Consider the following 144,179-nt stretch of genomic DNA (forward strand, 5'->3'; position numbering starts at 1 on the left):
TCTGCTTCCTTCTCTTGATAATTCATTATCCTCAAAGTCAATTCCAACATATATTATCCCGGTTCGTGCTAGTACATATCAGCCAGTCTCTGTAGTTCCTTCTGGATTTTCCACCTAAACAAAGACTACATTTTGCTCTTTGTGCTGTGATACCTCACCCTTAAGAGTTAGAAGTAATGAAATATATCAATGCTGGGTGTTGAGGAAGACAAGCAATTTCTTTTGAGGTAGCTGCCTTAGATGAGGTTATTGCCTTGTCTTTAGGAACAGAGAGTCTGCTCTCCAATTATAAGGGTTAAGGGGCTGCTTTTGCCAGGCTGAGGATTCAGGGGATTGTAGATATTCAAGATTCTCATATTCATTACCATTCCAACTCCTAGAGTTCTACTCTTTATTAGAATACATACATTGATATAGAGACATGTAATGTGAATGCAGTTTCCATGAAACTCTTCTAGCCTTACAATTAGTACCTGTGCCTTATATTCAGTAGTCTTCTTTATGACTGAAGGAGATGAAGGTCTCCTTAACCTAATGGGTTAGTGTAGATGACAGGTTGGGCATTCTTACTAGACACACAAACTTGGGTTAGAGATTCAGATTAGGGCAGTCTTAGAGGCTGCTCCAACAACCACTTTAGACTGAAAGGTATCTCAGAATCCACGCTGAGTTGGAAGCCAAATTCATTCACTCCCATACCTCAAATGCCAACCCATTTAAGAGAATAGATGCATGTCTGAAGCACATTTCCCTCACTGCAATAAATGCTACAACATGACATCCCAGGAGGAGTCAGTTACCCTCCTTTTACTCCAAACCATATACTCAGGACTCAAATATGGGGAAGCCTGGGGCTCTTGTTTTGAAATATAAGCAGTCCACAAGGTTAATAAATACTTCTCACTATTATGATGTAGTGCATCCTAATCATTTTAGAAATTAGATTATCATCTGGTTCACCTTAGATCTAACCCTGTCGTTTGGGGTACCTTAAATCCTCAGAGTTGAGCTTTAAACCACACATTGTTTGCTCTCCTGACTCACAACCATATGAATGAATGAATGAGGTAGGAAAGAAAATATTGGAACCAAGTGATAGAGTTGGCTCCATTGAGAAAACTGAAGGTTGGTAATAGATTGGAATCAAAGGGACACAGTTTTATAGAGTAAATACAGTGTTTTCTCAGGGTACAAGGTCACATATAGTGTGGTGATGTCTGTTGTCAAATACATCTCAGAACCATGAAGAAGCTATATGGATTGATTTGGCTGTATGCCCAGAGTCTTGGTCTTTGTCAGGCAGGGTCCAAAGAAGGTTCTGTGGAATCTGAAGCTTATACAATTTAGATGGCTTTCTTTTAAAATAATACAAAATCAATCATGAAAGTGAATATTTATTTAGAATGATAATGTATAACAAGTGTTAAACTTATGACGACTACAATAGGCAAAAATTCCAAATTATAATATGTGTGTGTGTGTATAATTTTTTTTACAGAAACAGTACTTTGGAGGCTGCACAATCTGAAGTATGATAAAGTGACAATCCAAAGTGAAAGGTGTAATAGTTTTATTGCAAATCAAAACATAAAGCATTTGTAACTTTTACATAAACATGTGGCCATGTGAACACATAACAAAAACCCAAGAATGGTATGTGTCTCACTCAGTAAAAATGCAGACAGGTAAATGTTAAGCCTTTAGCATTTATTTTTACATCTATTTTTAAAAATAAAGCAGCTCTCCTAATATTTATTCTCACTAAAGTCTTGTTTCAAGTTAGAATAAACAATTCATTGGCTTCAAACTTTAACTTTTAATTGTATATTTTAAATCATATTCAGATAACTGCCAATTTTGGCCAAATGAAGGCTTTTTCTGTGACCCATTTCCAAATTCACAGATTCTGGTCCATCCACTCTTTCTAGTAGCCTGGAATAACGTACCAGTTGGCATTTATACTACTGGAACCAACTAGAACTATCTTACGAATAAGCCAGATGATAAGGATTGGTTGGTTTGAAACAAATGACTGTATATTCAGAGATACAAGACTCAGATCAAAGTGCTTGCATTTCTATAGTTTATATCAAATTAGATGGGCTTTTAAGCAGTCAGCCCGGATTCATTCATCTAGAGTAGCCAGACCATGAATACAATGACTCTAGCTGCCTTTCACATGTGGTCAGACGGCTATATTAAGATACAGTCTCACTGTTAATGAAGACAGCCAAAAGGCAAGAAACCATTCAGCTATTGAATAAAAGACACTCCATAAATGGAATTTCAGGGAAACATAAAATGAACAATCCTGTTCAAGGCTGCCAAAATTATTTTCTGCATGCTGAGATGTTATTAACACACATAAAGACTGCATGCAGGTAATCTACTTTATTTTTGAATTCCAGACTGTTATCTTGCAAAAGCAATTGCAGTTAGTTATAGTATATAGCAAAGCATCTCTCTATCTTTGGTTCCATGTCTCAGAGATATTTTTTTCCAAAAATAAATAGGCATGGCAGGAAAAATAATTCAACTATCTTAAGAGAAAACCCAATATTTTATAAAAATTAGGCAAAAAATATATGTGATGTTCTTTAGACTTTTTTCTAATTATCTCTGTTAATATCTAACACCAGTACAATTTTAATATTAAAATGATTGTGCACACTGTATTTAACTATACAGCATAGACACAAAAATGTCAAAAAACAAAACAGTACTTTCCCTTAAAAATAATTTAGGAATTATGCATTCTAAAAATGTATGGGAAAGTAGAACTGCTGACATATGTTAGTAAAATTGACTTTGAAGAAGTGTAAGAAAAGAAAACAAAAATGTAGTAATAGTCACAAATCCTAGAGATCTAAAAAAAAAAGTGAATACATTACCCAAACTTTCTCATTTCTGGAAAATATATGTTAGAATTGCTCAGCGACTTTTTAAAACTAATATGTATGTAATTTTTCTGTTATGGTTGGGACTCTCAAGAGATTTAATGAGACTCATTTGTTAATGGTTTCCGTCTCTTTTCAAATAAGATTTTTGCATCAAATAATTCTCTTTCCCTGTATCCTAGGGATGGTCCCTTTAGATACTTTGCTTCAGCTGCCTTGTAATCTAATCCATCAACAGCAGAAATTGAACAAATGATAGCTTCTGGCAGAAGAACTTCCAGGATAAATTTAATTTTATCATCTCTTATCAGAGTCAGCATTCTTTCATCTATTTGTTTGTAGACTTCTTGTAAATATTTCACCACCTCATCCAACTGATCTTCATCCTCAAAGTATGTTTCAATACAGGGAGTGAACCTATTTGCATTCAAAAATGATTTCAGCCACCTGGATCCTTTTGTACCTTTTAAAATGGCTAGAAGATGGTTCTCTGTTCCCTTTGCATTCACAATGAAGTCCACTAAGTTCTTGTTGGCTCGGTCCCGAGCAGCCTTCATTCGGTCAGGAAGAATTTTCTGGAAGGACATTTTCTTGGTCTGGGAAGTCACAACCATCTGTTCCACAGGATTCTCATTATGCAGCTTAGGAAATAAGTTCCTGAAGGTATCCTGTTTGATTACTTTCCTAATCGGATAACTAATATCAGCAGCATAATACTCAAGGAAAGAGCCTGCAAAAGAACCACAACCTAGTCTTACTCTGTAGTCACAAATCAGCGAGATGCACCAGTCAATACTTTCACTGTATTCTTCTCTGGCTTTATCCACTAGTGCTTGTTTCTCTTTACAATCAAATTTCTTTAATTTTCTAAAAGGCACCCTAATACCTCTCTTTTCAGGATTCATATTTGCCTCAACAAAAAGCACACTTGCTTTTCTCTCCTTTCGCCTGATGCTCTTCACCACTGCTGGCCAAAATGGGTATTTTTGATATTTAAACCAGACTATCATTCCTGTTTCAAATGAACGAGGCTCATAATTAAAAACAAAGCGTGGAAGTTCTTCATCTTCCTCATTCTCATCTACTATGGAAGTATCAATAGGATTTAGATTCACTGACTTATCAGAAGCTTGAAGGTCTTCTCCAAGTTCTTCAAAATCCAGTCTCTGAGGATTTCTTTCATTATTCACAAGAAGGAGTGAATAATCCAAGACATTGTTAGAGGCACTAAATGAAACTTGACATTCCCATGAACAATGCCTGGGGGATGTCACAGCACTTGCTTCTGATTCTACAGGTTGATTCTGGCTGGTATCTGAGCACGGATTTGAAGGGCCCTCTCCAGGATCTTCAATATTCTCTGAGAAGGAAGAGCATTCAGAGGAAATAGCCTGGGTCTCTGGGCAAATGTCCTGTGCCTCCTCTTTCAAAGCTTTGGGCACAGTGAGTGTATCTAATGGCAAAGTTGGAGTGAACTTTTCATCTTTAACACATACATCCTCCTCTTTGATTGTGGAATGCAAAGGCACAACTGTTGAGATATCAATCTTTTTCTTGCTTTCCTTTTCATCATCATCTTCTGAAAGTGAAGGAAATCTCTGGCACCAGCTGGAGTTTTCTGATGACTTTGTTTCCATTTCACTTGGAAGAGTATCAATGGTTGCATGCACCTGTGATTTATCATCATACAGGGAATCATTATTCTCTAATGATACTAACGAGGATGTTGCATTTTCACTTTCCTCAAGACATTCTGATAAGTCTCCTTCATGCTTCCAGTACTTTTTATGAGGGGGTGAATCAGAAAGTTTTTGTGGATCATTTTGAGACAGAGTAGTGGTTGCTTTGTCATATGAACTGCTTGCTTGACTCAAATATATTCTTTCATTCAGAATATCCAGTGCCACTTTTAATGACCTTTCATAGGCTGTTTCCTCTCTAGGTGGAGTGCTGACTTCTGACTGTGCTGCTAGTGAGGAGGCAATGGCTTCAATTTGAGATTTATTTAGAATCTTTGTTTCCGTGCTTTCCACTTTAATTTTTTCATCTAGTGAGAGTATTTGAACTTCTAGGGAAAATGTCTTTTTTCTTTTACTGTTTAATGAAGTCTCATATCTAGACAAAACTTTTGCCGGCCATAACTGGTCTTTCCAGTTGCACAGGACATACTCAGCATCCATTATGATTTATATATGTGTGCCAAGAGGTTATTATCAGAGATTGAGGTGTCTGGCTATTCTTGACTCTGCTAAGACAGTTTCAACCAAAAACAATACTCTGACCAAAGCCTCTTTTGTGTTAGGACTACAAAGGATATACAGCTTGTGTCACCTGTTCTTCTCCAGCTGAATTTCTCAAGGATGCTTGAACATGTTGTTTGAATGGGACAATATGGAGGATACTAGAATAAGTCAAAGGAAAAGAAGAAAGGTATCAGCAAGTTTTTGCCCAAGTAGAGGCGGGCAATTGCAAACAGAGAAGTAAAAGAAAGAACAATGCTCAATGGGGTATCAATTGGGAGGAGAAAAAAGCAACATAATGTAAGATGGGGGACAAGAATTGGAGGAATGGTTTTATAATATCTCAAATTCAAAAACTTGCCCTTATTACTACACATGATTATTAAGGAGTAAATTTGTATACATAATGGCAGAGGTGGAAGAGGTTGCAGTGATATGTCAGGGAATCTATGTTATTAGCTGCTTTGGGACTTAGGTGTCCCCTAATGTTTTACCTAGGCCAGTGGGACTCTATGCACGCATCAGAATAATCTGGAGCACTTGATAAAACTACATTTCTAGCTCCTATCCTGAGAGTTATATTCTGAGGGTCTAGATAGGACCCAACATTTTATATTTCTAAAAAGTTCTCAAGTGATTCTAATGCTTCTGGTCCAAGAACTCCTTGAGAAGCACTGTTCTACATGAACGAACAGCTTTATAATTTTTAAGCTGTAAACAAATGTTTCTCCGTTCACCCAAAGCAGGCAGACAAAGATAATAGGATTATGTATTTCCTGGACTGAGACAACATACAATGACCTTGTTAAAAGCATGAACTTAGGAGGCAGAGATTCAGAATGACTGCTATGTTCAGTTATTAGGATAGTTATCAAGGATTTCTTGAGAGTCAAGTAGCTGACTAGGACCTCATAGTAGAAATCTTAATAGCCTTTTGCATAATTTTTTCATAGTGGTTAAACACATGAGATTCTTTCCCCAAACTGGAAACTCTGATGCTTAATTATGAAATGTTATGGCTATAGAACAGGGAGCAAAATAAATTATACCTCATATGTTCAAACAAACATAATTTTAATATGAAATGTGGGTTTTAATTTAAAATGGTATGGTTGCAGAGCAGGAAGCAACATGAATTACACCACATGTTCTCAACATATTTTTAATGTGAAATGTTTCATGAAATGGAAAGTGCCTTACCCAACTTGTGACTCGTGAAGGGTCTGGCCCTATGATCTGGTTGTCTCCACTCGTACTCTAAAAGGAGAGAAGCTGTCCAAAAAGAGACAAACCAATTAAATGTAAAAGGCATAAAGAAACTTCCCTACCAAAACTTTAGCAGGCATGTCATTCTGAAACATAGAAATGGGATGAAATCTCATCTATGACATAGATACCATGTTTATTTTCCTTCTTGTTCTTATTATTTAAATACACTCTCTGTGAAACAATTATGCTATTTGGTTCATGCTGAAATAATCTCTCAGGAAAACTGTAAGGTAGGGATAAGAGAGAAGGGAAGTAACAACTACCTTGTGTCTATTATAAGCCAGACTATAGACTTTTGTTTGAATCTTCACATCGATCACCATGTGTATTTTTCCTTCTTTAAATATATAATTTTCTCAATAGAATTTTGATTACACTCGATATACTGTATCATAGTTCACTAATACAAAATATGTGTCATTGTTCTGTTTGCCTACTTCACAAAATGGTTGCCTGGAGAAATTCAGGAAACCTGGCAAGTGCCATCTTGTGACCAAAACCAGAACTGCAGCCTCCTGGAGAAGTACAGACAAGGCTTCAATCATTATCAGATCCTTCTCATGAGAGAAGGGTGGGAACTGCATTTAGCCAGCCAGGAGCCTTCCCAGGTTTCTATAATTTTTTGTTATAACCTCAAGGATTTTATTGTATAGAATTATAACAGGATTATAATGTCTTCAACTATAATATTTCTGGTTATAAAAATATCCAGAAGCAAACTTAAAAGATACAAAAAGATATATGTAAAATAAAGTACAGCTCTATACAAATATTCACTAGGAATATTTTTTCTTTCCAGAATTTTTACATGTATAAATGAATGCATATAATTTCAAACCAACTTCAGATCTCGAGAGCAGAGTTTGAACATCATTCTACATAAATTATTTTCCACATGATATTTCATGAATTACTTAAAATGATATTTTTCCCACATTTGCAACATTTTATGTTAGTATTTTCCCTTATGATGTAAAATCAAGTAAATGAATAAACATATATTAATACTATTTTAAATAGAGAGCAGTAAAGCTAGCTCTGTATCTCCAACTACACAAATAATCCCATTAATTCTGTGGCAGACACATTTTCCGTGATTTGGTTGCAAGTCCTGTAGTAGCATACACATGTTTCACTAACATACATATTTAATTTTAAGTGAAGTTATATGATAAATGCTATGATCTAATTTGGTTTTCTCACTTCATACCATTTATTTCTCAGACATTTCAAATCGCCAGATGTAGGAGTTCATGTTTCTATTCTCCAGATACATAGTACACCATGCTTTGTAACAATTTTAAAAACTGTTTATAGAAATAAACCACTGTATCTCACTCTTAGATCACACCCCTGCTGACCACAGCCATATCTGTGGTCTGGAAGAATTAGCTGCAAGGAGAACATATGCAGGTCTGTAGCCTGTAACACAGCAACCAGATTACATGTTTGATCAGGTCTAGAAAAATTTCCACTATTGGCAAAAAAAGGGGGGGTATGTTTGCATGTCTGCATGTATCTATGAATGCTTGCTTATGTGTTTGAAACAAAATGGGCATGTTGCTTCAGCTTTATTTTTCTTTGCTGATTATAAAAATAATCATGGCAACAAATTTGACAATAAATTTCATATTAAAAAAATAAAATAAAATTTTCTAAATTTTGAAAAAAAAAATCATGGGAAAACCTACTCTAAAGATGCTGAAATACACTAAAAAATAACATTGAAATAGTAACCTGACCACCCAGAAATGCTAACATGGGAGTTTATTTTCTCCCAGGTTTTGCTTCTACTCACACATACATACATGCATATATATGTGCAAATGTCTTCACTCAACTACATACATGCTCCCCTTTCCATATTCATGTACATATGACACATACGTAGTATTTCTATATGGTAATCAATTCACAGGAGTATTTCCTCCCAAGTTGTTAAATATTTTTATCTATCATTTTTGTGTGTAACTTAATAAACGCTTAAAAATTCAAACAGTAACAGAATGTCTAGCAATATAAACAAGTGATGCCAAGTCAATAAATTAGCATGAACGGCCATGTTGCACAGAGGCCTTAATATAGAGGCTGTAATCTGATCACCCCTTCTCTTACTATAGACTTTTAAAGCATTGGGAGATACAACATTTCCAAAGGATTAAGTCCTTCAAAACACCAGCAATTCTCTGAAAAGCACATACCTTTCCCACCACTCCAAGACCACCCTCCTTGTTTTTCTCATCTCTACTCCAGGGCCCTGAGAAGTCCCTAGAAAATAATTAGCTTTAAGACAGCCATTACCTTGAAGCTTCTTGTCAGCTGCAGACTGGTGAAATGCAGCTCCTCCCCCAAGACTGGCCAGGCACAGCTCAGTTCCAAGCTTCTCAGAGAATTCTCCGCCCAGTCCCTGTGATGGGGATGACAGAGGCACGTCCCTGAATCAGAGAAGGGAGAATTGCCAAGTTAAACTAGTGAAGTATGAAAGGGTAAAATGTTTTTTTTTCCCCAAAGAACTTTAAAGTGGAATAGCAACAAGTGCCTGTTTAATTTCCACTCAACTATGAGAGCGTGCAATTTTTGGATAAAAAGAGGTTAGCAAACCACTTTATTAAAACACAAAGATTTAGTTTAAAATATTCCTAACATATTTTTTTCCTTGCCTTCTTTTGTACTTTACCTTTACAGGTAAATTTTACAGCCCAGCTGTTAAACCTCCAATAAAATAGCTCATTAGGGGTCTTGACTGGGAATGCACTAAAACTATACCTTATTTTAGAGAGATTGCTTTATATATTTTTTTCTTTTTCCAGGACATGGTAAATCTCTCCTTTTATTGTTTTTCTATTAAATGCTTTAGAAAAGTTTCAGAGAATTCTTCACAAGCATGGATATTTCTGACTAAAGGCTGAGAATCACTGGTTTTGCAGGAAAGTACCCATTTCACATACCCTCATCAATAGTTGGAAATTCCTTCTTTTATTTTGTTGGTATTTTTCACTCAGGCAATTCAATGTGGGGATAATTAATTTATAAAAATTTACATGTCTTTGTATGTCTGGAATGTATTTTGTTGTTTTTTTAAATTTTTTGAATGTTTGTTTATTTTTGAGAGAGAGAAAGATAGGGTATGAGGGGGCAGAGAGAGAGGGAGACACAGAATTAGAAGCAGGGTCCAGGCTCTGAGCTGTCATCACAGAGCCTGATGTGGGTCTAGAACTCACAAGCTGTGAGACCATGACCTGAGCCGAAGTCAGACGCTTAACCAACTGAGCCACCCAGGTACCCTTTAAAGGTATTTTGCAAATTTTATTCATTAAAATTTTCCTGTGTTAAATTTAAATTTAGATTTCCTGATTTAACTTAGAAAGCCAATTTTCAATATCATTAGTGATAATTTGGGGATGAAGATATTTAAGGATGACATGTTTTATTTGGCCACTCTATCATGTAATATATAACATATATATTATAAAAATCTACCATTATATAAGGATTAACATTGGAACAGTAAGTATCAATAAATTAATGAAGGTCATCTCTAGACTCGTATATTATTGGGGGCTCTAACAATTAGAGTATGTAATGTTCTGTATATAAACAACCCCTAAATCTCAGAGGCTCAGCCACAGAAGTTTATTTTCCTGATGTCAAAATACAATGCAAGTCATCATGTGGCTATTATAGGCAGGGAGCTCTATTCCAAGCAGTCATTAAGAGACTCAAACTTCTTCCATCCTATGGCTATACCATCTTCTTTAGCCTTGAAGTCCTCAACTGCATTTTTTTTTGCATCTGGCTAGCAATCTTATAAAGAGGGAGGCTGGAGAATACTATGGCAGGTTTTAGGGACAGGTCTAGCAAACATCACTGCTAGTCACAGTCAACTAGCTAGAACTGCCATAGAGCCTCGGGGAGGCAGTCTCCCTGTGACCCAAGAGAAAAATGAAATGGAGTTTGGTGAGCCCCTTAGCATTCTCTCTGCCAAAGTTTTGAAAGTTTTCCCTTTCAATCTTTTATAGATTTCCTTTATTGTTTAATGCTTTTTTTGTTTACAACCACATATCATAGTTATAATGACTGCATCAGAAACTTCTAGTTGCTCACCCAAAATCCACTGTTTCCATTTGTCCTCATTAGCAGAACCCCAGTCGCATTCAGGGTACAGTGTAAACTCTTAAAATAGTACTTTTTCCAGACTCTCTTACTGTACAAGCCATGGTCATATGATGGAATTTCTTGCCAAAGAATGTAAGCAGAAATACTTGTAAAGATTCCAGAGAAGGTACTTCCAGATGGAGTAAACAGCCAACTTGGGCTTTTTTCACTTTCCTTCTTTCTCTTGCTTCCTCCCTAGAATTTGACCATGGTGGAATTCAGACAGTCATTCTGGACCAAGTGATGTAGAAAAAAGATGAAACTCACTAGGGATGGAAGATCCTGAACCCCTCAATAATGGGGCCAGCTCATTCCTATAACTTAATGACACAATAAACTTCTATCTTATGCAAATCACTATGTTTTCCAGTCTCTCTTTCTAGTAGCAGAACAAAACAGTCGATCTTGCAATCACTAACAAAAATAATATCATTTTTATTACAGAATTAATACTTTTCAAAGCTTTCAAGGTATTACTATATAATGTAAAGAGATTCCACTATATATTTTATAAATGAAATATTTATTATCCTTTCTTCTCATTTCACATGTTTAGAAAAAAACAAATGCAAATAAAGTATGGCCATTACATCAAAACTATACTTTCTTTCATTTGTCTATTTTCTATATTGCACATGAATCAAGAAATGCTACATTACCTTACCATTTTCCAAACAAAATGCAAAGGAAAAGATTAATTCCTTCGATAATATTTTATGTTTTATTGTTCTATATAGCAGGAGGTGGAAAGGAATGATAACCGATAATAAAAAAGCTATTATTACTGCTATTATTATAATGAAGATATATAATAATTATGAATATAATAATATCTAATACCTGTTCCCAGCACTCAACATATTATCTCATTTAATAATCAGATGGTTATTTCATGGAGAGTCCCATAACTAACTCATTCTGCACAACAGTAGTATTATTCAGAATAACGACAAAAATTGGGGTGCAAGGTGGCTCAGTCAGTTAAGCATCTGACTCTTGATTTTCGCTCAGATCATGATCTCACCATTTGTGAGACTGAGCCCCGCATCGGGTCCTGCACTGACACCGTGGAGCCTGCTTGGGATTCTTTCTCACCTTCTCTCTCTGCCCCTCCCTCTCACTCTCTCTTTCTCAAAAACAAATAAATAAACATTAAAAAAATTGATAAAAATTATAGAAGCCAGAAGTGTTTCTTACCATGTGCCAGGTGTTCTACCAGGTGCTGTGTATACACCATCTCTCTTAATTCTCACAAAATCTTGTTAGGTGGGTGTTATGAGTATTCCCATTTCGTAGATAAGGCTTTAGAGAGGTTAATGAATGTTTACAAGGATATCTAGAGAGCATGTGGTGCATGGAATTTTAATCCAGGTACTTTAACTCTAGAGTCCATGCTCTTAATCACTAAGATACACTGTACCTACCCCACTGCAAATGGAAAAATGCTCTGTAAATGTGCCTGGATGAACAGGTGAATTAGTTAATGTTGAAATAATTATGTATTGGGAGTTGACAGAACCTCTTGATAAGTATAGAGAGAACCTGTGACTTGTTTCTAATCAATAGAATTTGGCAAAAGTGATGGGATGTCACTCACTCCCATAATTATATTAGGTTATTTTGGAAGTTGAAGTTTTAAAAAGTACCATTTATAATATCATCAAAAACCAGGAAATACTAAGATAGAACAAATCTAACAAATACGTGCACAATTTGTATGCTGAAGACTTCAAAACACTGATGAAAGATATTAAAGAAGACCTAAATAAATGAATATGTCATGTTCATTGACTAAGTATTTTTAGGATGTAACTTCTTCCCAAACCTATCAATAGAATCATTATAATCTCAACCAAAATCCCAGCAGAAATTTTTTTTTTGTAGAAATTGGAAAGTTATCTCTATACACAGAAAAGCAATGGAACTAGAATAGGCAGACCATTTTTGGGAAGGAAATATGAAATTTGAAGACTCATGCTATCTGATTTTAAGATTACAGCAATCAAGTGTATTATTAATTAGTTATCAATTATTAATTATTATAGTGTACTATTAACATTAAATAGACACAGATAAATAGAACATAAATAGATCAGCAAATATGGTCAACAGATTTTTGACAATGGTAATAAATGGAGAAATGATGGTCTTTTAAACAAATACTGCTGGAAAAATTGGACATCATATGCAAAAATATTCGTCTTGACCCCTTACCTATGACCATATACAAAAATGAACTCAAAATAAATTACTGACCTAAATGTAAAAGCAAAAACTATAAAACTTCTATAGAAAACAAAGTAGAAAGCCTTTGAGGCTTTCATTTAAACAAAGATTTTTAAGACATAAAAAGCATGCACCATAAAAAATTTGATAAATTGGACTTGAAAACTTCTGCTTTTAGAAAAATAAGATGAAAATCCACAGAAGGATATATTTGCATAACACATATCTAATAAAGAACATTTATTCAGCATATAGAAGAAACTCTTATAATTTAACAATAAGATTAACAACCCAATAAAAAATGGACAATTTAAATAAGACCATCATCGAAGAAGATATATGAATATCAAGTGAATACATTGAAAGATGCTCAACACTATTAACAGGTAAGGATATGCAAGTAAAATCACAATAAGACATCACTTTATAAGAATGGCTAATATTAAAAAGAGAAAAACCCTGACAGTATCAACTGCTGGCAATGATGCAGAGCCACTAGAACTCATACACTGCTGGTGAAAATACAAGATATCACAGTTACTTTAGAAAACAGTATGGCAGTTTCTAACATAGTTAGACACACATTTACCATATAACCCAGAATCCCACTCCTAGGTATTTATCCAAGAGAAATAAAAACTTATATACACACAGAGATCTGTTCTGGAATGTTTATAACAACTTTAATCATAATCACCCCAAATTATAAATCTACTGGTGAGTAGATACATAAATTGTAGATATTAGAACACTTCTAAGCTATGATAACAAATTACTGATACAAACATCAACATGGGTAAATGTCAGAAACATCATGCTAAGTAAAAGAATCCAGATTAAAAAAAACCTATGTATTATATGGCTGCATTTATAAGACATTCTTGAAAATAAAAAACTATAAGGACAGAAATTAGATCAGTGGTCACCAGGAATTAGAGTGAGTATTGATTACAATGGGGCAAGAGGGAACAATTTGGAATTATAGTAATGATCTATAGCCTGACTGTATTCATCATTACATGACTACAGATCTTTGTGAAAACTCATCAAACTATACACTTAAAAGTCTTTAAGTCTATGTAAATTACACCTCAATAAATCTGAGCCTTAAAAAAGGTATTCAAAATCAGAATATGACCTATATAAGAAGACTGGATGCTTATCCTCATTGGCAGAGCTTTTAACTACACTGAAGTTCTCACATAACCACTCAACTATGTGAATGGAAGGAAAAGAAGCAGTAAAAGCCAAAGTGTTATAATCTGGAGACAGAGATCCGGATAAGAAGTATGCCCCTCAATGAGAAAATATAAGCCAAGTAATATACAAGAGAAAGAATGGTTATAGAATAAACAAATAGCAACACTCGTAAAAAACCATGAGGGGGCCATGAGCACTGGTAAAACAAGGAATTGCAGATACTACAAGGAATTTGCAGATATACAAAATATTGAATAGGCACAAACAAATAATGGACACTGGCTATAAACAAAGTTAAAATCTTATTATTAACGTTCACTGGCTGAATGTGAGCCCATCTGAAGAGGAGGAACATTAGAAGAAAACTTACTAAGAATGAACATCTCAGGTAAGAAAAAAGGCTAGCCAGATAGTGCATCCCTGCCAGAGCCAAAGGGACTCCATAATCTCTGGTCAAGTGTATGTGACCATGATAGGGAAAAAAGAAAAAAAAAAAAAACAGTGACTCAGGGGTCACAAGAAGATAAACCTGCCATGCCTGAAGATTTTGTATTCCCCAGATAATGCTAAAACCTACACAGTGCTAACAGTTGAAGCTGCTGGGAAATTAAGATTCAGGATGATGAAATGGGAAATATATTAAAAGAAATAAAATAAAGGAAAGGTTGATGAGGACCTCACAACTTCATCATTATAGCACATATCAAACAAAGCTTTCCTACACTTTGAAGTAGAGAGACTCAGCTATGTTCTTCTTAGGATTAACAAGCAAAGAGAAAGAACTGTATGGGCTCTACCTTGGGGAACTTAAAAAAGGAATCCTCTTCCTGTTCTCTCCCCTCCACACTCCATTATTCTCAGAGACACCCATAGGAAAAGATCCAGGCTGAACCAAAATTATTTCTTGTTACCACTCTTAATGTACTTATCAGTTTTATCAGTTTTTCAGACATATGACAGACTACTAAAAGATACAATGTCTAAATTTCAGAGTTTCTCAGATAAGCATTACGGTAAGGTTGTTATGTGTTAGAAGTTTTCAAATAGATAAACAGACATGGGTTTGGGACCAGGTTCTAACTTTACTACCTGACTGGAGGGGCAACTGGTACTACTAGATATCAAAATATATTACAAGGAAGGGTGCCTGGGTGGCTCAGTTGGTTAGGGGTCCAACTTCAGCTCAGGTCATGATCTTGTGGTTTGTGAGTTCAAGCCCCACATCAAGCTCTGTGCTGACAGCTCAGAGCCTGGAGCCTGCTTCAGATTCTGTGTCTCTCTCTCTCTCTGCCCTTTCCCTACTTGCTCTCTGTCTCTGCCTCTCAAAAATGAGTAAACATTAAAAAATTTTAAAGATAGAAAAATATATTACAAGGAAAAATAATTTGTAAAAGTTCAGTAACAGTCTAAGTGTGCATAGCAAGGATATGAACATAAGAAAGGGAAAATGGAGTTCAAAATGAATCACTGAAGATCTGAATCTGTGTGTGATTGACTGGTACATCTGGATATAGATTAGAAATCTGAATCGTTTATAAAAATCCTTAGGTCATTGGGCTATGTTTGACTGCCCAGGTAGCCACAAAAACAGTGATTTTAGAGGCCTCTATTGCCTTAGAGCTACTAAATAGTTTTCTCATTCAGTACTAATACATATCCTGCTGAAAACTTGTTAGGAAGCTTGAATTCGTAATTTTGAATGGGAGATAATAAGAAAATATTTACTTAAACAGAAGGCAAAGAGAAAAGAAAATAAGCAAAAGGATTTCTTCTGTCAAAGAAGGAAGGTAGAAAATGAAAATGGAGAGGACATACAAAAAGATGAATAAATACCTGGCACCAAAAAAAACCATTGTGGTTGGGGAAAAATATTTGAAAGTTCAAAAAAAGATCTATAATTCTCCACTATGTAATACTTATTGTAGCTATTACATATAAAATATGAATGAGTACGTGTATGGTAGGGGATGGGGGGTGTTGGGGAATGTGTCAGGGAGACCATTTCTCTTATTGGATATTTTGATACTTTGGGGCCTCTTGAGGTTAATTCTAGGGTAATCTTAACTTTTTAAAGTTGCCAGTGCTGTTCTATCTACCCAAGGCAGTCAGACGGATACTGGGGTTTGTACAGCACCATGACCTCATTAAGAAGATGAGCTTAGGAGTTAGATATTTTGAGAGGCTGCCACAGCTACCTACTGAATAGGGTAGTTCTCAAGGATTTATTGAGAGTCAGACAGTTGGCAGAGACCTGAAAGTCTTCCATAAGTACACTTCCATTTGTATAATTTCTTCATAGGAGTTTAACATATTTAATTCTTTCCTAACACTAGAATCTCTGACTTATAATTTAAAATGCTATGGCTAGTGAGCCAGAATAAAAATAAAGTGTGCTGCATATTCTCAACTTAACCATGTTTTAACATGAAATGAGAAGTCTTACCCAATGTCACGTGGATCATGGAGGATCTGGTCCTGTAATCTGGTTGTCTTGATTCTCACTCCAGTTGCTTGTCCAGCAGAGCCATCTCCCTGCTCAGCACTTCTGAGGTTACACTGTGTTTCTGGGATTCAACTGAAATCACATGCAGATTCCCCAGGTCATGCACATCTTTGATATTAACCTACACTATCCAAAAGTAGACAGGGAATCAAACCAATTAAATGGAAAAGGTGTGGGGAGCCTGGGTGGCTCAGTCGGTTAAGCCTCTGACTTTGGCTCAGGTCATGATCTCACAGCTCTTGGGGTCAAGCCACTTCTCAGGCTCTGTGCTACTTCAAATTCTGTGTCTCCCTCTCTCTCTCTGCCCCTCCCCCACTCACGCTCTCTCTCTCGCTCTCAAAAATAAATAAACATTAAAAAAATATAAAGGGCGCCTGTGTGGCTCAGTCCATTAAGCGTCAGACTTCAGCCCAGGTCATGATTTCACGGTTTGTGAGCTCGAACCCCACATTAGTCTCTGCTGACAGCACAGAGGCTGCTTTGGATCCTCTGTCTCCCTTTCTCTCTCTCTCAAAAATAAAATAAACATTAAATTTTTTTTAAAAATGGAAAAGGTGTAAAGAAACTTCCCTACCACAATTTTAGCAGGTGTGTCATTCTGAAAAACAGGAATGAGACAAAATCTCATCTATGATATAGATGCCATGCTTATATTCTTTTGTTGTTCTTATTTGAAATGTTCTCTGTGCATTTCAGTTGTTATTTGGTTCATACTGATATCATCTTTATTAGTAAAAGGTGAGGTGAGGACAGAAGAGTAGGGAAATAACAATTGCCTTGTGTCTTCTATAGGCCAAATTCTATGCAGTTACTTTTAAAAAGAGTCCTTTCTGGTTGAGTTCTCACATCAGTCTTCATGTGGAGTTTTTTCTTCTAGACACATCCGTTTTTTTTTCAATAGAACTATAATCACATTCTACATGCCATCTCATAGTCTACTAATACAAAATACGCTGCATGGCTTTGTTTCCACACTTCATAAAAACAGTTGCCTGGAAAAAATTTGGAAAATCTGGCAAGCGCCATCTTGTGACCAGTACCAGAACTGCACTGTATTACTGCCAGATCCTTTTGGAAGGGTGGGAACTACATGCTGCCAAGCCAGCAGTTTTCTCAGGCTTCTAGAATATACCATGCTTAAATTTAGAGTTTTGTTATGCATTATGCAAAAAATGGAATGCTAATGTCTACTTCCAATGGTCTGATAAAAAATTGCATACTTAATGAAAATTGAAAAGATGTGATTTATAAATAGAAAGTATAATTTTAGAAAAATAATATTATTGTTTCCTGAATATTTTTCCATAATATTTATTTAAAAATATATCGGAATGCATATGATTTCAGACCAGCTTTTTTATCATGCTCAAGTGCATGGTTTGAAAGTTTTCCCATATCAGTATTTTCAATGTGATTTTTTAATGACTTGCTTCAAATGTAATTTCCCCCTAATTTATAAGATTTTACTTCAAACTTTTTTCCTGCTACTATTAAAAAATGAATAACTATGTATTAAGGATTATTTTTACGTAGAGATAGTAAAGACTGTCCTATGTCTACAACCACACAATGCCATTAGCAGCTGGCCTTATATTTTGGGGGATTTTGTCATACATGTTGTATTAAAGCAGTCCTTTATCTTTAAATGACATAATATAGTGCTTGCCATTCTGTAATTTCCAGTTTTCACTTAATATTACTTCTCAGACATTTTTTCAAATCATCACATGTTTATACTTCCATTTGTCACCTATATACCATTCAACTGTATGGATGCACCATGCCACATCATATTTTTAAAACTGCTCATAGAAATAAGCCAAATCCCCTGTCCCACTAATAAACTTAAAAGATATAGAAAAATGGTTCTTGCTGACCACAGCCATACCTGTGGCCTGAAAGAATGAGTTGCAAGGAGGACACACAGGCAGAGTGGTAGCCAACACAGCAACCAGGCTACGCGCTTGATCAGGTCCAGGAAAATTTCCACTATCGTCAAAAGACAAGGAGGGGGGTATGTTTGCATGTCTGTTGTTGTGTCTGTGAACGTTTATGTGTCTGAAACCAGACAGGCACATCGTTTCAGCTTTATGTTGCTCTTCTAAGTATAAAAATAATCATGGAACAAAATAATTCTAAAAATGCTGAAACCAAATAAAAATGTATTTTGAAATCCCCAGTAATCTAAACACTTCAGAGATGCTGACTGTTAGCATGGGAGTCTAGCTCTCTCTTTAATGAAAATGCATATATTTTTCACAAGTGTTATCACTCAACAGCATATATGAATCTCTTCCACATTCGATTGTGCACATTTATATTTGTGTTTGTATGTGCCAATCACTTTTTATGTTTACATTTTTCTCAGTTACTTTTTGTGTAGAATAATAAATGTTTACATCAAAATATAATTACAATCTAACAAAAATAGAAACATGCATGCCACGTAAAAAATTAACATGAACAGCATGCCTCACTGAATTTAGAATTTAGAAGCTGTAATCTGATCGTTCATTCCCACTGTGGACTTCAAAAAATATCGAGAAACTAAATTTTCATGGGATTGATTGTCACAGTAACAGCAATTTTCCCCAAATCATAGTGCATTCCCACCTCCCCCGGGCAACAATGTTTGGTTTTTTTCACCGTAACACCAAAGCCCGAAGAAATTCCCAGTAAATAACTAGCTTTAAGACAGCCATTACCTTGAAGCTTCTTGTCAGCTGCAGCCTCCTGAAATGCAGCCCCTCCCCCAAGACTGGCCAGGCACAGCTCAGTTCCAAGCTTCTCAGAGAATGCTCCACCCCCTCCCTGTGATGGGGGAAGTAGGGGGGCTTTCCCTCAATTAGAGGGAGGAGAATCGCCAAGTTAACTGAAATTCACTTAAAGGGGAAAAACGTTCATTTTTAAAAGACTTGAAAGTGAAATGACAACACGTGTCTCTCTAATAACCATTCAAACCACAGGTAAGGTGATTTCCCGAAAAGAAGTAGCAAATCCTTTTATCATAAAATAAAGACCCAGTTAAAATAGCTCTTGCATATTTTTCTTGCTTTTGGCACCTTATTTCTATAAGATTTTAAGACCCCGCTGGTGACTGTCCATAAAAAAGAGCTGTTAGATCCTTGTTTGTGATCACAGTGAATCAATACATTATTTTGTGAAGAATTAATTGTCTACAATTTTGGCTCTGGGACATGATATGTCTTTGTCTCATTTATCCTTCAGAATATCTTCTAGTTGTTTTCAAGTACAGTCATTGCTAAACATAAAACATCAACCAAAATCCTTAGAGAAAAGATATATGTCTCTGAATATACTGAAATTTAAAAATATGGTAAAAACACAATAAACCAAAGTTGAAAACAGAAGAACAAACTTGAGAGAACCATTTTCAATTAAAAAAATTTCTAAAGTAGCACTTCCAAATTAATAAGAAATAAACAGCAAAATGGGGGCTCCTGGGTGCCTCAGTCAGTTGAGTGTCCCACTTCAGCTCAGGGCATGATCTTGTGGTTTGTGAGTTCGGGCCCCAGGTCTGGCTGTGTGCTGACAGTTGAGAGCCTGGAGCCTGCTTTGGATTCTGTGTCTCCCCCTCTATCTTCCCCTCCCATGCTCATGCTCTGTCTCCCTCTGTCTCTCAATAATGAATAAACATTAAAAAATTAAGAAAAATAAGAAATAAACAGCAAAATGAAAAAAAAAAAGAGCAAAGGATATAAACAGGCAGTTCACAATATTCTGAGGGAATAGTTCTTCCCTGCTCCTAATATTTACTTCCTCTAATCAAGCACAAGTAATTCAACTACAGGTATCTCTGTCCTTTTTGTATGGTTGCAAGCTTCTAGGCTGTTTGTTAGATTTGTTTAAATGTGGTGGTTGGGGCACCTGGGTGGGTCAGTCAGTTGTGTTCAACTTTGGCTCAGGTTATGATCTTGCAGTTCCTAAGTCTGAGCTCTGTGTCAGGCTCTGTGCTGACAGCTCAGAACCTGGAGCCTGCTTTGGATTCTGTGTCTCCCTCTGTCTCTGCCCCGCCCCGGCTTGTACTCTCTCTCTTTCAAAAATAAACATTAAAAAAAAAATTTAAATGTGGTGTTATAAGGGCCACTTGATTTTAACAATAATCAATGCCCTGCAACTTATCTTCCCCATTGTACAAAGCTGACATTTTGGCTCCCATCTGCAAATTTATTTGTTTTATATCAATTTGCTCAATTTGTTCAGTGGAGAAAAGAAAGTGCTATTCATGGGCCTTCCCCAAACCCAAACATTCTAAATAAAAATTAAAACTGGGCCATACATGGAAGATACTCACCTTCCCTAATCACCAAACAGATGCAAACAAAAACAGAAATGAGATTTTTCTACCTAATTTAAATCACGAAAATGCAAGGAAATGATACAATGGACAGTTGACCAGAAAATGAGGAAATGGGCACTCTTACCCATGTGCAAGGTCATGAAGTTGGAAAGAGGTCAAAACAAAATTAAAGCCAAAGTCTACCTGACTCCCAAACAAAAGGATCTTCTCTACAAGTATTCCCTGCCTCCTGGGCTTGGAGTCCTGACTCTTTGGTAGAACCAAGGATGATGTCATTTACTTTCAGATTGTGAGGAAATTGGCAAATGTAGCCCCAGAGTGAGCATTGCTTAATCTCATGTCCCTTCTGGTAAACACATTGGTGAACTACAACCACTTTCAGTAGCTACCATACTTATATATAAACTCTCCATCTTTTATATACATCCACATTCCCACACAAATTTAAAAATATTTTTCTGCACTATGTTTTTGCACTGACCATATCTGCATGATAGCATTCACTTGGCCACGGAGTAGGTAGGACATATCTCTTTTGTGTTTCAGAGCCTGGCAATACCTTTCCCTTAGGATATAGCAAGGACTGGAAATCATTTGTTAGGTAGAGAAATGCCCCAGTTTATTCCATCCTCATTTTACATTTGTCAACTCCTTGTGCTTTTGTTGTTTGCAGATTCTAGTTCAATATTAGAAAATCATTTTTCTATCTGCTTTTATTGAGCTTTTGTGTTTATAAAATATTCAAGAAATTAAGGTTTAAATTTAGATTTTTAACTTAGAGGTGTTGTTTCCCAGGAAGTGCAAAAACCTACACACTACCAGTGGATCATTCAGAGGGTTCATTCTCTTAAGATAATGTTATGCCAAGTTTAAAAACAAAAAAATTATAAAACATAAGTAAAGTTGGTGAGATGCTCACAATCCTATCCATTACCACAGTGAACGAGTAAACACAATTCCTGCCTCCTGCCACCTCTGACTATTCAGGTTACAGAAACAGAACTGCAGTATGACACAGCTCTTCCTGTAATTAGCAAACAAGAGAAAGAAAACTGCACTGGGGACTCTGAAGAAAGAAGAAGCCATCATTCTTCCAGAGACAGATAACAGCAGTGTTAGGCTGGGTCAAAATAATTCTGCTAACCAATCTGAATAAAGGACATCAAGGGCTGTTTGGTGAGGAGATATGGATTTTTGTTGGCACAATCCAATGCCTAGCTTTTAAGAATTTGTCATGGAGGCATTATGACAGAGTTACGTTTCTGAAGGGTTCAAACAGGCAAGCAGGCAGACAGTTTTGGGTTTGAGACCTTTATTAATTCAGTGGAGAGAAAAATATCAAATCCTTGGCAACTATGCTAAGTTGTCATCTCCCCTTATTAGATAACATAGTTAAGAAAGACGCATGAGTCACACGTTATCTCTGATATTAACCTAGGTTGTCTAAAAATTAAATCACATTTAATGTTAGAATAAAAAAGAGTTTATTACCTGTATAAGTGAGTAGAAAGAGACAGATGAAACAGGAAGTATGGGAAAGGGGGTAAAAGATGTCCTAACGTAATCACAGAGAAACTGAATTTGCACATGTTCAATTAATGCATCTGACAAGAAGTCAATCAATAGATACACTATATGCTGGGAAAATCCTTACATCAATGATCTGGTTTTAGCTACCTGGTTTTCTCAAAAAGCAGTGTTTTTAAGGAACCCTTAACTCTTCTTACTAGGGCTAGTAAATGGTTCTCACGTGCTGTAGCCTCTTATCCTTCTGAAACTTCAAAAAATAGCCTGAATAAACTGTTTTCAATGGGTGACAACTGAATTAGATTAAAACATAGTGGAAAAGAAAAGGGATCAAATAAAAGTTTACTTTGCTAAGCAGAAAGAACATGGAAAATAAGGATGAAGATAACATAAAAATCAGAAGAATTAGTGAGTATCAGTGGAGGTCAGAGATATGGAACACATTTTGGGGGAGAGGAACAAAAACAGAAGAAGTATTATGGTAACAAACCCAATATCCTATCTTTATTATTTCTAATGTAATATAAGAAGGGAACGTATGTGGGAGAGGCTCTGGCAGTATCAGGGACATTATTTGTGTTTCTGGATAATTTGGGCCTTTTGGACCCCACTGGGTTATCATGAGGGAAAGCTTGGCTTTATGTTTCCTAAGCTTCGAGTGCTGCCCCATCTGTCCAAAGCAACCAAAGATCTCACAGACACAGATAGGAGGGTTCAGCACCAACCTCACTAAGAGCATGACTTTAGGAGTCGGATTCGTGATCGCTGCTGAGAAAGAGTTAAATGTTAAACCACTATAAGATACTATTCAGAAGACTATACAGATGTCTATTTAAGGAAGGTCATAAGACCTTAAGCAGGTTTTAAGAAATCTTTGTAGCTATGTTATCTAGGATGTGGTGATGACAACCTAAAATAGTGGTGAAAGAATAGAGAGTCAGGCCATTGGCTGAAACCTCAGGTAGATACCTGAATAGACGCTTGCACAATTTTCCTCACAGTGGTTTGACACATGAGATTTCCCCCCACCCCCAAATGAGAAACTTTGACTCTTAATTACAGAATAGGGAAGAATATTAATTGTACCTCTAATTCTCAACCTAATGTAATTTTAATATGAAATGTGGCTTTTAATTTAAAATGCTATGGCTAGAAAGCAGGAAGCAAAATGAATTAAATTCCAAGTTCTCAACATGTTTTTAACATGAAATATTTGATGAAATGGGGAAAGCTTTACCCAGTATCTCATAAATTATGGGAAGGCTGGTCCTGTGATCTTCTTGTCTTGATTCTTACTCCAACTGCTTGTCCGGCAGAGCGTTCTCCCTGCTCAGCACTTCTAAGGTCGCACTGCCTTTCTAGGGCTCAACTGAGACCACATGCAGATTTCCTAAGTCATGTGCATCTTTGATATTAACCTACTCTGCCCAAAAAGAGAGAGGGAATCAAACCAATTAAATGGAAAAGGCATAAAGAAACTTCGCTACCAAAACTTTAGCAGATGTGTTATTCTGAAGCACAGAAATGAAGTGAAGTTTCATCTGTGATGAAGATGCTATCTTCATTACCCATTTTGTTGTTATTTGAAATGCTCTCTGTGATACAATTGCTATTTGGTTCATGCTAAAATAAGCCCTCTCATGAAAAGTATGATTTGGGGACAGGAAAGAAGGGACATAACAATTGCCTGTGTCTTTCACATCCAAACCTGTATAGCTACTTTTTTTTTTTTTTTTTTAATGCTTTCTGTTTGAATTCTAACATCGGTCCTAGTATGGGTGCTTTTTCTGTTATACATGTGAAAATTTTCAATGGAACTACAATCAAATTCTATGTATTGTTTCATAATCTGCTGATGAAAAATAAGTTTCATTGCTTTGTTCATCCACTTCATAAAAATGGGTGCCTGGAGAAAAATTAGGACACCTAGCAAGTGCCATCTTGTGACTGTAAACAGAACTGCAGATACCCTGGTCCTTCGTGGGGGAAGAGTGGGACCTACAGTTATGCAGACAGTGGCCTTAGGCTTCTATATGTTTTCATTCTTTCTCTTTTATATATATATGTACATATATATATATATACACACACACATAATATATTTCCTCAATTTAAGAATTGTGTTAGACAAAAATGGAATCATAATTCCTCATTTTAATGGCTTTTATTATAATATCTCTCATGCATTATTGTAGTTCTTACTTCATCTTTTAATTTTTCAAAGAAAGCAAATCCCCACCATAATGGTCAAAATATAATGGTTCGCTCTATATATTTCTAGATTTTTTTCTACAGATATTTATAAATGTGTATGTTTTTTAAACAAGAATGTATTTTATCATCTCTCCACATCAATAAATATTTTCTGCATTATCTTGCCATTCCACTTTCCCTTGGGATAAGTAGGAATTACTTTTAAACAAGTTGTCTATATTTCTAAAATTTTATCTCATTTTCTCATAATGAAAATTATTTCAGGTTACTATTTTCAAAATAAGGTTAAGAAATTTTTTTAATGTTTTTATTAAAACATTAAAAACAGAGAGAGACAGAGCATGAGCAGGGGAGGGGCAGAGAGAGAGGGAGACACAGAATCAAAAGCAGGCTCCAGGTTCTAAGCTGTTAGCACAGAGCCTGACACGGGGCTCGAACTCATGGACTGTGAGATCATGACTTGAGCTGAAGTCGGATGCTTAACTGACTGAGCCACCCAGGTGCCCCTCAAAGTAAGATTTTTTTAATGGAGAAATATTATATATAGAAGATTGAAGTGTGCTGTCTGTGCAACTAAACCTATATCCCCAATTAATAAAGTAGCATGCATATTTCCAGATTTTTCTGGCATATATTGTATTAACATAATATAGGCCATTCTGAAATTTGCCTATTTTTGGAATATATCATGGACACTTTTTATTATTATTGCATTTAGTTCAATGCATTAGCTTCTTTTTACAGCTGCATAGTACTCAACATTATGTATGCACTATCCCATGTAACTATTCTATAGTATGTTTTAAGCATTTTTTGAATTATTTCCCAAGAGTACATGAAAATAAAAATAAATACCTTCTGCTTGAACCCAAATCTGGATTGTAGTCTAAATATCTGAACTGCAAGAAAACCCAAGCAAACAGATAACCAGCCTTCTCAGATACACCTCCAGATAAAGACAATGGAGTGTGCATGGTATCTATTTAAAATCGGTAACAAAATGGATTTTCCTTTTCAGCTCCATTATGTATTTCCAAAAAAATCTAAAGGTACATAAAATCTAAAGAAGAAAATACACACCATCATTACTTCAACCACTGAGACGTTTACTGCTTACATTTGGGTCTAATCCCTTTGATTATTTCCCTCATCATACATGTTCTAGAATGTACTATCAGAGATTACATTTATTCACCCATATATTTGAATATCTTTCCATGTTTATACACACACACACACACACACACACACACACACACACACATTTTGGGGAAGATAGTTTTCTCCCCCATGTTTTAAAATTCTGTTTTTTATGCTGACATAAGTATTACATGCTAAGTGAAATGTGGAAGGAAGAAGTGGAAAATTTCCTCTTCTTTTCCTCCAGACATCCTTTATTACTAGACATAGTGTTTGTTGTGTTTTATTATATTAATATATGTCCATTATTCCTTAGCTTATGATTTTTCAGGTATTTTTCAGATTATAGCAAATAAAGGAATACATCATTCTTTTGATAGATAGGTAGAGATGTAGACAAAGATGGTCTTCTAAACATACATAAAAAAGCAATTCTTTTAAGGCATTGAGTATCCCTTGACAAATAACCAAACTCCTAATTTTCAGAAGTATTTAAATCTGCACAGTTATACATTACTTCAGATTATTACCATACAAACTCCACCACAACAGTAAGATTTGTTAGAAATACAATACAACCAAAGTAATATAAAAAGCCAACACCCCCAACTAACTTCATTTTTCATTTGGGATTATCACAGTCTTTTTTCACAAGAAGAAAGATTAATTTCTCAACTTTTGTTTCGTCATTTATCTCTTGTTACCACTGCTTTTTGTTTCAAACCAAAAATGCCTTATTCAGAAGTTAGCTTTGGCAACCTCATGAACTATTTTTCCTGCAGGTGTAATCTGATCACCACCTCCCCCACTTTCAAAATGTGGACTTTTAAAATATCTGGAGGAATACAAAATCCAGATATCAATTCCCTCACAGAAACAACGACTCCCACGAAAAGACACTCCTTTCCCTTTACTCCAAACCAGCAGTCCCTTCTTTTCTCACCTTTACTCGGAAGTTTCCAGAAATCTCTGAAAATAACTAGGTTTTACGACAGCCATTACCTCCAAGCTTCTCTTCAGCGGAAGCCTCCAAGTCTGTATGTTAATACGGCTCCTCCCCCAAGACTGGCCAGGCACAGCTCACATCCAAGCTTCTAGAGAATGCTCCGCCCCCTCCCTGTGATGGAGAAAGCAGGAGGTGCTTCCTTCATTTAGAGGGAGGAGAATCACAAGTTAAACAGAAATACAGTTAAAAGGAAGAACTTACCTTTCTAAAGAATTTTGAAGTATAATGGAAACATGTCTGTTCAGTTTCCATTCAAACCCCTAGGGTGGGTGATTTCCTGAAAACAAAAAAGAAAAAAAAGAAAAGAAGTAGAGGTAGCAAATTTCTTTTTCCTCTAATAAAGATGCAGTTAAAGATTTCCTCACGTTTTTTCCAGGCCTTCTCTTATACTTTATCTCTGGTAAATTTGAAACCTGCTAGTCAAGGTCCACTACAAAAGCATGCTAAGTGTCTTGATGGGGATTGTAATGAATGAATACTTTATTTTAGGTAGAATTAATTATTTAAAATTTTGAATCTGAACCTGGGACATAATATGTATTTCTTTTCACTTAGATCTAATACTTCCTTCCTTAAGTCACTTCTAAACAAAAATCCTGAAACAAAATCTAGCTATACTCAAATTGAAAAAAAATAACCATATGTGTCAATAGTAAAATCACAATAAGCAAAAGTAAAAATTCAACCACAAACTTAGAATGCTTTTCAATCCATATGATTGCATAAACAAAAATATCCCTAAACTAGTTCTTATATTTCATTGAGAAAGAAATGAACAGTAAGGTAGAGAAACTGGCAAAGGACACAAACAATTCACAAGGTTCTTCGTTACTCCTGATATTTATTTCCCTGTGAAGAAAGCACAAGTAGTGCAGTTAGAAGGTTTTTCTTCTAGACTAAACAGGCCTCTAGGCTGATGGATAGTTTGCTTAAACCATGGGGTCTGTTAGTACCATTTCACTCTCATAACGAGCAATATCGTGCAATTCGCTTTCCTCTCTTAATAAAGCTGACATTTTTGTTTCATCTGCTATTTCATGTATTTTGTTGCTATTGTTGCAATTTGTTCATTGTTTCCAGGATGTATAAACTTTTATGTATCTACAATTAACCTCAAAATGTATAATAATGTAAACACATTGCTGGAAAAGTAAGAAACTTTTGTGTAGCTCTATCAGAAGTAGGAGAAAAATGCTGGTCAGCTCTTCCTGAGGCTCTTTTAACATACAAAACATTTTGATCCCTTCCAGATTAAAGTCTTTTTATTTTGGTCTTGTAATATCTGATATGATTTCTAACAGCACATTCTCTCAAGGGCTCTAATATAATTTTGAAAACCAAATCTTCTCAGTATTGCAATTCTATGAAAACTGTTCCTGTTCATGGGAATCTTTACAAAACTGTGGAAGCGGCTCTGCTGTTTATCAAGGACATAATACTAAGAAACTGCTCGTTGAAACATAGCAACACTAACAACAGAGAACTGGTCAACTTTGTTCTTCAAAATGGAAAAACTGTGAGAAACATTGCTATTCAGAACAAAAAGGTTCTACTCTGAGCGTTGCTTTTTTATTGTTTTTGATACTGTTGTAATTTTCTTTGGTATTAAAAAATGCTTTAAAAAGAAACCAGTGGAATATAGACAATAAATATACCAAAATATAAAATATTGAATATACCAAGTGTTGGTGAAGATAAGGGGAAACTAAAGGTTCATGCACTGCTTGACTGTAAACTGGAATTAGTATTTCGAAAAATGTTTGATGTGATTATCTAAAGTTGAACATTATAGAGATTAACAGAGAACATTTAGGGCTTTTGGTAGCAGAGTGGCATGACTAAATAGGTGGTAGAGAAATGATCTCCACCAAGAGAGATACATATACTCCAGAGCACATATGAGACCATCCAGTCGGGCCTAGGAAGCAAATGTTCAAAAATTTTCATTTTTTTCATTTTATTTATAAGCTTTTATTTATAAACACTTTTAAATGCTCATAATAAATTATTTTTACTCTAATATATACTTTATAAAAATATGAACTGGGGGGGCTTCAACAAATTTTTCACAGTAGTGAGAATAAAAAATATGTAGAAATCTCTGCTTTATGGGCCTCATAGCTGACCTAGTCCTTCCACTTCTTGATTTGCATTGTTTGGGACTATTATATTATAAAAAGGCTAATTAATCTGAACTTCCTAGATTGCCTCAATTACTGATTTTGCTGCTCATAGAAGTTGCCATTACTCATGAAATGTTTAAGATAATAACGAGAAACTGAATTGCAGTAAGCCAAGTTTTCACAAAAGGATCAGTTCTTGCCAACTTCAGACAATGCTACAAAATATGTGGCCCTACAATTATTCTATTTGGAATATATTATAGTATAGGTTTTCACTGAAATATTATACAGCCAAAATTTTAATGTTAACAATGATTGTGGTTTTTTAAATGTTTATTTACATTTGAAAGAGACAGAGAGAGAGATAGCACAAGCGGGGGAGGGGCAGAGAGAGGGGGAGAGAGACAATCCCAAGCAGGCTCCTTGCTGTCAGCACAGAGCCAGATATGGGGCTCGAACCCATAAACCACGAGATCATGACCTGAGCCAAAATCAAGAGCCGACTGAGCCACCCAGGTGCCCCATGATTGTGGTTTTTTTTTTTTTAATGTCAACTTAATTTCTAAGTTCTCTAGTTGACTTTAAGACCTCAAAAGTAATGAGGGAATATTTTTTGGATACCTGGGAAATTCCTCAGAAGATCAGAATCCATAAACACAGAGCATCAAACATACCAAGTTGCAATGCAATAATTTTTAATTACAGTTTTATGTATAAAATTATTTACTTTTTATATATTTCTAATTAAAATGGCAATATTTTCAGCAGTTAAAATTATATTTTAAAGCTTAAGGTTAAACCTTTTCATGTATCTGGGGCTGTATGTTTAAATATATACATATAATGATACATTAATGTAAATAAGAGCAACCTAGGAATAATAGAAAGGAGAGGATTAAGCAGTTAAAATGAAAACTGATCTTAGAATGTACAATTTCCCTTCCCAATGAGATCGTATAGACTTATTATTTATTTTTCCTTTATTCTATCCAGATTGCAGAAAGTTTTAATATGCCTCACCTGTATGTATATTTTATTTTATTTTATTTTATTTTATTTTATTTTATTATTATTATTTTTTTAATATGAAATTTATTGTCAAATTGGTTTCCATACAACACCCAGTGCTCATCCCAACAGGTGCCCTCCTCAATGCCCATCACCCACTTTCCCCTCCCTCCCACCCCCCCATCAACCCTCAGTTTATTCTCAGTTTTTGAAAGTCTCTTATAGTTTGGCTCCCTCCTTCTCTAACGTTTTTTTTTCTTTCCTTCCCCTCCCCCCACGGTCTTCTGTTAAGTTTCTCAGGATCCACATAAGAGTGAAAACATATGGTATCTGTCTTTCTCTGTATGTATATTTTAATTTTTTTTAATGTTTTAATTTATATTTGAGACAGAGAGAGACAGAGCATGAGCAGGGGAGGGGCAGAGAGAGAGGGAGACACAGAATCTGAAGCAGGCTCCAGGCTCTGAGCTGTCAGAACAGAGCCTGACGCGGGGCTGGAACTCATGGACTGTGAGATCATGACCTGAGCCGAAGTCGGATGCTTAACAGACTGAGTCACCCAAGCGCCCCTCTCTGTTTGTATATTTTAAACTCAGAACTGTTAAGGTGTATCCTTTTACACTGTCTTTTATTGTATTCATAGATTCTGCATTTAAGGAAAAGCTAAAGTTTTTACTCATTGATTTGCTTCTTTCTGCTATGTTTATTTTATTATACTTTGTAGTTCTTTTTTATTGAGGTGTAGTTGACATACAATATCTGTTAACTTCAGGTGCTATGTTTATTTTAAATGTTGCATTGTCACTTGGTTTAACAAGGTAGCCAATGATAAAACTGTTCCTTATTCTCAGATACCTATGATCAAATTTGAACTGAGCAGCCAGTTTCCCCTAAAAGACCCTTTTGTTATTTTCTTCTCCAAAATCTAACCCTAAATGTAGAGTAATAAAACTGTCAAGATGTCTCTTATACCCAAATCAACTTTAGCAGTTTCTAGATACCTAGAAGATAATACAAAAGGCTTATTCCCTCACCTTATAAAAGAAGGAATGAAAAACAGACAAGTATATTTTTTATGTTCTTTATTTTGTAATTAGATTCACAGTGTTAGAGGGACCACTATTGTTTCAGATACACCTTATAGAAAAACTGTCAAATCAAAGAGGGGAAATCAACTCCTACATTAATTTTGTATAACTGAAGTACTATTGATGTAAATATGTTTCAGTAACTGTCCCTTTAGGATATGTAGAAACATGCTCTTAGGTGCATGGGCAGACACAACTTACATAAATCAAAGAGTAAGTCAAAATGAGAATGATTATTGTTTTTTGGAGGAGGAAACCAAAAGGAGTGTCAGTCAAAGAAGAACAATTGTCCCCAAACTAAGAAATGGGTAAACTTTATATTCTGCATCTTTGTTTCAGCTTGAAAAAAATTACTGGCACTACCATCATTTAGTGATTTGTTTCCAATCTCTGTTGATTATGTTTCATGCTTTCCTGATAGATGTCCCTATTATGCACATTGCTGGAGAATAAAACTGAGCCTCAATCTCAGGCAGATATATTCTGAACATTTGCTACTTAAATGCATTTGCTTGTTATCTTCTGACTGATAGCATGTACCATCCTGCTACAAGCTTCCTTTGTAATAACTGGAACATTATATGTTTAAAGACATTATGTGTTTAAGACTTTGTGAAAGAAGATTTTAATTGGTATAAAAATCTACTTGCTTATGTAAGCATTCCTAGTCTCCAAATTTGTAATCATTCCATTTCAATATTCTTTCTGACTGGGCACACTCTCTTTTAAATGACTTTGTCATCTTCTTGGTTCCCTTACTAGTGAGTTAATGAAATTTGACACCTTAGAGATAAACTTATTTAAAGCAAATTTTTACTTGATGATATACAAAGCATGTAACAATCGTGAAGGCATAGGCCTTGACCAATACCCAACACTGGCTATAAGTAAATAGTATGGTCATAAAAATGTATCTTGTTTGCACACCTTTACTACAAGAGCAGAAGAAAAGAACTTCCTGGAGTTGAGTGCTCAGATACAGAAGTGAGTCACTTCCAGGGCCAAAGGGGGCTGAGAAATTTCTGGTCAAATGTGTGGAAACATGGTGGTGAAGGACAAAATGCTTCCAGTGGAGAGAAATGAACTCACTCTGACACATTGCCTGCAGGGACACAAGTTTGAGTTTGACTCGTTTTGGGGATTTTGTGTTCCTGAGTCAATACTAAAACCTACATATTGCAAATTGCTAATGAAACTATGGGGTAGACCACTTAGAGTGATTTAACAGTAGGATTTTAAAAAAGATATAAGTGAAGTTGTTGAATACTGACAACTACATTATCACAGTGCACAGTTCACAACCACAAGCTCTTGTCACACTCTGAGATAACAGGTTACAGTTGCAGTATAGACACAGCTCTTCTTGGGATTAACAAAGAACAGGACCCTTTGTGGTCTTTCTGGAGGACTCTAAAACAAGAAGGAGCCATCTGACTCTCTAGGGGACCCCTAAAAGAAGGACTAGGTTGGATCAGAATTATTCTTATATGCATATTAAATACAGGTCATCATCATTTTCCAGTGTGTGTGTGTGTGTGTGTGTGTGTGTGTGTGTGTATATATATATATATATATATATATATATATATATATATATGAGACTATTCACAAGGTCCACTGTCTAGCCTTTAGAAATTATTGGGAGGTCTATTACTGGATGGTTACATATTTGATATTCTCAATATAACAGGCGATCTTATAGATAACAATTTATTTCCCAGCTCTGCCACTTATTAGTCATGTGATCTTTAGTAGCTTCTTTCACTTGTATGTACAAAGTACATACAAAGACAAAATGTGAATAATCTTAATACCTACCTCTAGGTTTGATAGAAGGAATCAAAACAACTTGAAATGTTCACTTGAAATGAAACCATCTGAGAATTTCCAGGAAACTACTGAAAAAAGAACTGTAAGTAGAGAAGACTAATGCTATCATTTATGAAGCCACATAAACAAAGTGACAATGATTGAAACTGTTTAGTGCTAACCTACTTAGGTGTATAGCAAGAGGCTAATGAAGGCATAGCAAGCATAGAAAAAAAAAAGGGAAAATGAAGCCTCAAATGAATTACAGAGTATCTGAAGATACACATAGTCTACTAATGTATGTGAATATAGATGAAAAATCCAGCATGGATTTTCTATGCTCTAGAAAAATCCTTGGGGCATTGATCTGTGTTTAATTCCTGGTTTTCTACTAAAGCAGTGCTTTTAATCAGACTCTTGTTTTAGGATTACTAATTGCCCTCACCTTGTCTTTTACTCCTTTAACTCTGAGGAGGTTGAAACTTTGTTTTAATTGGACTGTATACTGTGTTAAGGACAGGACAGAGCAGAAGAATCAGCAAAGAAATGTCTATATCAAAGAAGGGATATTTTAAAAAGTTTTTGTTTAAGTTCCATTGTAATATTAGTTTCAGGTGTACAACACAGTGATTCAACATTTCAGTACAACACCCAGTACTCATCACAAGTGCCCTTCTTAATTAACATCAGCTATTTCACCTACCCCCCCCCCAACCTACCCTCTGGTAACCATCATTTTGTTCCCTATAGTTAAGAGTCTGTTTCTTGCTTTGCCTCTCTCTCTTTTTTTCCCTTTGCTCATTTGTTTTGTTTCTTAAATTCCACATATGAGTGAAATCATATAGTATATGTCTTTCTCTGCTGACTTATTTCGCTTAGCATAATACTCTCTGGCTCCATCCACGTCACTGCAAATGGCAAGATTTCATTCTTTTTTATTCCATTGTGTGTGTGTGATACATATAGCACTTTTTCTTTATCAATCCATCAATCAGTGCACACTTGGGCTGTTTCTATAATTTGACTATTGTGGATAATGTTGCTATAAATATGGGGGTGCATGTATCCCTTTGAATTAGTATTTTTGTATTGTTTAGGTAAATACCTAGTAGTGTGATTACTGGATGATTGTAGGGTAGTTCTATTTTTAACTTTCTGAAGGGCATCCATACTGTTTTCCATAGTGGCTGTATCATTTTGCATTCCCACCAACAGTGCAAGAGGGTTCCCCTTTCCCCACATCCTCACCAACACCTGTTGTTTCTTGTGTTGTTGATTTTAGCCACTCTGACAGGTGTGAGGTGGTATCTCATTGTAGTTTTGATTTGTCTTTCCCTGATGATGAGTCATGTTGAGCATGTTTTCATGTCTGTTGGCCATTTGTATGTCTTCTTTGGAGAAATATCTTTTCATGTCTTCTGCCCATTTTTTATTTTATTTATTTTGTTTTTAAATTCTTTAACGTTTATTTATTTTTCAGAGAGAGAGAGAGAGACAGCAAGCAGGGGAGGGGCAGAAAGAGAGGGATACACAGGATCTGAGCTGTCAGCACAGAGCCTGACACAGGGCTTGAACCCATGAACCGCGAGATCATCACCTAAGACGAAGTTGGTTGCTTAACCAACTGAGCCACCCAGGTGCCCCGTCTTCTGCCCATTTTTAACTGTATTATCCATTTTTGGGGAGTTGAATTGCATAAGTTCTTTTTTTTTAATCACAACTAAACATTTATTATTCTGTTAAGTGGAGCAATTGCAGTGGTATTTCAGAATATATATATATATATATATATATATATATATATATAAACAGTATATATATAGCAGACTCTAAACAGTATTTTAAAATATAAAAATCTCTCCAAAAGAAAATATTCAACTACAGGTAAGATAGATAGCTTTTAATATAAGAAAGGGGCGCCTGGGTGCCTTAGTCAATTGGGCGTCCAACTTCGGCTCAGGTCATGATCTCATGGTTTGTGAGTTCAAGCCCTGCGTCGGGCTCTGTGCTGACAGTTCAGAGCCTAGAGCCTGCTTTGGATTCTGTGTCTCCCTCTCTCTCTGCCCCTCCCATGTTCATGCTCTGTCTCTCTCTAATACATAAAAAACGTTAAAAAATTTAATATAAGAAAATGTTACAAGCTTTTAAAATTAAAGTCATCATCAGATTTTCCATAACACTATGTACAGAAATGTGCAAACTTCCTGTACAGAGCAGACTAATCTTTACTCTTGAGCAAGATGTTCAATAACATATTGGTAATCTTCCACAAGTTCCCAAAAGCTTTCTTGCAGCTTTTCATGTTGACTGCTTATTTCTATTTGATTCATCTGTTTTGTCAACTCTTCTGGTCTGAGATATTTTCTCCTTTTAGCACGATCTCTCTGCTTTTTCTTATACCGGCTAATCCATCTTCTTTTAATGCCCAGTCAATAGCTTCTGAATTGTTCAGCATCACTCATGTCAGTTACCAGTAGTCGAAGATTTTCATAAACCTGTCTAGCATGCACTTATTTATTTTGAACTTCTGTTGGGACTCTATTGCTATATCTTCATTGAATTCTTGCATCAACTTTTCCTGGGAAAAACATGACAAGGCTTGACAAAGCTTCACAAGCACAAAGTCTCTTAATTTCACATAGCTTTTTGATGGATCTTCCACTGTAATATCAAGAACAGAAAGAGATAAAATGTGGTATCTATGAGCTGTTTCCAAGAATTTGAGGACCATGGCCTTGACTTTGAAATAGATTCAGTATCAGCATCTGAATTATATATGACTGGATTTTGTCTGGATACACATAGTAATTATAGACTGTCAGGTAGCTTGTGGTTGCAAAGAGTGTAGCCCCATCTTTATTATACTTCTCAACGACTAGAAACTAGTGTTATCTTTCATAATCCACGTCAATACAGCTAGCAGTTTCAATAAACCACATCAAAAATGATTGGGGCGCCTGGGTGGCGTAGTCGGTTAAGCGTCCGACTTCAGCCAGGTCACGATCTCGCGGTCTGTGAGTTCGAGCCCCGCGTCAGGCTCTGGGCTGATGGCTCGGAGCCTGGAGCCTGTTTCCGATTCTGTGTCTCCCTCTCTCTCTGCCCCTCCCCCGTTCATGCTCTGTCTCTCTCTGTCCCAAAAATAAATAAAAAACGTTGAAAAAAAAAAAAATTTAAAAAAAAAAAAATGACTGAAGCCTTTAATGATATTCTCAAATGCTTTTACATGCCATGCCAGACTTGTATATCTGAAAGGTAAAGTTTTCTCCTCTTGTTGGACTGAGAATAGAGTATGTATGCAGTATGATTCCAAATGTCTTGAAATCAACTTCTTTTCCCAGCAAAGAGAGAAAATAATTCGTGTTTGTACAAAATTTAGGTGGAATGATTTGTCCAATTTTGCCCTTTACATCATCTGCCTCTACACAGTCAAAGTCTTCATCAACTCTAGATGCATATTTGACATGAAACAATGTTGACAGGCTACAAGCAATATAGCATGATAGGTTCTTCAGATCCTTGTAACAAAATCATTTTCATCATCCCCAAAGAGTTGATGGATTTATTCAAGTCAGAAAGTTCTAATTTAATTCTCAAGATCTTCAGGAAAATGAGCTATTTTTAGTTCAATTACTGTGTTGGTATTACATTTGTACTCTGAAAGTTTCTTCTCCACTGCACTCTGGTACTTAATCCAAAATTTCTCCAAATTTCACCAAATCCGACCATTTCCAAGCTGCAAGAAACTGTGGCTGAGGAAGGGAATCTATAAGTTCTTTATACATTTTGAATACTAACATTTTATCTTTTGCAATATCATTTGCAATAACCATTTGCAAATATCTTTTCCCAGTCTATAGGTTGCCTTTTAGTTTTGCTGTTTGCTTCATTGTGCAAAAGCTTTTTATTTTGTGATGTCCTTTTATTTTATTTTTGTTTTTGTTTCCCTTGGCTCAGAAGACATATCTAGAAATATGTTGTTATGACCAGCGCCAGAGAAATTACTGTCTGTGCTCTCTTCTAAGATTTTTATGCTTTAGGGTCTCAAATTTAAGTCTTTAATCCATTTTGAATTTATTTTTGTGTATTCTGTAAGAAAGTGGTCCAGTTTCATTCTTTTACATGCAGCTGTCCAGTTTTCCCAACACTATTTGTTGAAGATTCTGTCTTTTTTCCATTGGATATTCTTTCCTGCTTTGTCAAAGTGTTAATTGTCCATATAGTTGTGAGTTTATTTCCGGGTTTTCTATTCTGTTCCATCGATCTGTGTGTCTATTTTTGGGCCAGTACCATGCTATTTTGATCACTACAGCTTTGTAATATAGCTTAAGTCTGGAATTGTGATGTTTTCAGCTTAGCCTTTCTTTTTTATGATTGCTTTGGCTATTCAGGGTTTTTTGTGGTTCCATACAAATGTTGAGAATGTTTGTTCTAGTTCTGTGAAAAATGCTGGTGGTATTTTTATAGGGACTGCATTAAATGTGCAGATTGCTTTGGGTAATATAGACATTTTAACAATATTTGTCCTTCCAAACCATGAGCATGGACTATTTTTCCATTTCTTTGTGTCCTCTTCAATTTCTTTCTTCAGTGTTTCATAGTTTTCAGAGTATAGGTGTTTCACCTCTTTGGTTAGGTTTATACTTAGGTATTTTATTGTTTTTTGGTACAATTGTAAATGGGATTGATTCCTTAGTTTCTCTTTCTGCTGCTTTATTATTGGTATATAAAAATGCAACAGATTTCTTTACATTGATTTTGTATCCTGTGACTTTACTGAATTCACTTATCAGTTCTATCAGTTTTTTGGTGGAGTCTTTCAGGTTTTCTATATAGTGTATCATGTCATCTGAAAATAGTGAATGTTTTACATCTTTCTTGCAAATTTCGATGCCATTTATTTATTTATTTATTTATGTATTTACTGTTGTCTGATTGCTGTGGCTAGGACTTTCCAGTACTATATTAAATAACAGTGGTGAGAGTGGACATTCCTGTCTCATTTCCAACTGTCGGGGAAGATCTCTCAGTTTTTCCCCATTGAGGATGACATTAGCTGTGTGTTTTTTGTATATGACCTTTATTATGTTGAGGTATGTTCTCTCTAAAACATGAGTGTTTTTATCATAAATGGATTATGTACTCTGTCAAATGCTCTTTGTGCATCTATTGAAATGATCCTATGGTTCTTATCCTTTCTTTTATTAATGTGTTGTATCACATTGATTGATTTATGTATACTGAACCAACACTGCAACCCAGAAGGAAATCCCACTTGATCATGGTGAATGATTTTTTTAAATGTATTGTGGGATTAGTTTTGCTAGTATTTTTTTGAGAATTTTTACATTTATGTTCATCAGGGATTCAAAGAAAGAAACTTGTCAATGAGAATATAGTAGAGGTATGAGAATGAAGAGAAAAGAGTGGGGATCATACAAAGGCCTCATGCATGGAATATACTTGAAAGAAAAGAACTATAAGAGTCTTATCATAACACCCCAACATCATCACATTCTAACTATTGTTAATTTACTTTAAGGTGTAAGTATGTATGTATGTATTCATGTGTGCAAGAGAAAGCAACACTGGTGTTACAGATGCCCACAAGCTCAAAGTAACTTGCCACTTTTCTCATCAGAGCCAAAGCCCATGAGAGCCCTGAAGCTATGGGGATCAGAGGATACAAGTGTTGTGTTACCAAACCTTCTGGAACTCCCAAGGCCACTGTTAAAACAAGAGCCAGGAGCACATAGCTGCCTAGGCTGTTAGAACATCTGTGACTTATCACCATAGCTGGGACCCTTCTGTTTGAGTAGGAACCAAGGAGACTACACTTCCACTGAGAAGCCTGTGTTCCTGCTGAGGATCCCATTTCCCCACTGTTGCTGCTGTACTTTCAGGAAGTGTGGCAAAAAAAGAAAAGAAAAAAATAAAGCAAAACAAAGGAAAAGAATGGAAAAAGGAAACGAAAAAGGAAAGGAAAGGAAAGGGGAAAGGACCCAATCAGGTGCCCTGAGAATTCACATTTTTTACACACTTATGTTATAACATTGACAAAATTTGGCAAGACATTCACAAAATATACCCTAAAATACAAAAATTTTTATGTCATCCAGTCTACCATTTTTTAATACAACTTGTATTTCAGTCATCAACAACCAAATACATTCATTTAAGACTACATATCTGGAAATGTAGCAAAAATATCTTAAATACAGGAAAAATAAATTACATGTACATATAGATAGGAACTATGTAGGAAATATTTCTGCAGATCAAGTGATCATGATTTGGAACAACTTCAAAGAATTATTAACATATTACAACTTCCAAAAAAAGGGTTAATGAGAGAAGCAAATGTCCAAAAAGGATATGAAAATTTGCTTAACATTAATAGTAATTGGAAAACATATATATTAAAACAGCAATGATGTACCACTAGCATCCATTGGGTTAAATATTTTTAAAGCTTCATAATATTACATCTTGACGAGGATGTGTAGAAATGAGTATACACATAAGTTGCATAATCTAGGTAGGGAATTTAACAAAGCACCTTGAAAGGAAAATTAGCAGTCTCTATATACATTTAAAGTTAGCCTACCTAGGGAACACAAATTGATGTAGTCACCATGGAAAACAATACAGAGTTTCTTCAAAAAATTAAAAACAGAATTACCATATGATCCATTAATCCCACTACTGGGTATTTACCCAAAGAATTAAAACACTAATTTGAAAAGATATATGCACTCCTATGTTTATTGCAGCATTCTTTAAATAGCCAAGACATAGAAGTAACCCAAGTGTCCATCCATAGATGAATGGATAAAGAAGATGTGAATATTAGCTATTAAAAAAAAGAATGGGGCACCTGAGTGGTTCACTCGGTTCAGCATCCAACTTCAGCTCAGGTTATGATCTCGTGGTCCATGAGTTTGAGCCCCATGTTAGGCTCTGTGCTGACAGCTCAGAGCCTGGAGCCTGCTTCAGATTCTGTGTCTCCCTCTCTCTCTGCCCCTCCCCAACTCATGTCTCTCTCTCAAAAAATAAATAAACATTAAAAAAAAGAATGAGGTCTTGCAATTTGTAACAACATGGATGGACATAGAGAGTATAATGTTAAGTGAAATAAGTCTAACAGAGAAGACAAATACCATATGATTTTAGTCATATGTGGAATTTACAAAAGAAAATAAGGGTGCCTGGGTGGCTCAGTCAGTTAAGTGTCCAACTTCGACTCAGGACATGATCTCATGGTTTGTAGGTTCGGGCCCCACATTAGGCTCTGTGTTGACAGCTTGGAGCCTGGAGCCTGCTTTGGATTCTGTCTGTCTCTCTCTCTCTCTCTGCCCCTCCCCTGCTGTGCTCTGTCTCTGTATTTCAAAAATAAATACATGTTAAAAAGTTTTTAAAAAAAGAAAGAAAACAAATGATGGAAAGAACCCAAATGTCCATCGAATGATGAATGAATAAAGAAGATGTGAGATATATATATATATATATATATATATATACACACACACACACACACACACACACACAATGAAATACTACTCAGCAATGAAAAAGAATTAAATCTTGCCATTTGAAACAACGTGGATGGAACTAGAGGGTATTATACTAAGCTAAATAAGTCAGTTCAAGAAAGACAGATATCATATGATTTCACTCATATGTGGAGTTTGAGAAACACAACGGATGAACATAGGGGAAGGGAAGGAAAAATAAAATAAAAACAGAGGGATAGGCAAACCATAAAACCATATGACACTCTTAACTACAGAGAACAGAGAGTTTCCGGGGATGGGTTAAATGGTTATGGGCATTAAGGAGGGCACTTTTTTTGGAATGAGCACTGGGGGTTATATGTAAGAGATGAATGAATCACTGGGTTCTGCTCCTGAAGCCAAGACTATGCTGTATTTAACTAACTTGAATTTAAATTAAAAAATGAAAACAAATGAAGAAAGAAAAAAGAGACAAACAAAACAGTAGACTCTTAAATACGGAGAACAAACTGGTGGTTGCCACAGGGGATGTGAGTGGGGATGATTGAAATAATAAAGGAGATCAACTGTACACTTATCATGATGAGCACTGAATAATGTATAGAATTGTTAAGTCATTATAGCATGCACCTGAAACTAATATAACACTGTATGTGAATTATACTTGAATAAGAAATAATAAAGTAAAATAAATAATAAAAATAAAATGAGCCTATTTAGATTTTTGTTTTTGGAAATTACAACCTAGCTTCTTGAGAAACACATATAAGGAGGAAGAAAGAAGGATAAAAACTACCTGTTTGAAAGTATAAGAAAATTAGTGAGGCAATCAAACTTGCAGGAGACAAGAATCCCAAAAAAATGTGAAGAGGTGAGACTCTGCCCGAATTTGACAGGGTGTTTCCCCATAAGATATTTGCTGATTTTGAAAGCAGCATCTAAGATATTTTGGATCTGAATAGATCTTCCAGCAGCATCATGGGGCTTGAGAAACAAAAACTGGATTTTTGGGTCTGATACGCAGAAAAATGTCCTATGAATGCCCCAAAATTTCAGTAAAGAATTATGAAGAACTGGGTACTAAGAATAAAAATTAACTGGAAATTGATCAGCCCTCTCAAAGATTGAATCCCGGCTTTGAATCCCTGCTTGAATTAGGGTCCTCTGCCTTAGGCATAACAGCCTTGATGCAAAGGGCTAAAGGGGGAGATGTAATTGCTGTCTCAGGATGAAATGGAATACAGAATGAATGGAAGAAATATAAGAAATGAAAATAGCAGAGAATTTCTAAAGATACTGAAAGGCATCCAAACAAAAATTTAAGAAGTGCTACAAACTCCAAAGCAGATACAAAGAACATCACACCTAAACACATTATGGTGCGATTATTGAAAATCAAATGCAAAGGAAAAAAGATAGCACACATTATTTAAATAGACTTTAATGATGCATTGTTTTTAAAAAGTTATAATCATGGCGTGCCTGGGTGGTTCAGTTGGTTAAGCATCCAACTCTTGATCTTGGCTCAGGTCATTGTCTAATGGTCCATGAGATTGAACCCTATATCAGGCACCATGCTTACAGCATGGAACCTGCTTGGGGTTCTCTCTCTCCCTCTCTCTCTGCCTCTCCCTGCTTGTGAACATGTTCTTGCTGTCTCTCAAAATAAATAAACTTTACATTTTTTTAATGTTTATTTATTTTTGAGAGAGGGACAGAGCACAAGCGGGGAAGGGGCAGAGAAAGAGAGAGAGGGAGACACAGAATCCGAAGCAGGTTCCAGGCTCTGAGCTGTCAGCACAGGGCCCGACCTGGGGCTTGAACTCAGAAACTGTGAGATCATGACCTGAGCTGAAGTCAGATGCTTAACTGACTGAGCCACCCAGACACCCCTCAAAATAAATAAGCTTTAAAAGCATATGTGCATATATAAAAATTTTTAAAAGTTAGAATCATGAAAGGGAACAAAAAAAGAATTTGAGATAGCACAGAGGAAGTAACAAACAGAGGGATCAGTTACCACCACCAGAGATAAGGTGAAAAAAGAGGAAGAGATTGGGGTTATTCAAACATTTTTAAAACCTCTAGTTGTGGAACTCAAAAATCACAAGACCCTCCCATCACAGGTGTCATGTCATCTTAAGTCACAGAATAAGAGGTGTACAGACACAATTAGAACATCAATCATCCTTTGGCAGGAGCAACCAACATCCCCCACACAAGAGAAGGGATCAGATGGCACTTGGCCCCAGTAATACCTGCCCCTTAAAAAATACAAAAGCTCATAATAGTGGTAGATACTCAATAGAAATGGTGTGGATGCAGGTATTACTCTTTTTCCTGCCTGTAAATATGCTACTACATATTTCTGTTTCCAGGATATAAGGGCATAACCAAGGTATTGTAGAAAACTGAATGTCATTATGAAGTTCTGATTGTTGTTTGTTTTCTATGCAAACTAGAAAATACAATTTCATCCTCAGAGGTAGACCCTTAATCTAAACATGAGCCATAAACTAAACATAACCTTCCTAATCCATTAATGAATTAGTAAATAAAATATTAAAGCTTTTCAAACAGTGGGTTATGGAGGACACAAAGGGACATTAACAGGTTTATCCTTTCCAACAGACACATATACATGGGTTTCAGTGCCTTTTAAGGATGGCTGTAACAGATATCTATGGTGGAACAGATTTTAAAGCCCACAAAGCCCCAAATCCGATCCCAACACTCATTTTCCATAAATGACCTCAAGATCCAAAGATGAGAGAATGGAGACATGTCTTAGATATGTCTGATGACCTTCCCTAAAAGCTTCAGGTCGGAGTCACTTACTAATGGGCTTTGGACCCTCAGTCTAAATCCCCAAGCAAACACACACATTAAAATCTGCAAAGATTGAGTCATTAGGGATTCTCAACATCATATCAAGGTACAAAGCATAAAACTTCAGTGCATAATTGTGTTCAATATCTGGACCTCCAAACATAAATTACTTTATCCCAGGCAACATAAAAATTATAATATAGATGGTTCACAAGATTAACCTACGCATGGGCATAATTACATGTGTAACACCATTAACATAGCTTTTCTATGGCACCTTCACAAGCCCTTCCTTAAAACACTTCTCAATGGTCACACATTTCTTTCAAAGCTAGAAATGAATGAATGGATAAGAAAATATGAAAAAGTTAAAACCTGGAGATAACGAAGACTCAGATGACAAAGGAGAACCTAAGTAACATATGTGAGTAAATTTTTATTAGAGATCCATATCAAGAGTGAAAATTTCCCAGTTACAACAGTCACTATAACTTTAATAAGGAGGAGAAAATTTAATGCAGACAAGCTACATAGGTACAGAGAAAACAAACCAACACTGAGGCAATGCTAAGGCCAAATGGTGTAGATAATCATTGGACAAATGTGTATGATGAAAGTGGACAAATATTTAAGCTTATGGAGAAGAGAAATGAACTCTAACAAAGTACTGTATTTTGTTGTGACTACAAGGAGAGAAACTGAGCTTGTCATATTTGGGAGATTGCATTCCTTAGGAAATGCTAAACCTATACTCTGTATTGGAGTTAAGTAAATTTTATCATTCTGTGATGAAACCAGCAAACAAATAAGTAAGTAGCTTTGCAAAGGATCTCACAACCTCACCATCAGAGTGCATTAATTAGCATCATGTTACACAAATTTGAGTTATTCCAGTTAGAAAGACACAACTGTGCTATGGCTTTGATTGACTTGGGGAGATCAATACAAACATTAATTTTAATTTTTAATTAATAACATTAATAGAAAATACCCTCTTTGTTCAGACTTGGGTACTCTAAACAAGATGAAGCCATCTCATACCTCTGGAAAACACAAAAGAAGAGCCATCCAGGGTAAGATTATATATGTTGCCAAGCGGAACAGTTTTTACTATTCTTGGTAAGAAGAATCACATAAAAGGAAATCCATATTCAGAAATAAAATACTGAGAGGATAAATAGCAGTGTTATTCCACTTATTAAAGCTTATTTGGAATGACTTACTAGGCCATTAGCTTAGCAAAGGTGTGAGGAAAAGGCCACTCTCAGGCATGTTCCCAAAGTCATGCAGGTGGGACGTAGGCAAGCCCAACCTGGACCGAGGTCTGACTCCTTCAAAGTAGTCAAGTGTGTTCTCTCCACATTTTCCCCAAACCTTTGTGAGGAACCAGGCATTGTGGTAGGAGCCAGGATGATGTTCATCCATAGAATGAGAAAATTTGTGACTATAACCTCAGCATAGGTTTTGATTAATTTTATGGCCTTGATGATCACTTTGGTAGAACTCTGACTATTTTTGGTCATGTCTATCATATTTTTACACTCTTCCTCACACTCTCATGCTTTCACACTCTTACTGTCATACTCACATATTCAGTCTTAGGCTCTTGCTTCCAAAACTTCACATTCTTACATACTCACACTTACACACTCACTCACATACGTTCATATATTTTTAAACTCTCAACCTTAAACAAAACACACCCTCACACACCCATTTATTAACCCTCATTTAACCCTATGTAAGAGACTTCAGCCTAATCATAGAATGATCTAAGTCAGCGGCTCATAGACACTAGCAGACAGACAAAACATCGTTTAAGGATCATAAGATTATATTTCAAATTAAATTATAAGGCTTTTCATAGTCTTAAAGACATATGCCATAGCAGCCTCTTAGAATCCCAAGGTACAGAAGGAATTTCTTTTGCTTTCATGGAGTAGATTATAAATTGATACACAGGAAGGTCCCAAATGTTTTAAAGAAATCACCTCAGCTTGAACTGAAATGGATAAGGATTGGGGGGCCTGGGTTGCTCAGTTGGTTAAGTCTCTGACTCTTGATTTTGGCTCAGTTCCTGATCTCACATTGTGAGATCAAGCCTCGTGTTTGGTTCCTTGCTGAGCATGGAGCCTGCTTAAGATTCTCTCTCTCTCCCTATGCCCCTCCCCCTACTCTCAAAAAAAAAAAAAAAAGGGATAAGGATTATACAAAATAAAAAGAGGCATATGGACACTCAAACTTTTCTGAGTGTAGAAGACAGGTTACTCAGTTTTATTTATTCATTTTAAAAGTTTGCTTATGTATTTTGAGAGGGGGGGAGTGGCAGAGAGAGAGGGAGAAAGAGAATCCCAAACAGGCTCCATGCTGGCATTGCAGAGAAGATCATGACCTGAGTTGAGATCAAGAGTTGGACGTTTAACCAACTGAGCAACCCAAGAACCTCTGGTTACTCAGTTTTAAACACAGTCTGCTTCTTAGGGAAAAATAAAGATAACTCAGAAAGTAAAAGCAAGATCCACAAAGCAAATGAAGAACCACAGAGAGTAGATCTCAGGGGGTAGGACTAATCCCTAGTCAAGGAACGTCAAGAGGAGACTAGTTAGAATTTGAATTGCCATATTCAGTGGCTGTTATGTGCCTATTATTTCCCCTTCTGAATGGTAGTGTATATAGTAATTTTCCTGTACCTGTCTCAAATTTTATGTTGGGAAGGGAGGTAGCAATTATTTGTCACATTAACTCACAGGTCTTCAGATTGAGAATGGTACTCAGATAGGTGAATCTGAAGAACAATACCTGAAGAGCCTCATGTGCACTGGGACCTAACTGAGATAAGATCTTGGTCTTGAGCAGAATTTTTAGTGGTAAGAGACTTTGGAAGGTCTTGAAGGAGACAAGTGTAATTTGCATTCTGAAGGAATATAAATAATTGTGGCCATATGGAAGATTGTAGAAGACTATTTTCCAAAGATGGTTACTACCTCATCTTCCATCCTACATGCTGTTTAAGAACATTGTTATACACCATTGAGGCTTGGGGAGTCTATGTTCCTTTTCCTTCCAACTGGGCAGGTTTGGGAGAATGTTTCATCTAATGGAGTTTGGTGAAGATGACATTATTTGACTTTCAAGGATAGACAATAAGAGTCAATACAACTTCCTTATGGCTTTCTGGGACACTTGCTTTTGAATCTTGAGCTGCCATGTAATAAGTCTAATTATCTGGAGGCCACCATGATATAAGGAAGCTAAGTCATGTACAGAGTTCATGTGCAAACATGAGCTCTGACTTACAGTCAGCATTTGAGTTCTTCCAGTCCAGGTATCATATGTGTGAGTGAATGTCCCTTTATATTATTTCATTTCCCAGCAAATGAGTGACTCCTAAATTTCAAGTCTATCAAGCTGAGGCACCAGATATAATGGAGCAGAGATGTCTTTTCTACTGTTCCATCTCAGAGTTACTGACTTAGAAAATCTGATAGCATAATACAATTTTTGTTTTATACCACTATATTTTGGATGATTTGTTAAATGTAATAATAACCAGAATAGGAATTGACATCAGAAGTGTTTCTAGAGGTACCATTTTAAGGATGCATTCTCTGAATTAGTTCTTGATAATTGGAAATTGGTTCTCTGATCTTAATATATTTAAAGACATCAATGATTCTGTTTCCATTGGCAAAGGGTACAATGATAGTTCATGGTGTACATCAGCAAAACAGTTTTTTATATTATCACCTGTAGACACCTGGAAGCAAATGCATATTTATGGCAAGACTTTGGGTGACCACAACACATGTGTAGCTATAAAACAGGTTAGTGAAAATAAGTATTATAAAGGGAAGATTTTTGCTTCTACATGTTCCAGAGAACTTGAGAAAGAAAATGATGAGCTCAGGGCTTTAAATTCCTATATCAAATTTTGGATAGGGAACCAAACCACACCTCTGACTGTTCTAAAAAATAGTCATCATCTTTTGTAGTCATGAGGCTAAGATTTCTGAAAAGTTAAACTGAAGTGTAATCTTGTGGAATGCTGAAGTATGATACAAGTTTAGTTTTCAACCTCATGGGTTCTCTTACATTAAAGTTAGAATGTTGATAGGGAAGAGATTAAACAATGAGGATTTAGACAAGGACATACAGGAAAATCAGGTTTAATCTAAAATCCTTGAAATCCTAAATTCTGCTGCTCTGCCTTTGCTACTAGTAGCAGCCTTTACACTCATGTCTGAGAAGATCAGTCTCCTCTAGCATGAAAAACTTCTAATGGGCTTACCTGAGGTAGTTGCCTTGCAAGTGACTACTGATTCACCTTAGGACCTACCCATACAATGTACCATTGCTTTTATTTTTCATTTTATTTTTTCCAACATTATTAAGATATGATTGACATATAATACATGGAAGTTTAAAATGTGTTGATTTGATATACTTATATATATTAGTCCTTCACCCTTTATCTGCAATTTTGCTTTCCACGGTTTTAGTTACCCGTGGTCAACTGCAGTTTGAAAGTAGAGTATCCTTTTTTTTGACAAATCATCAAAAGGCCAATAGTAGCTTAACACTATGTCACAATGCCTGTGTCATTCACCTCACTTCATTTCATCATGTAGGCACTTTACCATTTTATATCATCACAAAAGGATGAGTACAGTAAGGTAAGATATTTTGAGAGAGAGAGAGACAGAGAGAGAGAAGGCACATTCACATAACTTTTATTATGGTGTATTGTTATAATTGTTCTCTTTTATTATTGTAAATCTCTTACTATGCCTAATTTATAAATTAAAATTTATCCTAGATTTGTATGTAAGGGAAAAAAACATAATATATATGGGGCTTGGTACTATCCATGGCTTCACACACCTACTAGGTGTCTAGGGATATTAGAAAATATCTGCCAACAGACAATGGGGGGCTACTGTACTGCAAAATGATTACTACTATAGTGTTAGTTAACACCTCCATAATGTAACAGTTTCCATTGCTTTTAGACCTATAACCAGATTCAAGTCCTAGCAGCTTCCAGAACATGAATTCAAAAGTATAGCCTATGAATAAATGTGATATACATAAAATGAGTTATATGATCGTGTTCACTTATATTAATGGAAACCAAAGAAACATATACAGAAATAGATCCTAAAGTTGTTAGGTCAGATGATAAAAATGTGTAGCATTGGGCCAAATTTACTTATATGGTCTCACTGAGTAGAGACCTCATATTTAATATGCCAGATAGAGTGGCAAGAGTGAACCTAACAATTTTCTTAGTTATTTAACAGAAACATGTACCCAAAGACATCCTATAGTAAATGAAATTAAAATGTCAGAACTTCCTTAGAACAGCAGAGATAAAACTATCCAAAGGTTTAGAGGGTTTGAAAGGATAGACTGGATTTATCACTTAATACCTCCACAATGGTGTCCGGAAAAGCCCGGAAGATTCTCTTTACCAAAGCTGTCAGAAACACATTCCTGAGGTGAGCTCCAGAATTATTGAAGGCTTTGTGAGGTATAATCTTGTTAGGGCATGATAAGAGTGGAAACTGCTACCATCGAATTGGGCTTCCTGAACTGAAAAAGGACATTGTGTTCCTGGTTTGGAAGGAGCCAAGTGGAGACATATATTTGCCAAAGACAAGATGAGTATTATTATTATAATAGGTGGCAGAGCTCAAGCAGTAATAATAATTTTCTGACTCACAGTGATCTTTGGTATTGACAAGTTGATTATGGTGTCCCTAGATGGGCAGCCTACTCAATTCTTCATCTGTATAAATAAAATGACTCTATATCTAATGAGTTGAAATCTAACTTAAATCACTATAATAGTCACAGCCTCTCATCAGTTTCCATACTGGAGCCACTTCACAGACGGGATGCCCTATAAAAAGGGAGAAGCCAGATCTCCTTGAAAAAGGATTATGCTACCCAGCCAAAATAAATATTGTAAATCTTCATTTGGTCTTCCCTAAAAGGACTTGCATCCACTTACCAGGACAACTGTGCATTGAGGAAACAGGGAAGAAATCAGACTTGTCAAAGGTTACTAGACATTGACTCTGAAGTAACTCTAAATCCTGGCGACCCAAAATGCCACTGGAATTTTCACTCAGGTAAGTGACACAGCTCCTGCTAACCTGTTGTTATCTCCTTCACAGAAGGCATAAAGCATAATAGACATACTTAGAAACTGAACTGAACCAATTCCCACACTGGTTTCCTGATTCATAGAATATGATCTATTATGATAGGGAAGGTCAAATGAAGAATAGTAAAACTGTCTCTAACTATCCATATAGTAAATCAAAAGCAAATGGAGGAAACTTCAGAGGTTAGCACCACCATCAAGGACTTGAAATATTCAGGGAGTAGAGATTATCATAACAGTCCCATTCAACATTCTGATCTGGCCTGTGCAGGAGAGGGATGGATTTTTTAGATTAACAGGGGATTATTGTAAACGTGGTCAGATGATATTTGGGATGGTGGAAGATGGTGGCATAGGAGAACGCTGGGCTCACCTTGTCTTGCTGATCACTTAGATTCCACCCACATCTGCCTAAATAACCCAGAAAACCACCAGAAGACTAGCAGAACAGACTCTCCAGAGCCAAGCATAGACAAGAGGCCCACGGAAGATGGTAGGAAGGGCGGAGAGGCGGTGCTTGCCATGTGGACTGGCGGGAGGGAGCCAGGGCAGTGGAGGGGCAGCCAGCCTGGCAAGGCAGAGCCCCTGAGTCTGGCTTGGAAAAGAGGAAGGGCTGGACTCTGTGAGTACTGACTGCCAGTGGGACTTAACATCTGGAATGTTAAAGGTCAACAGCTCTGCTCTCGGAGAACAGGGAAGGCAAGAGGACGCTGGGAGGGAGGGTTGTTGAGCCCTGGAAGACAGAGCTCAGCTTGGTGGGGGAACAAAGGTACTGTCAAGCACCATTTCTCTCTCCCATCCCCCGGCTGAAAATCCAAAGGGAACCAGTTCCCATCACCAAACTTGCTTGCATGGCGCAAACGCCCAATGCTGTGCTTCTGTAGATCCATCCCTCCCATGGGCCTGCCTCCCTTCTGGCGCTGCAGGGCCCCTCCCACAGGGGACCATCTACAGCAAAGCAAGGTAAGCCTGCCCCTCCTGCCCCTGTGCACCTTGCAGATCCACCCCAGCTAATATGCCCTTGGCCAGATCCCATCAAAGCAATACCACAAGCCTGGCATTGTGCAAGTAGCCCAGACAGGGGCCACACCACTCCACAGTGAGTCCTGCCCCTGGGAGAGGGGAAGATAAGGTACACACCAGTCTGAATGTGGCCTCAGTGGTGGGCTGGGGGCAGACATCGGGTCTGACTGCAGCTCGCCCACCAACACAAGTTACCCTGGACAGCACAGGGGAAGTGCCCTGCAGTTTGGAGCCACTGCAAGGACTACCCAAAATGATGAAATGGAAGAATTCTCCTCAAAAGAAACTCCAGGAAGTAGCGACAGCTAACGAATTGATCAAAAACGATTTAAGTAATGTAACGGAAGAAGAATTTAGAATAATAGTCATAAAATTAATTGCTGGGCTTGAAAAAAGCATAAAGGACAGCAGAGAATCTATTACTACAGAGATCAAGGGACTAAGAAATAGTCATGAGGAGCTAAAAAATGCTATAAATGAGGTGCAAAATAAAATGGAGGCACTCATAACATGGAGTGAAGAGGCAGAGGAGAGAATAGGTGAATTAGAAGATAAAATTATGGAAAAAGAGGAAGCTGAGAAAAAGAGAGATAAAAAAATCCAGGAGTATGAAGGGAGAATTAGAGAACTAAGTGATGCAATCAAACAGAACTATATCCATATCATAGGAATTCCAGAAGAAGAAGAGAGAGAAAGGGGCTAAAGGTGTACCTGAACAAATCATAGCTTAGAACTTCCCCGATCTGGGGAAGGAAAAAAGCATTGAAATCCAAGAGGCACAGAGAACTCCCTTCAGACGTAACTTGAATAGATCTTCTGCATGACATATCATAGTGAAACTGGCAAAATACAAGGATAAAGAGAAAATTCTGAAAGCAGCTAAGGATAAACAGTCTCTAACTTACAAAGGCAGACCCATAAGACTAGTGGCAGACCTATCTACTGAAACTTGGCAGGCCAGAAAGGAATGGCAGGAAATCTTCAATGTGATGAACAGAAAAAATATGCAGCTGAGAATCCTTTATCCAGCAAGTCTGTCATTCAGAATAGGAGATATAAAGGTTTTCCCAAACAAAAACTGAAGGAATTCATCACCACTAAACTATCCCTGCAAGAGATCCTAAGGGGGACTCTGTGAGTGAAATGTTGCAAGAACTACAAAGTACCAGAGACATTACTACAAGTATGAAACCTACAGACATCACAATGACTCTAAACCCGTATCTTTCAATAATAACACTGATTTTAAATGGTCTAAATGCTCCAAACAAAAGACATAGGGTATCAGAATGGATAAAGAAGAATAAGACCAATCTATTTGCTGTCTACAAGAGACTCATTTTAGACCTGAGGACACCTTCAGATTGAGAGTGAGGGGATGGAGAACCCTCTATCATGCTACTGGAAGTCAAAAGAAAGCTGGAGTAGCCATACTTATATCAGACAAACTAGACTTTAAATTAAAGGCTGTAACAAGAGATGAAGAAGGGCATTATATAATAATTACAGGGTCTATCCTTAAGGAAGAGCTAACAAATATAAATGTCTATGCGCTGGATACGGAAGCCCCCAAATATATAAAACAATCACAAACGTAAGCAACGTTATTGATAAGAATGTAGTAATTGCAGGAGATGTTAATACTCCACTTAAAGCAATGGATAGAACATCTAAACAGATAATAAATAAAGAAACAAGGGACCTGAATGATATATTGGATCAGATGGACTTGACAGATATATTTAGAACTCTGCATCCCAAAGCAACAGAATATACTTTCTTCTCGAGTGCACATGGAACATTCTTCAAGATAGATCACATACTGGGACACAAAACAGCACTTAAAAAGTCTAAAAGAATTGAGATCATACCATGCACACTTTCAGACAACAATGCTACAAAGCTTGAAATCAAGCACAGGAAAAAGTCTGGAAAACCTCCAAAAGCATGGAGATTAAAGAACACATTCTACTAAAGAATGAACGGGTCAACCAGGCAATTAGAGAAGAAATTTAAAAATATATGGAAACAAATGAAAATGAAAAGACAATGATCCAAATGCTTTGGGATGCAGCGAAGGCAGTCCTGAGAGGAAAATACATTCCAATCCAGGCCTATCTCAAGAAACAAGAAAAATCCCAAATACAAAATCTAACAGCACACCTAAAGGAAATAGAAGCAGAACAGCAAAGACACCCCAAACCCAGCAGAAGAAGAGAAATAATAAAGATCAGAGCAGAAATAAAAAATATACAATCTAAAAAACGTGGGGAACAGATCAATGAGACCAAGAGTTGGTTTTTTGAAAAAAAAAATAGACAAAATTGATAAATCTCTAGCCAGGCTTCTCAAAAAGAAAAGTGAGAGGATCCAAATAAATAAAATCATGAATGAAAATGGAATTATTACAACCAATCCCTCAGAAATACAAGCAATTATCAGGGAATACTATGAAAAATTATATGCCAACAAATTGGACAACCTGGACAAATTTCTAAGCACCCACACAATTCCAACTCAAACAGGAAGAAATAGAAAGCTTAAACAGACCCATAAGCAGTGAAGAAATGGAATCAGTTATCAATAATCTCCCAACAAATAAGAGTCCAGGACGAGATGGCTTCCCTGGGGAATTCTACCAGACATTTAAAGCAGAGTTAATACCTATCCTTCTCAAGCTCTTCCAAAAAATAGAAAGGGAAGGAAAACTTCCAGACTCATTCTAGGAAGCCAGCATTCCTTTGATTCCTAAACCAGACAGAGACCCAACAAAAAAAGAGAACTACAGGCCAATATCCCCAATGAATATGGATGCAAAACTTCTCAACAAGATACTATCAAATTGAATTTAACAGCATATAAATAGAATTGCTCACCATGATCAAGTGGGATTCATTCCTGGGATGCAGGGCTGGTTCAACATTCGCCAATCAATCAATGTGATACATCACATTAATGAAAGAAAGGAAAAGAACCATATGACCCTGTCAATCTATGCAGAAAAAGCATTTGACAAAATTCAGCATCCTTTTGTAATAAAAACCCTCGAGAAAGGATAGAAGGAACATACTTAAACATCGTAAAAGCCATTACGAAAAGCCCACAGCTAATATCATCCTCAATGGGGAAAAACAGAGCTTTCCCCCTGAGATCAGGAACACGACAGAGATGTCCACTCTCACCACTGTTGTTTAACATATTGTTGGAAGTTCTAGCATCAGCAGACAACAAAAGGAATCAAAAGCATCAAAATTGGCAAAGATGAAGTCAAGCTTTCACTTTTTGCAGATGACCTGATACTATACATGGAAAACCTGATAGACTCCACCAAAAGTCTGCTAGAACTGATACATGAATTCAGCAAGGTCACAGCATACAAAATTAATGTCCAGAAATCAGTTGCATTCTTATACACTAATAATGAAGCAACAGAAAGACAAATAAAGAAACCTATCCCATTCACAATTGCGCCAAGAATCATAAAATACCTAGGAATAAACCTAACCGAAGATGTAAAAGACCTGTATGGCGAAAACTATAGAAAGCTTATGAAGGAATTTGAAGAAGATATAAAGAAATGGAAAAACATTCCAAGCTCATGGATTGGAAGAATAAATGTTGTTAAAATGTCAATACTACCCAAAGCTATCTACACATTCAATGCAATCCCAATCAAAATTGCACCAGCATTCTTCTCCAAGATAGAACAAGCAATCTTAAAATTTGTATGGAACCACAAAAGGCCCGAATAGCCAAAGTCATTTTGAAGAAGAAGACAAAAGCAAGAGGCATCACAATCCCAGACTTTAGCCTCTACTACAAAGCTGTAATCATCAAGAGAGTATGGTATTGGCACAAAACCAGACACAGAGACCAATGGAATAGAATAGAGACTGAAGAATTGGACCCACAAAAGTATGGCCAGCTAATCTTTGACAAAGCAGAAAAGAATATCCAGTAGAAAAAAAGACAGTCTCTTTAACAAATGGTACTGGGAGAACTGGACAGCAACATACAGAAGAATGAAACTAGACCACTTTCTTACACCATTCACAAAAATAAACTCAAAATGGATGAAGGACCTGAATGTGAGACTGGAAACCATCAAAACCCTAGAGGAGAAAGAAGGAAGAAACCTCTCTGACCTCAGCTGCAGCAATTTCTTATTTGGCACATCTCCAAAGGCGAGGGAATTAAAAGCAAAAATGAACTCTTGGGACCTCATGAAGATAAAAAGCTTTTGCACTGCAAAGGAAACAATCAACAAAACTAAAAGGCAACTGAAGAAATGGGAAAAGATATTTGCAAGCAATGTATCAGATAAAGGGTTAGTATCCAAAATCTATAAAGAACTCACCAAACTCCACACCCAGAAAACAAATAATCCAGTGAAGAAATGGGCAGAAAACATGAATAGACACTTCTCTAAAGAAGACATCCAGATGGCCAACCAACGCATGAAAAAATGCTCAACATCACTGATCATCAGGGAAATACAAATCAAAACAACACTCAGATATCACCTCATGCCATTCAGAGTGGCTAAAATGAACAAATCAGGAGACTATAGATCCTGGAGAGGATTTGGAGAAACGGGAACCCTCTTGCACTGTTGGTGGGAATGCAAACAGGTGCATCCACTCTGGAAAACAGTGTGGAGATTCCTCAAAAAAATTAAAAATAGATCTACCCTATGACCTAGCCATAGCACTGCTAGGAATTTACCCAAGGGATACAGGAGTGCTGATGCATAGGGGCACTTGTACACCAATGTTTATAGCAGCACTCTCAACAATAGCCAAATTATGGAAAGAGCCTAAATGTCCATCAACTGATGAATGGATAAAGAAATTGTGCTTTATGTATACAATGGAATACTACTTGGCAATGAGAAAGAATGAAATATGGTCTTTTGTAGCAACGTGGATGGAACTGGAGAGTGTTATGCTAAGTGAAATAAGTCATACAAAGACAGTTACCATATGTTTTCATTCTTATGTGGATCCTGAGAAACTTAACAGAAGACCATGGGGGAGGGGAGTGAAAAAAAGTTAGAGAGGGAGGGAGCCAAACCATAAGAGACTCTTAATAACTGAGAACAAACTGAGGGTTGATGGGGGGTGGGAGGGTGGGGAGGGTGCGTGATGGATATTGAGGAGGGCACCTGTTGGGATGAACTCTGGGTGTTGTATGGAAACCAATTTGACAATAAATTTCATATTAAAAAAAAGTGGTCAGATGATGACTCCAAATGTACATGCTTTTCAAGATGTGGTTTCTTTGCTGGAGGAAAGAAACATATCCCCGGAAGCCTGGTATGAAGGGTTTTTAAAAAAAATTTTTTTTTATTATTATTATTTTTTTTAGCAGTGAAGACCATATAAAGCAGTTTGATTTTGGCTGGCAGGACCAGCAAGTTACTTTTACATTCTATCTCAGAGCTATATTAACTCTCCAGACCTATGTCAAAATCTAATCTACAGAGAGCTTTATCAACTTTCTATACCACAGGACATTATATTGTCGTATTACATTGATGACATCATGTTGATTTGGCCTGATGAGCAGGATGTAGCGACAATCCTGGCAATATGAATACATCCTGAGGAATGGAAAATGAACCCCACAAAAAATTCAGTGGCTGGCCTCCTTGTTGAATATTCCAGGGGTTCAGAGGTAAAGAGAATGTTGAAATACCCCTCAAGGGGAAGAACAAGTTGTAGCAACTGGCCCCTACTACTAGGCAAAATGCCTAGTGGGCTTTTTTGATTTTGAAGTCCATCATATATCTTATTTGGGAGTGCTAATTGTATCCATTTAGGGAGTATGCTAAAAGGCTGTCAGTTTCGAGTGGGGCCCAGAACAAGAAAAGGATCTGTAGTATACCCAAGCTACCATGCTAGCTGCTCTGCCACTTGGTGAATATGGTTTAGCAGATGCAATGGTACTTGCAGTGATTGTGGCAAATCAGAATGTTAGGTGGATAATTTTTCAGACCCCTACAGGTGATAGTTTGATTATATATCTTTCAAATATCTATGGCAAATAGTTTATTTAGATTGATACTATTCTACAGATGATGGTGGTATACTAGCTGACTTACTTCCCACCCCTTTGCTTTTTCTCAGAGGGGACCAGTATGAGGTTATTCTCACTCTAACAATTCCCACATTAATATTTTATTTTCTAAAATTAACAATATAACTTTTATTTTTAATAAACAGGTTAAAGATTTCTCAATTCACAGAGGAACATTCTAATGTTTTCCAACTTCTTTGTAGCTTCCTCGGTCTTTTGCTCTGTTAGAAAAAAAAACCTACATTTGCAAAAATAGAAACTGTTCTGTAGCCCTTCTCAATATGTGTAATAGAGGAGATAAATCACATAAGATATTGACATGTCAGACCAAAAGATTGCAAAAGAGTGCATCAATTGTAGTTACTCCCATTTTATTTTAATTTTTAAATTTGTTTAGCTTACAAACCACAGAAATGTATTTCTTTTATTTATTTTTCAAAATATAATTTATTGTCAAATTGGCTTCCATACTACACCCAGTGCTCATCCCAACAAGTGCCCTCCTCCCTGCCCATCACCCACTTTTCCCTCTCCCTCACCCCCATCTACCCTTAGTTTGTTCTCAGTCCTTAGAAATGTATTTCTTTTAAATTCCAGTTAGTTAATATACACTGTTATGTTAGTTTCAATTATACAATATGATGATTCAACAATTCCATACATTAGCCAGTGCTCATCATTACAAGTATACTCTTTAATCCCCATCACCCATTTCACCCATACCCCCACCCATCTCCAACCTGGTAACGGTAAGTTCTCTATAATTAAGAGTCTATTTCTTGATTTGTCTCTCATTCTCTTTTTTTACCCCTTTGCCCATTTGTCTTGTTTCTCAAATTCCACATATGTGAAATCATATGATATTTGTCTTTCTCTGACTGGTTTATTTCACTTAGCATTATATACTCTCTAACTCTATTCATGTTGTTGCAAATGAGATTTCATTCTTTTTTATGGCTGAATAATATTACATTTTATACATATACATATGTATGTATATATATCACATCTTCTTTATTCATCAATTGATGAACACTTGGGCTGCTTCCATTATCTTGGCTATTTTAAATAATGCTGCAATAGGGGCGCCTGGGTGGCTCAGTCGGTTAAGTGTCCAACTTCAGCTCAGGTCACGATCTCACGGTCCGTGAGTTCGAGCCCCGCGTCGGGCTCTGGGCTGATGGCTCAGAGCCTGGAGCCTGCTTCCGATTCTGTGTCTCCCTCTCTCTCTGCCCCTCCCCCGTTCATGCTGTGTCTCTCTCTGTCTCAAAAATAAATAAACGTAAATAATGCTGCAATAAATATAGGAATGCATGTATCCCTTTGAATTAGTGTTTTGTATTCTTTGGGTACAAAGTACAATTATTGCATTAGTGAAATTGCTGGTTAATAGGGTAGATCTATTTTTAACTTTTTGATGAACTTCTGTACTCTTTTTCAGAGTTGTTGCACCAGTTTGCATTTACATTAACAGTGCAGGACTCTTCCTTTTTCTCCACATCCTTGCCAACACCTATTGTTTTTTGTGTTGCTGATTTTAGCCATTCTGACAGGTGTGAGGTGATATCTCATTGTAGTTTTGATTTGTATTTCCCTAATGGTAAGTGATGATGAACATCTTTTCATGTGTTTGTTGGACATCTATAGGTCTTCTTTGGAGAAATGTCTGTTCATGTCTTCTGCCCATTTGTAATTAGATTTTTTTGTTTGGGTGTTGAGTTTAAGTTCTCTATATATTTTTGGATACTAACCCTTTTTCCGATATGCCATTTGCAAATATCTTCTCCCGGAAGAATTGTTCTTAAGGATTGTTCTGTATGATCCTGAATGGGTTCCATACAGGTGTACCTGAATGAGATGATGACTGGTAGCCTTTAGCTGGCTATTTTCATGGGACATAAGTGGTCTTGAATAACAGAATTTGTGTACTCAATATATGTAGAGAAAGTGAGATGTGTGGGAAAGAGGGTGGATGGGCAGAGGGGAAGGATGGTTGGTGGTTATACTTTAGCTTTGCTTGGGAATTAGGTCCATAGGTCCAAGCCCTGTAGAATGATAGGCCATGGGATTCAGCTGCAGAGGCTATTTCCAGAGCAAAGGGTAGCACTCTTTCTGTACTTAGGAAACAAAGTTGACAGGGAGTGAGGATGGAGAAGGGGGTGATACACCAAATATTTAATTTGGACCACCTGTAACACATAATGTTCAAAGGTTTCAGAGTAAGAGTTCAATTGGGGGCCTACCTGCCATGTATAATATGTGAAAGATTTAAATAAACTAATAGACTGTTAAATAAAATATCTTTTCTACCATGAAAAATATATTAATTTGTATTAATCTGAATGGCCAGGTTCTAATTAGACTATTCAGTGTATTTTAATGTTTCTTTTTCCTATATAGTTTATTGAAGGAGTTTTAACACAAAGTTTTCAGCAACAGGTTCATGTCAGGAATGGTTGGGTGATACCCAAGATCACACATATAGATGCCTGGAGTCTCCACGACTGTTAAGTGCAGTGTATTACTTTCCTGTTGTTATATAACAAATTATCATACAAAGGATATCTCTCAAAATAAAGAAATAAACTTAAAAAATAATATGCAGAGACAGAGAGACAGAGAGACAGAGAGAGAGAGAGAGAGCCAGTGGGGAAGGGGCAGACAGAGAGGGAGACAGAGGATCCCAACTGGGCTCTGTACTGACAGCAGAGAACCCGATGCAGGGCTTGAACTCATGAACTATGAGATCATGACCTGAGCTGAGGTCGGATGCTTCACTGACTGAGACAACCAGGCACCCCTCTATCCATATTCTATTGGTTGGAAGGAAGTCACTGGTGCTTCCAAACTCAAGAATAGGGGATTATACAAGTATGAATACTGGAAAGTGGGGATTATTTGGGGCCAGCTTATGGCCTGTGCACAATACTTGGACTCCTCTAGGTTCTATTTAAGTGATGTAGGGAGAATGGAGCCCCCACCCTTAGCCCGTGGTCCTCATTCCAGGTCCCAGGTTCTAGGGCCCAGCCTCTCCTCCGTCCCTTCTCCACACACACTTAGCTCCATTCCTCACCTTAAGAGGCTTCATGTGCATATATGTGGATAATGTAGCCCACTTATCCTTTGTTCCCTGTATACAACCACCACCTATTAGTCAATTTGCACTCATGGGAATATTTATACCCTGGAAGTAAATACAACCCCCAGAAGCGGAGCATGAGGACCCATTGAAGAGGAGCATGCAAGGCTCTTGGGGCTTAGGAGTTAGGGCTACATGAGGAGAAAATTCAGGGCCTCATATATATGGAGCATGGTTCAAGATAGGGGGTATGGTTTCTGGGTATGCATATCCTCTTAACCCCACACACTGGACTCTTGGCCATTTTCAAAGTTGCAGGCCACCATGTAACCCTTCCCAACTAAATTGTCTTTACTCTATCTCCACAAGATGTTGCCACTGTCCTAAGTTATTCTCATGCATGACTTTCTGCATGCTACATATGCATGCATGATTCTTATGTATTATTTTTAGTACATGTATATTTATTGTAATAAATTCATGGCACTTTAAAAATGTTTTTTAAACTTTGCATACATGGCATTATAAACTTTGTATACTTTTGGAACTAGATTTTTACCTTATCCATTTTTTCACTGCTGCCACCCAATCTTTGCACCTGTAGGTCTTTCTCTGTGTCTCTACCTCTGAGAATTCTAGTCTCTTCCCAAGTCCAATTTTTATTACCCTGTTCATTTACCTGAAACAATCTCAAGACAGTGAAGTAAGGCTGGTCATAACATAGATGATGCTCAAACCAGTGGTTCTCAAACTTTAGTATATTTCAGAATCATCTAAAGAACTTGTAAAACTCTAATTATAGGCACATCTTCAAATTTACAGTTAGGTAGGTCTGGAGTGGGGCCAGGGACTTTGTATTTCTAACAAGTTCCCATGTAATGTTAGTGCTACTTGTCCACATCAGCCCAGTACCAACCCAGCACCATTTGGTCTTCAGGTAAGCTAGGTCATCCATTAAGTTATTTCAACAAAATTCAATAGGGAAGGGCAACTCTCCCATATCTCTTCACATAAATTGTTTATAACTTGATATTTTAATTAATTTGTGGCTACAGTAAAATAAGTTAAAACATGGTTGAAAGTGAATTTTTTCAATTATGCTAAGATGAGACAAAACAAAATATATAAAGATAGATTTGGGTGAGCATTATTTATCTAAAAGATCTGAAGCTTATATATTTCAAATAAACTTTAAATTTTTTTAAATTTAATGTTTATTTATTTTGAGAGAAAGGGAAAGAGAGACAGAGCCCCTGCCCAGCAGGGGAAGGGCAGAGAGAAAGGGAGACACAGAATCTGAAGGAGGATCCAGGCTCTGAACTGTCAGCACAGAGCCTGACATGGGGCTTGAACCCACCAGCCGTGAGATCATGACCTGAGCAGAAGTCAGATGCTCAACCGACCGAGCCACCCAGACGCCCCTTAAGCAAACTTTTATTTTTAACCTGAAAAAATACTGTCAGATACATCTGAAAGATATAAGAGAAAAGTCAGATATCAGTGGATGTTACTTTTTGGGTGAAGAACTTTGGAGCAAATCCAGTGTTGATAAAATTTCCCATGGACTACTGAAATCAGAAAATCTTGAAATTGGTGAAGAATAAATTCATTGTCTTTTCCTCATCCATGTCTTTCTATGCTTTCACACTGTACAAAGAAATAAGAGAATATTAACAATTGAACATAATTAACATACACCAATGACTTTCTAAATATAAGCATAGTCAATCTTGTGTATATCTGTTGTCTCAACAGGAGAAAACCATGCAATTTTCCTCTTGCAACACAGACTTTTGGGTATCAGGGTGTTCATGCATCATTTGATGTCTTCAATCATCTGATCACACCAACCTCACCTCCCACTTGCCAAACACCAAAAATTCTTGTTGTTTTTTTGGTGGGAGGTGGGGAAGACCATTTAGGGTTATAAATGTTTCTCCACCTTAGAAGCCTTTGCTTCTTTCATAAACCATAATCTCTTAACCTCCCAGGCCTTTAGTGTTCATGTCTGTGAAAGGAGAAAGAAAAGAGGGAAATAAATGATGATATGTAAGTTAAAATAACAATTCAGTGATAACCAAAATCTTACTATGAGTAATCTTTCTTTTGACATCACATGAAACACAAAACTTAAAATGAATGAATAGCTAGGAATCAATCTTTAAATGTGGTCCTACTTGAAATTCTTTTTTTTTTTTTACAAGTTTTTAGGTAGACACATTCTCAAAGGCATTGTCTCCAGAGACCACATAAGTGACCACCAAAGATGAAGGCCCATCTAGTGTATGTTTCAGTCACTTTAGCCACTTGTTCTAGTAACTGCATTCTAAACAAATGTGATATCAACTACCAGGTCTGAAATTTCCTACCTTTAGAAGTCTTATAGTTTCAGCTCAAAGAGTAGTATGCCTGTGAAAGAAATATATTTCAGAACATCCTGCATTCTATATGATCTAGTATATATGTACATTTTTAACACTAAAAGTGGTTTATAAAATTAAATTTAAAATATTTTTTAATTATTAAGTTTACTGGAAAAATGTAAGATTATAACATGCATATGGCAAGAATGGTTGGGTGATACTCAGCATGCACTGTCCCAGGCTATATTCTACTGGATCTGGCTCCTTTTCAGGTCCTTCTGGTTTCCATTTTTATCCATTCTTTTCTCCTCACTTTCAGCTATTTCAGTGATGTATGTCAGAAATGGATGAATGTTACACAAAGCTGTACACAGATACCTGAGTTCTCAGGGTCTGCTCTCTTCTGGGTTCATATCTTCTTCAGGTCCTTTTTCAGGTTCTTCATTTCTTTCTTTTTTTTTTTTTAATTTTTTTTAACGTTTATTTTTGAGACAGAGAGAGAGCGAGCATGAACGGGGGAGGGTCAGAGAGAGAGGGAGACACAGAATCCGAAACAGGCTCCAGGCTCTGAGCAGTCAGCACAGAGCCCGACGCGGGGCTCGAACTCACGGACTGCGAGATCATGACCTGAGCTGAAGTCGGCCGCTTAACCGACTGAGCCACCCAGGCGCCCCAGGTTCTTCATTTCTGATCACTTCTACTTTCTTTTCTTCACCTCCAGCTTCTTGGGCCTCATCATCAGAACTTTCATACTTATATACATTGCTTCATTAGTGAAGAATAATACAGACTTCAGGAGCAGAATTTCATGGAAAAAATAGCCCAATTTATGACCAGTGGCGACATTCAGTACTCTACCTTCAGGAAAATCAGGAGGAAAGAAGTAGGTGAAGATAGAATAGCTAGGCATCAAAAAAAAAAAAAAAAAAAAAGAATAGCTGGGCATCTTCCTAGTGGAAGATACAACACTTCTGTGGCCCTCATATTTCTGCAGCTTGATAGTTTTCACAGTGACATATCCCCTGTCTTTCCAGTGGATCTCACACCCTGTGCTGCTGATAATTTCTGGCCCTTTGGAGAAGAAGGGATCAGAGTCATCTGGGTCTGATCGCATTCGGTGTGTTTTCATCAGGACTTCGTTGGAAAAGTATTTGTTTCACTTAAAGATGAATTCTATGGTGAAGCACATTGGTTTCTTAACTTCTGAAAATTTAATTTTTACATGTTTCAAGTGCTCTAAGTAGAAGTTCATCATTTCTTTGGATCATCCTACCAAGAATCTTTACATTTTTTTTTAAGTGTATTTATTTGAAAGAGAGAGAGAGAGAGAATATGAGGAGGCAGGCAGAGGAGGAGGGAGAGAGTCCCAAACAGGCTCCATACTGTCAGGACAGAGTCCAACCTGGGCTTGATCTTACAATGTTGAGATCATGACCTGAGCTGAAATAAAGAGTCAGAAGCTTAACTGATTGAGCCACCCAGGAGCCCCGATCTTCACATTTTTAAAATCTGTCAATCAAAAGTGAGGTATGCCATTTGTTTGCTCTTTTCCTGCAGGCTCTCTTTCCATCCCCTCTCCATGCCTTCCTGAACACCTCCTTGCCACTGACATTCACTTTCTGTGGGCTCATGGATTGCATTGATTATCTCAGATCTTTTATCAAACAAAGGATGATAGAAGGCATCATATTTTTTCTCAAGATCGTGAAACTTTTTATAGAATTGAGCTTCTACTTGAGCATATTGGGCCTGAAGGTTTTTGAGAGCTTTGACCCATTGCTTACCTGCTAAAGGAAAGTGTTGAACACCCCTTGCTTTTGAGCTGGATACCACAATGGGGGTTTCAGGGGCCTGAGGATACTACTGCCACTTGCTAGCTTCAGTCCCTCTGACTGCGCAGGCCCCACCTCATAAAATACCTTTGTATTGTGGACTTGCTTTCTTGGACCCTGACCTCTTCTGATTCTCTGCCTTCTGGCTTTAGTCCCTCTGTAGTTTCCTCAGACACTTGGGTGTAGGTTGCCTTTGCCAGGTACTCACCCTCTCACTTCTCCACTCCCTCTGCATGTCCTTGTCCTCTGGAAGTGTGGGTCCCTCTACTGGATCCTCAGATTTCCAAGGACCATGACTTACCAACATGTGGCCTCCATGGGGTTGAACCAGGAGGGGGTCATTATTCTGGATAGGGTATAGAATGGAACAGACCAGATCATGAAACAGGGACCAAAACCATGCTGTGGGGAACTTATGAGCCCCTATGAGGACGACTTCAACACTCTCCTTCTGTATCTCCTTGTCATGGTCTTTTCCTTCATCCTCATCTTCCTCCTCCTCACCATCATAGTCCTTTTCCTCTTTTTCCTCTGCCTCCTCATTGCCCTCCTCCTGACCCTTCTTCTGCTCACTGAATGTCCCTGTTCTCCTCAACTGTGGACTGGGAGGCCTCTTCCCCAGCCTCTTCCTCTAGAAGGGCTTTCACAACCTCCTGGGAAGTCAAAAAGGTCATGGTCCCCCAAATTCCATCTAACACTTTTGCAGGAACCAGATACCTTGAGGAGCCTGGTGTCATGGTCTGTTTCACCCTCAGCTCTCTCCTGGTGACCTGTGCTGGGTCTCGCTCCTGTGCTGGGTCTCGCTCCTGGGTCTGTGTTTGGACCTGAGTGGTATTCTTGTTGCTGTGATGACTGTGGTGAAGATGACAACTAAGTGAGGTGACTGCTGCCAAGGGGAGGCTATTGACAATGGAGCCTGCCTGGAGGCAGTGGGGGCGGCAAAAAATATGACTGAAAGGGCGACAACAGTCTTTAAAATTGTGGAGGCCCTACCACAGGAATGGCAGGAGGGCTGTTAGAGGAGTGGCCAACCAACATTGCACTTGAGATGGCATTTAAGAAGGTGGGAAAAATTGGATGAGCAGATGAAAGGAGGCAGAGCTTGTAAGGGTCAACAAAGGGCCCATCCTGTCATTGAAAGCTCCAAATTCATTTGCTGGGAAGTGAGGATTGACATTCCTGGGGTCCAGTGAATGATCAAAGCCTTTTGGTTCTAGTCTCACAATCTATATCTTTGAGACCTTAGAGGTCTGTGTTATGTTTTAAGCCCATGAAAGTCCTATCCATTTAATTCCACTATTTTTAGCAAACTGTAGAGTTCCAATGTGACTGTACCCTGCAGCACAGGAACTGTGATCCCCACCCCTGTTCCCTAATTTCCATCTAGAGACAACTTATGTCAGTAGGGACAGAGTCATAAAAAATTGCAAAACTCAGATCTCAGCAGTGGCAAAAGTCTCCAAGAAGAGAGATAGAAAAGAAATACGAACATTATTAAAGCTGCTTAATAAAGAACATATAAAATTAAAATGGGCTCAGTCAGAACAGGGTTGAAGAAATATTAAAAACAGGAGCTTTGAGGTGTTTAATAAATGCTTCCATTTTATATCAAGCCTTTACAATACGAATACAGAAAAAGAGACACTTACAGGCAACCAGTAAAGACTTTAAAAGGGCACCTTGCTATAATGATCTGAGTAAACTAAGGGTTTCTGTTGCATTTAGACACACTAACAAAGAGATCAATTATAAAAAAGTTCTTACAATGATGGATAAATCAAGAAATTTTTCACATTTGTCCAGAAAAGCAAAATGTTATACAACTCTGGAAAATATTTTAGCTAAAACCATTGCAAATGAATTAAGAAACACCACATTTCAGAAAATAACACTGAGAAATCCCTTTTATCAGCCAAGCCCACTTTCAATGTGTTTAATTTTGTCTCTGATCCCACTTCAAGAAGGGAGCATGGCAATGTCCAAAAACATTGATTTAAATTTGAAGGAAATATAGTAGGTAACTAACCAGAAAGAAGGAAAAAATCAATGGCACAGAGCACCTAATTGACTTGCCAAAGGTCACACAAATTAGTGGCAGAGTCAAGTATCCCATCTAGATTTCCTCATGTGTAATTTGCATTTAAGACAGGATTGCTTCTTTTCTATGCAGCTTGGGGGAAATCATGACAACTAAAGGTTAATTAACCAGCCACAGACAAAGTCAATGGCCCTGACTGGCAGAATCTGAAAGGACCAGACCAAGCTGTCACGAGCATGGCCCTTCCACCATTGATTGAAAACATTTTCAGGGACTGAGAAAGAAGTTCCATAGTCCCAGGAGACAACAGGCCCAAAATATGACTTGGAGAAAAGGGTAAATGTGAAGTAAATCCATAACTAAACTATCTTTACATGTAGTACATTGACTACAAACTGTGTAGTTGGAAGAATCAGAAGGGGTCACAGTGGGTGGGCTCTTCTCAAGAAAAAATGGAGGACTTAAAGTAGACACCAAAAGATAGCAGACCTCTAAATGGATAAGACAGATTTCACTTTGCCTCTTCAGAATGCCCTTGTCTTCCCAGAGCATTCGTGACTTTCTGTGGTAGAAAGTAATTCTAATAGAGATTTGAATTTGCACTACTATAGAAACTGGTAAAATAATCTTGGTCCAGCTGTTTCTTTGGAGTCTTATGCTGATCCTCAACATACAGGGCACATATTCAGGAAGTAACAATGAAAATGAACTGGGAGAATGTAGGGAAAACTGAAGTATGCAAATAAGATAGAATCTGCATCTTTTCTCTCACTGAACTCCAGGTCAGACTTTCTCTCTTTTCCAGCCTAAAAATTTCCTGCCATGAAAGACATGCAGGAGAAATGGAACTCCTACTACAAATCCTCCATTAAACCTGGTCCAGAAAATAGAGAAGCTGGAGGTTATGACTGGTAGCAAAAGTTGTGAGCCTGGCTACAGCCATTTCCAACAAGGGGAAATAGCAGATGCACAAAAGAGTGAGTGATCTACAACACGGCTCTTGATCTACATCATCCTTCCAAGAGTGAAACATGGCTACTATTTCATTTCTGTTTTCTAGATTTTAGGCAAAATTTTACAGTGGCCAACCCTAACTGAAAACATGCAAAATAAATGATTCTGGGAAATGTGGTTTCACTTAACCAAGTTGACACATTACGTAAGTTTTACAGTCCAGCCCTTGTCAACTTGGCACACATAAACACTAACAACTAAAGAAAAGAGCAAAGCCATGCTGCTGCCTATCTTGATACAACTATCCCATGAACAACTGAGAACACACTCACCTTCTTCATAAAAGATATTACAAGGTCCTTTTTATCCACCTAGAGTGATGTTCATTCTTCTTCCCTGTTTTCTTTGACATCTTGTAACTTGTCTACTGAAATAAAAATTAGTCATAATTAACACATCTTATGTAAATAAGAAAAAATAAGGATAAAGAGGGTAAAAGAAAATCGTTTAGCTGAAACTTCCCAAATCTGGGGAAGGAAACAGATATTTAGATCAAGGGTCACAGAGATCCCCCAACACGATCAACACAAGGAGGTCCACACCAAGATACATAGTAATTAAAATGACAAAGAGAGTGATAAAGAGAGAATTTTAAAAGCAGCAAGAGAAAAGAAGAATGTTACATACAAGAGAAACTGAATAAGGCTATCGGGATTTTTCAGCAGAAACTTTGCAGCCAGGATGGATGGGAGTGCACAATATATTCAAAGTGGTGAGTGTGAAAAATCTGCAGTCAAGAATACTTTATCCAGCAAAGCTATAATTCAGAATAGAAGGAGAGATAAAGAGTTTCCCAGACAAGCAAAAATTAAAGTAAATCTTGACAACAAAAGCAGCCCTTCAAGAAATGTTAAAGGGGACTTTTTGAGTGGAAATGAAAGACCATAAGTAAGAGTAAGAAAAGTAGGAAGCAAAATGCAGTAAGAATAAGCATATCTGTAAAAATCACTCAAGGGACTCACAAAATAAAAGAATGTAAACTACGACATCATGTACTTAAAATGTCAGGGGGAAAAGAGTAAAAAATGGATTCAAAGTGAAGTGACCATCACTTTAATATAGATTGATATATGTAGAAGCTTTACATATAAAACAAATGGTAAACACAATAAAAAAGTACTAGATATACCAAAAATAAAGAGAAAGGGACCCAAGTATATCACTAAAGAAAGCCAACAAACCATGGGAGAAGAGAGCAAGAGAAGAAAAGAACAGAGAACTACAAAAACAACCATAAACAAGTAACAAGATAGAAATAAATATATGCTTCTGAATAATTACTTTGAATGTAAATGAACTAACTGCTCAAATCACAAGACATAGATTGAAGGAATGGATAAAAAAGTAAGACTCATCTATATCCTGCCTATGAAAGACTCATTGCAGAGCTAAAGACATACACAGATTGAAAGTGAGAGGATGGAGAAGAATTTATCATGTAAATGGATATGAAAAGAAAGCCAGGGCAGGAATATTTATATCAGAAAAGAATAGGCTTTAAAAGAAAGACTGCAACAAGAGACAAAGAAGAACACTATATGATCATAAAGGGTACAATCCAAAAAAAGGATATACCAACTGTAAAAATTTATGCATCCAACATGAGAGCACCCGATTACATAAAACAGTTAATAACAAACATAATGGAACTAATCAATAGTAATACAATAATAGTAGGGGACTTCAACACTTCACTTATATCATTGGACAGATCATACGAATGAAATATCAACAAGGAAATAGTGGCTTTGAATGACACACAGGACCAGGTGGATATAACAGATATATTCAGAACATTCTATCCTAAAACAGCAGAACACACATTCTCTGGAATATATTAGATATTAGGCCACAAATCAAGTAGCAACAAATTTAAAAAAAAAAAACCATGAAGTCATACCATGCATCTTTTCTGTTCACAATGCTATGAGACTAGAAATCAAAAGGAAATCTGGAAGAGAACAAATACATGGAGGTTATCTAACATGGTACTAAACAATGAATGGGTCAACCAAGAAATCAAAGAAAAAACAAAAAAATTACATGGAAACAAATGAAAATGTAAACACAGTGGTCCAAAATCTTCAGGATGCAGCAAAGCTGTTTTAAGAGGTAAGTTTATAGCAATACAGACCTATCTCAAGAGGCAAGAAAAAAACTCAAATAAACATCCTAACATTTTACCTAAAGGATCTAGAAAAAGAAGAACAAACAAAACCACAAACCAGAAAAAGGAAGAAAATAATACAGATCAGAGCAGATATAAATGGTACAGAATCTAAAAAAACAATGGAATAAATGAAACCTGGAACTAGTTCTTTGAAAAGTTCAAGAAAATTGATAAGCCTAGGCACACACATAAAAGAGATAGAGATAGAGATAGAGATAGAGATAGAGATAGAAGTCAAATGAACAAAGTTAGAAATGAAAGAGGAGAAATAACAACTGACACAACAGAAACACACAGTTTTGTAAGAAAATGTTATGAAAAAACATATGCCAACACATATGCCAACATATGACAACGTAGAATAAATGGGTAAATTCCTAGAAACAGGAGAGAGTGCCGGAAGATGGCGGCATAGGAGGACGCGGGGCTCACAGCGCGTCCTGCCGATCACTTAGATTCCACCTACACCTGCCTAAAGAACCCAGAAAACCGCCAGAGGATTAGCAGAAGGGAGTCTCCGGAGTCAAGCGCAGACTAGAGGCCCACGGAAGAGGGTAGGAAGGGCGGCGAGGCGGTGCGCGCTCCACGGACTGGCGGGAGGGAGCCGGGGCGGAGGGGCGGCTCGCCGGCCAAGCGGAGCCCCCGAGTCTGGCTGGCAAAAGCGGAGGGGCCGGACGGACTGTGTTCCGACAGCAAGCGCGACTTAGCGTCTGGGAGGTCAGAAGTTAACAGCTCTGCTCGGAAAGCGGGAAGGCTGGAGGACAAAGGGAGGGAGAGCTGCTGAGCCCCCGGACAGCAGAGCTCAGCTTGGCGGGGAACAAAGGCGCCAGCGCCATCTCCCCCGCCCATCCCCCAGCCAAAATCCCAAAGGGAACCAGTTCCTGCCAGGGAACTTGCTCGCTCCGCGCAAACACCCAACTCTGTGCTTCTGTGGAGCCAAACCTCTGGCAGCGGATCTGACTCCCTCCCGCTGCCACAGGGCTCCTCCTGAAGTGGATCACCTAAGGAGAAGCGAGCTAAGCCTGCCCCTCCAGCCCCCGTGCACCTTGCCTACCCACTCCAGCTAATACACCAGATCCCCAGCAACACAAGCCTGGCAGTGTGCAAGTAGCCCAGACGGGACACGCCACCCCACAGTGAATCCCGCCCCTAGGAGAGGGGAAGAGAAGGCACACACCAGTCTGACTGTGGCCCCAGCAGTGGGCTGGGGGCAGACATCGGGTCGGACTGCGGCCCCGCCCACTAACTCCAGTTATACACCACAGCACAGGGGAAGTGCACTGCAGGTCCTCACCACGCCAGGGACTCTCCAAAATGACCAAACGGAAGAATTCCCCTCAGAAGAATCTCCAGGAAATAACAACAGCTAATGAACTGATCAAAAAGGATTTAAATAATATAACAGAAAGTGAATTTAGAATAATAGTCATAAAATTAATCGCTGGGCTTGAAAACAGTATACAGGACAGCAGAGAATCTCTTGCCACAAAGATCGAGGGACTAAGGAACAGTCACGAGGAGTTGAAAAACGCTTTAAACGAATTGCAAAACAAAATGGAATCCACGATGGCTCGGCTTGAAGAGGCAGAGGAGAGAATAGGTGAACTAGAAGATAAAGTTATGGAGAAAGAGGAAGCTGAAAGAAAGAGGGATAAAAAAATCCAGGAGTATGAGGGGAAAATTAGAGAACTAAGTGATACACTAAAAAAAAATAATATACGCATAATTGGTATCCCAGAGGAGGAAGAGAGAGGGAAGGGTGCTGAAGGGGTACTTGAACAAATTATAGCTGAGAACTTCCCTGAACTGGGGAAGGAAAAAGGCATTGAAATCCAAGAGGCACAGAGAACTCCCTTCAGACGTAACTTGAATCGATCTTCTGCACGACATATCATAGTGAAACTGGCAAAATACAAGGATAAAGAGAAAATTCTGAAAGCAGCAAGGGATAAACGTGCCCTCACATATAAAGGGAGACCTATAAGACTCGTGACTGATCTCTCCTTTGAAACTTGGCAGGCCAGAAAGGCTTGGCACGATATCTACAGTGTGCTAAACACAAAAAATATGCAGCCGAGAATCCTTTATCCAGCAAGTCTGTCATTTAGAATAGAAGGAGAGATAAAGGTCTTCCCAAACAAACAAAAACTGAAGGAATTTGTCACCACGAAACCAGCCCTACAAGAGATCCTAAGGGGGATCCTGTGAGACAAAGTACCAGAGACATCACTACAAGCATAAAACATACAGACATCACAATGACTCTAAACCCATATCTTTCTATAATAACACTGAATGTAAATGGATTAAATGCGCCAACTAAAAGACATAGGGTATCAGAATGGATAAAAAAACAAGACCCATCTATTTGCTGTCTACAAGAGACTCATTTTAGATCTGAGGACACCTTTAGATTGAGAGTGAGGGGATGGAGAACTATTTATCATGCTCCTGGAAGCCAAAAGAAGGCTGGAGTAGCCATACTTATATCAGACAAACTAGACTTTAAATTAAAGGCTGTAACAAGAGATGAAGAAGGGCATTATATAATAATCACAGGGTCTATCCACCAGGAAGAGCTAACTATTATAAATGTCTATGCGCCAAATACCCGAGCCCCCAGATATATAAAACAATTACTCATAAACATAAGCAACCTTATTGATAAGAATGTGGTCATTGCAGGGGACTTTAACACCCCACTTACAGAAATGGATAGATCATCTAGACACACGGTCAATAAAGAAACAAGGGCCCTGAATGATACATTGGATCAGATGGACTTGACAGATATATTTAGAACTCTGCATCCCAAAGCAACAGAATATACTTTCTTCTCGAGTGCACATGGAACCTTCTCCAAGATAGATCATATACTGGGTCACAAAACAGCCCTTCATAAGTTTACAAGAATTGAAATTATACCATGCATACTTTCAGACCACAATGCTATGAAGCTTGAAATCAACCACAGGAAAAAGTCTGGAAAACCTCCAAAAGCATGGAGGTTAAAGAACACCCTACTAACGAATGAGTGGGTCAACCAGGCAATTAGAGAAGAAATTAAAACATATATGGAAACAAACGAAAATGAAAATACAACAATCCAAACGCTCTGGGATGCAGCGAAGGCAGTCCTGAGAGGAAAATACATTGCAATCCAGGCCTATCTCAAGAAACAAGAAAAATCCCAAATACAAAATCTAACAGCACACCTAAAGGAAATCGAAGCAGAACAGCAAAGGCAGCCTAAACCCAGCAGAAGAAGAGAAATAATAAAGATCAGAGCAGAAATAAACAATATAGAATCTAAAAAAACTGTAGAGCAGATCAACGAAACCAAGAGTTGGTTTTTTGAAAAAATAAACAAAATTGACAAACCTCTAGCCAGGCTTCTCAGAAAGAAAAGGGAGATGACCCAAATAGATAAAATCATGAATGAAAATGGAATGATTACAACCAATCCCTCAGAGATACAAACAATTATCAGGGAATACTATGAAAAATTATATGCCAGCAAATTGGACAACCTGGAAGAAATGGACAAATTTCTAAACACCCACACTCTTCCAAAACTCAATCAGGAGGAAATAGAAAGCTTGAACAGACCCATAACCAGCGAAGAAATTGAATCGGTTATCAAAAATCTCCCAACAAATAAGAGTCCAGGACCAGATGGCTTCCCAGGGGAGTTCTACCAGACGTTTAAAGCAGAGATAATACCTATCCTTCTCAAGCTATTCCAAGAAATAGAAAGGGAAGGAAAACTTCCAGACTCATTCTATGAAGCCAGTATTACTTTGATTCCTAAACCAGACAGAGACCCAGTAAAAAAAGAGAACTACAGGCCAATATCCCTGATGAATATGGATGCAAAAATTCTTAATAAGATACTAGCAAATCGAATTCAACAGCATATCAAAAGAATTATTCACCATGATCAAGTGGGATTCATTCCTGGGATGCAGGGCTGGTTCAACATTCGCAAATCGATCAACGTGATACATCACATTAACAAAAAAAAAAGAGAAGAACCATATGATCCTGTCAATCGATGCAGAAAAGGCCTTTGACAAAATCCAGCACCCTTTCTTAATAAAAACCCTTGAGAAAGTCGGGATAGAAGGAACATACTTAAAGATCATAAAGGCCATTTATGAAAAGCCCACAGCTAACATCATCCTCAACGGGGAAAAACTGAGAGCTTTTTCCCTGAGATCAGGAACACGACAGGGATGCCCACTGTCACCGCTGCTGTTTAATATAGTGCTGGAAGTTCTAGCATCAGCAATCAGACAACAAAAGGAAATCAAAGGCATCCAAATTGGCAAAGATGAAGTCAAGCTTTCGCTTTTTGCAGATGACATGATATTATACATGGAAAATCCGATAGACTCCACCAAAAGTCTGCTAGAACTGATCCATGAATTCAGCAAAGTTGCAGGATACAAAATCAATGTGCAGAAATCAGTTGCATTCTTATACACTAACAATGAAGCAACAGAAAGACAAATGAAGAAACTGATCCCATTCACAATTGCACCAAGAAGCATAAAATACCTAGGAATAAATCTAACCAAAGATGTAAAAGATCTGTATGCTGAAAACTATAGAAAGCTTATGCAGGTAATTGAAGAAGATATAAAGAAATGGAAAGACATTCCCTGCTCATGGATTGGAAGAATAAATATTGTCAAAATGTCAATACTACCCAAAGCTATCTACACATTCAATGCAATCCCTATCAAAATTGCACCAGCATTCTTCTCGAAACTAGAACAAGCAATCCTAAAATTCATATGGAACCACAAAAGGCCCCGAATAGCCAAAGTAATTTTGAAGAAGAAGACCAAAGCAGGAGGCATCACAATCCCAGACTTTAGCCTCTACTACAAAGCTGTCATCATCAAGACAGCATGGTATTGGCATAAAAACAGACACATAGACCAATGGAATAGAATAGAAACCCCAGAACTAGACCCACAAACGTATGGCCAACTCATCTTTGACAAAGCAGGAAAGAACATCCAATGGAAAAAAGACAGTCTCTTCAACAAATGGTGCTGGGAGAACTGGACAGCAACATGCAGAAGGTTGAAACTAGACCACTTTCTCACACCATTCACAAAAATAAACTCAAAATGGATAAAGGACCTGAATGTGAGACAGGAAACCATCAAAACCTTAGAGGAGAAAGCAGGAAAAGACCTCTCTGACCTCAGCCGTAGCAATCTCTTACTCGGCACATCCCCAAAGGCAAGGGAATTAAAAGCAAAAGTGAATTACTGGGACCTTATGAAGATAAAAAGCTTCTGCACAGCAAAGGAAACAACCAACAAAACTAAAAGGCAACCAACGGAATGGGAAAAGATATTTGCAAATGACACATCGGACAAAGGGCTAGTATCCAAAATCTATAAAGAGCTCATCAAACTCCACACCCGAAAAACAAATAACCCAGTGAAGAAATGGGCAGAAAACATGAATAGACACTTCTCTAAAGAAGACATCCGGATGGCCAACAGGCACATGAAAAGATGTTCAACGTCGCTCCTTATCAGGGAAATACAAATCAAAACCACACTCAGATACCACCTCACGCCAGTCAGAGTGGCCAAAATGAAGAAATCAGGAGACTATAGATGCTGGAGAGGATGTGGAGAAACAGGAACCCTCTTGCACTGTTGGTGGGAATGCAAATTGGTGCAGCCGCTCTGGAAAGCAGTGTGGAGGTTCCTCAGAAAATTAAAAATAGACCTACCTTATGACCCAGCAATAGCACTGCTAGGAATTTATCCAAGGGATACAGGAGTACTGATGCATAGGGGCACCTGTACCCCAATGTTTATAGCGGCACTCTCAACAATAGCCAAATTATGGAAAGAGCCTAAATGTCCATCAACTGATGAATGGATAAAGAAATTGTGGTTTATATACACAATGGAATACTACGTGGCAATGAGAAAAAATGAAACATGGCCTTTTGTAGCAACATGGATGGAACTGGAGAGTGTGATGCTAAGTGAAATAAGCCATACAGAGAAAGACAGATACCATATGGTTTCACTCTTATGTGGATCCTGAAAAACATAATAGAAACCCATGGGGGAGGGGAAGGAAAAAAAAAAAAAAAAAAAAAAAGAGGTTAGAGTGGGAGAGAGCCAAAGCATTAGAGACTGTTAAAAACTGAGAACAAACTGAGGGTTGATGGGGGGTGGGAGGGAGGGCAGGGTGGGTGATGGGTATTGAGGAGGGCACCTTTTGGGATGTGCACTGGGTGTTGTATGGAAACCAATTTGACAGTAAATTTCATATATTAAAAAATAAAAAAAAAATAAATAAATAAAAGAAGAAAAAAAACACACACACACAAAAAAAAAATTCCTAGAAACATATAAATTACCAAAATTTAAACAGGAAGAAATAGAAAATTTGAAAGGGTCAATAACCAGCAATGAAAATGAATCAGTAATCAAAAAATTTCCAAGAAACAAAATTTCAGGACCAGACAGCTTCACAGATGAATTTACCAAACATGTAAAGAGGAGTTAATATCTACTCTTCTTAAACTTTTCCAAAAAAAGATGAAGAAAGAAAACTCCCAAATTCATTCCATGAAGTCAAGTATTACCTTGTTAGCAAAACCAGATAAAGACACCACACAAAAAGAACTACAGTCCAATATCTCTGATGAACATAGATGCAAATATCGTCAACAAAATATTATCAAACTGAATTCAACAATACATTAAATAAATCATTCATCACAATCAAGTAGGATTTATTCCCAGGATGCAAGTGTGCTTCAATGTTCCCAAATCAATCACTGTGATACATCACAACAATAAGAGAAAGAATAAAAAGCATATAACCATTTCAATAGATGTAGATATTTGACTAAGTAAAAAATCCATTCGTGATAAAAACCCTCAGCAAAGTAGGTTTAGAGAACATACCTCAACATAATAAAGTCCTCATATGAATAACCCACATGTAGCATCATACTCAATGGTGAAAAATTGAGAGCTTTCCTGCTAAGGTCAGGAACAAGAGAAGAATGTCCACTGTCACCACTTTTATTCAACATAGTAATAGAAATCTTAGCCACGGCAATAAAAAACAAAAAGAAATGAAAGGCATCCAAATTGGCAAAGAAGAAGTCAAACTTTCACTATTCGCACATGACATGACACTATGTATAGCAAACCCTAAAGACTCCATTGAAAAACTGATAGAACTGATCATTGAATTCAGCAAGGTCACAGGATACAAAAGCAATGTAGAGAAATCTGTTGCATTTGTATACATTAATGATGAAGCAGCAGAAGGAGAAATTAAGAAAGCAATTCCATTTACAATTTCACCAAAATAATAAAATACCTAGAAATAAACTTAACCATGGAGGTGAAAGACCTGTAGTATGAAAAGTATAACATGCTGATGAAAGAAATTGAAGACAACAAAAACAAATGGAAAAACATTCCATGCTCATGGTTGAAAGAACAAATATTGTTAAAATGTCCATACAACTGAAGGTAATCTATCCAGTTAATGCAATCCTTATCAAAATACCAACAGCATTTTTCACAGTACTAGAACAAACCTAAAATTAGTATGGAACCACAAAAGATCCTTAATAGCCAAAGTAGTCTTGAAAAAGAAAAAGCTGGAAACATCACAATTCCAGACTTCAAATTATATTACAAAGTTGTAAAAATCAAAACAATGTAGTACTGGCGCAAAAATAGGCACCTAGATCAATGCAACAGAATGGAGAGCCCAGGAATAAACCTACAATTATGTGGTCAATCTATCTTTGACAAAGCAGGCAAAAATATGCAGCGGGAAATAGATACTCTTCAACAAATGGTACTGGGAAAACTGGACAGCCACATGTAAAAGAATGGACCTAGACCACTTTCTTACATCATACACAAAAATAAACTCAACATGGATTAAGGACCTAAATGTGAGACCTAAAACCACTAAAATTTTCAATTTTAGAAGACAGCACCTGGTAGTAATTTCTCTGACAGCAGCCATAACAACATCTTTCTAGATATGTCTCTTCACTCGAAGGAAACAAAAGCAAAAATAAACTATTGGGACCATATCAAAATAAAAAGTTTCTGCATGGTAAAGGAAACAACAAAACTAAAAGACAACCTACTGAATGGTAGGATATTTGCAAATGATGTGGGTTAGTATCTAAAATATATATATAAAGAACGTATACAACTCAATACCAGAAAAATAAATCATCCAATTAAAAATGGGCAGAAGACATGAACAGATATTTCTCCAATGAAGACATACAGATGTCTCACAGACACATGAAAAGATGCTCATGATCACTCATCATCAGGAAAATGCAAATCAAAACTACAATGAGATATCACCTCACACCTGTCAGAATGGCTAAAATCAAAAACACAAGAAACATTAAGTGTTGGTGAGAATGTGGAAGAAAAAGGAACTCTTGTGCACTGTTGGTGGGAATGCAAACTGGTGCTGCCACTGTGGAAAACAGTATGGAGGTTCCTAAAAAAGTTAAATACAGAACTACCCTATGATCCAGCAATTGCACTACTGGGTATTTTCCCAAAGAATACAAAAACACTAATTCAAAGGGATAAATGCACTCCTGTGTTTATTCCAGCATTTTTCACAATAGCCAAATTATGGAGGCAGTCCAAGTGTCCACTGATAGATGAACAGATAAAGAAGATATTTATATATATCTGGATATATATATATATATATATATATATATATATATATATATATACACACATATACATATATATATATTTATTGCCATTTAGTGAGACATATGGAAGACTATAAATTTATGCAACTCATGGGATATAGCTTGTGGCCTAGACATTTATATATATATAAAAAAGAATGAAATCTTTCCTTTTGTAACAACATGGATGGTCCTGGAAAGTATAATGCTAAGCTAAATAAGTCAGAGGTGGACATATACCATAAGATTTTGCTCATATGCAGAATTTAAGAAACACAAAAAATGAACAAAGGAAAAGAAAGAGACAAAGCAAAAAGCAGACTGTTAAATATAGAGAACAAACTGATGGTTACCAGAGGGGAGGTGGCAGGGGGAATATGTGAATAGGTGAAGGGGATTAAGAGCACACTTATTTTGAGGAGCAGTGAGTAATATATAGTATTGTTTAATCACTATATTGTACACCTGAAACTAATATAATACTGTTTTAGAACTATACTGGAATTAAAATAAAAAAAATAAAGAATACCATGATTGTAGATCAGGCAGTCTATAAGTACACAGATGGTAGTTTTTGTATGAACATTGAAGGCAAGAAAGGCAAAGCCATGTTTAGAGTCAATGTCTATTTCTGTGAGAATATAATAATGCTCATTTTATAATGGAAGTGGTGCAATGTAATCAAGCTAAAATCAAGCAGCTTGCTAGTCCCTGTGAGGAATTGTGCCATGTTTGAATCTCAGTGTTGGTATATGCTGTGATGACAACAATGTCGATTCTGGTAAGTGGAGGTCTTTTTTTTTTTTGTCCATGTTTGTGACCCATGCATAAAACTTTATCCCAGTTGGCATCGCAACACTCTTTATGAACTCATCCAGGAATAACTGGGAAAAGCAGTTGACTGCCATCCACAGGATGCATCATCTAATGCACCTGATAATTAAACGTCTCCTCTGCTGATGTTAATTTTTGGTGAATATTCACATGAGACAAATATCCATGCTTCATTACCGTTTGCAGAGAGTTACTCTCATATGTCTTTTTCAGACCTCCTTATCACTTATTTTCCAATCATGTCCTTTTCATGTCCCCAAACATCCAGGCAAACCATTAATCAATATTCATGAATTAAGGTAGATGCAAATATATGTTCATATTTCTTTTCAGGGAAAATAAGCAATCTGGTACACTGTTGGAAGTACTGCCCAATTAGATTTTTCTTCATTATTGTCTTTTTGAGAGAAGCTTCTTGTTTGATCCTGAATTCTAGAATAAACCATTTACTTGACCATGGACCACCAAACACTAATGTGACCTAAACTCATGATGAACTAATGTTACTTAGACCATTAAACCATAAAGTTGGAGGTGAACAATAGCATTTCATCAATGAATGACAGTAGTATAGCTTGAAAATGGAAGAATTGGCTTGAGCAAGTTCTGAAGGGACAACAAAGTTGCACAAGCATAGTATAATAGGAAATATATATTTAGTCTTTGTCTCCAATTCCTGTCACGGAGCTCCTTATACCCTTGGAATTTCCTGAGTGATAGGAATGATGGAAACTTCTTTTGTTTTTCGTAACAAGCTCCTTTCAGCTATATCTCAGTTTATGCTAATGAGGTTATTTAACTGGACCCTAGATAGCTTCAAGATTGGGGCTGTTCACTAGAAAGACCAAGCCATGGTTACAGGGCTAGAACTTTTAGCCCCACACACTAATTTCTAGGGAGGGGAGAGAGATTGGAGATTGACCTACCTCAATCACCACTGGCCAATGATTGATCAATCATGCCTATGTAATTAAATCTCCATTACAAAACCTTAAACAACAGAATGTGGGGAGGCTTCTAGGTTGATGAATACACTAAAGTGCTGGGAAAGTGGAATGCCTGCAGAGGGCAAAGAAGCTTCATGCAACTATCCCATATATCAGCTTATACATTTCTTCTACTTCACTATTCCTGAATTGTATCTTTTATAATAAACCAGTACATGTTTAATGGCTATTTCTATTTCTCACATATTTGGGTATTTAGAAAAGAGTAAGAGGATATGGAAGGCCTTTGTAGGGTCTAATACAGAGACCAAAGTGTCAGTACTATAAGGGAAAGGTACACAACTGAAGGAAGGGAGTAGAGAGATGGATCAAACATATGGTAAAAATGACAAGTGATTTTTTGGGGAAATTGCTATTGTTGATACCCCAGACTACTCATGTGAGATATGTAGTCCAAACTGGGATGATCCTGTCCCATTTCATCAGCCTATCCTTTAATTATACTTCAGATTCCCCAATCACCTCTGTGGCTTGAGAGTGATATAAAGCATGGAGATTCATATCGTGCACCCATGATTGGATGCACTGATGAGCAGTTTGGCTCATGAATCTGGAGCCATTATTGGATACAACGTGTTCAGGAAAACTTAAAGGGAAATGGTTTTTCAGGTCCTGGATAATATGGCCCATGTCAGCGGAATACACGGGAATGGCTAGGCCAAAAACTTCAGAGAAAATGTCAATAGCAGTCAGTATCTATTAAAACCCTCTAAATAGGACCAGAGGTTCAATATGGTTAAGAATGTCCTGGCACATAGCTGTGGAAAATTTGTTCCTGGGAAGTGTTTTTAGCTTTGGCCAGCGTTTGGCAGGTGTGACAACTTTTCCATGTTGCTTCAGCATTTTCTGATGGTAGTGGCATTCCATGTGTGTAGACCAAGTCTAGGACTGTGTCTGAGTTTCTATTGACCGTCCTCTTGTGGATTAAGAGGCAATCTATCACACATCTACCTGCTCTAATGCAGAGGACACATTGGTCTCAGTATTTAACTGATAAGCATAATCTACTCATTGAATATGTTATCCCTTATTACTATTAGGGGCCTTTCTGGTGAGTGTCAACATGGATAATAAAAAAACTTTATGGAGAACTGATTTTTATTTAAAAGTCTCTGCCTCACAAGGGGGCTTTTTTTTCATGCCAGTCTGAGGCTTGCTAGTGGCCTAAAACATGTCTACGCCACAAGCTATATCCCATGAGTTGCATAAGTTTCATGTCTTCCACATGTCTCACTAACTGGCACTAACTGTAGCAATTCCCATCAGGGATTGAGAGCAAGACTAGCAGGGATGTATGCGGATAATGTATCAATAACAGTCATTAGTAGGGGCCATTAAAATAGAGATTTTTTTTTAGAAGCCCTAAGAGACCCACCTATAGGCCAGCTTGGGCAAGGGTCTTTATGGTTATGGCTTTAGATTCCAAACCAGAGTGTATTACCAACTTTTCTCTCATCTTGGTGCCAGGGGTTGTGGGGACCACAATCATCTATGAAATAATACCTAGAAGGCCAAGGAGTTTAATTTGTTCACATATTAAACTTTAGTATAGGAACTCCTCTTTCCGGTGGGTACAGAGCGACATTGGCTTGCCCACTAGTCTTGTTTATATTTAAAAGCTGAGATGTCAGGCTCTAGTTCAAGGTGGTGATGTAGGAAGATCCTTAATTCACTTCCTCTTACAGTCACACTACATGAGTTTACAGCTACACATGGAAGAATTTCCTCTGAAAACAACTGAACGGGTGGCTGAGCAAAAGCTACACATTGGGCAAATGAGAAGAAAACTACATCAAAGTGGTAAGAGGAGGCTGGAACACAATTTTACTGTAAACCCCACCCACAACATGGCAACCTACATATTGGGAAGGGCCTTAGAACCCAAGAGCATCTCTCTGAGAAATGAAGGATTTGAACTTCACATCAGGCACCCTAATTTTTAAGATTTGAACCTGAGAGAAAAGTTCCTAAAATATCTGGCTTTGAAAACCAATGCAACTAGTATTCACAAGACCCACAAGACTGTAGTGAACTGCAAAACTTCTTAACGGACTCATGCACTTGGGCTCACCCATCCCAGGGCCAAGCTCAGAGGCAGTTTCACTGCAACCTTAAAAGAAAGAGACTCATATATGTATAGTAAAGTGTTGAGGGCTAGGCATCTAATTTAGCACACATATCTAAGAATCTGAAAGACACTATCTGGGGACAAAGATTGATGGGCATCACCTTAGCACTCTCCCTCTGCCTTGCTCTAGCCAAGGGTGTCATCTTTCTCCCCCCTCATTTTCTTTTCTCAGTGGGTACCATCTTTATGTTCCCTCTCTGCCTCACTGCAGCCAGGTGGTGCCATCTTCCCACTCTCCCTCTGCTATTCTCCAGAGCACCAGTATCTCACAGAAGGGAGCTTTCACATGCATCTGGTGCCCTGACTTTTGCAGCCAGCACCCAGTGGAAGCCCCTTCATGGTCTGGCCCTAGAGGCCAAGATAGTTTGCATTCCTGGGTCCTATGGGACTGAAACAATCCCAAGGATAGTTCTTGGCAGTCTACCACCCTGAGGGCATTGCATGGGCAGGAGACTGAAACACACTGTAGTTTTTCTGTGAAAAGCCTATTTGCTTCTCTATGAACTTTGGTCTGAGGGGCAGGCTTCTGGTTTGACATACATGTAGTGGCCTAAGAAGTGATTTCAGGGAACAGAGGCTGGTAGATGCAGTCTCTGTACTCTCTTTCAGCTCTGTTAAGCTTGCTTGTATCTCCCAGAAAGGATCTTATATCCTTGTCCTGTTCCCTGATTTTTGAAGCTACTACTAGGGGACACATCTACATGGCGTGTGTCTGGTAGCCATCAGGGTTTATGTTCACAGGTCCCACAGGACTCTAATCAATGGAAAAAGAGCTTTTAAATAGCTACCACTTACAGGGAATAGCAAGAGGCAACAGACCCAGGATCTCAGTCTCTATGAAAGAAGATTATTAGCATAGATGCAGTCTGATGGATGGACTTTGAATTAAACACATATCTAAGGGTTAATAATAATCCTTTCCACACATATCAGAGGGTGGGTGCTTTCTTCACACTCTCTCTCTTCCATGCTTCAGAGTACCAGTATCAATCACAGAAGAACTCTTACACAAATCTAGTTCCCTGGTTTATACGTTTGGTAACCTATTTTTTATTAGGTTATTTTGAGAGAGAGAGAGAGAGAGAGAGAGAGAGAGAGAGAGAGAGAGAGAAGCAGAGAGATAAATTGAGAGAGAGAGAGAGAGAGAGAGAGAACCTCCCAAGCAGGTTCCACACTGGCAGCACCAAGCCTGATGTGGGGCTTCAACTCATGAACTATGAGATTATGACCTAAGCCAAAACCAAGAGTTTTGGACACTTAACCAACTGAACCATCTAGGCACCCCTGGTAACCTATGTTTTATCACTGCTACTCATGGGATGCCTCATGACCACTGGCTCTGGTAGCCAGGGAAGCTTGTATTTCTGGGTCCCATGGTACAATAACAATCAGAAGATTCTAAGCAGGCTACCACCAGAGGAGACTTCACAACCAACAGACTGAAACACATTCCTAGTCTTTTTGTGAAAGAGGCCTATTTGTCCTGGGTCTATGGCTGTAGACTGCAGGCTTCAGGTTCAGCTCACACCTAGATGTCTACAGAGCTGCTCTCAAGGAACATAGGCTAATGATGCCATCTGTGTTCTCTCCCTCTGCCTTGCTACAACTCATTGGTATATTCCAGAAAAGAGCTTACACACTTGTCTGGAGCCTCAATTTTTGCAACTGCCACCCATGGGACACTTCCATATTTCCCGACTCTAATGGCTAGTGGGGCTTATGTTTGTATTCCTATAGAATTGTATATATTTCCAGACTTTAAAAGCTGATGCCTACAGGTCTGTGTTCTAATCAGCCTGAATCTAGATTCTGACTTCGGGACACTAACAGGTCTTGGTACACCCCTGACTACTGTAAGCTATTAAAAATATAATAGGCTGCTTGGCCATTCTTAAAGGTTTGAGAGACAAAAATTTCTAAGGCAAGCTTGAATGGCAAGCTTCATCTCCTACATAAAAGCAATATTTCAAGATTGGGAGAGGTAATTGTTTCATTGAGTGCATAGAATCTAACACAGAGGGTCAAACAAAATGAAGAAACAGAGGAATATGTTCCAAATGAAGTAACAAGATAGTTCCTCAGGAAAAAAAAAAACCTTAATGAAATGGAGATAATTAATTTACTTGAGAAGGAGTTCAAAGTAATCATTATAAAGATGCTCACTGAACTCAGGAGAAAATTGAACACAGTGAGAATTTCAACAAAGACGGAAAATATGAGAAAGTAGAAAATAAAAAAATCAAAGAAGCAGTAAAAATATCTTGGGACAAATGCAAATGGAAATAACACATACCAACATTTTTTTTTTTTTTTTAAATTTTTTTTTTTTCAACGTTTTTTATTTATTTTTGGGACAGAGAGAGACAGAGCATGAACGGGGGAGGGGCAGAGAGAGAGGGAGACACAGAATCGGAAACAGGCTCCAGGCTCCGAGCCATCAGCCCAGAGCCTGACGCGGGGCTCGAACTCACAGACCGCGAGATCGTGACCTGGCTGAAGTCGGACGCTTAACCGACTGCGCCACCCAGGCGCCCCCATACCAACATTTTTGAGATGCAGCAGAAATAGTTCTAAGAGGGAAGTTCATAGACATAAATGCTTTCCTCAAGAAACAAGAAAAATCTAAAACAACCTAAATTTACACCTCAAGAAATAGAAAAAGAAGAAAGAAATGAAGTTCAAAGTAGAAGAAATTAACAAAGATCAGGGCAGAAATAAACAAAATAGAGACTAAATAGATAAGAGAAAAGAATGATGAAACTAAGAGCTGGTTATTTGGAAAGATAAACAAAATTGATAAAACTTTAGCTAGACTCACCAAGAGAAAGAGAGAGGACTCAAATAAATAAAATCATAAATGAAAGAGATGTTACAATCGATACCACAAAGGATCATAAGGGACTACTATGAAAAATTATACATGACCAAATTTGACAACCTAGAAAATATAGACAAATTCCTAGAAACGTAAACCTACCAAGACTAAACGATTATATATATATATATATATATATATATATATATATATATGAACAGACAGATTGCTAGTAAAGAGATTGAATCAGTAAACAAAAACCTCCCCCAAAACAAAATTCAAGAACCAGAATTTGGTAAATTCTACCAAACATTCAAATAAGAATTAATAAAAATTATTCTCACACTTTTCCAAAAATGGGAGAATAAATGCTTCCAAACATATTTTAAGGAGCCATTATTACCCAAATGCCATAACCAAACGAGGCCACCACAAGAAAAGAAAATTATAGCCAATATCTTTGATGAATGTGAATGCAAAAAACCTCAACAAAATATTAGCAAACATAATTCAACAATATAGTTAAAAAGATCATACATCATGAGCAAGTGGGATTTATTCCAGGAATGCAAGGATGGTTTAACATCCACAAATCTATCAATGTAATACACCACACTAATAAAATGAAAGATAAAAATCATATGATCATCCCAATATGTGCAGAAAATACATTTAACAAAATTCAACATCCATTTTTGATAAAAACTCTCAACAAAGTGGGTTCAGATGGAGTATGCCTTAAGATAATAGAGGCCATATATGAAAAGCCTACAGCAAACATCAGATTTAATGGTGAGAAGCATAAAGCTTCTCCTCTAAGATAAGGAATAAGACAAGTATGCCCACTCTGGCACTATTATTTCACATAGTAGTTGAAGCCCTTGCAAGAGCAATTGGGCAAGAACAAGCAATAAAAAGCATCCAAATAGAAATGATGAAATAAAACTGCCACTCTTTGTAAATTACATAATATACATAGAAACCTTTAAAACTCCATAAAAATTGTTATAAACAATAAAAGAACTCAACAAATTTGTAGGATACAAATCAATATACAAAAATCTGCTGCATTTCTACACACTAAATAATGAACTATCAGAAAGAGACATTAAGAAAACAATTTCATTTACACTTGCACCAAAAAGAATAAACAACCTAGAATTAAATTTATCCAAGGAGATGAAAGACCTGTACACTATTAGACATTGGTAAAAGAAATAGAAGATACAAATAAATGAAAAGATATTCCATGCTCATGGATTCCAAGAATGAATATTGTTAAAATATTCATATTACCCAAAGATATTTATCCAAGCTCAATGAAGTCCTTATCAAAATTACAATGGCATTTTTCACAGAAGTAGAGCAATTCTAAAATTTTTATGGAACCACAAAAGACTCTGAATAGACAGGGCCATCTTGAGAAAGAACAAAACTGGAGGCATCACACTCCCAGATTTCAATGTATATTTACAAAGCTTTAATAATCAAAACTATATTGTCATAAACACAGCACATAGATTAATGGAACAGAACAGAGGGCCCAGAAATAAACCTACACATATATGGCAATTAATCTATGACAAAAGAGCCAAGACCATACAGTGGGGAAATTTATTTCAATAAATGGTACTGGGAAAACTAGACAGCCACATGCAAAAGAATGAAACTGGATCACCCTCTTATACCATAAACAAAAATTAACTCAAAATGGATCAAAGACTTGAATTTAAGGCCTGCAATCATAAAACACCTAGAAGAGAACATAGGCAGTAAGCTCCTTAACATTGGCCTTGGTGATTATTTCTTGGACCTGACTCAGAAAGCAAAGTCTATAATAGCAAAAATAAACAAATACAAATACCTAAAACTAAGAAAAAGTTTCTACAAAGCAAGGAAAATCATCAACAAAATGAAAAGACAACGTACTGAATGGGAGATAATATTTGCAAATGTATATATGATAAAGGTTTAATATCTAAATATATATAAAGAAATTATATATAAAGAACTTATATGACTCAACAACAACACCAATCTGATTTAAAAATGGGCAGAAGATCTAAGTAGTCATATAAAAAAATTTTAATGTTTATTTTTGAGAGAGAGGGACAGAGTGTGAGTGTGGGAGGTGCAGAGACAGAGAGGGTGACACAGAATCCAAAGCACGCTCTAGGCTCTGAGCTGTCAGCATAGAGCACAATGCAGGGTTCGAACCCATGAGCCATGAGATCATGACCTGAGCCAAAGTCGAATGCTTAACCAACTGAGCCACCCAGCCACTCCAGTAGTCATTTTTCCAAAGAAGATAGAGAGCTTGCCAACAGGAACATGAAAGGTGCTCAATATCACTAATCATCAGGGAAATGCAAATCAAAACCACAGTGACATATCACCTCACACAAATCGGAATGGCTATTACCAAAAAGACAACAAACAGCAAGTGTTGACAATGATGTGGAGCAAAGTGAACCTTTGTTCACTATTGGTGGGAATGTAAATTGGTGAAGCCGTTATGGAAGACAGTATGGATGTTCCTTGGAAAACTAAATAGTAGTACCATGTGATCCAGCAATTACACTTAAGGGCATTCATCTGAAGAAAATGAAAACACTAACTCAAAGAGATATATTCACCCCCATGTTCATTACAGCATTATTACAGCCAAGATATGGAAACAACCTGAGTATCCATTAATGGGGAGGGATAAGGTATATATATACAATGGAATATTACTCAGCCATAAAAGGGAAATCTTGACATTTGTGACATCATGAATAGACCTCGAGGGCATTATGCTAAGTGAAATAAATCAGACAAACACACAGTATGATTCAATTATATGTGGAATAGAAAATCAACACAGAAATAAACAAAAAAGTTCAGATACACAGTACAGATTGATGGTTCCAGTGTCAGTGTGTAGGGGTAAAAGAAATGGTTGAAGGGGGACAAAATGTACAAAATTCCAGGTATAAAACAAGTAAGTCATGGAGATGTAATGTACACCATGGTGTCTATAGTTAATAATACCATACTGCATATTTTAAAGTTGCTAAGAAAATAAATCCTAAAAGCTTTCATCACAGGAAAACCTATAAAGACTTTGTAATTGCCTATGGTTAGGCCTCAATGACTTCTTGTGGTCATTTCACAATGTATTCAAATATTGAATCATTACGTTGTACATGTGAAACTAACATAATGTCATATGTTAATCGTACCTCAACTTAAAAAAATAGTAAGAAAAAAAAGAAGAAATAAGAGAGCTGAGACTAGACAAAAGCTGCTGGGCCTTTTAATCTATCCTGAAGCTCACAAGGACAGGAGGAGTGAACAGGACCAACATTAGTCACATGCCCCAGTAGGGCCACCTCACTGCATTTGGTCTAAAGTTTTCTGGAGAGAGAGAGAGAAATAACAGAGAGTGGGTGAAGCAACTGGCTTGGATGGACAGCTTTTTCCTGGCTGAGATTCCTGGGGACATGCTGGGTAGGTCTGTTCAAGCAGAGCCCAGGCTTCTCTGAAGGGAGGCAACAACCAGAAGCCTGCAGCTGTTTTTGCTTTTGCTGTTTGCATTATTATCCTGGCAACGGTTGCTATACAGACACTCTGAAGCAGGGGGTTTGAAGTAACACACTCCACTTATGCCTCTCTCCCTTTATTAACTTTAGCCAGATTACATCTGGAGGAATATAAGTCAGTTTCTAAGGTCTTTTCAGGGCTGATGGACAAAGCAATCTGGAAGGGTACTACACTGTTCTTTCTCTTGAAGTTTTAACAACTTCAACATACTTAGAGTTACTCAGTGGTGTGAGAGTCCCCATCCCCACTCTAGTGCCATCGTTGGAAAGCCTTAAGCAGTGGCTTATCACTTATCTGACCAGCCAGGAATGATAGGCTGGAAAGTCAGAGACTAAAGAGGTCTCCCCCAGAACTGAAAAGTTTATAGTAAAAATCTGCTAAGACCTTCCAAGAATGCTGCATGGTTTTCCTCTAGCACTCCTCAAGACCCATAGGCATGGCTGACAAAACGCCCCATGGGACATTAAGACTCTGGAAATTATCTACTAGCACCCTTCTGATATGCCCTAGAGATTATGTGAATATTCTCCAAAGGTACCTCATGGGATCTGTGGGCTTTTTGCTTCTCTCAAATGGCACTGTGGATAATTGCCTGGCTCACTACATGAATTTGTCAGGAGCTCAGTTGACCTGGAGAGAAAGCTAATCTGCCATGTGTCAGAGTAGATGCTTTATACAACAAACCAAAATGAAAGGAAGCCTTAAATCACTTACTGCATAAAAAAAGCAAAAAGCTAAACTGGAGAGAGTGTGGACTCCTCTCTGTTCCATTCTTGCCTGTGGATGAGCACCAGTTTGGGTCAAATTGATGAACACAGAAGTGAGGATTGTGTCACTGTGGAGGGACCCCTGAAAAAAAATGCTCCTGTAGTTTTATGGATACAAAATCTCAGGAATATTGGAAGGGAAAGGGCTCAGAGTGTAATGAGTACTAATATAGAAAGAAGAAAAAATGTCTTCAGTCTTCCTTCCCTCTCCATCTCCTCTAAGGAGATTTCAGATGAGGTACCCAAGGAAGGTCTCTGCCAAAGCAAATGGAGGTGCCTGGGCTAGGAATGCAGCTCTGTGTAACAGCATGGCCAGCCAGGACAACTTGAATTCTTGACAGCAACTCCCTTTAGAGACTTCAGTTCATTGTACAAGTCTGGTTTGGGGAGAGCCTTTGTAATTGCCTGTGGTCAGGCCTCAAAGAGCACACATACTTTTTTTTTTTAAATTCCAGTATAGTTAACATACTGTGTTAAATTAGTTTCTGATATATAAATATAGTGATTCAACAATTCTATATATTACTACGTGCTCATCAAGATAAGTGCACTCCTGGGGCTCCTGAGTGGCTAAGTCGGTTTGGCTTCTGACTTCTGCTCAGGTCATGAACTCACGGTTCATGAGTTCGAGACCCACGTTGGACTTTGTGCTGATGGCTCAGACCCTGGAGCCTGCTTCAGATTCTGTGTCTCCCTCTCTCTCTGTCCCTCCCTCACTCGCACTCTGTCTGTCTCTGTCTCTCAAAATAATAAACATTAAATTTTTTTTTTAAAAAGGTATGTTCACTCCTTAATCCCCTATCCCTATTGCACCCATCTTCCCTCCCACCTCCCCCCTGGTAATCACCTATTTGTTTTCTATAGTAAAGGGTTTGTTTTTTGGTCTCTTTTATTTCCTTTGTTCTTTTCTTTTGTTTCTTAAATTCCACAGATGAGTGAAATCATATCATATTTGTCTTTCTTGACTTATTTCGCTTAGCATTATACTCTCTAGATCGAACCATGTTGGTGCAAATGGCAAGGTATCATTCTTTATTATGGTTGAATAATATTTCATTGCAAATATATACCACAACTTCTTTATCCATTAATCTATCCATGGATACTTGGGTTGCCTTCATAATTTGGCTATTGTAAATAATGCTGCAATAAACATAGGGGTGCATACATTTTTTTCAATTAGTGTTTTCATATCCTTTGGATAAACAACCAGTAGTGTGATTGCTGGATCATAGGATAGTTCTATTTTTAATTTTTTGAAGAAGCTTAATACTGCTGTCCACAGTGGTTGCACAACTGTGCATTCCCACCAACAATGCAAAAGAGATATCTTTTCTCCACATCTTCATCAACACTTGTTTTTGTGTTTTTGATTTTAGCCATTCTGACAGGTATGAGGTGATATCTCATTGTGGTTTTGACTTCCATTTCCCTGATGATGAGTGATGTTGAGCATCTTGTCATGTATCCATGGGCCATCTGTATGTCTTCTGTAGAGAAATATCTGTTCATGTTTCCTGCGGATTATTAATTTTTTGTTAACATTTATTTATCTTTGAGAGACACAGAGCACAAGTGGGAGAGGGGCAGAGAGAGAGGGAGAGAGAGAGAGAGACAGAATCTGAAACAGGCTCCACACTCTGAGCTGTCAGCACAGAGCCCAATGTGGGGCTGGAACTCACAAACTGCGAGATCATGACCTGAGCCAAAGTCGGACGCCCAACCGACTGAGCCATCCAGGTGCCCCTACCTGCGCATTGTTAAATTGGATTATTAGTTTTTTAGATATTGAATTTGATGACGTCTTTATAGATTTTGGATACTAACCCTTTATCAGATATGTCATTTGCAAATATCTTCTCCAATTCCATAGGTTGCCTTTTTATTTTGTTGTTTGTTTCCCTCACTGTGAAGAAGCTATTTATTTATTTATTTATTTATTTATTTATTTATTTTAAATATGAAATTTATTGTCAAATTGGTTTCCATACAACACCCAGTGCTCATCCCCAAAGGTGCCCTCCTCAATACCCATCACCCACCCTACCCTCCCTCCCACCCCCCCATCAAACCTCAGTTTGTTCTCAGTTTTTAAGAGTCTCTTATACTTTGGCTCTCTCCCTCTCTAACCTCTTTTTTTTTTCTTCCCCTCCCCCATGGACTTCTGTTAAGTTTCTCAGGATCCACATAAGAATGAAAACGTATGGTATCTGTCTTTCTCTGTATGACTTATTTCACTTAGCATAACACTCTCCAGTTCCATCCACGTTGCTACACAAGGCCATATTTCATTCTTTCTCATTGCCACGTAGTATTCCATTGTTAATGTAGTCCCAATAGTTTATTTTTGCTTTTGTTTACCTTGCATCAGAAGATATATATGGGAAAATGTTACAGCCAATGTTAGGGACAAGGCTGCTTGTCCTCTCTTCTAAGCTTTTAATGGTTTCAGGTCTCACATTTAGGTCCTTAATTCATTTTGAGTTTATTTTTGTATGTGGTGAAAGAAAGTGGCCTAGTTTTATTTGTTAGCATATACTTATCCAGTTTTCCCAGTACAATTTGTTGAAGACACTGTCTTTTTCCATTGCATATTCTTCCCTCCTTTGTTAAATATTGATTGATCATGTAATTGTGGGTTTATTTCTTTATTTTCTATTCTGTTCTATCAATCAAAATATCTATTTTTGTGCTAGTACCATACTGTTTTGATTATTACAGCTTGTAGTATAATTTGACATGTGTAATTGTGATACCTCCAGCTTTCTTTCTCTTTTTCAAGATTGCTTTGGCTATTTGAGGTCTTTTGTGGTTCCACATAAAATTTGGTTTATTTATTCTAGTTCTCGGGAAAATGCTGTCGGTATTTTGATGGGGATTGCATTAAGCATGTAGATTGCCTTCAGTTGTATGGACATTTTAACAATATATGTTCTTCCAATACATGAGCATGGGATGTCTTTTTCCATTTCTTTGTATCATCAATTTCTTTGATCATTGTTTTATAGTTTTCACAGTACAGGTCTTTTACCTCCTTTATTAAGTTTATTTCTAGGTATTTTATTATTTTTGGTGCAATTGTAAATGGGATTGTTTTCTTAATTTCTCTTACTGCTGCTTCATTATTAGTATATACAAATGAAAGGAATTTCTGTATGTTGACTTTGTATCCTGTGACGTTACTAAATTCAGTCATCAGGTCTAGAAGTGTTTTGGTGGTGTCTTTAGGATTTGCTATATATAATGTCATATCACCTGCAAGTAGTGAAAGTTTTACTTCTTCTTTACCAATTTGGATACCTTTTATTCCTTTTACTTGTCTGATTGCTGTGACTAGGATTTCCAATACCATGTTCAATAAAAGTGATGAGAGTAGACCTTGTCTTGTTCCTGACCTCAACGGAAAACCTCTCAGTTTTTCACCATTGGGTATGGTGTGTTAGCTGTGAGGTTTTCTTTATATATGGCCTTTGTTTTCTTGAGATATGTTCCTTCTAAACCTACTTTGTTATTGTTTTTTTCAATGCTTATTTATTTTTGAGAGAGAGGGAGAGACAGACACAGAGCACGAGCGGGGGAGGAGCAGAGAAAGAGGTGGACACAGAATCCGAAGCAGGGTCCAGGCTCTGAGCTATTAGCACAGAGCCGGATGTGGGGCTCGAACTCACCAACTGTGAGATCATGACCTGAGCTGAAGTTGGATACTTAACCGACTGAGCCACCCAAGGGCCCACTAAACCTACTTTGTTGAAGATTTTTATCATGTTTGGATGTTGTATTTTGCCAAACGAACTTTCTGTATCTATTGAAATGATCATATGATTTTCATTCTTTCTCTCTTATTTATGTGATGTATCATGTTGATTGATTTGCAAATATTGAACAACCCTTGCATCCTGGGAATAAATCACATTGATTGTGAAGAATGAGATTTAATATATTGTTAGATTTGGTTTGCTAATATTTTGTTGAGGATTTTTGCATCTATGTTCATCAGGCATATTGGCCTGTCATTCGCTTTCTTGAAGTGTTTATCTGGTTTTTGTATCAGGGTAATGCTGGTCTCATAGAATGAATTTGGAAGGTTTTATTCCTCTTCTATTTTTTTGAAATAGTGTGAGAAGAATTCACCTGTGAAGTCATCTGGACCTGGACTTTTTTGGGGGGGATTTTTTGATTACTGATTCAATATCCTTTATGGGAATTCGTCTTTTCAAATTTTATATTAGTTTCTGCTTCAGTTTTGGGAGGTTATGTTCCCAGGAATTTATCCATTTCTTCTAGATTGTCCAATTTTTGGCATATAATTTTTCATAATATTCTCTTACAATCCTTTGTATTTCTGTGGTGTCAATTGTTATCTCTCATTTCCTCCTTGTGATTTTGTTCATTTGAATCCTCTTCCTTGTGTTTTGATGATTCTGGTTAAAGGTTTATCAATTTTATTCATCTTTTCAAAGAGCCAGATCCAGTTTCTTCAATCTATTCTGTCTTGTTATTTAGTTTTTATTGAATTTATTTCTGCTTATAATCTTTGTTATTTCTTTTCTTCCACTTGTTTTCAGTTTTGTTTGCTCTTGTGTTTTCTAGCTCCTTTAGATTTAAGGTTAGGTTGATTTTTTTCCTTTTTTTTCTTTCAGTTTTTAAAAGTTTGTTCATTCATTCATTCATTCATTCAGTTTTAGTAATCTCTACACCCAACATGGGGCTTAAACTCATGACCCTGAGATCAAGAGTTGCAAGCTCCTCTGATTAAGCAAGTAGGTGATAAGGTAGGTTGTTTATTTGAGATTTTTCTTGGTTCTTACATTAGGCCTGTATTGCTGTAAAATTCTCTTGTAGGAAAGCTTTTCCTGCATTCCCCAAATTTTGGACCACACTGTTTCATTTTCATTTGTCTCCATGCATTTTTAAATTTTCTCTCTGATTTCTTGGTTGATCCATTCATTGTTTAGTAGCATGTTATTTAACTTCCATGTATTTGTGCTCTTTCCAGATTTTTTTTCTTTTGTCCAGAAAAGATGCCTCTTATGACTTTGATCTTTGTGAATTTGTTGAGACTTTATTGTGGCCTAATGTGTGATCTATTCTGGAGAATGTTCCATGTGTGCTTGAAAAGAATGTGTATTCTACTGTTTTAAGGTGGAATGTTCTGAATATCTATTAGATCCATCTACTCCGAGACATCATTCAAATCCAACAATTCCTTGTTGATTTTCTGTGTGGATGATTTGTCCATGAATGTAAGTGGGGTGTTAAAGTACCCTATTATTATTGTATTACTATTGATTAATTCCTTTATGTTTGTTATTAACTGCTTAATGTATTTGGGTGACTTCATGTTGGGTGCATAAATACTTACAGTTGTCATATCTTCTTACTGGAGGGTTTTGTTTGTGCTTATATAGTGTCCTTCTTTGTCTCTTGTTATAGTCTTTGCTTTAAAGTCTATATTGTTGGGGATCTTGGGTGGCTCTGTTGGTTGAGTGTCTGACTCTTGATTTCAGCTCAGGTCATGATCTCAGGATCATGGAATCAAGCTCCGCATTGGGCCCCACACTGTGCATGGAGCTTGCTTAAGATTCTCTCTCTCTCTCCCTCTGCCTCTTTCCCCCAATCACTCTCTCTTTCTCTCGAAGCATAACTAACTAACTAAATGATAATTTTTAAAAAGGCTATTTTGTCTGATATATATATTGCTGCTCTAGCTTTCTTTTCACATTCATTTGCATGATAAATGCTTCTCCATCCTTTCATGCTCAATCTGCATGTGCCTTTAGGTCTGAAAGGAGCCTCTTGTAGGCAACATATATAGATGTGTCTTGCATTTTTTCCATTCTGTCACCCTATGTCTTTTGATTGGAGTGTTTAGTCCATTTACATTCAAAGTAATTATGATAGGTATGTATTTATTGCTATTTTGTTACTTGTTAAGTAGTTGTTTTGTAGCCTTCCTTTTTTTCTTCTCTTGTTCTCTTCTCTCATGATCAGGTGGCTTTCTTTAGCGATATACTTGGATTTTTTTCTCTTTATTTTTTACATGTCTATTAATGGTTTTGATTTGTGGTTACCATGAGATTTGTATGAAAACCCTTCTGCATATAGCAGTCTCTATTGAACTGATGGTCGCTTCAGTTTGAACCTCCTCCTCCCCATCATTTTAGGTATATGGTATGACACTTTCCATTCTTTTATCTTGTGAGTCCCTTGCCTGATTTTTACAGATACACTTACTTTTACTATTTTTTGGTTCTGACTTTTCATATTCTTGGTTGTGGCCTTTCCTTTCCACCCAAAGAGTCCCCTTTAGCATTACTTGAAAGGCTACTTTATGGTCATTATTTTAACTTTTTTTGTGTCTGGGAAACACTGGTTCCCTCCTTCTATTCTGGTTCATAGCCTTCCGGGGCGGAGTATTCTTGGTTGAGATATTTTTCCTTTCAGGCTTATCTCAAGAAACAAGAAAAATCCCAGATACAAAATCTAATGCACACCTAAGGGAACTAGAAGTAGAAGAGCAAAGAAACCCCAAAGCCAGCAGAAGGAGAGAAATAATAAAGATTATAGCAGAAATAAACAATATAAAATAAAAATAACCCAGTAGATCAGTACTTTGCATATATCGTACCTTTCCCTTCTTGCCTGCAAAATTTCTGCTAAGATATCTGCTGATAATCTTATGGGGGTTTCCCTTGTCTGTAAAGGTCTTCTTTTCTCCTTCTGCTTTTAAAATTATCTCTTTATCTCTACTTTTTGCCATTTTAATTACCATGTGCCTTGGGGTGATTATTTTTGGCTGGTTTTGTTGGGGGTCTTGTGCCTCGTAGATCTGGATTTCTGTTTCCTTCCTCAGATTTTTGAAGTTTTCAACTATTATTTCTTCACATAAATTTTGTCCCCCTTTTCTATATTCTTCTTCTGGGATCCATGTAATGCCAATGTTATTATGCTTGATGGTGTTGCTGAGTTCCCTGTCTATTCTCATTGTGCACATTTTTTTTCTTTCACCTACTTGACTTGATTACTTTCCATTACTCTGTCTTCCATTATGCCATCTAATGTATTTTTAGTTTCATTTATTGTGTGCTTCATCTCTGATTGCCTCTTTTTTATTTTTATTTTTTGTTAAGCAACTTACCTGTGTCCAGCACCCTTTTCTCAAGTCCAGTGAGTATCTTTATGATCATTACTTTAAATTCTCCATCAGGCATATCAGTTATTTCCATTTCACTTAGGTCTTTTTTTGTGATTTCGTCTTTTTTTTTTTTTCAATTGGAGCATGTTCCTCTGTCTCATTTTGTCTACCTCTCTGTGTTTGTTTCTGTGTGGCAGGAAATTCAGTTATGCCTCCTGTTTTTGAAAGTAGTGGCCTTACGAAGAAGAGGTCTTATAGTGGCCTGCTGTGCAGTGTCCATTGGTCACTGGAACCTGACACTTCAGAGGTTGTCCTATGTGTATTGCATGTGCCTTGCTCTTGTGGCTAAGCCACTTTTTCCTTCAGGCCAGTAATCTATAGTGGATCTCTTTGCCTGTTGTCAGCAGTTTTTGGTCCTTGTGGTGGTAGTGGGCCAGTCTGGAGACACCTTGGGCTTGAGTTGAGTCAGAGGAGGCATTTACAAGATTCAGTAGCACCAAACTTCAGGGCATATTCCCTGTATTGTTGTCTGAGAATATTTCATTGGTGGATGGGGCCTGCAGTTAGACCAGTTGTCTGCCCCAAGCCCACTTTTGGGGCCACAGTCTGACTGGTGTGAGACAGAGAGAGAGAGAGAGAGAGAGAGAGAGAGAGAGAGAGAGAATGAGCGGGGGAGGAGCAGAGAGAGAGGGAGACACAGAATCTGAAGCAGGCTTCAGGCTCTGAGCTGTCAGCACAGAGCCCAATGCGGGGCTCAAACTCACAAACTGTGAGATCATGACCTGAGCCAAAGCCGGACACTCAACCAGCTGAGCCACCCAGGTGCCCCAGCCTACCGGATGATTTATGTCCACTTGGAAGTAATGTGTATTCTGCTGTTTGTGGATGGAATGTTATGTATATACCTCTTAGGTCCATCTGATCTAATGTATCATTCAAAGCCACTGTTTCCTTGTTGGTTTTTTGTCTAATGATCTGTCCATTGATGGAAGTGCAGTGTTAAATTTCCTACTAATATTTTATTGTTGTCAATGTCTCCCTTTATGTCAAGTTTGCTTTGTGTGTTTAGGTGCTTCTATATTGGGTGCACAGATATTTACAATTGTTATATCCCTTGTTGGATCGATAGATGTATTACTATGTAATATACTTCTTTCTTTATCTTAAAGATTATTTCATATGATACAAGTACTGCTGTCACCAATGATATATATTATGTGTATATATGTGTGTGTGTGTGTATATATATATTTTTTTCTTGCTTACTTTTGCATGGAATGTCGTTTTCCATCCCTTCACTTTCATCCTTATGTGTCTTTGGGTCTGGAGTGAATCTCCTGTAGGCAGCCTACAGATGGGTCGTGTTTTTAATCCATTCAGTCACTCTATGTCTTTTGATTGGAGCACTTAGTCCATGTACCTACTGCCATTTTGTTAATTGTTTCCTGGCTCTTTGTGTAGTTCTTCTCTGTTCCTTTCTTCTTCTCTTGCTCTCTTCCCTTGTGGTTTGATGACTTTCTTTAGGGTTATGCTTCAATTTCTTTCTTTATTTTTTTTGTACCTATTATAGGATTTTGACTTGTAGATGCCATGGAGTTCACATCTAGCATCTTGTGTGTATAGCAGTTGGAGGTCGCTGTATATTCTAAAAGCGCTAAATTTCACTCTCCCCTCCATGTTTTATGCATATGATGCTATATTTTATACCTTTTTATTTTCTGTATCCATTGATGAATATTTTGCAGATAAAATTGATTTTCTACTTTTGCGTTATAACCTCCATACTGGCTTTGTAACCGATTAATCTACCACCTTTGCTATACGTTTGCTTTTGCTTGTGAACTTTTCATAACTTTCATAATGTTCCTCTAGTTATGTCTTTTTTCCCCACTCAAAGAATCCCCTTTAGCATTTCTTTTAAGGCTGGTTTAGTTATGATAAACTCCTTTAACATCTGTTTGTCTGAGAAACTCATTATCCCTCTTTTTATTCTGAATGATAACCTTTTATTCCGAATGATAACCAGGTATTCCTGGTTTTATTTTTCCTTTCAACACTTTAAATATATCATGCCACTCCCTTCTGGCCTGCAGAGGTTCTGCTGAAACTTCAACTGATGGCTTTGTGGGGTTTCCCTTGTATATAACTATTTTCTTTTCTCTTGCTGTTTTTAAAGTTCTCTCTTTATCGTTATGTTTTGCCTTTTAAATTACTATGTGCCTTGGTGTGGACCTTCTTGGGTTCATATTGTTAGGGCTGTCTGTGATTCCTGGACCCAGATGTATTTTTCCTTTCCCAGATTAAGGAAGATTTTTTGCTATTATTTTTTCAAATAACATTTCTTCTCCTTTCTTTATCTCTTCCCTTTCTGAGATCTGTGAAATGCTATTGGTATTTTGCTTAATTTAGTTTGCAGAGCTCCCTTAAGTTATTCTCATTGTTTGATTATTCTTTGTTCTTTTTGCTGTTTGGCTTGGTTGCTTTGCAATACTCTGTCTTCCAGATAACTGATCCATTCTTGTGCATCCTCTCATCTGCTATTGATTTCTTCTAGTGTATTTTTCATTTTAGCTGTTAAATTCTTCAGCTCTGACTGGTTCTTTTTCACATTTTCTGTCTTTTGTCTGAAGTTCTCACAGAGTTCACCCACTGTTTTCTCAAGTACAGTGAGCATCTTTATGACCATTACTTTGAACAATTTCAGGCATATTTCTCTTTATTTAGCTCTTTTACTGTCACTTTGTCTTGTTCTTTCATTTGGGACATATTCATCTGTTTCTTTAAATTGTCCAATTCTCTGTGATTGTTTCTATGTATTAGGTAGATCAGCTACATCTCCCAGTCTCAAAAGTAGTGGCCTCATGTAGAAGAGGTCCTGTTTTGCCCTACAGCACACCTCCCCAGTCAGCAGAGAACCAGGAACTCCAGGGGTGTCCACTGTATGGGCTGCATGCACCACCCTGTTGTGTGTGAGCTGTGATTGCCTTCAGCCCAGTCAGCTGCAATGACTCACTTTGCCTATAGTGGGTGCGCTGGGCAGAGTTTGCTCCCTGTGCTGTTGAAAGGTCTGGTTGCAGGAACTAGGGGTGAACTGGGGTGTGGGGGTATCTCTCCCCCTCCCCTGAGCAGGAATCACTTTAGTGTGGCACTAGTCCTGGCTCTGGCTGCCTGCCAGGTGTGGCAGAGGCAGGAACCACTTTGACGAGATGCCTGCTGAGGAGGGTGGCTTGGGTGGGACACAGCCACAGAGGAATGTTGGGACAGGGCATGCCATGCTAGCAAGATAGATGGGGAGTGTTGGAAGTGGTTCGTGCAAGTGTCTGGCTATCTAGGCTGAGGGAAGGGAAGAAACATGGCACCCACCAGCACTTTTGTTCCTGGAAAAATCTCCTGCAGATCCCTGCCCCTCTGGCACAAGTTCTAAGATTCGTCAATAAGTCTTCACTATATAGCCTGGGCACTTTTCAAACTACTGCTTCTGTGCTGTGTCTCAAGCTGAGTTATTTAGTATGCTAGCTCCTTAGAGGTGGGGACTTGGTTGTCTATCACCCTTTGACTCTCTCAGAGTTAAGCCCCACTGATTTTTAAAGCTTTCCAAGTTAACCCCCACTGGTTTTCAAACCAGACATAATGGAGACTTGTCCTCCCAGTGAGGGTCCCCAGTGCCAGAAGTGCTTGATGAGGGGTCTGGTCCTCTCACTTTTCTGTGCTTGTAATGTCTCTCCCATTGGTGCTTAGTCACACTGAGGGTTTGGTTTCCAACTGCATTTCTACCCTTCCTACCCCTTTTTAGTGTGGTCTTTTCTCTATGACTAGCTGTGGAAGATCTGTTCTACCAGTCATCAGGTCGATTACAAAGTTAATTGCATAGATGTACGTGTTGCTTCAGTGTGTCCATGGGATACGACGAGCTCAAGATCCTCCTGTTCTACCGTCTTAGACCACAATCCCAAGGCCCATTTTTATGCAGTGGATCAGGGATGAATGGACTGTGCACAAGTACTTTTCCCCACAATTACATTGACTGATTTTCATATTTTGCTTGATGTTTTATTCTTGGAATAAATTCCACAATGCCATGGTAAATCATTATTTTTTTTATGCTGCTGGATTAGTAATATATATATTTTGTTGATAATTTTTCCATCTCTATTTGTAAGGAATTTTGACATGCAGGGATTTTTTTTTCTCTTGTTATTACTTTGACTCTGAGTGCTAGGGTAATACTGGACTTACGGTATGAGTTGGGAAATGTTTCTTCCTCATCTGTTTTTTGGAAGAGTTTTTAAAGATTGATGTTAGGTCTCTTTTATTTTAATTTATTTAAATTTTTTAAATGTTTATTCATTTTTGAATGAAAGAGCATGAGCAGGGGAGGAGCAGAGAGAGAGGGAGACACAGAATCTGAAGCAGGCTCCAGGCTCTGAGCTGTCAGCACAGAGCCCAGTGCAGGGCTCAAACACCTTGGGCGGTGAGATCATGACCTGAGCCAAAGTCGGTTGCTCAACCCACTGAGCCACCCAGTCACCCCAATGTTAGGTCTCTTTTAAATATAGAGTAGACCAGTGAAGCCATTTGGTCCTGGGCTTTTTATCGTGTGTTGGGGTGTGGGTGCGGGCGCGGTCATTAGCAAGTCAATCTCTTGTTATAGGGTCCATTCATATCTTCTACTTCTTCTTGAGTCAATCTCATTGCTTTGTGTCTTTCCAGTAATTTATGCATTTCATACAGATTACCTAATTTGTTGGAATACACTTTTTCATAGCCCTACCTTTCAATCCCCCTTAATTTTGTAGCGTCCATAGTGTGAAAAAACAAAATTCAACTGAATAAATTTTAAAGAGCTTATTGGCTTTATCCAATGATTCATGAATGAGACAGCATTCAACCTAGCAGATAGAAAAGAGGTCCACGGAACTGTGCAAAATGAAAGAGTTTTATAGGCAGAAGGGAGCAGGCACCAGGAAGTTAGCGAGGAAAACGTGGATTGGTTGTAGCAAGGCACTTTCCTTTTGAGGATGGCAGTGGTGTATCAGGCAGATTACCTATCTAGTGCTGATTAGGTGATTCCTGATTGACTGGTTTAAGTTTCCATTTCTGAGAGAGCTGAAACTGTATTTAAGTTCAGTCTTGGTTTGATGACAGACATGGGGCTTAACATAAATGATTCACTTTGGGTCTGTTGTCTTATTTTTAACAACTGTGACATCCCTTCTTTCATTCCTGATATTTTCAATTTAAATCTCCTCAAATTGTTCCTTGGTCAATCTAGCTAAAGGTCTGGAACATTGTGTAACATTAAGGCATACTGTGACGCCTGGAGTTTTGACAATGTGCTATTTTCAAGGTTCAACTTACACACACACACACACACACACACACACACACACACACACACACCCTACTACAAATTTGTGCAAACAGCCAAGAAAGTGTGGCTCATGGAAAAAGAAACAGCGAACATTAACTGTTCCTCATGAAACCTAGGCATAAGATTTACCAAACAAAGACTTTAAATCCACTATTCTTTTAAGTTTGATTTTGTTTTATTTTATTTTAATTAAATTTTTAAGTGTAGTTGACACACAGTGTTACATTAGTCTCAGGTATACAACATAGTGATTCAACTTCTTTTTCCTTATGTTATACTCACCACAAGTGTAGCTATTATCTGTCATCATAAAACACTATTACAATACCATTGATTATATTCCCTAGGCTGTGCCTTGTACTCCCATGACTTATGCATTCTATAATAGGAAGGCTGTATCTCTCACTCCCTTTCACCCACTTTACCCATCCCCTCATCTCCATTTCTTCTGGCAACCATCAATGTGTTCTCTTTATTTATAAGTCTGATTCTGCCTTTTGTTTGTTCATTTGTTTTGTTTTTTAGATTCCACATATTAGTGAAACCATATGGCATTTGCCTTTCCCAGTCTGAGTTATTTCACTTAGCATAATACCCCCTAAGTCCATCCATGCTGTTACAAATGGCACAATCTCATTCTCTTTTATGGCTGTGTAATACATCGGTGAGTGTGTGTGTGTGTGTGTGTGTGTGTGTGTGTGTCTGCGTCTGCGTCTGTGTGTGCGTGTGAGTATCACATATTCCTTATCCATTCATCTGTCAGTGGATCCTTAGGTGGCTTCCATATCTTGGCTATTATAAATCGTAGTACAATAAACATAGGGGATGCATATATCTTTCTGAATTAGTGTTTCCATTTTCTTTGGGTACATACCCTGGAGTGGAATTACTGCATAATATGGTATTTTATTTTTAATTTTGGGGGTACCCTCCATACTGTTTTCCACAGCAGCTGTACCAGTTTGCATTCCCACTAACAGTACAAGAGTGTTCCTCTTCCTCCACATCTTCAGAAACACTTATTATTTCTTATCTTTTTAACTTATCTAACATTCTGACAGATGTAAGGTGATATCTCATTATGATTTTGCAAGACAACTATTATAAACATGCTTTGATATTTTGTCTTCTCCTTTTCTTTCATATCAGAGTATTTTCTAATTTCTAATGCGATTCTTTTCCTTTATTCATGTCGTTTAGGGTTGTGTTGTTAATTTTTGTGAATTTCCCATGTCTTCTTATTGTGGATTCCTACTTTCATACTCTGCCATGGCCGAGAATTTCCAAATCCCTTTTACTGTAATAAATTACTGAATGACGTTTTATATTAAAAAGGCAAGAATCATTTCATCCTTTGCCAAAGTTAAGACCTCCATTATGACTTCCAGGAGAGTGGAGTAGGTAATTTTCTCCTCACCTATTGAGAATCCTCAATGGTGCTCGGTACACACAGTGTCTCGTTGTCATAAGGAGATGTTTTCACGGTTATTCACTGCATTATCTTCTGCAATAACAAGAAAATGTCCTTTCATGAAGTTAGAGTGACTATCAAAGTATGAAAGAAAAATAGTCTGTAGTCTACCCAGAAAATGGAATATTATGCATCAATTAGAAAGAATGATGCTGGGGCGCCTGGGTGGCTCAGTCGGTTAAGCATCTGACTTTGGCTCAGGTCACGATCGCAGGGTCCGTGGGTTTGAGCCCCGCATCGGTGTCTGTGCTGACACCTCAGGGCCTGGAGCCTGTTTCAGATTCTGTATCTCCCTCTCTCTCTCTGCCCCTCCCCTGCTCGCACTCTCTTTCTCTCTCTCTCAAAAATAAACATTACAAAAAGAAGAAAGCATGAGGCTGATACAAACATAACAAATAGAAAGACAATTCAAGTGAAATTAAGATTGCAAACAAGTACTAAATTATATCTTCTGTTTTAAAATCACAAATATGTATAAAGAAAAGAATATATTTCCTAGAATACACAAGGACATGTAAATCTACATAATAAAGGTCTTGAAGGATATACCATTGTCTGATGATGGGCTAACATATGAAGTGAGGAAGAATGAAGATGGTGACAGGTGGTAAAACAGGACTTTAGTATTCTCATAATGCTTGAAATTTTTACAAGAAGGATGACCTTACGATTCAGGTATGCAACTCAATTTTACTTTTTAAAAGCCTATAAAGGGACAAAAAATAGAGAAAACACATGTAGACAACAAAGCAAATATAGCAAAGTCTGTCCAAGAACTATAATTTGTGACAAATAACCTTCAGAGAACCTGGGAGAGACGTTTTATTCTAATGGAAGAAACTAGTCATCATAAAATGTAAGGACATGACAGCATAATTTTGGAATCTATAAAACTAAGTAGGGTGGGGGCACCTGGGTGGCACAGTCCATTAAGTATCCAACTCTTGATTTTGACTCAGGCCATGACCTCATGGTTTGTGAGATCAAGCCCTGCATCAGGCTCCATGCTGACAGTATGGAGCCTGTTTGGGATTCTCTCTCTCCCTCTCTTTCTTCCCATCCCCTACTCCTTCTCTCTCTCTCTCTCTCCCCCCCCCCCCTCTCTGTCAAAATAAATAAACTTTAAAAAAGTAGGGTGGAACTACAAGGAAAACAAACAGATCACAATGGAATTTCTACAACTAAAAGGAACACTTACTGAGATGAAGAAATGAGTTAGAGTAGCACTTCTGGAATGGAGATGTAAGGACCTCCGAAAATCTGTTCTTCCATATATGCAATGAGAACACTGGAAAAGATTGCCAAAATCAAATTTTCAGAACTCTGTAAATTAATGAAACGCTGCCAGTCATCCAAAGAACATTTATTCAAGGAAAATGGCCCAATTTTATTATGAACAATAAGCTGTATGGTATTTTAATTTGGCCTATTCTGAACCCTTTCACCCCAGATCTGTGGTAGCATTGAAAAGCGATAGATCTGAAATCGTGTGACCCGTGAGACTGCAGCCTGGCACCTAGTGGAGGGGCAGAAAGATTGAGAGCTCCCCAACAATCCCATCCTCAAAGGATTGTCAATATTTGGCCTGTCTGGCAGCTCTCTAAATGTTCCATTCTCAGACATGACTTCATTTGTTTTCCCTTAGAATCTGTTTTGTGTAAACGGGCCTATCCTCAAGGCATTTGGAAAAAATATTCAGCAGCAATTGTTTATCACTGCAGCTCCCAAATGTGGTGCTACTAGTTGGGGCTAATAAGAAGAAGCCATTCAAAAAATTAAAGATGAAAAACTGGGAAAGGAAATGTCCATAAGATGCTTTGAAAAGTTCCAACATATAACTGGGATCTAGAAGGTCATGAGTACGTGTAGAATGGTTGGTGTGCGTGCTCAGAAAATATCTGAGGAGGCCGAGCTCTCACCTCTAGCTGACAAGAATGCCCCGTCCATGCAGAACCTGAAGGGGTCAGGCAGAGTTGTAAACTGCCCACCCGAGCATCGAAGCCATCTCAAATCATACGCACAAAGTACCCTGATAAAGACTGGAAGATTTATTGGTTCGAGGGATTTAATTAAATCTCTGTATGATCACTAGCTCATCAGTAAGCTATCAGACAAGAGAATTGAGTGGACACAGTTGAAAAAGTATCCGGGTTTTAATGAATTATTTAGGCAAAGTTAAACAATAAACAATTAAACAATAACAACAAAAGGAACACACAATAACAATGAATCTGGAGAGGGAGGCATAGTGTGACTCCTGGAGTTTCCACGATGTATTATTTTAAAAGTTCAACTTTAAAAAAAAACACACAATACTACAATATTGTGCAAACAGCCAAGAAAGTATGGCTCATGGAAAAAGAAACAGCGAACATAAACTGTTCCTCATGAAGCCTAGGCATACGATTTACCAAACAAAGACTTTAAATCCACTATTCTTTTAAATTTGATTTTGTGTTATTTTATTTTAATTTAATATTTTTAATTTAAGTATAGTGGAAACACAGTGTTACATTAGTCTCAGGTGTACAACATAGTGATTCAACTTTTTCCCCCCCTTATGTTATGCTCACTACAAGTATAGCTATTATCTGTCATCATAAAACACTATTACAATACCATTGACTATATTCCCTATGCTGTGCCTTTTATTCGCATGACTTATTCATTCTATAATAGGAAGGGTGTATCTCTCACTCCCTTTCATCCACTTTACTCGTCCCCTCATCCCCCTTCCCTCTGGCAACCATCAATTTGTTGTCTTTATTTATAGGTCTGATTCTGCTTTTTGTTTATTTACTAGTTTTGTTTTTTTTAGGTTCCACATATTAATGAAAATCATATGGTATTTGCCTTTCCCAGTCTGACTGATTTCACTTAGCACAGTGGCCTCTAGGTCCATCCATGCTGTTACAAATGGCACGATCTCATTCTCTTTTATGGCTGTGTAATATTCTAGCCTGTGTGTGTGTGTGTGTGTGTGTGTGTGTGTGTATCACATATTCCTTATCCATTCATCTGTCAGTGGATCCTTAGGTGGCTTCCATATCTTGGCTATTATAAATAATACTACTGCAATAAACATAGGGGATACATATATCTTTCTGAATTAGTGTTTTCATTTTCTTTGGGTACATACCCAGGAGTGGAATTACTGAATAATATGGTATTTCTATTTTTAATTTTGGGGGTACCCTCCATACTGGTTTCCACAGCAGCTGTACCAGTTTGCATTCCCACCAACAGTACAAAAGTGTTTCTCTTCCTCCACAGTCTCAGAAACACTTATTATTTCTTGTCTTTCTAATTTACCCATTCTGACATATGGGTATGTCATCTCATTATGATTTTGTAAGACAACTATTATAAACGTGTTTAACCAACTAAAGGAAAACATGTCTACATAATTAAAGTTAAACATGAGAACAATATTTCACCAAATTTAAAATATCAATGAAGAGACATAATTTTAAAATATGGAAATTCTGGGGCACCTGGGTGGCTCAGTCCAACTTCAGCCCAGGTCATGATCTCAGGGCTCATAAGTTGGATCCCTGCATTGGGCTCTGTGCTGGAGCCTGCTTTGGATTCTGTGTCTCCCTCCCTCTCTACACTTCCCCTGCTCGCTCGTGCTCTCTCTCTCTCTCTCTCTCTCTCTCTCTCTCTCCCTCTTCCTCTCTCTGTCTCTCCCTCTCTCTCTCTCTCTCTCAAAAATAAATAAACATTTAAAATGTAGAAAATTTTGAGTTTAAAGCACAGTAAGTGAAATGAAAAATTCCCCCATTGGGATCTCAATAGCAGATTTGAGCTAACAAAAGAAAGAATCAGTGAATGGGATGGTAGGTCAATAAAGATTATCCAGACTGAGGAATAGAAAGAAAAATATTAAGAACAAAGAGTCAGAGGCCTATGGAACAAAAATCAAGCATGTCAACATACACATAATGGGAGTCTCAGAAATAGAGGAGATAGGGGAAAGGGCAGGAGGAGTATATGAGGAAATAATCACCAAAACTTCCCAAATTAGTTGAGAAATGTTAATCTACACCTTCAAGAAATTCAATAGATCCAAGTAGGATGAACTCAAAGTGAGATACACCAAGGCACAATATAATTAAACTTTCAAAACCCAATGCAAAAAGAAGATCTTGAAAGTAACAAGAGAAAAGCAACTTTTTACATATGAGAGATCCTTACTTCTCTTCTACAACCATGGAAACCCAAAGCCAGCAAGATGATGTATTTCAGGTGTTGAAAGAAAAAGACTGTCGATGACTAATTCTATATCTAAAAAAAAAATCTATCCATCAAAATTGAAGAAGAATTAAGACCTTTACACATAAACAAAAACCTAGAGACCCTGTCACTAGCAGACATTTCCTACAAGCAATATTAAAATGAATCTTTGAGGCTGAAATAACAGAACACCAAACAAAAACTCTAATTTCCAGGAAGAGATAAAAAGTGCAAACAAATGTTACTAGATAGGTAAATATAAAGACAGAGCACATGGAGTTTTGTTTGTTTCTCTTTTCTTAGCTGATTCAAGACACACTTCTACAAAAAATAATTATAAACCTGCATCAGTGGGCCTATAACATGTACACCCATAACATATATAACACCAGTAGCTCTAAGAAAGAAGGAGGGAATGGTAATAGTTACAAAGTTTTTGTTTACTACTGAAATTAAGTTGGTATTACTCTATCCTCGGTTATTTTAAGATAAAATGTCACTTGTAATCTCTAGGGCAACCATGAGGAAAATAACTCAAGAATTTAGTAAAATTGACAATAAGGCAATTACATTGTATAATAAAAGTATCTGTTTAACTTTGAGAAGGGCAATTTTTTAAAGTTTATTTATTTTGAGAGAGAGACAGAGCAAGAGCGTGAGTGGGGGAGGGGCAGAGAAGGAGAGAGAGAATCCCAAGCAGGCTCAGTGCTGTCAGCACGGAGCCCAATGCAGGGCTAGATATCACAAACAGTGAGATCATGACCTGAGCTGCAATCAAGAGTCAGACACTTAACCAAGTGTAACCAACTGAGCCACCCAGGCACCCCTAAGAAGGGCAATATTGAATGAATAAAGGAATGAAAGACATAAAACGTACGGAAAAGGAGTAGCCAAATGGTAAACATAAATCCTATCTTGTCATTAATTACATTTAATGCAAATGGAGTACATCTTCCAATGGAAAATCATCTATCTGTAGAATGGATTTAAAAAGCCATTGTCCTCAGTTTTTAAGAGTCTCTTATGCTTTGGCTCTCTCCCACTCTAACCTCTTTTTTTTTTTCCTTCCCCTCCCCCATGGGTTTCTGTTAAGTTTCTCAGGATCCACCTAAGAGTGAAAACATATGGTATCTGTCTTTCTCTGTATGGCTTATTTCACTTAGCATCACACTCTCCAGTTCCATCCACGTTGCTACCAAGGGCCATATTTCGTTCTTTCTGATTGCCATGTAGTACTCCATTGTGTATATAAACCACAATTTATTTATCCATTCATCTGTTGATGGACATTTAGGCTCTTTCCATAATTTTGCTATTGTTGAGAGTGCTGCTATAAACATTGGGGTGCAAGTGCCCCTATGCATCAGCACTCCTGTATCCCTTGGGTAAATTCCCAGCAGTGCTATTGCTGGGTCATAGGGTAGGTCTATTTTTAATTTTCTGAGGAACCTCCACACTGTTTTCCAGAGTGGCTGCACCAATTTGCATTCCCACCAGCAGTGCAAGAGGGTTCCCGTTTCTCCACATTCTCTCCAGCGTCTATAGTCTCCTGGTTTGTTCATTTTGGCCACTCTGACTGGCGTGAGGTGATATCTGAGTGTGGTTTTGAGTTGATGGGCGGTGGGAGGGAGGGGAGGGTGGGTGATGGGTATTGAGGAGGGCACCTTTTGGGATGAGCACTGGGTGTTGTATGGAAACCAATTTGACAATAAATTTCATATATTGAAAAAAAAATTAAATAAAAAAAAATAAAAGTTAAAAATAAATAAATAAATAAATAAAAAGCCATTGTCCAATGATATGCTGTCTACAAGGCACACACTTTAGATTCAAAATAAATTGAAAGTAAAAAGATGGAAAATATAGAATATGGAAAGAATAACCAAAAGTAACCTTTTTTTTTTTTCCTTTGGGTATCATAAGATCAGATAAAATAGAGTTTAACACAAAAGAGAGTTACTGACCAAAGAAAGACAGTTGATAATGATTAAAGGGACAATTCATAGAAAAGATATAATGATTAAAAATATAAATGCACCTAACAACAAAGTGCCTAAATACATGAAACCAAAACTAACACAGATGAAGGGAGAAATACACAATTCATCACTAGTTGGAGGCTTCAACAACTCACTGTTACAAATAAATAGACCAACTAGGCTGAAGATCAGGCAGAAATTAAGAGATGCAATCAACACTATATAAGTCATACTAACAGACATCTATAGAATACTCAACAACAGAATATGCATTCTTTTCAATAGGGCATGGGTTATTCTGCAGGACAGACCTTGTATGGGCCCTAAAATAAGCCACAATAAACTTAAAACATTTTAATTTATACAAATTATGTTCTCTGAACAATATAATGCCATATAGATGCTAAGGTGATGAGGTCGAAAGGAGTGGTATTCACATCCCTCTGTAGGGAAGGGGGGGGGGTGTAAAATGATGTCAGGCGGTATGATAAAGGGAAATTGCAGAAGGGGCTGTATTAAAAAATCTCATTTTGTGGCCAAATGTAAATACAACGAAACTGATAAAACCATGATATCATTTGTGTACACATATAGGTCCTCTATACTTGTCTCTACAAAGTTTGGTGGAACTTTCTGGGCACTCAAAAAAGGCTGCACACCATAGAGTGGGTCTGAAGTTGACGGATGGAACTTTTAATGCCTCACAGAAATGCATGCTGCAGCTTTGGCTTGACAGCTCTCCCGTGTGTGTGTATATGTGTGTATATGTGTGTGTGTGTGTGTGTGTGTGTGTGTGTGTGTGTGTGTGATGTGCATGTGTAAGTATATCTCTATATGTGTGTGTGTATATACACATATATGTGTGTGTACATATATACATGTATTTGTATGTATAAATTTGTATTTATAGGTGCATGTGTATAGAGATTGAAAAATTAGAGAATAGCATTCCTTTTTGATTTAGTTTTTTACCAACAGCTGTTACTTCTTGTAGTATAATAGCTGCTTTAATATCTTTTTCTTCTGTTTCCAATACTTGTGTCATCTTGGTGTTTGCCCCTGTTGCTTGTGTTTTCCTTTGGAATTTATTGACATTTTCCTGGTTCTTCATATAGTAATTAATTCTACGTATATCCTGAATATTTTAGTATTATGTGTTTAGACACTGTATCGTTGAATCCTACGGAGCATGTTTATATTGTTTGCTAAGTTCAGTTTAGCTTTGTTTTAGGTTCAGGCCAAAATTCGTATCTAAATTTTGTTGGCTGTTGTTCCAGTTTCCGTTCACCTTTCAAAGCCTTTGTGGTGCTATTCATATCTGGCTTATATATGTGGCAACCAGTGAGGAATGTGGGATAATGACAGTGGTCTACTTGCTTGATCAATACTCAAATCGTTTAATATTCTTTTTAGGTTCAGATACATGCATGTGCAGTTTGTTCAGAGCTCAGATCTTTATGCACAATTTTATGTGGTCATTTTCATGAACTCCATTCTCTCAGCAAAATCCTTGGTGAATTCTAGTGCTTCAGGGTACCCGTACCGTCTTTTGGCTAAAATATCAGGGTTTAATTTCTCTCCTCTGCCTGGAAATTTCTCTGATGGGTTTCACCCCAAAGCTAAATAACAAAAGTATGGAAATGGAATGAATAAGAAAGACAACAACATCAATGGAAAAGACAAAGAGTGTTTCAGTAGGAGCTTTGTCTGTCCACACCTGGTATTTTAGTTTTCTAAGGCTGCCATCACAAAATGCCCCAGACTGGGTGGCTTAAACGACAGACAGAAATTTATTTCTTCACAGTTCCAGAGGGTAGAAGTACGAGATCAAGTTGTCAGCAGGTTTGGTTTCTTCTGTGCACTATCTCCTTGGCTTGCAGGTGGCCGCCTTCTCACTATGTCCTTCCATGATCTTTCCTCTGTGTGTATGTATGTATCTCTGGTGTGTCTTTGTATGTTCAAATTATCTCTTCTTTTCTAGGACACCAGTCAGATTGGGTTAGGACCCACCCGTATGATCTCATTTGACTGTATTACCTTTTAAAAAGTCCAGTCACCAGATATAGTGAAGTTTTGAGATAATGGGGTCTAGGGCATATGAATTTGGGGGTATATAATTCAGTCAATTAGGGGCAAATCTCCATGACCTTTCATTTGGCAATGGATTCTTAGATATGACAATAAAAGCACGAGGGAAAAAAAAAAAAAAGAAAAAAATAGATAAATTGGCCTTTGCCAAACTAGAAACGTTTTTGTGTCAAAGGATATTAACAAGAAAGCAAAAACAACCTACAGAATGGGGTAAACATTTTGCGGCAAGCATGTATCTAATAAGGGTCTAGTATCCAGAATGCATAAAAAACACAAGCCAACAACAACAAGTAGCCAATCCAATTAAAAATGGACATAGGATGTGAATACAAATATCTCCAGAAAAGATACACAAATGTGCAATAAGGGCATGGAAATCAGCTCGGCGTCCTTATTCATTAGGGAAATGCAAACAAAACTACCATGTGATGCCACGGCATACTCACAAGGGCGGGTGTAATGGAATTTATTTTTAACTGAAAAATAAAACATATTGAGCAGAATGTGGTGAACCTGAGATCCTTGCACATCACTGGTGGGTGTGTAAAATGATGCCGTCACTGTGGGGAAAGTTTGGCAGCTCCTCAAATAGTTTACTGTAGAATTACCATATGACTGACTCAGCAATTCCACTCTTAGGTAAATACCACTCCCATCCCCTGAAATCGGAAGCATTTATTCAAACAAAAACTTGCATACAGATGTACGTAGCAGTCCTTTTCACCGTAATCAAAAGGTGAAATCATCCCACGTGTCCACCAACTGATGGATGTACAAATAAATGTGGTTTATCCATACAATGGAATATCATGCAGCCTTAAAGAAGAATGGAGTACTGATACATGCAACACCATGGATGAACCTCAAAACCATTATGCTAAGTGAGAGATACCAGACCCAAGAGGTCACATATTGTATGATTTCACTTGTATCAAATATAGCTAATATAAAATAAATGGAGAATAGGTAAATTCATAGAGAAAGAAAGCAACATAAGTGGTTTTCAGAACCTGGGGGCAGGGAGGGGGGAAATGGAGAAGAACTAATTAATGGATACGGGGTTTCCTTTTGGGGTGATGGTTTATTTTGGAACTAGACAGAGGCGATGCCTGGGCAACATTGTGATTGTACTAAATGCCACTGACATGTACCTTCCAAAATGGTGAATTCATCATCATCATCATCAACAGAAACAGATAAAAGGTGCCGATTGTCTTTACACTTTTACAAATAGACTGAATTATCTTCAACATCTGCTAAAATGCAACATTTAGAAACTCTCTATGTTCTCATTGTGGGGCTCAAATTATAGTAATACTTGGAAATCACACCCCTACAATCTTAGGGTAGCTACTGATAGAGGAAAAATGGGTTTACCTTGCCTTATGCATTGGAAGTATTGCCTTGCCTCAATTCCCCATGGTCATGGTACCCATTGTCCTCCAGTATCTTACAGTAGGCATAGGCACTCTGACACAGTGGTTAATAAAGTTAAATTAAGTCTTTGCCACTTGTAAATTGGCTTGGCAAAATGGGACCCACTGGACTATCCCCACTGAAAAACATTGACTATGGGCTTAGGGAAAATTAAACAGGGCCTATAACAGATTGAAATCCATGAGGTAAGTCCTCTGTAGAGAAGGAATGATTTTCCCCACTGCTTCTCCATTTAACCTTCTCCGGTTTGGCCTGTTCTTAAACTAGGAAAGAATGAATGGCACCTTAGGATGGATTACCGCAGCCTTGGTACCTCAGTGCCTGGTCTCACACATTAAGGCCCCCATACCCAATGTTATTGAAATTATGGACTCCATCCAATCAGCAGCCGGTAAAGGCTTTGCTATTATAGACTTGGCTAATGTGCTCTGTTCGGTGGCTGTATATCAACAGTGTCTCAGTTTCAGTGTGCCTTCACTTCTGAGGGGACGCGATACGCATTTACCTGGCGACACACAGGGTACCTCTGTATCAGCCCTGCCATCGTACATGGTCTACACAGGCAAGAGTTTAACTGCATCCACATTTGTCTAGGATCACACGTATGATATTACATGGATGACCTCCTCCTCCAAGGATAGGCATTTGAAAGACTCAGAACATGCAAATACTCACAAAGGGGCTTACAAAAAGGGGACGGGCCATTGTCCCACACATAGGGCAAGGCCGTGCCACCTTCGTTAAATTCCCGAAAATTATTTGGTAAACCAAGGGCTGTTTCATCACTGACACTGTCAAGAAGCAGCTATTGGCCCTCTTGGCACCTGCAATGTTAGAACAAACCCAGCATCTTTTAGACCTTGGTGGCTCCAGTGGGAAATTACTCATTGGCCAGTGTTAGGGAAGCCCATCAGTGCTGTTATTTAAAAATTGGCTCACCTTGAAAGGGCCCCCTACAACAAAAGGTTCTAGAATCTGTCCAAATTATAAAATAGCAGGCACTCCTCTTAGGGCCTCCCAGAGAGCCCTTCACTGCAGATGCTTTGGCTACCTCTTCTCATGCCTCCTGGAATCTCTGGACTTCCTGTGATGATCATAAGTTGCCAGTGGGACTCTGATGTAAGAAACAGCCCTCCCCGGCCCCATGATACAAGACATTAGAGTGGCAATTGCTGGATGCATACTGAACTCTCCTGGATTTAGAAGTTCTCATGGGCCCCAGGCTTGTGACACTCAGTAGCCAGTTTCCCTTTAGGCCTTGGGTTATCGTAGCAGCACCCCCACCAGTCTGGCAAAGCCACCAAGGTCTCCCTGTTACAGATAGAGGCAAACCTGGGCCTTCTGCCATACCCCACTTGCAGGAGGGCCTGGCCTTCCCCATTGTCACTCCTTTGCAGGATGCCATGGTACTGGAGGAGGTCACCCCTCTCTCAGACCCCATGGCTACCACAGATGCCTCTTGGGATCACTTGAGTGAGGAGCAATGGGGGTTGGTCTGCTTGATGAGTGGGATTGTCACTGTCACTCTGGGCACCTGTGATGGAGCTCTCAGCCTTTAACCAGGACATCTCTAATGTAAGAAGGGACCCACGGTCAGCACAACTGACTGCACTTCAGGCAGTCACCTTAGCGCTGGATGTGCTGCCAACAGTCAGCCCAATCTGCACATTTTTACAGACTATAGGGCCACTGTCCTTGTCTGGCCGGCTGATAGGGCCAATGGCAGCAACGACCATTCCTTGTTCAAGATTGTCCCCTTTGGGATAAAGAACTCCGGGGATCTCTTGCCCCGTGGTCTCCTAAAATATAAATCAAGGTTACACCTAACTCAGCATATACTAAAGCCACAATACAAGGCCTCGCCAAGACACCCCTTATCTGCTTTGGAGTCCCAGACATCATTGGTAGTGACCGAGGCATTCATTTCGCTTTTCAGGATACACACTGCTGGGCTCCTGAACAGGCAGTCAAGGGGCCTTTCACCTCCCTATCCTGCCTCAGGCTGCAGGACTCACAGAGTGCCATAATGCCTTACTTCCATGAGTTTGAATTCAATTAAATAGAAGCAGCCCATTTTGCTTGTCATCAGTCACATGTCAGGGGTGAATTGTAACAAAGGGTCTGACTCCATTCTTTGACGTTTCATGGCTGAGGGCTTTTAAAACTCTACCCCAGTGCCCCACATCTGGGCAAGCTTGTGAAAACACCTATGTGTTCTCTCCCTTGGTGCCCTTGGATGGGTGGGGTTCAAACTACACAAGCCCCTGCCTGCACATGGAAACCCTCATGTCGCCCCCATCCACTAACCACAATAAAACTCCCAAACCAGTCTCCTTTCCTGTCTGTCTCAAGCTTTTTTGGGGGAGCTGCCTGGGAAGCCTGTCATGCTCTCCGCTCCAAAGCCTCATTATGTAAGTAAGTAATACACTATTCATATCCTCTCGGTGGTGTGTGTGGTGACACTGGTCTTGACACTTGAACCAAATTCTCGGTAGGGGTCCATACTATCTCAGAGTAGCTGCAACAGCTCTCCTCATGATTATTCTCGTAGCACACTTGCAGAATGTGTGCTTCCCATCCGTGACACTTTCGTGTTTGTCAGAATCAAAGAGAGTGTGTCTCCCGTAAGGGACATAGCTCATGTTCTATTGAACTTGAAGTTACAACTAGCACCCGGGCTTGCTTCTGTGCTCAGTGGCAACAGCAGATGGAATTAGTAAAAAATGACTGTTGATTTCTTCCTAGCTTCAAGAATCTTTACACATGAAGTCTTGGCTAAGTAGGGCTTAATACAACAAAAAGACTCGTACTGTTGACTGAGAGGTCGTTCTAGGAAGCTTACCCTGCCATGCTGTATTTGTCTGCTCAGGCTGCCATAACAAAACACCATAGACAGGCTGGCTTACAAAACAGACATTTATTTCTCATGGTTCTGGAGGCTGTGAAGGCCAAGGTCAGGGGTGGGGGTTGCTATCTGGTCAGGTTCTTAGTGAGAACCCTCATCCTGGCCTGTAGGTAGCTGCCTTCTTTCTGTGTCTTCACAAAAGGGGATCGGGGGAGGGTGGGGCAGAGAGATGGAGAGCAAGCTCTCTAATCTCTTGTGATAAAGGCACTAATCCCAACAAGTGGACCCCACCCTCATCAAAGCCTAATTACCTACCAAAGACCACCCCCCCCCCCATCTCCAAATACCATCACACTGTGGGTATGGATTTGGGTGGGCACACAATTCAGTCCATAGTCTGTGCTTAGCCCAGGCCTTTCTTTACAAGAAGTAACTCTCTTTCTTTATTCATTCTTTTAGAGGCTTGAAGTGAATTGGGCACATCCATGAATCACCTTGCACCTCCTACTTTAAAACTTCCTCCATTCTCTGTTCTCATGACATCCATTTCAACTTTGTATGTTCTTTTCTAAGCAGCTTGAGTAAGTTAAAACATCCAAATTCTCTTTCTCTCTTATGGGAGGTCTTTTACCATTACTGATTACTATTATTTGATTTACACACCTTTTTATTTTATTTTTTCTTAAATAACTGTGTCTCTACTGGCATGAGCCACCCCGGGGCAGGAATTGGGGAAGAAAACGCAGTCTGCATACCCCAGGGTGCCGCCCTACAGGGACACTATGGTTCTGCTTGCAATCACAGAATTAAAAGGAAGAGGACATGTGTGGGACTGAAGGGTAACACAGGATACTAGAGCCTTGAGGGAAGCGGAGGACCTCGATCACTCATTGGACGCTGGGCATGTCAGTCATTGCTTCTCAGCAAATGAGCTTCGAGCTGGCGATGGGGGAAGTGACCCTTTGTTGACCCTTCCAAGTTCCTCCTCCCGTCACCATCCCAACGGAATCTCCCCTGCCCCCCCCCCCCCCCCCCACCGCATCCACAGCCACCTGAGGCGCGGTCTGGCTCGGCCGCTCCTTGGGCTGCCCCTCTGCCCTTCGTGTCGCGGGCCTTCCACAGGCACCTTCACAGACTGTTATGTCCTCTGAAGCCATCTTCTCTGCCGCCCCCACCGGCTCGGCACAGGCCCTGCTGCCAACAGCCTCCCCTTGAGGGCAGTCACTTCACGGACGCCATTTTCACCAAAGTTGTGGCTGCAGTCCAGTCAAAGCTCCAGTTGAGGCACTGACTGGCAAGTCGCTCCTGCCATGGCTGCCACAGAGGAGCAAAATCTGGTCCTAGGTGGCCAGGACAAAGCTGGTGATGGGGCAGGCCAGGACCCCAGGCCCCTCGGGGTCTGGGTGTCACCTTCAGAAGGGAAGGGCGGAGTCGAGGAGGGTGCGGCCTTCCTGCCTCCCGGAGAGGTTTCCAGAGCCCTTCCTGAAGAGGAGGATGGGCAGGAGGCCACCTGGGCCGCAGAAGAGAGCTGGGTTGTGAAGCTGCTAGAAGAGGAGGAAGAGGAAGAAGACAAGGAGGAAGACGAAGATGAGGACGGGGACGAAGACGACGAAGAAGAGGACTTCGAGTTCGAGTTTGGGGACGAGGACGACTATGATTACCCATCTCAAGATTTCGAATTTGAGTTTGGGGACCAGGAGGGGTCTGAATATGAGTCGGAAGAGCAGGACGAAAACCAGGAAGACAGTCAGGAGGAAGAGGAAGAGACTGAAGAGGAGGAGGAAGACAGCAATGGCCAAGAGGGCCCACAAGTCCTCCCTGCGGGTGCTCCCGAGGCCCCCGTGGCACAGTTTCGGTCCCTCTTCAGGACTCTGGTCCATTTTCTTCTACACCGTATCCATGATAACGACCATGTCCTGGTTGGGCCCCGCGAAGGCCGCGTGGTGGTCAGCAGCCACTCCCGGGAATCCCAGGACCCTGGAGAGGGACCAGCACCCCAGGATCAGGAGAACCCGAGAGAGGAAGCAGAGGTCGGGGTGGGTGAGTCCCTGGCAGAGGGCACCTCGCCGCCGGGGCCGCAGGAACCAAAAGAGGGGGCTGCATCCCAAAAGGCTGGGGAACCTGCAGCAGAGGCCCAGGTCAAAGAAAACGAGGCCCTGGGTGATGCCTCTGAGTTCTGGGAGGCTGGAGCCTGTGCACCCGCCAAGGTCCAGGTTGGCGAGTGGCCGTCACGTCCTCAGGCCCTTGCAGCTCCCGTTGTTGGGGCACCCAGCTCAAAGGCAGGCAGTGCTCAGCACTTGCCTTTAGCGGTGAAGCAGCGGGTCCTCGCTCTCAAAAACCTTCAGGCCCAATATGCGCAAGTAGAAGCTCAGTTCTATAAAGATCTCCACGATCTTGAGAAAAAGTATGCTGCCTTCTACCAACCTCTGTTTGATAAGAGGTCGGAGATCATCAATGCAATCCATGAGCCCACAGAAGGCGAATGTCAGTGGCAAGCAGGTGTTCAGGAAGGCGGGGCGGGGGAAATGGAAAGAGAGCCTGAAGGAAAAGGGCAAGCAGATGGCATACCTCACTTTTGGTTGATGGCTTTTAAAAATGTGAAGATGCTTGGTAGGATGATCCGAAGAAATGATGAGCTTGTACTACAGCGCTTGGAAGATGTAAAAATTAAGTTTTCGGAAGTTGAGGAACCAATGAGCTTCACCATAGAATTTATCTTTAAGTCAAACGAATACTTTTTCAACAAAGTCCTGACGAAAACATACCGAGTGCGATCAGACCCAGATGATTCTGACCCCTTCTTCTCCAAAGGGCCAGAAATTATCGGTAGCACAGGGTGTGAGATCTACTGGAAAGAGGGGGAAAATGTCACCGTGAAAACTACCAAGCTGCGGAAATGTGAGGGCCGAAGAAGTGTATCAACCACTAGGAAGATGCCCAGCTGTTCCTTCTTCACCTACTTCTATCCTCCTGATTATCCTGAGGGCAGAGTAATGGATGTGGCCACCGATTATAAATTGGGCTATTTTTTCCGTGAAGTTCTGGTCCCGAAGTCCGTATTATTCTTCACTAATGAAGCCAGTGGGTATAAATATGAAAGCTCTGATAATGAGGTCCAAGAAGCTGGAGGCGAGGAAAAGAAAGGAGAAGTGATGAGAAGTGAAGAAGCTGAAAAAGATCTGGACCCAGAAGAGAGCAATCCCTGAGAACCCAGGTATCTGTGTGTAGCTTTGTGTGTCACCCAACTGTGCCTCACATACATCAGTTATGTTTCTGAATTTCTTTTTTTTTTTTTTAACTTTATTTTTTATTTTTTAAAATTTACGTCCAAATTAGTTAGCGTATAGTGAAGCAATGATTTCAGGAGTAGATTCCTTAATGCCCCTTACCCATTTAGCCCACCCCTCCCCCAACCCCTCCAGGAACCCTCAGTTTGTTCTCCATATTTATGAGTCTCTTCTGTTTTGTCCCCCTCCCTGTCTTTATACTATTTTTATTTCCCTTCCCTTATGTTCATCTGTTTTGTCTCTTAAAGTCCTCATATGAGTGAAGTCATATGATTTTTGTCTTTCTCTGACTGACTAATTTCACTTAGCATAATACCCTCCAGTTCCATCCACATAGTTGCAAATGGCAAGATTTCATTCCTTTTGATTGCCGAGTAATACTCCACTGTGTGTGTGTGTGTGTGTGTGTGTATGTATATGTGTATATACATATATATATATATATATATATATATATGTGTATATACATATATATATGTGTGTATATACATATATATATATATATATATATATATATGTATATATGTATATATACTACATTTTCTTTATCCATTCATCCATCGAGGGACATTCGGGCTCTTTCCATACTTTGGCTACTGTTGATAGTACTGCTATAAACATGGGGGTGCATGTGTCCCTTCAAAACAGCACACCTTTCCCCAGTAAAGTAAATAACAAAACCAATGTCAAAAATTTAGTTCTACCAGACAGTGTAATGTTAATGATGTATATTGTTACAGAATGTAGCACATTCTGTAATGTACTTCATTCATAGTTACAAGTCCTTTCAGTTATAGCTGTAAGTCTTCTACAAGTGAGAAATGTGTCAGCCCTGGCGGCAGAGACCAATGTTTGTTTCGAACACCACACTTACCAGAACAAAGGGCTAAAGGGACTTGAATGAACACTGGCTGGGCCTTCATCAGTTAGCCAGAGAAATAAGTTCTCTTAGACTAACGAAGAGACAATTCTTTTTTATTTTTTAATTATTTTTAATTTTTTTTTTAATGTTTAATTATTTTGGAGACAGAGAGAGACAGAGCATGAAAGGGGGAGGGGCAGAGAGAGAGGGAGGCACAGAATCGGAAGCAGGCTCCAGGCTCTGAGCTGTCAGCACAGAGCCCGACGCGGGGCTCGAACTCACAGACCGCGAGATCGTGACCTGAGCTGAAGTCGGACGCTTAACCGACTGAGCCACCCAGGCGCCCCTAATTATTTTTATATTAGAGAGATGCATGAGTGAGGGAGAGGGACAGAGAGGAAGAGAGAGAGCATCTTAGGCAAGATCCAAGTTCAGTGCAGAGCCTGACTTGGGGCTCACTCCCACAACCCTGGGATCATAACCTGAGCCGAAATCCAGAGTGGGTCAGTCACTAGACTGAGCCACTCAGGCGCCCCAAGGAGAGAATTCTTTTGAGAATGCGACTACTTACACAGGTTATCATAAGAATTTTATTTAGGACCACATTTAATGATTTTACCTAACCATTTATTCAGTTGTAAATTTTTATATTTTAGGGGACAATGAAAAGAAAAAAGAAACAATAGTCATGGTAAGATTATTGTTTATCTCTGGATTGATAATTAAGTTGATCTACATTCAGCATATTTTGTTCTTGGCTCTTTATTTCTCCTTTTACGGATACTGTGACTTGAGATCTAGGATCCCAAGAAGAGACGATAGTTTATGGATAGAGAAGAGTCTTTTAAAATGGAAAGAAATGTCTAAATACCAGAATGTTCTGTCAAAACAAAACAGGACAAGCCTTATTGGTGTTTGGGAAATAGGAGATGAGGTTGGTGTGTGACAGAATTGAGGACATCAGATGTGCAAGATCACCCTAATACCCATGTGTCTGGGTTACAAGAAGAAAACATGTTTTCTCCTGTTAGCACAGACATACATAGGATTGCCTATTCTTAGACTTAGAAAGTCACTGGTGCATTTTAATCGAGTTCAATTATTGTCTCTTATTTCTTCTACAGTTTGAAGGCATAGAAAGGCATGAACGAAGGAAGCCACAATGAGTTTGTTCTACAATGAATTGAGATTTTCTGGTTTTAAGTTGTCCATGGAAATTTTATCACCACTGGTTTTGTTCCAATGTTTATCACTAAACAAGTGATGTCACTTTTTTTTTTTTACACCTTTGAGAGATATGACAACATTTGTTCAAATTAAAAATGAAAGCCTGTTTAAAATGAATAAGCTGCAGGGTTTTAGATATAGAACACTGACTCAAACCTATCTTTGTATCTTTTTGTTTTGACCCACCTTACTATTACTGAAAGGAATCACTTTCAACCATTTGGTAAGCCTGTTTTAAGTTCTTTTATTGCATCCTCAAATTAATTACAAAATTATAAAGAATTTATATAAAGAAAGATGAAGGCTGCCCCTACTGCATGTTTTTGAAGTACCTGATGGATGACCTAGCTTACCTAGAGACAAGATGGTGCTGGGTTGTACTGGGCTGATGTGGACCAGCAACATCAGCATCACTCAGGAACTTTTTAGAAATGCAAATTCTCAGGCCCCACTCCATACCTACTGACTTGGTAATCCTGATGCTGGGCCGGCAGTCCCAGTGTTGCAAGTCCACCCAGGTGGTACCGAATCTCAGTAATGTTTGAGAACCACACATTTCAAGCAATGAATGAGGGGAAACCTCAAGCTTCACCTGTGGTAGGAGCAGCATTAATTCACTGATGTGAGGATGTTTCAGGTAGACAGTAAGGACTGACCGAGCTGGGGATGAGACTGGAATTCTTAAGGGCCTGGGACACACAGAAAGACCTCCTAGAAGGACAAACTTTGGGTGGTGGTATTTCAAAATAATGGATAAGGGAACAAGCTCATTCCAGAAGGATAGAAACATTATGACACTATGTATATGAATTTTCAAAACGTGCAAAACAAACATACTTATTATGGATACATGTATATGTGGTAAAAGGCATGCACTGGAGCAATGCATGCATATGTAGCATGCAGAGAGGCATGTAATGGAACAAAAAAGAGCTTTCTAGGAGAGTGGTTATGTATTGTGTAGAGGGAGAGAGGAGAATTCAAATGGCGAGGGGCCATCTTAGTTTCCTCCTGTCATAACAAAGTACACAAAGTGGGGGGCTTCGAACAGAAATCTATACCCTCACACCCTGGGGGCTGATTCTGGCAGTTCTCTAGTTCTGAAGTTCTGATTTCAGGTGAAAACAGGTTGAGGACACAGCCACGCTTCCTTTGAAGGTCCAGGAGAGAATACCCCTTGCCTCTTCCAGACTCTGGTGGTTCCTGGAACCCCTTGGCTTGTGGCACCATAACTCCAATCTCTGCCTCCGTTTTCATATGACCTTCCCTGTGTGTCGGCAACTCAATCCTCCCTCTCCTTTGTCTTGCACTCACATTAATCATTGGGTTTAGTCTCACCCTTAATCCAAGATGATCTCATCTTGTGTCCCTTAACCTGCTTATATTTGCAAAGACCCCCCTTTTTAAATAAAGTCACAGTTACAAGGAATAGATATTAGGACTTGAAAATCTCTTTTTGGAAGATGCAGTTTAACGCACTATAGGCTCACAGTGGGATTCAACTGTATTAGTAATGTATTTCTTAAGTGGGGCGGTGGATAAATGGATGTAGTGTTGTCGGTACCATAGACTGTGTACATCTGAAATATTTCCTAATAAAAATGGCAATGAATTAAAAGAGGAAAGGGAGAAAATGGGCCTATTATCTGGAAGCTGTTTAAGGAAAATGAAGTCTTAGTTTACCAGAGTGGAGGATCAGAGAAAGGCCAGAGGTTTGATGATAGAAGATCCTGTTCCTACATTTAGGTAAAGCTGCCTAGGTGCTTGTATTTTCCATCAATATCTCTTTCTTTCCTATTGTGTGGTAGCACATCTCATGTTCTAACTAATACTGCAGAAATCTATATATGTGTATTTACTGCTCCACCCCTCTTGACCCTATTCATATGGATTGTGAAATCCTGAATAATTGCAAACTTAGAAGGTTTGTTTTTTTAACTTGAGATAGAGCTTGAGTTGGGGAGAGGAACAACGAGAGAGATATAGAATCTTTTATTAAATATTTACTTATTTTGGGGAGAGCACACGCAGGGGAGGGGCAGGGAGAGAGGGAGAGAGGATCCTAAGTGGGCTCTGCACTGACAAGTTGACAGCAGCGAGTCCTGTGTGGGGCTCGAACTCACAAACTGTGAGATCATGACCTGAGCCAAAGTCGGACACTCAACCAACTGAGCCACCCAGGTGCCCTGGGGAGAGAGGGAGAATTTTAAGCAGGCCCCACACTCAGTGTTGGAGCCTGACGCTGGGCTCGACCCCATGAACCTGGGATCGTGACCTGAGCTGAAATCAAGAGTTGGACACTCAAAGGACTGTGCCACTCAGGTACACCAACAAACTTAGGAGGTTTTATTCTTCCTTCCCCAAATATCAAGCACTCTGTTCTCCATCTTCATAGGTGCTCAATTAATGTTTATTAAAGTGACTAAATGTAATGCATCCAAAAACTTTTCTTTTCACCAGTGCCGGCAGTTTAAAACGTATTATCACGTAGTACACCTTATGACTAGAACTACATGGTGAGAGAACATACAGTGCTCTTTCTCAGCATTAAGCAGTTGGAAAGGGTGGGGCAAATAGACAGCCATCCCTGTAGTGCAATTTGAAGGCCCTCATTTTGTTTCTGATTGTTTAGTTCATGGTGTACCAGTTATTAAACACAACATTTTTCTTAGACCCTATCAAGAGAGGCCCGTCTCCTGAACTTCATGCTTTGAAGACTCCCTTTGGTTCTCTTCTCAATATGTTCTTCCCACGGGGCCAGAGGAATAAATGCACACGCAGTGTCCTAGCCTCCTCCATATCATCCTTGAGATACCTGGGACACCAGAACTCCTCATCCAAATGGACCCAAGCCTGCTTCCAGCACCAGCATGCCCTTTGTTGGGGCTGTCCTTTGTGGCTTAACAGCCTTGTTGGTGTATGTACTTCCAGGTGGCTATGGCAGGAGCAGGGCTGTACATGAGGAACAGTTAATGATTGGCCCAGGTTGTCCACATACATACAAATGAGTCCTCAAAGGTGGGGGATAAAACTCGGGGTGGGAAGAAAATGCAGACTGGTGAATGAATGCCTGAGGCCTAGTCCAGGGCCATGGGCCTGGAAGGTTGGTGGTAATTCTTCCCACACTGAAGGCTCAAAAGGTAAAGCAGTCCATGAATTCAAAACCCAAACCAGACCTTTCAGGCCATTATGAAAGTCTATTTGTCATGGAAGGAGATGTAACATGTTTTAACGGTTTATTGGTTGAATTAAACATTTTGAATAATTAGGAATATGGCATGTAGGACCCCAACTGAAGTATTGCCTCCGACCTTGCAAATTTTATAAATCTTACAGGTGGGTCACGTTAAACATTTGGTTAACTTTACCCCACCATGAGCCATCAGGCCCTCTCACTGCTGTTTTGTGGTGCTTCAAGGCAACCACATGACTACATCAGAGGAAACAGATGAGTTCCTGGTTGTGTACTTGTCCACTGCCCTTGTACTAATCGTGGTGTTTTCCATTTGGTTCTCCCCTCATAGTACAGTAAAGTATGACAAATACTTAAAACATAGAGCTCAAGGAAAGGTTCCTGCCCATTCTTTTTATTTATTTATTTATTTTTTAATGTTTATTTGTTTTTAAGAGGGAGAGACAGAGCATGAGCGAGGGAGGGGCAGAGAGAAAGAGAGAGGGAGACGAAGAATCTGAAGCAAGCCCGATGCGAGTCTTGAACCCAAGATCCATGAGAGCACGTCCTGAGCTGAAGTCAGATGCTTAACTGACTGAGCCACCCAGGTGCCCTGGTTCCTCCTGCCCATTCTTAACAAATGGACTACAGGGGCTCTCTGCTGCCATTCTGTGGCTATCACTGGTATCTACCAGACATTGAAATGTATTCCACTGATGCAGTGCCATCCCTATGTGAGTGGCAGATTCTAGCCACATACTGGTAGTTCTTGAGTCCAAGAGCATCCACATTTTGTGATAATTGGGACACTTACATGCAGACAAAGCATTGCTGCCCATGGTGAGGGTGATGTAACAGTGCATGAATGGACATAGCATTCAGTGACCATTTCATGCCCCCTTACATTCTCACACTGCTGGCATTTTGAGGTAGAACAGGCCCTTAAGGAGGTGACTAATAAAGATTGCTAGATGTTGCACTACTGTCATGATAACCTGAGGAGCTCTATGAATCTGCTCCCCAATGAAACTGGTAAAAATTAGTTTTGTGTTTTTTTGTTTGTTTGTTTGTTTAATCAAACAATGTAAATTATCTAGAAATGCTCCTAAGGGCATACAGCCAGTAAAGAAACATTTATTCAAGAATATCTGCTAAAATCTGATAAGGGCCGTGGGGTGCCTATGTGGCTCAATCAGTTAAGCATCCGAATCTTCGTTTCAGCTCAGGTCGTGATATCACGTCGGTGGTTTCGAGCCCCACATTGGATTTCAAATGAAAGCCGGGTGTGAGCTTGGGATTCTCTCTCCCACTCCCTATTTCTCCTCCGCTCCCCCACTTGCTCAAGCACATGCGCGTGCTCTCTCAATCTCTCAAAATAAATAAATAAACACAAATAATTGATAAGGACAGCGAGAACCAGTGGCATTTGAGCCAAAACCTATACCCCCTCTTTCCCTCCTTTGTCAGCAAGAGAGAAACTCCAAATTGGTACAGCCAAGAAAGCAGGGTACCTTCTCCCCGCTTCTCCCAGAGTGATCTTTCCAGAAAAGGCAGAGCATCAACATTTCTCATATTGCTCCACCTACCTATTGCTGACGTGAAGTCTAGGTGAGTATAGTCTGAGGTGGGGTTCCCGTCTTCCATGCAGTTTCCCCCTATAGGATTACCTTTGATGCAGCACAACTGAGAATATTGGGGCCCCAGTTTAGTAAGAGATTCCACACTAGGTGAGTCAAACCAAGAAGACCTGAAACTACTGTCCCCCTCCACTGAATCAGCAGCTCCCAAAGCAGGAGTGTTACCCATTAAGAAGTACACCATTCCCAGTTCCTCATCTATAGCTCATAGACTTTTTCCCAAGAAGCAGGCCATTAAACAGAGGGCTCTGCATCTCTTCCCAAGGGAAGTGAATCAATTTGCAATAGACGATGAAGATGTTGAAGCTTATAGCCCTCTCAAAAATAATAGTTTGTGGTTAAGAGCAATTAAGAGTAAGAGCCTAAATGTCCATCAACTGATTAATGGATAAAGAAGACGTGGTTTATATATACAATGGAATTCTACTTGTCAATGAGAAAGAATGAAATCATGCCATTTGCAACAAGGTGGATGGAACTGGAGGGTATTATGCTGGGTCAAATAAGTCAGTCAGAGAAAGACAGATATCATATGTTTTCACTCATATGTGGATCTTGGGAAACTTAATAGAAGACCATGGGGGAAGGGAAGGGAGAAAAAGCAGTTACAAACAGAGAGGGAAGGAGGCAAACCATAAGAGACTCTTAAATGCAGAGAACAAACTGAGGGTTGATGGGGGGTGAGGGCGAGGGGAAAGTGGGTGATGGCACTGAGGAGGGCACTTGTTGGGATGAGCACTGGGTGTGGTATAGAAACCAATTTGACATTAAATTATATTTTAAAAAATGAATAAAAGAAGAGCTGGCAAAAAAGAGTAAGTGAGTAGAATTATTCAAATTAAAAACTAAACTGTAAGAAAGCTAGTTTACCAGGGTGCCTGGGTTGCTCAGTCGGTTAAGTGTCTGACTTCGGCTCAGGTCATGATCTTGCGGTGCGTGGGTTCAAGCCCCACATCAGGCTCTGTGCTGACACCTCATAGCCTAAGAGTCTGCTTTGTTTTCTGTGTCTCACTCTCTCTCTGCCTCTCCCCCCCTTGTGTGCGCCCCCCCCCCTCTCTCTCTCTCTCTCCTCTTTCTCTCTCTTTCTGTCAAAAATAAATAAACATTAAATTTTTTTTTAAAAAAAGAAAGCTAGTTTGCCAGAGAGAACCAGGGAAATGTACAACTAAGAAGAGCCCCACTGGGGTGAGAACAAATCACAAATACTAACCTGAAAACTGTCCCATCAAAGGAACCCAAATTTAATTGGTTCAGTCTATTGAGCAATTTATGCCCAATCCTGCAACTCATGAAGATTACCAGCTGAGTGTGGTCAGGGAAAGAGACAATCAAAAGTAGCCTTGCAAAAAATACTCATCCTTGAATGATTGAAGGCATATCCAAGCCTGTGCTTGGTTCCTTGAGGAGGTAAATCAGAGGTTTCATGCTTTGGGGGAGGTGGAATAGACTTCCAAAATAATCCAAACAGTCATTAAGCAAATAAATAGAAAAGCAAAGAACAATAACAAGCACCAGAGGAGGAGTCAGTAGCCAGAGTTGCTACAACATATTATCTCAAATGTGCAATTTCCCACAAAAGATTAAGAGACGTGCAAAGGAACAAGGAAGTCTGACCCCAGTTTTGATTTACTCCTATTCACCTCATTGGTGAGAAAGGGATGTTCCACCCTAAACAGTATGCGATGGCCAAATGCACAACACCTGATGCCAGGCAGATGAACTAAAACTTAAGTTTATTAATCAATTATACAGCCCTGAAGGAAATCATTCCAGTACACACAAGGCCACGTGAAAATTGCACTTGAAAACAGAGTGGCTTAGCAGAGACTGTGGGAGGCAGGCTTTATAGTTACAAGAGGTTGGGGTGACCCTTAATTTTTACAGGAGGTTGTGATCAGTTGGAATAGTTTTGCAATCTGGCAAGGAAATGAAAGCTATCGGGCTGAGGATTGGGTGGAACCTGAGGATATATTTCTGCCAGCACAGGTTTACATGAAGCACCCATAAGAGATGAGGTTGAGGTGTGCCTGGGTGGCTCAGTCGATTAAGTGTCTGACTCAATTTAAGCCCAGGTCATGATCTCACAGTTCGTGAGATTGAGTCCTGAGTCAGGCTCTGTGCTGGCAGAGGGGAGCCTGCTTGGGATTCTCTCTCTCTTTCCCTTTCTCTCTGCCACTCCCCTGCTTCAGCTCTCACTCTCTCAAAATAAATAAACTTTTTAAAAAAGATGAGGTGAGAACAAGAAAAGCCTTTTTGCCATCAAATCAAATACAGGCAATATGTCCTGCCTGAGCAAAAATGAAATACTCAGATTTTAGGAAAGCCTGCTTTCAGGAGGAGAAAATCCACCAAAGAATGAAATCAGCTTGTTAACATAAATTTATCAAATCATTAGAGGAAGCACATTCACGAGAGAGAAAATCCATTGAAACAAAGTAGAATTGGACTTCATATGGACAATAATTTGAACACATCAACACCAAGAGCACAAGAAAGGCCTGACAAGTATCGCAAATGCTGGTAGTTATGAAATGACAAATAAACATGTAAAGCAAACTGGAAAATAGGACATAATCCTTTCTCGGGCAATCTCGCATGGAATAAATTTTGGGGTCCCTATTTCCTCCTATCTTCCACTTTTTTTAGCATTGAATAACTGACACATCAGGATCAGATTCTCCAGGACAGGCTGCAAAATTGAAGAGATAGTAAAAACACTTGATAAGGAACAAGTGGATGAGGTTGCTTCTGATAGTCCTGAATCAACTAATGGAGCAGTTAATTCAAATCAAGCAGTTCAAGGCAGGCTATCAATAAATAATGTTTCAGAGGAAGCAGAAGAAACAGTTCTTTGGGACATCTCACCACTATCTAGATAGTGGTTATTCATCTGTGAGTTGATGCAATATGTCATGCAATATGTTCCACGACTAACAGAAGAACAATTAAATTGGAAATCTACTTTTCTACTGAAAACAAGAAGCACACTGGAATTCTGCCTACTTTTAGACCTATATTAAACACTAAGTGCACTGTAGTCTAAATGAGCTAAGAGATGCAGACCTTACTTTTCCAGTCCATATCCAAGATACTATTGATCAGATTTATGTGAGATTAAGACTATTCTTCCAGGAATCCTTGAAACCAATATCTCAGATTTATAAGATTATTGTTTTTACTACTCTTAAGAGGGTATAAGCAGATATTATCTAATTATGGTAGCTCCTAAAAGGCAACTAGTGAGGCACTGGCCTTTCTGTGAAAGTTGTGTTTGTTTACAAGCAACATATACAAAGAACTTATCTTTGGAAGACATCTTTCAAAAACTGTAATAGCTGACAAACCACCACAAGCCTTTACATACCAGCTTTTCAATAGAATCCTTATAGAAAGCTGGTTTGTAGAGTAAACTCTCAATGTACTCCTAAATGTGATTACATATATTTAGAAGCTTGTAGACCTGAATGATGATGTTCAACTTCACATCAAAGGAAAATTTTGATTGCATGATTTGCTTTCCCCAGATTAACTACAAAGACTTCTCAAAACAATGAAGGGAGAGAGAAAACAGGGCCCTTTTAGACTAAGGCAACACATTCTTACTCCTTTTGAAAATTTACATTTTGTAACCCATCTTGCTTTTCTTAATTTTGGTGTTCAGTGATAATCAATGGTTGCAGAAAGAAACTTTACCTATCTCAGCTTACATACACAGAGTAGGTAGGCTGAAACAAAAAAAAAGCCTTTGGAACTCATGCAACTCTGAATTTTTTATGTACAGAACATCTGAAGTTCATATAGAATTATGTTTCTGCCACAAGCAGTTTGGTCCCATAGTCACACAGGGTTTTATTTAAAAAAAAAAAAAAAAGATGAAAATGGACTTGTTTTTCTTTCTCTGTTTGGTGTTCTAAGTGCATATAAAGCCACACTTCTACTACTTTAAGATTCTCATCTTAATAGAAATTGCTGATAAAAGTTGTTTCATTTTTCCTGTTAAGGTTTATAACTTTTTAAAAACATGTATTGACTTGGGTTAGATTAGAATTTCATTATGCATTTTAGCTGAGGCACTTCAAAGTGTTTTTAAATGGTCAGTTTTGTTTTTTACAATACACTTGAATGCCGTTTGCCCACTTGTTCTGCCTGCATATTGCATATTTGTTTAAAAATACTCTCTACTTTCAGTCCATGTAAGTTTCATTTAGAAAGAGGCACATTTACACTTTGTTTCTAAAATATTTTACTGTGGTGAAATCTTTTCAGAAATGAAGAGACCGAGTAGGTAAGAATATATTAATGGCTAATACTCAAAAGATTTAAACCATTGTGATGGCATATATTCCAAATGGTAATATCTTGCAACAGCACACAGAGTTAACGGATAAAGATATGCCTCAGATATCTCTGTGCTCAGGAATCTTTAAGGAAAGTGAGTTTGGCCACCTTTTGGGCTTAGTTTGGTTACTGCTCCCTTTAGTTTTCTCCACGAATGAAGCATTCAGCACAGTGACTCAATATTTTCACTTAATCTGCATGGACTGAGATTACCTCTGGTATGCTCTTGGTGTTAATCAAGGTAAAAATCTGTGTAATTGTTTACTAATATATTCTTCATAATCTTGTGGCATAGCACACATTCAAGCCACAAATGTAGTTAATATGTCTTCACAGTGGTTTTCTCTGCTATAAGTGGTATTTAAGACTTGATTCTCCAATACAGCTACCATAAGAGGTTTATACTTTTATAGTATTGTTTGGTCTCCTTTTAGGGAAGCTTTTTTTAATGGAAGGTGTAATATGGGATGGAATGCTTTTCCTCTCAACTATAGAAACTTGCAAGAGGCCCAGACTGCTTTTCTGTAAGGGATTACCAAAGAACAGAATGTTTTTCTAGAGTGGTTTGATATTTTTGTTAAGAAAGTATAGTATGAGAAAGTAAGAAATGGACAAATGGAAATTGAGGAGTATTTCAACTAGTTATTATGTACATTACTGGCTTACTAGCAAAACTTGTATATTTTACATATTAGATGCAGCATCATTTTCGTTTTTTAACCTTAAATTTATTTATTTTTTTAACATTTATTTATTTATTTATTTATTTATTTTAATATGAAAATTATTGTCAAATTGGTTTCCATACAACACCCAGTGCTCATCCCAACAGGTGCCCTCCTCAATACCCGTCACCCACCCTCCCCTCCCTCCCACTCCCCATCAACCCTTCAGTTTATTCTCAGTTTTTAGGAGTCTCTTATGTTTTGGCTCCCTCCTTCTCTAACCATTTTTTTTCCTTCCCCTCCCCCATGGTCTTCTGTTAAGTTTCTCAGGATCCACATAGCAGTGAAAACATATGGAATCTGTCCTTCTCTGTATGACTTATTTCACTTAGCATAACACTCTCCAGTTCCATTCACATTGCTACAAAAGGCCATATTTCATTCTTTCTCATTGCCACGTAGTATTCCATTGTGTATATAAACCACAATTTCTTTATCCATTCGTCAGTTGATGGACATTTAGGCTCTTTCCATAATTTTTCTATTGTTGAGAGTGCTGCTATAAACATTGGGGTACAAGTGCCCCTATGCATCAGTATCTCCTGTATCCCTTGGGTAAATTCCTAGCATTGCTACTGCTGGGTCATAGGGTAGGTCTATTTTTAATTTTTTGAGGAACCTCCACACTGTTTTCCAGAGCAGCTGCACCAGTTTGCATTCCCACCAACAGTGCAAGAGGGTTCACAATTGCACCAAGAAGCATAAAATACCCAGGAATAAACTTAACCAAAGGTGTAAAAGATGTGTATGCTGAAAACTATAGAAAGCTTATGAAGGAAATTGAAGAAGATACAAAGAAATGGAAAAACATTCCGTGCTCATGGATTGGAAGAATAAATATTGTTAAAATGTCAATACTACCCAAAGCTATCTACACATTCAATGCAATCCCAGTCAGAATTGCACCAGCATTCTTCTCCAAGCTAGAACAAGCAATCCTAAAATTTGTATGGAACCACAAAAGGCCCCGAATAGCCAAAGTCATTTTGAAGAAGAAGACCAAAGCAGGAGGCATCACAATCCCAGACTTTAGCCTCTACTACAAAGCTGTCATCATCAAGACAGCATGGGATTGGCACAAAAACAGACACAGAGACCAATGGAATAGAATAGAAACCCCAGAACTAGACCCACAAAAGTATGACCAACTAATCTTTGACAAAGCAGGAAAGAATATCCAATGGAAAAAAGACCGTCTCTTTAACAAATGGTGCTGGGAGGACTGGACAGCAATATGCAGAAAGGATGAAACTAGACCACTTTCTTACACCATTCACAAAAGCTTCATTTTCAAACGTGTCCTAGAAACAAGAATATTTAGCTTTGTTTATTTTTTAACCCAATTTTTGTTATATTAACAAAGATTTTAACATTTCATCAGTTTGGGCAATTTCTTATTATATTTTCTGTTGTGTATGTAGTTAGCATGTGTACTGAACTGTTCAAACATTAGCATGCTCAACAAGCTTATTTTGTGAAAATTTTTTATTTATTAAGAAATAATTATGGCAAACTTTCTTCAAAAATAATGAAATCATTTGCAACTCAGAAAGCCTTTTTTAAATCTTTCAAGGTATTTTGCTTGCAGGAAATATTACCACAGATTTATTTTTACAAGAATCATTGAAATGAGTTTTTGTTAGGATATCTAGTCATCTTTATGCATTTTGTCTCTATCTTAATTGAAATAAAATATTTACAGCTTTAATTAAAAAAAGGAACTGCCTGTGAGAGTGGCTTCATGTCAGATACAACAGCCAGTAATTACAAATTAACTACTGTATGTTCAAAGTACTAAAGGAACCATCATTGAAGAAAATACAAAAGTATAGTGGCAATGCCTGCCCCCGCCAAAGGAAAAAAAAAAAAGATTATTAATGAAGATTTAGAAGTTACTTAACAGATAATCAAATGGAAATTTTGGAGTGAAAACTACAATTACTGAAATGAAAAATTCATTGGAGGGGTTCAACAGTAGATTGGAAAAATTCAGAATAAAAAATTAGCAAAGTTAAAAATAGGTTGAGCAAATAGTAGAGAAAAATAGAATAAATACAAGTGAACAGAATCTCAGAGAAATTTGGGATTTTATTAATTATACCAAGATGACAAAGAGATAGATACCAAACAGACACATCACAGTAAAAATGTTGAAATCCAAACTGCAAAAGAAAATCTTGAAATCACCAAGAAGACAACAACCTGTCACTTGCAAGGAGAATCCCAATAAGATTATGAAATGATTGCCCATCAGAAACAATGGAGGTCAGAAGGCAGAGAAATAAAGTGCTTAAAGAAGAAAACTGTCAATCGAGAATCCTGTGTCAAGTGATGTGATCTCTCAAAAATGAAAGTGAAATAAACACATTCCAGAAAAACAAAGTCTTAAAGAATTTCTTGTGAGTACACCTGCTGAAGGAACTTCTTTAGGCTCACAGTGGGAGACCCCAGGGGATAATTTTATTCTATTTTTTAAAGCTCATACCAATTTATTCTGTTTCCAGCAATGTGGCAAGTTTGCTTTTGCTTCCAACAAACAGTAGATATTGTAATTATTTTAGAGATGGTTAATTTCATAAGTGTAAAATGGGAACTCAGGGTATGTTTTTTAAAATATTTCTTTAATTGTGAGATTGTGTGTTTTTCCGTGTTAGGTTACCAGTTCTATTTATTATGGTGTCAATAGTCAATTAGTATCATGTACCATTTTATCTGCTGAATTTTAAATATTTTTAATATAATTTATTGTCAAATTGGCTAACATACAGTGTGTAAATGTGCTCTTGGTTTTTGGGGTAGATTCCCATGGTTCATAGCTTACATACAAAAACCAGTGCTCATCCCAACAAGGGCCCTCCTCAATGCCCATCACCCATTTTCCCCTCTCCCCCACCCTCCACCCACCCTCAGTTTGTTCTCTGTATTTAAGAGTCTCTTATGGTTTGCCTCCCTCCCTCTCTGTAACTAATTTTCCCCCATCCTTCCCCCATGGTCTTCTGTTAAGTTTCTCAAGATGCACATATGAGTGAAGACATACGATATCTGTCTTTCTCTGACTGACTTATTTCACTCAGCATAATACCTTCCAGTTCCATCCATGTTGCTGCAAATGGCATGATTTCATTCTTTCTCATTGTCAAGTAGTATTACATTGTATATGTAAACCACATCTTCTTTACCCATTCATCAGTTGATGGACATTTAGGCTCTTTCCATAATTTGGCTATTGTTGAAAGCACGGCTATAAACATTGGGGTACGTGTGCCCCTATGAATGAGCCCTCCTGTATCCTTTGGGTAAATTCCTAGTAGTGCTATTGCTGGGACGTAGGGTAGTTCTACTTTTAATTTTTTGAGGAACTTCCACACTGTTTTCCAGAGCGGCTGCACCAGTTTGCATTCCCACCAGCAGTGCAAGAGGGTTCCCGTTTCTCCACATACTCACCAGCATCTGTAGTTTCCTGAGTTGTTGATTTTAGCCACTCTGACCGGTGTGAGGTGGTATTTCAGTGTGCTTTTGATTTGTATATCCCTGATGATGAGTGATGTTGAGCATCTTCTCATGTGTCTGTTGGCCATCTGGATGTCTTCTTTGGAGAAGTGTCTATTCATGTCTTTTGCCCATTTCTTCACTGGATTATTTCTTTTTTGGGTGTTGAGTTTGGTAAGTTCTTTATAGATTTTGGATACTAACCATTTATCCAATATATCATTTGCAAATATCTTTTCCCATTCTGTTGGTTGCCTTTTAGTTTTGTTGATTGCTTCCTTTGCAGTGCTGGACCTTTTTATGTTGATGAGGTCCCAGTAGTTCATTTTTGCTTTTTAATTCCCTTGCCTTTGGAGATGTGTCAAGCAAGAAATTGCTGTGGCTGAGGTCAAAGTGGTTGTTGCCTGCTTTCTTCTCTAGGGTGTTGATGGTTTCCTGTCTCACATTCAGGTCCTTCATCCACTTTGAGTTTATTTTTGTGGATGGTGTAAGAAGGTGGTCTAGTTTCATTCTTCTGCATGTTGCTGTCCAGCTCTCCCAGCACCATTTGCTGAAGACACTGTCTTTTTTCCATTGGCTATTCTTTCCTGCTTTGTCAAAGATTAGTTGGCCATACATTTGTGGGTCCAATTCTGGGTTCTCTATTCCATTGGTCTATGTGCCTTTTTGTGCCAATACCATACTGTCTTGATGTTTACAGTTTTGTAGTCTGGGATTGTGATGCCTCCCGCTTTGGCTTTCTTCTTCAATACTACTTTGGCTATTCAGGGTCATTTGTGTTTCCATACGAATTTTAGGATTGTTTGTTCTTGTTTTGGGAGGAGTGCTGGTGCAATTTTTATTGGGACTGTATTGAATGTGCAGATTGCTTTGGGTAGTATTGACATTTTAACAATATTTATTCTTCCAATCCATGAGCATGGAATGTTTTTCTATTTCTGTGTGTCTTCTTCACTTTCCTTCATAAGTTTTCTATAGTTTTCAGCATACAGATCTTTTACATCTTTGGTTAGGTTTGTTCCTTGGTATTTTATGATTCATGGTGCAATTGTAAATGGGATCAATTTCTAGATTTCTCTTTCTGGTGCTTCATTATTGGTGTATAGAAATTCAACCGATTTCTGTACATTGATTTTGTACCCTGTACATTGAGTTTGCTGAATTCATGTATCACTTCTACCAGTCTTTTGGTGGAGTCTTTTGGGTTTTCCATGTAGAGTATCATGTTGTCTGTGAAAAGTGAAAGTTTGATTTCTTCTTTGCCAGTTTTGATGCCTGTTATTTCATTTTGTTATGTGATTGCTGATGCTAAGACTTCCAACACTATGTTACACAACAGTGGTGAGAGTGGATATCCTTGTCTTGTTCCTGATCTCAGGGGGAAAGCTCTCAGTTTTTCCCTGTTGAGGATGGATATTAGCTGTGGACTCTTCATATATGGCTTTTATGATGTATAAGTATGTTCCTTCTATCCCAACTTTCTTGAGGGTTTTTAATAAGAAAGGATGCTGTATTTTGTCAAATGTGTTTTCTGCATCTATTGACAGGACCATATGGTTCCTATCTTTTCTTTTATTAATGTGACGTATCACATTGATTTGCAAATATTGAAGCAGCCCTGCAGCCCAGGAATGAATCCCGCTTGATTATGGTGAATAATTCTTTGTATATGCTGTTGAATTTGATTTGCTAGAATCTTGTTGAGAATTCTTGCATCCATGTTCATCAAGGATATTAGCTTGTAATACTCCTTTTTTGTGGGGTCTGTCTGGTTTGGGAATCAAGGTAATGCTGGCTTCACAGAATGAATCTGGAAGTTTTCCTTCCCTTTCTATTTGTTGGAACACCTTGAGAAGGATAGATATTAACTCTGCTTTAAATGTCTGGTAGAATTCCTCTGGGAAGCCATCTGCCCCAGATCTCTTATTTGTTGGGAGATTTTTAATCACTACTTCAATTTCATCACTGTTCAAAATTTCTATTTCTTAAAAAAAAATCTATTTCTCCCAGTTTGAGTTTTGGTAGTGTGTGGTGTCTAGGAATTTGTCCATTTCTTCCAGGTTGTCCAGTTTGTTGGCATATAATTTTTCATAGCATTCTCTGATAATTGCTTATATTTCTGAAGGGTTGGTTGTGATAAATACATTTTCATTCACAATTTTATCTATTTGGGTTCTCTCTCTTTTCTTTTGGAGAAGTCTGGCTAGGAGTTTATCAATTTTGTTTATTTTTTAAAAACTAACTCTTGGTTTCATTGATCTGTTCTACTGTTGTTTTTTTTTTTTTTCTATATGTTCATTTCTGCTTGGATCTTCATTATTTCTCTTCTTCTGCTGGCCTTGGGCTTTCTTTGTTGTTCTGCTTCCAGTTCCTATGAGTGTGTGCTAGATTTTGCACTTGAGATTTTTCTTGTTTCTTGAGATAGGCCTGGATTGCAATGTATTTTCTTCTTAGGACTTCCTTTGCTGCATCCCAAAGGGTTTGGACTGTTCTGTTTTCCTTTCCATTTATTTCCATATATTTTTAAATTTCTTCTTTAATTGCCTGGTTGACCCATTCATTCCTTAGTAGGATGTTCTTTAACCTCCATGCATTTTGGAGGTTTTCCAAACCTTTTCCTGTGGTTGATTTCACGTTTCATTGCATTGTAATCTAAAAGTATGCATGGTAAGATCTCAATTCTTTTATATTTATTGAGGGTTGTTTTGTGACCCAGTATGTGATCTATCTTGGAGAATGTTCCATGTGCACTCGAGAAGAATGTGTATTCTGCTGCTTTAGGATGAAAGTTATGAATATATCTGTCAAGTCCATCTGGTCCAGTGTATCATTCAGGGCCATTGCTTCTGTATTGATTTTCTGTCTAGATGATATGTCCATTGTTGTAAGTGGAGTATTAAAGTTCCCTTCAATTACCACATTCTTACCAATAAGATTGCTTATGTTTGTGATTGTTTTATATATTTGGGTATCTCTGAATTCAGTGCATAAACATTTATAGTTGTTAGTTCTTCTTGATGGATAGACTCCATGATTGTGATATAATGTCCTTCTTCATCTCTTGTTACAGCCTTTAGTTTAAAATCTAGTTTGTCTGATACAAGTATGGCTACTCCACCTTTCTTTTGACTTCCAGTAGCATGATAGATGGTTCTCCATCCCCTCACGTTCAATCTAAAGTTGTCCTCAGGTCTAAAATGAGTCTCTTGTAGACAGCAAATCGATGTAGTTTTTTTTTTTTTTTTAAATCCATTCTGATACCCTATGTCTTTTGGTTGGAGCATTTAGTAAATTTACACTCAGTGTTATTATTGAAAAATATAGAGTTAGAGTCATCGTGTTATCTGTCGATTTCATGCTTGTAGGATGTCTCTAGTCCTTTGTAGTCTTTGCAACATTCCACTCACAGAGTCTCCCTTAGGATCTCTTGTAGGGCTGGTTTAGTGGTGATGAATTCTCTCAGTTTTTCTTTGTCTAGGAAAACCTTTATCTCTCTTATTCTGAATGACAGGCTTGCTGGATAAGGATTCTTGGCTGCATATTTTTACGATTCAGCTCTTTGAAAATTTCTTGCCACTCTTTTCTGGCTTGCCAAGTTTCAGTGGATATGTCTGCTAGTACTGTGTCTACCCTTGTAGATTAAGGCCCGTTTATCCCTAGCTGCTTTCAGAATTCTCTCTTTATCTTTGTATTTTGCCAGTTTCACTATGATATGTCATGCAGATCGATTCAAGTTACGTCTGAAGGGAGTTCTCTGTGCCTACTGGATTTCAATGTCTGTTTCCTTCCCCAGATTGAGGAAGGTCTCAGCTATGATTTGTTCAGGTTCACCATCCGCCCCTTTCTCTCTCTGTTCTTCTTCTGGAACTCCTATGATACGGACATTATTCCATTTCATAGAATCACGTAGTTCTCTAATTCCCCCCTCATGATCCAGAATTTTTTAAATCTTTTTCTCAGCTTCATCTTTTTCCATAATTTTATATTACATTTCACCTATTCTCCCCTCTGCCTCTTCAATCCTCACTGTCACCACCTCTGGTTTATTTTGCACTTCATTTAGAGCATTTTTGATTTCATCATGACTATTTTTTTTAGTTCCTTGATCTCTGTAGCAATAGGTTCTCTGCTGTCTTCTATGCTTTTTTCAAGCCCAGCATTTAATCTTATGACTATTATTCTAAATTCTTGTTCAGTTATACTGTTTATATCTGTTTTGATCAATTTTTTGACAGTCATTTCTTCCTGGAATTTCTTTTTGAGCAGAATTCTTCCATTTCATCATTTTGGCTAGTTTTCTGTCTCTTATGTGTTTTAAAAGTTTATTATGTGCCCTGCCCCTGCGAGCACTACTATATTAAAGAGGGGTCATACACTGTCCAGGCCTGGCCCTTCAGGAGGTGTTTTTTGGAGTGTGTCACTTGCGCTCTGTTGTTGTGACTTTGGTTACTTTATCTCCCTACTCTTAGTGATGTTTTGGAGGCTCCACCAGGTGTGCTTTGATTTGTTTGTTGAACAGCCCTGGAAAGAAGAACAAACAAACAAACAAAAACAAAAAACAAACACACAAAAAAAACAAAAAACAAAAAACCAGAAACACCAGCTACAAGTCAACCACAGGGTGGAGGCAGTGCTGATGAAAGAGGCCTTACCGCATACAAAGAGAGAAATGACATGGGTGGGGGAAAAGAAAAGAAAATTGACCATACAGAGAAACTAAAGGCTTAATCCAGAGAGAAAAAAAGGAACATAAAGAAGGAAGCTTAGAACATGTATAAAGAGAATAGATTAAATATGTCTGATTAAACAAAACAACCAGAGTAACCAGATTAGAGGAGGGAAGAGATAAGAAGGTGAAAACGAAAGAAGAATACATATGTGCAAGAATTGTCTCAGAATTAAATCAGGCAATGCAATGGCTGTGGTCTGGAGGAGGGGCAGCCTGGTTTCTCAGTGTCAATCCTGCCCCTGTAGATACACAGTTACCAAGTGTGAATGGGCGTTGTTTAGTGTAGTTGGATCCCGCCTCCACTGTGGGCCCATTGTCCATTCCCTGAAGCCCCACATTGTTGGTGATGGGGACAAAAATGGTGACATCCCAGTCTCTCCTCTACAGACTGGGTGTCCCAAACTACTCTGTTCAAGCCATCTTCATCGTGCGGTGGGAGCGAACGAGGTGGTTTGTCCCGCTCTGCCAACTCCCACTCCTCTCTGGTGCTTGACTGGGATTTAAACCCCGGTGTCTTAAAGAGTGCCACTCCATGCGCCCCAGTTCCAGGGAAGAGCCACCCCATGCCTCCTCACAGTGCCACGTGTGTGGTTTGCCCTGCTCTGCTGACTCCCTCGCCTCCCTGGCATTCGGCTGGGACTTAAATCCTAATGTCTTTAAGGTTCCCCCTCCGTATGCTGCAGTTCGCCCCAGTTCGGGGAAATGCCCCTCCGTGCCACCCAATATATAGTCTCTGGCTGGTGGACGCAGGTGGTCTTTGTCCTTTGAATGGTTATATACCTTCTTCCCAGAGCACTCCAGGGAGGGGATTGCTTTCTGCCACTGCACACTGTGCCTCTGAACTAGTTACCCTTCCCGGGACTGGCTCCCCTCCTCCCCAGGTGTGTGAACAGGTCAGTTGGCCCCAGTCCAGAGAAAGCCCCAAAGTTAGAGATTGGATCTTTCTCTGTCCCAATCAGTGGTTTTTCTCTTGTCCAGATACACTCCTACATTTCCCCAGCCTCTCTTTCTCTTCCCTTTGTCTCTCGGCAGAAAGGGATCCCTCCCCTCTGTTCCTCTGCTGCCCATTTTATCTCTCCCTGTTCACAATCATGCACCTATGGCCCATCAGGTTGTCCCCGTGGGTCCCTGGAGGCATCTCTGTCACTTTGCCGCCCGGACTCTTGGAGATCAAAGTACTTTGGCCTCAACACTGCTGTGTTTGAGAGACGAGGGAACTTCAGATCCCCATACTTCTCCCCCATGTTGGCCTCTCTTCTCCCAGAGGACAATTTTAATACACACGCACACAACACAGAGCAACAGTAAGTTTGTATTTATAAAAGACTATATAGATGCATACTTCTTCTCCAATCTTTCCTTAAGTGATTTAAATAGCAACTGTATGAAATAATTTTGGGCCTATAATATACAGAAATTTAATATATTTGGTAATAATAGTGCAAAAGAAATGGGTTGGAGCAAAGTACTGGGCTTTATTCCATATGCTGACTTGAATTCTCAGGAACAAATGAAAGGAACCGCCTATGATAAAAAAGAAGGTAAAATGACAAAAGCTATGAATATATCCTTGTTTTCCTTTCTTCCCTCAGATTCTTTAAGAGACATAGAAATATATGTAGCAATAATTATAACAATATATTCTTGGAGTTGCAATGTTTATTATTTAATTAATTTATTTTTTAAAATGTGAAATTTATTGTCAAATTGGTTTCCATACAACACCCAGTGCTCATCCCAACAGGTGCCCTCCTCAATACCCATCACCCACCCCCCCATCAACCCTCAGTTTGTTCTCAGTTTTTAAGAGTCTCTTATGTTTTGGCTCCCTCCCTCTCCAACCACTTTTTTTTCCCCACCCCCCATGGTCTTCTGTTAAGTTTCTCAGGATCCACATGAGAGTAAAAACATGGTATCTGTCTTTCTCTGTATGACTTATTTCACTTATCATAACACTCTCCAGTTCCATCCACGTTGCTACAAAAGGCCATATTTCATTCTTTCTCATTGCCACATAGTATTCCATTGTGTATATAAACCACAATTTCTTTATCCATTCATCAGTTTATTATTTAGTATGTATAGCAAGAATATGAGAAAATAAGGTAAGGGGATACAGCTATCTAGAAGTAACATTTCTACATCTAACTGGAATTAGGTTAGTATAAACATGAAACTGATGCTGAAAAGTTAAGATGTATATGTTAAACCCTAGAACAACCACTAAAAATAACTAAAAATATATAATTAAAATGAAAAGTCTGGCTTCTGATAAAAACTTCTGTGTGAGGCTTGGAAGCTGGCAGAGTATCAGAACCCTAAGCTCATCTCATCTCATGGATATAACTCTATAATACTCACATCACTGCAAATAACCCAGACAAAGACCAAACACTGGTAGAACAACTCCACAACCACAGGTAGAGAAGAGGCCACATCAAAGAGGAAAGGAAGGGCAAAGACATGGTGGGGAGCTAAATGGTCCCACAGGACTATCCTTTGGAGGGAAGGATGCTGCAGGCATGGAAGGGGAGAGAAACAGACTATCACACTGGGTAGCATGCACAGAAAAGACGAATCCCCATAACATTTGGAATTCAAAACCAGAGGGGCCTAATTTCATGAGTTCTTACAACCAGTGGGACTTAAAACCTGGGATTTTAAAACCAGGGGCTTGGCTCTGTGAGAGCCAGGATGGTGAGAAGAAATTGAGTCACTGTCCTTAGACACCACAATAAGCAGTCCATGGAGATACAGCATAGAAGCAGCAGTTTGAAAAATCCCTGGGGCATATGGGAGGGAGAGTTTTTTACTCATCTCAGAGCAGGTCCTGGAGGGACAGAGATCCTTGGGAGGCTCTCCAGGAACAAAGTAGCTGGCAGGAAGCATTTTGCTCCCCCGAGCATAAACAGACAGCCTAGGAGAAACAGTATGGTGCCAACACCCACTACCTGTCTTGCTTACAGCACTGCCCTGTCCCCCAATTTGTGCTTAGGCAGATCTGCCCCTTCCAACCAGGCCTGCCTCAGGCCAACCACTGCAGTTCCTCTCCTGTAGAAGACTAGCACACAAAACTTGCAAACACTGTATGTTCTACCCCTGTGCACGTTATGGATCCGCCCCTCTTCAATAAGTTCTTGGCTGAAGCCCATGCAAAGTGGTACCACAATCCAAGAATTGTGCAAGTAGCCCTGATAGGGTCCAGCATCACTCCAAAGTGACTCCTGCCCCAGGGAGAGAGGAAGATAACCACACACACCAGTCAGACTGTGGCCCCAAAAGTGGGCTTGGGGCAGACAACTGGTCTAACTGCAGGCCCCATCCACCAATGAAATATTCTCAGACAACAATACAGGGAATATGCCCTGAAGTTTGGTGCTACTGAATCTTGTAAATGCCTCCTCTGACTCAACTCAAGCCCAAGGTGTCTCCAGACTGGCCCACTACCACCACAAGGACCAAAAACTGCTGACAACAGGCAAAGAGATCCACTATAGATTACTGGCCTGAAGGAAAAAGTGGCTTAGCCACAAGAGCAAGGCACATGCAATACACATAGGACAACCTCTGAAGTGTCAGGTTCCAGTGACCAATGGACACTGCACAGCAGGCCACTATAAGACCTCTTCTTCGTAAGGCCACTACTTTCAAAAACAGGAGGCATAACTGAATTTCCTGCCACACAGAAACAAACACAGAGAGGTAGACAAAATGAGACAGAGGAACATGCTCCAATTGAAAAAAAAAAAAAAAAAAAAAAAAAAAAAAAAAAAAGACTAAATCACAGCAAAAGACCTAAGTGAAATGGAGATAACTGATATGTCTGATGGAGAATTTAAAGTAATGATCATAAAGATACTCACTGGACTTGAGAAAAGGGTGCTGGACACAGGTAAGTTGCTTAACAAAAAACAAAAATAAAAAAGAGGCAATCAGAGATGAAGCACACAATAAATGAAACTAAAAATACATTAGATGGCATAATGGAAGACAGAGTAATGGAAAGTAATCAAGTCAAGTAGGTGAAAGAAAAAAAAAATGTGCACAATGAGAATAGACATGGAACTCAGCAACACCATCAAGCATAATAACATTGGCATTACATGGATCCCAGAAGAAGAATATAGAAAAGGGGGACAAAATTTATGTGAAGAAATAATAGTTGAAAACTTCAAAAATCTGGGGAAGGAAACAGAAATCCAGATCTACGAGGCACAAGACCCCCAACAAAACCAGCCAAAAATAATCACCCCAAGGCACATGGTAATTAAAATGGCAAAAAGTAGAGATAAAGAGATAATTTTAAAAGCAGAAGGAGAAAAGAAGACCTTTACATACAAGGGAAACCCCCATAAGATTATCAGCAGATATCTTAGCAGAAATTTTGCAGGCAAGAAGGGAAAGGTATGATATATGCAAAGTACTGATCTACTGGGGTTTTTTTATTTTATATTGTTTATTTCTGCTATAATCTTTATTATTTCTCTCCTTCTGCTGGCTTTGGGGTTTCTTTGCTCTTCTACTTCTAGTTCCCTTAGGTGTGCATTAGATTTTGTATCTGGGATTTTTCATGTTTCTTGAGATAAGCCTGAAAGGAAAAATATCTCAACCAAGAATACTCCGCCCCAGAAGGCTATGAACCAGAATAGAAGGAGGGAACCAGAGTTTCCCAGACACACAAAAGTTAAAGTAATATTTGACCACTAAAGCAGCCCTTCAAGAAATGATAAAGGGGACTCTTTGAGTTGAAAGGAAAGACCCTAAGAGTATGAAAAGTAGGAAGCAAAAAAAGCAGTAAAACTAATTGTATCTATAAAAACAGGCAAGGAACTCACGAAATAAAAGGATGTAAAGTATGACACCATATACTTAAAATGATGGAGGGGAAGGAGCAAATAATGGGTTCAAACTGAAGCAACCATTAGGTTAATTTAGACTGCCATATGCAGAATATTTTTCTAGAAATTTCGTGGTTACCACAAATGAAAACGAGTAATAGGTATGCAAAAAAAAAAAAAGAGAAAGAAATCCAAGTATATCAGTACAAAAAGTCACCTAATCATGAGAGAAGAGAGCAAGAGAAGAAAGAAACAGAAATACAAAACAAGTAACAAAATGGCAATAAATACATACCTATCATAATTACCTTGAATGTAAATGTGTTAAACTTCCAATCACAAGACATAGGGTGACAGAATGGGAAAAAACAAGAACCATCTATGTGTTGCCTACAAGAGGCTCATTTCAGATGCAGATTGAACATGAAGGGACCGAGAAGTATTTATCATGCAAATGAATGTTAAAAGAAAGCTGGAGTAGCAGTATGTATATTAGAAAAAATTGAGTTTTTAAAATTTTTATTTATTTATTTTTTTATTATCTATATATTTTATTTGTTTAGAGAGAGAGTGAGTGGGAGAGAGGGGAAGAG

At 38.3% G+C, this 144,179-nt stretch overlaps 2 protein-coding genes and 2 pseudogenes across 7 annotated transcripts; 2 read left to right on the top strand and 2 right to left on the bottom strand.

Annotated features, from left to right (window-relative positions):
• Nucleotides 1-1,553: 1,553 nt before the first annotated feature.
• Nucleotides 1,554-26,745, bottom strand: PWWP3B (PWWP domain containing 3B). Of its 5 annotated transcripts, none has more exons than XM_081793786.1 (8): nt 26,636-26,745; nt 23,576-23,756; nt 19,196-19,372; nt 18,379-18,479; nt 16,431-16,562; nt 8,708-8,841; nt 6,338-6,409; nt 1,554-5,298 (listed from the first exon to the last, which is right to left on the bottom strand). In XM_081793786.1, the coding sequence occupies exon 8, from the start codon at nt 5,075-5,077 to the stop codon at nt 2,996-2,998; it is 2,082 nt and encodes a 693-aa protein (XP_081649912.1). In that variant the 5' UTR covers nt 5,078-5,298; nt 6,338-6,409; nt 8,708-8,841; nt 16,431-16,562; nt 18,379-18,479; nt 19,196-19,372; nt 23,576-23,756; nt 26,636-26,745; the 3' UTR covers nt 1,554-2,995. The 5 variants fall into 5 exon arrangements, with proteins under 5 accessions (XP_081649912.1, XP_081649913.1, XP_081649914.1 ...); XM_081793787.1 differs by having other exon boundaries at nt 23,576-23,761; XM_081793788.1 differs by lacking the exon at nt 23,576-23,756.
• An 8,206-nt stretch (nt 26,746-34,951) lies between these two features.
• Nucleotides 34,952-62,892, bottom strand: LOC145713733 (histone acetyltransferase type B catalytic subunit pseudogene; annotated as a pseudogene).
• Nucleotides 62,893-116,325: 53,433 nt separating this feature from the next.
• LOC145713642 (uncharacterized) lies at nt 116,326-120,629 on the top strand. 2 transcript variants are annotated; one of them, XM_081792527.1, is made up of 3 exons: nt 116,326-118,496; nt 120,088-120,122; nt 120,556-120,629. In XM_081792527.1, exon 1 carries the CDS (start codon nt 116,593-116,595, stop codon nt 118,486-118,488), a length of 1,896 nt encoding a protein of 631 aa, XP_081648653.1. In that variant the 5' UTR covers nt 116,326-116,592; the 3' UTR covers nt 118,489-118,496; nt 120,088-120,122; nt 120,556-120,629. The 2 variants fall into 2 exon arrangements, with proteins under 2 accessions (XP_081648653.1, XP_081648652.1); XM_081792526.1 differs by lacking the exon at nt 120,088-120,122.
• A 3,119-nt stretch (nt 120,630-123,748) lies between these two features.
• On the top strand, nt 123,749-128,996 carry LOC145713734 (CTD small phosphatase-like protein 2 pseudogene; annotated as a pseudogene).
• Nucleotides 128,997-144,179: the final 15,183 nt, after the last annotated feature.

Source organism: Panthera onca, chromosome X, assembly GCF_046562875.1.
Source record: "Panthera onca isolate mPanOnc1 chromosome X, mPanOnc1 haplotype 2, whole genome shotgun sequence".
NCBI classification, from domain to species: Eukaryota; Metazoa; Chordata; class Mammalia; order Carnivora; family Felidae; genus Panthera; species Panthera onca.

Bases quoted from the DNA above. Each gene is read 5' to 3' on its own strand.
- LOC145713642 (XM_081792527.1), top strand. From the start codon at position 116,593: ATGGCTGCCACAGAGGAGCAAAATCTGGTCCTAGGTGGCCAGGACAAA.
- PWWP3B (XM_081793790.1), bottom strand. From the start codon at position 5,077: ATGGATGCTGAGTATGTCCTGTGCAACTGGAAAGACCAGTTATGGCCG.